The sequence below is a fragment of the Pongo pygmaeus genome, chromosome 2, assembly GCF_028885625.2.
Source record: "Pongo pygmaeus isolate AG05252 chromosome 2, NHGRI_mPonPyg2-v2.0_pri, whole genome shotgun sequence".
NCBI lineage: Eukaryota > Metazoa > Chordata > Mammalia > Primates > Hominidae > Pongo > Pongo pygmaeus.
Window position 1 is genome coordinate 16978585 of NC_085930.1, and position 144179 is coordinate 17122763.

Consider the following 144179-nt stretch of genomic DNA (forward strand, 5'->3'; position numbering starts at 1 on the left):
AATCATTAAGCATTCTTTAACAATTTCCTCCTTGTGTTTAATCTGCTTATCAAATGTATTTACAATTATTCTTTTAGTTTCATCATATTACTGGCTTATTGCATTTGACTTTACTGATTTATGGTTTCTTCCTCAAGGGCTTCTCCCTGTTCAAGACCTGTTAAATTAAATGCTTTCAGATGTAATAAACCTGTTCGTACATTGGGTCTTTATTGAATAACTTTGCAGTTATTATGGAGTGACTGGAAATGTGTAGTGGAAAACACCCTTCTCATATTATCTGAATGTCTCATTGTTGCATTACACATATTAGAGGCTTAATGATTTTTTTTTTTTTTTTTTTTTTTTTGGATATGGAGTCTTACTCTGTTTCCCAGGGTCGAAGACAGTGGCATGATCTCGGCTCACTGCAACCTCCGCCTCCTGGGTTCAAGAGAGTCTCCCGCCTCAGCCTCCCGAGTAGCTGAGATTACAGGCATGGGCTACCACGTGCCCACCTAATTTTTTTGTATTTCTAGTAGAGACGGGGTTTTACCATGTTGGCCAGGCTAGTCTTGAACTCCTGACTTAGTGATCTGCCTGCCTTGGCCTCCCAACCTGCTGGGATTACAGGCGTGAGCCACCACACCTGGCCAAGGCTTAATAATTATAAGATATAATTTAAGTATACTAGATGCATGCTTCAAGACACTTAAGCATGTGAATAGTGATGAAGTGTAGCTAAAAGATTTCTAGATAGTGACTTAGAAGGCTGGGGTTCTAGTATGGGATCAAATGGCTTTCACCTTCATGATTTCCAAATGTCCTTTTGGTAAAAAACATTTTAGTATATGTGGCTCAAGTTTACATTGATAATAATGATAATAATAACAAAAAGTTTGTGAGCATTTTTTGTTAACGTAAGACATATTCTCCAAAGATTATCTCATTTAGGTTTTAAAAAAAATCTAAAAAGTAGATTTGGGCCAGGCGCGGTGGCTCACACCTGTAATCCTAGCACTTTGGGAGACCAAGGCGGGCAGATCACGAGGTCAGGAGATCGAGACCATCCTGGCTAACACTGTGAAACCCCATCTCTACTAAAAATACAAAAAATTAGCTGGGCATGGTGGCGGGCACCTGTAGTCCCAGCTACTTGGGAGACTGAGGCAGGAGAATGGCATGAACCTGGGAGATGGAGCTTGCAGTGAGCCGAGATTGCACCACTGCACTCCAGCCTGGGCGACAGAGCCACACTCCCTCTAAAAAAAAAAAAAAAAATGAAAAAAAAAAAGTAGATTTGATCATCATTATTGTTGTCAATATTCTTATTATTACATTCCATCCATTGTACAGATGATGACAAACTGTGGCTTGACTAAGATGAAATGACTCTTAGGGTTAATATTCTTATTATTACATTCCATCCATCGTACAGATGATGAAAAATTGAGGCTTGACTAAGATGAAATGATTCTTAGGTAGCCCATTCAGAATTTAAAATGTTACTCCAAGCCCTTATACATTTCTGTGGAAAGAGGGGGTTCAACTTTAGTGTCAATTCTAAGAATAGTATCATGAAAGTAAGAGGAACGTGCTTCTTTAGAAATAGAAAGATTTTATAAGCCTCTCAAATATTCACTATTCATGGAAAGCATCATCTTGAAATTGTACATTGACTTCTCTAAGCAAACTTACCTCTAGGGTTAGACAAAGCTTGTTTATGTTTTAGCAATCAAAGAGGATTTCTATTTGAAATCCAAGTCAGCACACGGCAGGATTAGCCATTTCTTTTTGTTTCAGTCATTTTCACAAGTTCACACTAAAAAGTAGCTGAGGACTCAGAACCAAATGATTGTATTTTGATTCATTCTACTTTAATTTGGTCTTCTTCCTCTTCCCGCTCCTCCAAATATTAATTTGTAATCATACTGAGAAAGAGATTATTCTTCTACTCTGAAGGAGACAGTTGAATAAAGACAGAATTATGTTAAGAAAAACAGCTTGTAGTGGTGTTGAATGGTAGACTCCTAAAAGATTTGTCCAAATCCTAAATCCTGGACCTGTGAATGTTACCTTATTTAGCATAAGGGTCCTTGCTGACATAATTAAGTTAAGGATCTTGAGATGAAGAAGGTCTTCCTGGATCTTTAGAATGGGCCCTAAATCCAATGACAAGTATTCTTATAAGAGATAGAGAGGTGAGATTTGACTGACAGAAGAGGAGAAGGGGATATTAAGACAGAGGCAGAGACTGAAGTGCTATGTTCCCAACCCAGGAACACTCAGGAATGCTCAGGCAGCCACTAGCAGCTGGAGGAGGCAAGGAATGTTCTCCCTCAGAACCTATGCAGAGAGTGTGGCTCTGCCCACACTTTCATGGTGGGCATTTCGCCTCCTGACTATGAGAGTGAATTTCTGTTGTTTTAAATTACCCAGTTTGTAGTAATTTGCTATCACAGACATCCGAAAGTAATACACCTTTACATAAACAGATTTTGGGAAACCAGATAAGTAAATTACCTGATAGTCTTAGAATGTACAATGAATAAATATATTAAGAGGGAGTGAAGAAAGCCTAGCACAGGAATGATAATTCACAGAAACCTTCAGTGATGTTGCAGGTGAATTGGTTAAATCATCTATGTTTTACACTGACATGCAATTCCATAAATATAGTTGTGGGACATCATTTCTTGGAAACTCAAAAATGGCATAGATTAGCATTCTGATGGAATCACCCAGTTAATTGCTGAAAGGAAAGAATGCGTAGTAAGAGAACCTTGAACTAACAGTCAGCACACTAGAGTCCTAACCTTGACTGGGCCACTTACTTGCTCTGCAATTTTAGACAAATTAGTTAAACTGTCTTCTTCTCTGCAGAGACTTGGTGAAATCGCACTTGTGTGGGAAGGGAATATTTCTACATGGGCTGTTGTTTGTTTGTGGTAATGAAACACATCATAATTTTGGAAGAGGACACATTTTTCTTGACCTTGAACACTGGTGGCTAACTTAGCTCTCACCACTTGTGTTTGTTTTTATTTTCCAGTTTGATAAAAAAAAGTCAGAATTTTTACATAATTGCATACTAATAAAATTTATGTGATATTTCCCAACTGATGTAGTGATTTGTGTGTACTTTTGTCAGATCTATCATGCATATAAGAGTTACATCCTCCCACCACCCACGAAGTTGGGGTGTGAGCAAGTGTCTCCTATTCCCTTAAGAAAGTACCTTCATGTTATCATCATCATATGTTGTCTGTTCTATAGCTTTGACCCATCTACTTTGAATCCTTATGTTCCTAAAACCTCAAGTGGTAGGTCATATAGCTAGATTGTGAACTGTCATTGAAAATGTTTTAGTGAGGCTATAAGAGGAAAGATTTAATTTTTGGAGATTTCTTTCATGATCAAGACTGAATGTCCGAAGAAAGAAACAAAAGTAGGTAGGATTCTCTGCTTTTTTCTGTGCATTATTTAGAAATGAGTAAAATACAACTCTCCTTTTTATATAAAAGGGAGATGGAGAGTTGTATTTTACTTATGTCATCATGACAAGGACATGTCACCTTACTGTGCCCAGAGGGACAGATAGAATACTTGTGAAGAATCTCAGCACCTGTCACAAACTCCAGGGCTTCTTGTTTGTCACTTTCTAAATAATGCACACACACACACACGTGCACACATACACACTATATATATACATATGATATATACATAGAGTGCGTGTGTGTGCATTTTATATGTATTATACATATATAAACAAATATATATTATATATAAACAAATATATATATTTTATATATAAACAAATATATATATTATATATATATTTATGGAAGGGGAATCCTCCTCCTCTACTGATTTATCCCTCATCTGCTGTTGTTTCTGTGCAGGCAGCAAATACAACATCAGGTCAAAAAAATAATTTTTAAAGTATCTTACTGGAAACAGAGTGTCTGTCTTCTTCTGTTAAGGGAGGAGGTATAATCTGGTAGCTGTAAGTTTAGTTACAACAAGTGACAAACAAGAAACCCTGGAGTTTGTGGCAGCTGCTGAGACTCTTCACAAGTATTCTAGTTGTCTGTCTGGGCACAGTAGGATGACATGTTCTTGTTCCCTTTGTATTTGTCATGTAGTCTTGCAACTTGCACTCACTACTGATATGAGAGGAAGGGACATTTTACTCTTGGGAGAGATCATTTAAATAGTAGTGCAAGATAGTGCTCTGTTTTCTCTGCTGTGGTGCTCATGGAAGCTTGTGTTGAGATAGAACCTCTGCCCTAGCCCCAATACCCTAGGGAATATGGTGTACAGAGCACCCATGGTGTGCACACAGCACTCCTCTACTGTATTAGTCAGGGTTCCCTAGAGGGACAGAAGTAATAGGATACATATCTCCTATGAATAATTCTATATATATAATTTTGTATATATATATTTATGGAAGGGGAATCCTCCTCCTCTACTGACTTATCCCTCATCTGCTGTTGTTTCTGTGCAGGCAGCAAATACAACATCAGGTAGAGTTATATATATAACTTTATATATAATATAAAGGGGGATTTATTAAGTATTAACTTACATAATCACAAGGTCCCAAATAGGCTGTCTGCAAGCTAAGGAGCAAGGAGAGCCAGTCCGCGTCCCAAAACTGAAGAACTTGGAGTCCGATGTTTGAGGGCAAGAAGCATCCAGCACGGGAGAAAGATGTAGGCTGGGAGGCTAGGCCTATCTCTCCTTTTCACGTTTTTTTGCCTGCATTATATTCTCTGGCAGATGATTAGATGGTGCCCACTGGATTAGGGGTGGTTCTGCCTTCCCCGGCCCACTGACTCAAATGTTAATCTCCTTTGGCAGCACCCTTACAGACACACTCAGGATCAATATTTTGCATCCTTCAATCCAATCCAGTTAACAGTCAGTATTAACCATCATATCTACCTACCCACTTGAGCACATAGAATGAGAGAGAAATTACCTTATAGTTTGTTAAAACTGAGATCTGGGGTTTGGCTTTTACTGCAATGTCACCTAGCCTAGGCAGGCTGACTGATAATGACATAGATCAAAGCATTTAAAATTGTTCCTCATCTAAAAAGTTATGAGGAACATCCAAGGTTGTTTCCAACTCCTGATATTCTTCATGATTCTATGCACAATAGATTGTTCCCTGTTTTCTATATGAATAATCCAGTCACCAACATACAACATAGAGGAATTCATTTAGAGGTTCTTTAAAAAAACACAACGAAACAAAAAAACAAAAAGCAGATTTAGCCACAGGCAGAGTTTCTGATTTCTTTGTCATCCTGAAACATCCTGAGGTTTCTGCTTCTTGAGAGCACTCAAGAACTGAAAAGGGAGCTGTTTAGGTTTGATTTGATTTGTTAACAGCCATCTCTGGGCTACATTTCTAAGTTCTTCTGGCTCAGATAAATATTTCCTGAGGAAAGAAGAAAAAGTAAAATATTACATGTGGTACACAACAAAATGAAACCACCTGAAATTCAATTTTGTTTTTGTTTTTTAATCAAGCGTAGCTTTAAGAAATGCAGAAGAACCAAAATAATTCAAAAACAAACAATGTTTTTAGGTGAGCAGCAGAAAAATAATTGAGAAAGCCATATAAATCTTCTACTCAGCAGACTGTCTGTTATTTTAGCTAAAAAATTAACAAACAAATCTCTAGTTAACAGGCACACACAGAGAGAGACCCACATACATTTGCCGGGCAAGAACACTGGGAAAATAGATAAGAGGCTTAACCCAGACTTGAGATGCAAAGTAACTTCCTAATTATAGAAGCTCCTTTCTCCCACATGTTATTTCTATAATAGGGTGCTAGAAGAAAGGCACTTTCCTTGTATTTATCTCTTTTTCTCTGCTTGAGTTCGATAGGTTTCCTGCTTTGGGTTGTATAGTACCAGGTAAATACTGCAAGTTCCTCAAGCCTTCAGATTTAGCTTGTAATTTAAAAAGTTTTGTATCATTCATCTTGTTCAGGGATTGGGATGCGTTTTTGTATAAGGCCACGTGTATAAGTCTGTTTTTATACTGCTATAAAGAACTACCTGAGACTTGGTAATTTGTAAACAACAGAGGTTTAATTAACTCACAGTTTCACATGGCTGGGGAGGCCTCAGGAAGCATACACTCATGGCAGAAAGTGAAGGGGAAGCAAGGTACATCCTACATGGTAGCAGAAGAGAGAGACCAAGGGGGAAGTGCCACACTTTTAAACCATCAGCTCTTGTGAGAACTCACTCACTGTCCTGAGAACAGCATGGGGGAAAGCACCCCCATGATCCAATCACCTCTCACCAGGTCCCTCCCTCCACACGTGCGGATTACAATTCCAGATGAGATATGGGTGTGGACACAGAGCCAAATGATATCACCATGTATTAGTTAGCTTGGCTGTCATAACAAAATACTACAACTTGGGTAACTTAAACAACAAAAACTTATTTTCTCACCATTCTGGAGGCTAGAATTCCAAGATCAAGGTGCTTACAGGTTTGGTTTCTCCTGAGGCTTCCCTTTTTGGCTTTCAGATGCCTGCCTTCTCCCAACATCCTCACAGGACCTTTCCCCTGTAGGGTGCACTCCAGGCGCCTCTTCCTCTTCTTTTAGGAACAGCAGCCCTATTGGATTAGGCCCTCACCCTTATGACCTCATTTAACCTTAATTACCACCTTAAAGGCCCTATCTTAAAATACAGTCACATTGAGGGTTAGGGGTTCAATATATGAATTTAGGAGGGACACAATTCAGTCCATAGCAGGTGAGATAATAACTATTTCAGGCTTCAGGGCCACAAGGTCTCTGTTGTAACTAGTCAACTTTCTCACTGTATTGAAGAATCAGTCATAGCTAATAAAATAAACAAGTGTGAATGGTGTGTTCCAATAAGCATCATTTATGGACAGTGAAATTTGAATATTATATAATGTTCTGTGTCACAAAATATTATTATTTTGATTTTCTTTAAGTCACTTAAAAATATGCAAGCTAGGCTGGGCATGGTGGCTCACACCTGTAATCCAAGCACTTTGGGAGGCCAAGGCGGGCGGATCATGAGGTCAGGAGATCGAGACCATCCTGGCTAACACAGTGAAACCCCATCTTTACTAAAAATACAAAAAATTAGCTGGGCATGGTGGCGGGCGCCTGTAATCCCAGCCACTCAGGAGGCTGAGACAGGAGAATGGTGTGAACCCAGGAGGCGGAGCTTGCAGTGAGCCGAGATGGCGCCACTGCACTCTAGCTGGGCGGCAGAGCAAGACTCTGTCTCAAAAAAAAAAAAAGCAAGCTAATACTGGTTTACAGTTCATACAAATAAAGTTCATGGCTGAATTTTGTCCACAAGCCCTCTCTCTGATTGCCAACCCCTGATCTTAGTCATACTGGTAACTCATGATAACACTGTCTGGTCTTTAGCTTCCAAGATGTGTTTGGTTGATAAAATGAAAACAAACAAGAGCACTTCTCTCTGATCTATGGTCATGGGAAATAAATCTATTAATGTATTCTATCATAAGGGAAAGAAGAATGAGAGCGTGCTACAGTTTCTTGAATAGTCCACAAAATCAAATCTGAATTAACAGTCTCAAATGTTACCAACAAATATCAACTTTGATGTGAAGTTTTAGCTCTTTAATGAAGTGATTATTATAGGTTAAAAAAAAAATCAGAACAGTCCAGAATCAATATTTTTTTAAGTTAAGAATCTGCCAAGGGAGGCTAATGAGACATGCTTCTTTTTAAGTAATTTCATTGCATAGAAGGAGATTTTCCAGGTATCTTAATAAATGCTAAAATCAAGTCTCAGAGGTGTATTTTAGCTTTTCTATTTTTATTTTGTGTCTGGTAACATTTTCACACTTGGCAGTATTTTTGTGTTCTACAGAGAACAAGACTGGCAGGAAAGATAAGTGATACTTGTTCCTTGGTTGTATTATTCAGCTACATACAAAATGAGTTTCAAAATTATTTAGCAAGTTACCAAAACAACAATTTCCTGATTTTGTTTTGGTATGGTGGTCTTTCTAAAGATTTCCAAAAGTCACTACTCAGCCTCAAGAGCTGAGTTAAAAAAATAACTACTGCTCTAGATTTATGAAAATCTCTGATAGGAATATGGGTTCTACCCATATTCTTGAACCAAATTGAAAGGTCATTAGATTCCCCAGAGGATATATCATAATCAGGAAAGGAAGAAACAATGCCTCGTATGTTTTGAGATAATAGGAATCTTTTGATATAAACTCTTTTTGGAAATTCCTCTTTTCCTTTTTTCCGAGAATTGTAGCAGCAACTTCCAGAAGGTTAAAACACAGTTCCAATAGCACATCACAAGATAAATTAGAGTATCACTTTCGGAAATGCACATGGGAGCAAGTGGTTAGCCAGTGCAGATTGTAGTATGGATTATGTCCAATCTGCTTAATTTTACGAAGGGGAGATATTAATTATGAGACACAATAATTCTTCCAAATGGTCTTTAGTAAGGGTAATCGAAGATTAGTAAAATCTAAGACAAAAATTTAGTCTGAACTTCACAAAGGTCTTTGCGACAGCTGAGTCATGTCCCAGTGGTGATACAGGTTGTAGGAAATTCTCTGGATCTCACACAAGGCGGTGAATTATTTTGGAGCACACTTGGGTGGGAAGGCTCTGCTATGAAGGGTGCCAAGGGCTTGCCAAGTGTGTTCATTTTACTCCCACCACCATCAGGCTGATTTCTTCTCAAGATAGCCTTGCTCTGAGTAAATTAAAATTAATTTTAAGATGTTAATGTTTTATGATTATAAAATTAATTCATGTCCATTCTAAAAAATTTAGAAGGAAGAAAAAAATAAAGCAGAAGAAATAAAATGACCTAATTTCCCAACTCAATGACAACTGTTTACATTTTAGCATATTTCTCTTGAGCCACACATTTGCTTTTTTCTTATTTCTTTCTTTCTATTTCTGTCAGATCCTTTTATCTTTTATGCATCTGAATTAAGCCTAATTCTCAATTCAAAGTCAGACTGTTATTGTCTGAATATTTGTGTTCATACCAAAATGTACATTTTGAAATCCCAACCCTCAAGGTCGGAGTTACAGTTGGCCCTCTGTATTCACAGGTTTTCATCCTTGGATGCAACAAAATGTGGATAAAAACCTGCAAATACAGGAGAGCCAACTCTACTACCACCACTTTATGTAAAAGACTTGTTCATCTGCAGATTTGTTATGTGTGGTGGGAGGGGAGGGGACTCAAACCAATGCCGCCCAGCCCAATGTTGACACAGAGAACTGACTGTATATTAGACGGTAAGACCTTTGGGACATGATTAGATCATGAGGGTGGAGTCCTCATATATGAGATTAGTGCCCTTATAAAAGAGACACAGAGACCTAGCTAGTCCCATGGGAAGAACAGCTAGGAGGCACCATCTATTATCTAGAAAGCAGGCCCTAAACGGACACAGAACCTAATGGTGCCTTGGTCTTGAATTTCCCAGTTTCCAGAACTGTGAGAAATAAGCCTGCTGTTTATAAGCCACCCAGTTATGATGTTTTCTTATAGCAATCTGAACAAACTAAGATACAGGCATTTTTAATATTGTAGACTATAAATAATCTTAAGATGATTAAATATAACTTTGTTGAAAGAAACGAATCTTGAAAACATAAAATTAATTGATAACGGATCATGATATATAGGTATTCTACCCAAGAGTAATCCCTGAAAAAAGATAAATAAAGTTAGACTGAATTTGATTTGTGATTAGGCACTTAATACAATTTAGAGGAGCTAATGACTGTATGTGTGTGAAAAGGAATAGTGTTAGAAATTGTATGTTGAATGGTATGGTTTGGCTGTGTCCCCACCCAAATTTCACCTTGAATTATAATAATCCCCACATGTCAAGGATGGGATCAGGTGGAGATAACTGAATCATGGGGGTTGTTTCTCCCATACTGTTCTTGTGGTAGTGAATAAGTCTCATTAGATATGATGGTTTTATAAAGGGGAGATCCCCTGCACACATTCTCTTGCCTCCTGCCATGTAAGATGTGACTTTGCTCTTCCTTTGACTTCCACCATGAGTGTGAGGCCTCCCCAGCCATGTGGAACTATGAGTCCGTGAAACCTCTTTCTTTAATGCATTACTGAGTCATGGGTATGTCTTTATTAGCAGCATGAGAACAGACTAATACATTGAATCTATAGCTGTAATCTGGAACTATGCTCCAGGATAGATGATAAGTTCTAAAGAATACTATATTATGATTTTTTGAAAGACCACATTTAAGTTAAGGTAAACATTTGTTTATGTATCCACCTCTCCAGCAAACACTTACTAGGTACCTATTATATACAAGACGTTATGATGCTACAGATTCAGATTGAGGATGAAGAAAAGTGTAAAGAACAAAATAGTTTCTATTTCTAAACAACCATTCTTAGTAAAGATAAATAAACAAACAAACAAACAAACGTAATCAAACCAAAGCAAGTTACTCCTGAATTGTTATTTCTCCTGAATGCCTTTCTGCTCCAGGAAGCATATTATAAACTGCCAGATCTACAAACTCACCTCATTGAATGACTACCTCATTTCCTTCTGACATCAGTTTTTTTAGATGATAGTTCTATGTTAAAATGGAAAATCATTTGCTCTATTCACTGCCGTATTTCAGATGTCTTTGCTACGCATGATTCCATTATTTGTAAAAGTTAACATGCCCACTTGTGATTTCTTACAATGGACCTCAAGTGGAAAGGCTAATTTTTATTCTGCAACTCCACTAGCAAAGCACAGCCTGTCTAAGAGAGGTAAGGGTCCACTTATTTTACCAGAAACTCCGCTAGCAAAGCACAGCCTGTCTAAGAGAGGTAAGAGTCCACTTATTTTACCAGAAACTCCTCTAGCAAAGCACAGCCTGTCTAAGAGAGGTAAGGGTCCACTTATTATACCAGAAATCAAATATTTTCTTGTCATTGATAAAGCATTTGCTACTATCAAAATAGAGTCTCCTCTGGATGAATCTGACAATTTTGATTCAAAGACGTATTTAGTACTATGGGCAATACTAGGTTCTGAAGATCCAGAGCTAGTTATGTTCCCTGAACTAGGGACCAACAAATGGATAACCATTACACAACATGAAGGTTTTCAAACCAGAGGAATGAGCAAATTACTATGGAAAATCAGAGGAGGGAATACATGCTGTGAGGGCTTACTAATATGTGGGTTAAGCCTTAAATAATTAGTAGACTAATAGGCAGAGAATAGAATGAGTTAGGGTGGGGTGAGGGCAGGGTACGGGCAGGATATCTGGATAGGGGTCTTCCTAAATCTCAGAAACATAGGCGTACACAGAATGTTATGGAGCAATCAAGCAGCCCAGTGATGGGAAGACAGATTGCATGTGGGAGAAAAGGCACAGTGGTGGTTGCTGAAGTTGAGTGGATGAGTTAGTAGCCCATGGCCAGATCACACAAGCCTTGAATGTAACGTCAGTTTAAGTAGTTTGGACTTCATCCTATGAAAAACAGCAAGCCTTTAGGTGGATGGAAACAGGAAAACTCCATTGTCAGATTTATGTCAGAGTTGCCTCTCTTTTCCAGCCTTTTTACCTGGAGCCCAACACCCTCACTGTGCCTTCTGGCTGCCTGTGACTGATACCTGCAGACTCCTTTCTGTTCTCCACTCTCCTGCTGTGCCCTCAATTCTCAATATCTTAAATCTTTTCTCAGCTACAGGGCTGAAAAACAAGTTCACGGTAAGGGTGGCAAATAGAGTGTGATGTTAACAACAAATATTGACCATTAGTTGTGGTTTAATGAAGCGTGGTGTTGGAGAACTGTGTTTAGGATGAACAGGAATGAGTCTCATGATCCCTTATAAGTGACTAGTAGACTGGTGGGAGAGGGACAAGACTAAGAGGGTGTGATCCCTTTCAGATGAGAACAGCTGACTCTGCCTTATTTTTCTACAATCTCCAGAAGATACCCATATTTTTAAAAATGTTTCTGGCTGGGCATGTTGACTGAGGCCTGTAATCCCAGCATTCTGGGGGGCGGAGGTGGGAGGATCCCTTGAGCCCAAGAGTTCAAGACCAACCTGGGCAACATAGGGATGTGGACTGCTGTTGTGAAGCTTTGGTTCTTGTCTCCTTAGCTTACAAGAATTTAAACAAGAGACATGCAGCAAAGAAGATGCAGCATGGAACAATTTATTGCCAAGGAAAAAAACTCTTTTGAAAGTTTGGTGCAGAATAGACAGTACACCTTGAGAGCGGATTCAGGGCAGGCTGCTCATAAGGATGAGACAGCAGAGAATGCCACTAGGTAGACTCCCTTTATGGGAGCATTACATGATTATTCATAAGGGGATGGAAAGGCATGTTACTAGTATGCCTGTTCTGGGTAGTCCACTGGGTGCAAATGCATACTAGCTGTACATGCTTGTTCATACATGGCATGTCTCATTAGCATCTTAAATCTCCACCCAAGGGTATGTTTTTTCCTATTGTAATGAGGACAAGTAAAATCAAAGTGTGCCTGCTCCCTACAGGGAAAATTCTCTACTGGAGGTAGCTTTGCTCGAATGAGCTAGACTACATTGCAGATACTGGGGCTTACTGTGTTGCTGTACGGTCACCACGGTTGCCACATCCGAGGACATGATCACTTCCTTGACTGCCTGTCCTGCCTCAATTCCCCACTAAGGGATTTTAGGGCTTATAACCATATCAGAGGCTGTGGGGCTAGGTCATTTCTTCTTGAATTGCTTCCTGCTCAGTGGGGCATTTTCCCTGCCTATCCTGGGCCCTAAAGTCTCTTCCTGCCTGGTCTAACAAGGTATAAGCCATGCCTTTTGTGGAACCAATGAGTGAGATATGAGATAGCTCATTAGCAGCCAAACATTGGAAGCTTTGCAAAACTATATCATGTAGACTTGTTGTTGCTGTAAGTGAGAGAGCAAGAAATCATCATTTTAAACAAAGTTGGACTAAAAGTTAAAGCTAAAAGTATGGTAATAATTGGCACTATTCAAAGGAGCAAGTCAGACTATAGCCATTGCTTCCAAGTTCCCATGAAAGTTCTAAAAGATTTAATTTTAATTTATAAATTAGTCAGATCCAAGGAAGTATAAAATTAAGTCTTTATATAAGTTTATCTGGGTAATTATATTTTTAATATTTTCTTGGAAGAAACTGGACTGATTAATGTAAAAACAACTTCTTTTAATAATAATAATAAAAAAAACACAAACATGTTTCTCCTTTTCTGGCTGTGAGAAGAACTAAGGCCCTTTGGTTTTGTAGGACTATAGGGCCAGAGAGTCCAGCCATTGTTGGACCTCTAGTGAAGTCCTCTGCCGTTTATTGAAGGGCCACTTTTGTTTTTTGATACATTTTATACTGGATTCCCAAGGCTCGGCTTCCCATACTGACTCTGCTAATCCCAATAAAGAGGGTGTCACTAAACCCAAGCAAACAAGGGGTCCTACTTGGAGGTGGATCATGAGTTGTTGGTACATGGGGAAGAGAGATGCGTTAGCCCACGTGAAAGTTAAATAAGGGAAATGTAAGCAATGGAGCATTGTCCCTGCCACAGCAGCAGGAGTTGTACACGGCAAAGATCGACAAACCCCCCAAAATGCCATGTGATGGCAAAATTTTTGCTGCAAAAGTGTTTTGCATTAAGGCTGTAAAAGTAACGAAAATCTGGTGGTCACTGGGCTAATTGGAGGACAGTAGAGTTCGGGTGGTGTCAATAAGTTTTTAAAATAAGGTTCCCCTTTTAGGGTCCCATTATAAGGTGTATAGATGACTCACTGACAAAGGCTGGGTTACAGTGACTCTCTCTTGGAGTTTTTTTATGAAAGTAGTGGAACTGGCATGATTTTTGTAAAGGCAGAAGGGGACTTGCTCCCAGGGGGTAAGGTAAGAAAGCAATTTTCCCTTTGGCAAAGTGGAGCTATTATTAGTAGTTAAAAGTCAGAGTTTGAACTTGTCATAGTCAGATCCAAGGAAGTCTCTTTGTATTGTTTGTTTAGCCAGATAGTCTCATATTGTGGGCCAATAGGTTTGTTCCAGGATGTGTATAGGAATGTTGGCTCAGTCTTCTTGAGGCGCAGATTTGGTATATTTTCAATTTCTGGTAATTGTGCAAAGCCAGCAAGGCTGAATTAATTTTAATAAGCTAGCTAAGAGTGCCTAAAGTGCAGAGAGTAAATCGGAGAAAAATCAAAACATTACGTATGTTTTAAGTCTCATTGCAAGTTGTTTCCTTGAATAAAAGCTTATGCTGAGGCAATATTAATTGTTGGATATTTTGGGTCTTTGCTGTTTCTTGGACAAGAGCTTGAGATCCTCCAGTGCTTTTCAGGACTCACTTGGAGTCTGTGTTGTGGGTTTCTGTGTGACTTAAAAGGAATAATTTTTTTTTTTATTTTTGAAAAGTGCATCCAAGGCCCCATACCCCTGAGTTTTACTGCAGCTGAAATTGGTCAGCTGTGGGGTAGAGTGCCGATACTAGTTTGGGGTTTGTTATTAACACTGATGACAGTGTAGTGTTTGCCAGACAGGGATCCAGGGCAGCAAGTAAGAAATGACAAGCCAGCCCCTATGTTTAACAGGAAATTGATATTTTCATCTGTCATATCCAGGGTGACTCAAGGCTTTGTTGCTGTTATTGGGACCGATTGCCACATGGGAGCCATTGCTTGCCTTGGGCCTCTTTAGTCTTTGGCTAGGGACAATAAGGAATTAGGGGTCCCGTCCTCCCTTTGGAGCTGGGGTGGGTCCTTCTCCCATTGTCCTTCTTTGCCACGTCGATGATGGGCTCCATAGGGTTTGCAAGCTTTGGCTCCAGTGTCCAGGCCTTTTATAAATGTGGCCAAAGCCCTTTAGATTCTGCCCAGGATGACCTGGAGGTGGGAGTTTTCCCATAGCGAGGGCCAATTGGGCCTGTCTTGTCTCTCTTTTCGTCCCTTTGATCTTCATGTGCCTTTTTCATTCTGTCTCTGTTATTGAAGACCCCAAAAGCTATATTTAGTAGTTCATTTATTTTGGGTTTGAGGACACATGGCTAGGTTTTTGTGACTTTTCCCTAATTTCTGGGGCAGACTGACTAATGAAGTAGGTCTCTTAGAAGACTTGGTCTGTTTCTCTGTTACCTTCCTGAAAGAGATAACAGCAGTTTTTGGTTTCTTTGTTTTGCTTTGTTTTGTTTCAGGTGGGCGATAGCTTACCCTACTACAAGTTGGTCCAGTGGGACTGGAATATTCAGGGAGTGTTTGGCGAACACATTTATATAAAGGAGTGCAGAGGACTGCGTGTCAAGTAAGGAAGGACCACTAGGAGGAGAAGGAGCTTGAGAGGTTTGAAGAGTAGCCCTGGACTAGATTTTAAGGAAGGAAAGTTGTTGGGAGGCACTTTTCTTAATATAGAGTCATTAATTATGTTTCCCAAACTCTTTAGAATAACATGGGAATAATATATTTAGTATTACTCTTTAAAGGACTTCTCTTGTTATAGAGCTGTTTGGTTGAAGGGAAGAATAATGTAAGGTTCCCCTGGGCCCTTCGAGAGCATCTGATCATCCTCTTTCTTTTTATAGAAAAGTCTGATTGTAAAACGGTAATGTTTGGGCCCATGCTGTGTTGAATAGAGCTAATTACAGAGCATTTATTTATCTTTTCTTTTCAGGTTAGTAATGGCCAGGCTTATATATGTGTCATTAACATTTTAATTTTGGCCTTAAAATAACATCTTAGAAGGTGGAAGTGGCTATATTCATTAGGCTTTCTAGGTGTCATAAAAGGAATTTGGCAGAAAATGTGTTTGACCCAGCAATTAAAGTTTTTTTCTATGTAAAGACAAAACTCCCTGAACTCCAGCTGAAGGCAGAAGGACCCTGACACACAGCAGAAAGAACCTTTAGGACAATTATGATCAGATTTAGGGGTCAGAGATAGAAAGAAAGCAGACAAAAGTCTATGAACACAGATGGTCCAAAAAGCAAGATAAATTTTCATGGAAGGACAGGATTCACATGCAAAGAAGTGAAAAGAAAGCATAAACATAATAGGATGGTTGTTACTTAAAGGTGAAATGCAGAGAAGCGTAAACATAATAAGATGGTTGTTACTTGTAGGGAAAAATGAAGATCTCCAGATATTGCATGGCCTGGGCTTAGGCCCTGCCACCCTCACAAGCCTCCTGTCAGGGAGAGCCACAGTGACCTAGATCTACTCTTTGTGTGGACTTTGGATTCCTCCCACCTCTGCTTGTCACCTGTCAGGATGAACTGAGAAGTCAGCTGAAGGGAGCAAAGTCACAGTGGTTGAGGGAAATTGTTTTGGGGGTATATAAGTAAGAGGAAGAATGAAAGGAAAGGGAAAGACTCAATGATGGAAAAGAAACCCTAAAAAACAGAAACCCTAAAAGAAAAACCTTAAAGTGGTGAGGATGGAAACAAGCGTTTTATTCTTTGGCCATTTTTTTTTTTTTTATGTCTTAATGTATATAGTCTAAGAATATTCTAGTTTTTAGTATACACCCTACAGATGTTTCAGTGAGAGTAAAAGAGGTGGCTCCCCAGGTGCTGAGAGAATCCAATGACAGAAACATAGAGCGAAGTCCAGGAAGTCATGGGTGTCCCCATGAGCCAAGCTAGACTATGATGGGGTTCAGGGCTTACCCTTGAATCCTCATGAAACTGAGGCTGTAGAAGGTCACGGGCATTTGCCATGCACTGCCTGGGTCTCACTGGTGCTGGATGTCTCCAGGCCTGACCAAAGTGGCCCCAGCTGCCTTTGTCCCAGATGTCTCTCTGACAAGCCTCTCCTTACCTCTCCAATTTGCCATTTTTGATGCCCATTTATAATGCTTGAATGCCTGAGTGTAGTCCCCATGACTATGCATTCACGTAGCCATTCATACTGTGCTCAACATGGATGGTCTCTTGGAAAATCTCCCCAAAGAGTCTCAGAACACAGAGAGCCTGGAGGGAAGGGGCACTGTTGGCAAAAGTAGGTTCAATGTGTCCCTCAAGGTAAAAAAAACCTTTGAAGAGATTACATGATTAACAAACAAGTTACAATAGCCAATAAGTACTGGTCAGGTGCAGTCCCAGGAGGGACAGCAAAACAAAAGGTGAGACAGAAACAGCAAAAGAGTCCAAACATTGAATAACCAGGGCATGCCATCCTAAGAAGGTAATCATTGATATTGGAAATGCAGCAGCTAAATGGAAAGCAATCACAATTTCTTGCTCAAAGAATCTGAGTTATTTAAAGGGTCCCCTCACAAACTCTAATAAAATAGACCTGGAAGAAGCAGTGACAGTCAACCAGGTAGTCTGGGACTGCCATAGCACTTACCACAGGTGAAGAGAAACTGAATTCAATGAAGCAGACAAACCTCTGAGTCACGTGCTAGAAATGTTGACAGCTATTGTGAAACCTCAGTTCTTGTCTTCTTATTTTCAAAGAATTTAAACAAAAGACACACAACAAAGGAGATGCAGTGTAGAATAATTTATTACAAAGGAGAAAGAATATTTTGAAAGTTAAGTGCAGAATAGACAGTACACCCTGAGAGAGAGATTTCAGGGCGGGTTGCTTGTAAGAATAAGACAGCAGAGACTGGCATCAGGGAGACTCCCTTTATGGGAGCTTACATGATTATTCATAAGGGGGTGGGAAGAGGTGTTCCTAGTAAGAATGTCCTGGGTGTTCCTCTGGGTGCACATGCACACTAGCTATAGATGTTTGTTCATAAATGGCATGTCTCATTAGCATCTTAAATCTCCACCCAGGGGTGTGTTTCTTACTATCATAATGAGCAAAGGGTAGTCTTAAGGACAGGTAAAATCAAAATGCACATGCTTCCTCCAGGGACAATTCCTTACTGGAGATAGTTTTGTTTGAATGAGCTGCACTACGATGCAAATACTGGGGCTTATGGTGTTGACTATATAGTCACCAGGATCATCGCATCCCGAGGACACGGTTACTTCCTTGATTACCTATCTTGCCTCAGGAAGACCCCTGTCTCTACAAAAAAAATAAAAAAAACATGGCCAGACATGGTGGCATCTGCCTGTAGTCCTAGCTACTAGGGAGGCCGAGGTGAGAGGATAGCATAAGCCTTGGAAGTTGAGGCTGCAGTGAGCTGTGGTTGTACCACTGTACTACAGTCTGGTGACAGAAGGAGACTTTGCCTCAAAAAGAAAAAAAAGTTGCACAGGCTTCGGTTTTTCATATAACACTTTCATAATTTTTCCTGTCTTCAAATATTATATGTATTTTAATTTACCTAAAAACAACCTTTTGTATTTTAAATGAATATATTAAGCAGAAAATAGTATAAAGGGATGCTATAGTTTGAATATTGGTGTTCTCCCCAAATTCAAATGTTGAGACCTAATCCCCAATGCAGTGGATTAAGAGGTGGGGCCTTTGGGAGGTGATTAGGTCATGGGGATAGAGCATTTATGAATGGGATTAATGGCCCTTATAAAAAAGGCCTGTAAAAATCTCTTGCCTCTTACCCAATGTGAGGATGCAGTGAGATTCTGTGAATCAGAAGGCAGGCCCTCATTGGACACTGAATTTGCTGGCAGTTTGATAGTAGACTTGTCAGCCTCCAGAACTGTGAGCAGTAAATTTCTATTGTTTATAAATTATCCTACCTAAAGTATTTTTTAAACAGTGGCCCAGATGGACAAAGAAGTGGGACATTTTGGCTGCCTTGATGGGTATTGTTAGAAGTGATGCTGCATGCTTTTGGAAGCTAGGGTGTAAAAAGTAATACAACCTCCACTTATTCCTGCTTCAGAAATATTGCCTTTGGAATTCACCCACCATGTTGGGAGGGCACATAGGTCACGTGGAAAGGGCACGTGTATCTGTACTGTTTTTCACTGCTGCTGTGACAAGTTACCACAAACTTAGGGAATTAAAACAGCACATATTTATTATCTGACAGTTCTGTAGGTCAGAAGTCTGAAACGCAATTCACTGTGCTAAAATCAAGTTGTCAGCAGGGCTATGTCCTTAATCTGTTTCCTTGATTTTCCAGCTTCTGGAGGTTCCCACATTCCTTGTTTCTTGGTCTGTTTCCTCCATTTTCAAAGCCATTAACAGTGGGTCAAGTCCTTTTCACACTGTATCACTTTTACTCTTCCATTTTTTTAAATCTTCGTCTTTTACTCTTCCATTTTTTTAAATTTTATTTTTATTTACATTTATTTCTATAGGTTTTTGGGGGAACAGGTAGTGTTTGGTTACACGAGTAAGTTCTTTAGTGGTAATTTGTGAAATTTGGTGCATCTATCACTCAACCAGTACACACTGCACCCAATTTGTAGTCTTTTATCCTTCACCCCTGGCAACCCTTTCCCCCAAGTCCTCAAAATCTATTGTATCATTCTTATGCATTTGCGTCCTCATAGTTTAGCTCCCATTTATCAGTGATAACATACAATGTTTGGTTTTCTGTTCATGAGTTACTTCACTTAGAATAATGGTCTCCAATTCCATCCAGGTTGCTGAGAATGCCATTATTTCATTTCTTTTTATGGTTGAATAGTATTCCAGGGTATATTTATATACAACATTTTCTTTATCCACTCATTGACTGATGGGCATTTGCGCTGGTTCAATATTTTTGCAGTTGAGAGTTGTGCTGCTGTAAACATGTATATACATTATCTGTTTTGTATAATGACTTATTTTCTTCTGGGTAGATACCCAGTAGCAAAATTGCTGGATCAAATGGTAGTTCTACTTTTAGTTCTTTAGGGAATCTCCACACTGTTTTCCATAGTGTTAAACTGCAAAACACTGCTGAGATAAATCATAGATGGCACAAACAAATGGAAACACATTCCATCCTCATGGACTGGTAGAATCAATATTGTGAAAATAACCATACTGCCAAAAGCAATCTATAAATTCAATACAATTCCCATCAAAATACCACCATCATTCTTCACAGAACTAGAAAAGACAATCCTAAAATTCATATAGAACCCAAAAGGAGCCTGCATAGCCAAAGCAAGACAAAACAAAAAGAACAAATCTGGAGGCATCACATTACCTTACTTCAAACTATACTATAAGGCCATGGTCACCAAAACAGCATGGTACTGGTATAAAAATAGGCATGTAGACCAGTGGAACACAATAGAGAACCCAGAAATAAAGCCAAATAATTACAGTCAACTGATCTTCAAAAAGCAAACAAAAACATAAAGTGAGGAAAGAACACCCTGTTCAATAAATAGTGCTGGCAAGCCACATGTAGAAGAATGAAACTGGATTATCCTCTCCCACCTTATACAAAAATCAACTCAAGATGGATCAAGGATTTAAATCTAAGACCTGAAACCATGAAAATTCTAGAAGATAACATGTGAAAAACCCTTCTAGACATTGGCATAGGTGAAGACTTCATGACCAAAAACCCAAAAGCAAATGCAACAAAAACAATGATAATAGGTGGGACTTAATTAAACTAAAGAGCTTCTGAACAGCAAAAGAAACAATCGTCAGAGTAAACAGACATCCACAGAGTGGGAGAAAATCACAATCTATACATCCTACAAAGGACTCATTTCCAGAATCTACAAAGAACTCAAACGAATTAGCAAGAAAAAAACAAAACAATCCCATTAAAAAATGAGCTAGGACATGAATAGATAATTCTCACAAGAAGATAATCAAACAAACATATGAAAAAATGCTCAACATCACTAATGATCAGAGAAAAGCAAATCAAAACCACAATGTGATACCACCTTACTCCTGCAAGAATGGCTGTAATCAAAAAATAAAAAAATAGTAGATGTTGGTGGGGACACAGTGAAAAGGGAACACTATTCTTTCACTTTTAAAGACTCATAGTTTTAACGAATTTGAATAATCCAGGATAATCTCCCTATCTCAAGGTCAGCTGATTAGAAACTGTATTTGCACACATAACCTTAATTCCCCTTTATCATGTAATCTAACATAGTGATAGGTCTTGGGGAATAGGATGTGGATTTCTCTGGGGGTCTATCAGGCATCTGGGTGACAGCCCCAGCCAAGGTCATAGTCAACAGTCCTCATCAACAACTAGTTGATTTTGATTCTAAACTCAGCCTATAAACCACTCTGGTTGATGCCAAATTGAGCAGATAATCTGTCACTGCCAAGCCCTGCCCAAATTGCAGATACGCGGGTAAAATAAATACTACTTACTTTTAGGGACTTGTATGTTGCACCATAGTAGACTACTAGAATACTGTTTAGTAATTATATGTACAAATAAATTTGCAACATTTCAAAAATTTCAATATCGGCAATAAAATAAAAGAAACCTTAACAATGTCATGCTAAGAATACATCTTTTTCCTGGAGAATTGAACCCCATACATAATTAAAACATAATTCATAAATGCTTGATGTGATATAATTTGATAATTTGACCCTCTGAGTGTAATTTATAGTTTAAAAATGATTTTATAGCTTTCTTGTTGATGACTTCTCATGGGAAACTCATAGCTTTTCAAGTATGTTAGTTCCTGATAACAAACTACATTACCTCTGATGGTTTTAGTGAGGAAATTTTTAGTGGACATGAAATGACTACACTACATACCGAACCCAGCAACAGGTGGTTACATCATGAGGAGAAAAGATTTAAAATCCTTCCTTAGTAGAAGAGTAAATTTCTGTACATATTTGACTTCAAATATTGGGAATTTATATGCAAATTCCAAATACAAGAAAGAAAAACTTGCATATTTACATTAATACCTTGAACTTCAGGGTTCTTATTTCTAAAGTGCATGAATATGAAGAAAATTTCTTTTGAATGTGAAGGACTTAATTTTTTTTAAATAACAAATGAAAAACGTAGCTATAAATACTATCAGTTGGGGCAAATTTTAAGAAGTATTAATTAACATTTAATAAAAATGTTAAATGAAGGTGGATATTCTTATGATTTTCTATGATTCTTAAAATTTAAATAGAGTAATTGTAATTTTTCTTTTTTAATAAATCTCTTTGTATAAACTTTTGTCATTCTACTATCTAAGATAATTAAAAATATCTGCCAGTATTTTGAAGCATTTAATGCAGAATTTCCCGTAAGAAAAGCAGATCAATTACAAATCAGCACTTATTAACTTGAAGAACTGAGCTTATAATATAGCAAAGGTCATAGCAAAACTGAAGCTCAGAATTAAAGACATACCAAAGAAAATAGCTGAATAATATCTCATTGTATGTCTCTATATAGTGCATATATTAGCCCGTTTTTACACTACTGATCAAGACATACCCAAGACCTGCTCCCGTGATTCAATTACCTCCCACCAGGTCCCTCCGAAAATATGTGGGAATTATGGGAGCTATAATTCAAGATGAGATTTGCGTGGGGACACAGCCAAATCATATGAATTATATTTTCTTTATCCACTCATCTGTTGATGAACACCTCGATTATTTCCAATATCTAGGCTATTTGAATAATGTTGCAATAAATGAGGGAGTGCAGATATTCCTTTGAGATCCTGATTTTAATTCTTTAGACATATCCCCAAAAGAGGGATGGCTGGATCATATTGGAGTTCTATTTTTAATTTATTAAGGATCTCCATACTCTTTTCCACAGCTGCAACACCATTTTACAATCCCCCCAACAGTGTTCAAGGGTTCCAGTTTCTCTACATCCTCACCATTTGTTATTTTTTTTAATAATAGTCATCCTAATAAGTGGAAGGTGATATGTCAAAGTATTTTTGATTTTCATTTCTCTAGTAATTAATGATGTTGAGCATCTCTGTGAATATATGTCATTTGTATGTCTTCGTTGGAAAAATGTCTGTCAGGTCCTTTGTCCACTTTTTAATTAGATTATTTGTTTTTTTGCTGTTAATTTGGAGACATTCCTTATGAAACTGGAAATTAGCTGTTATCAGATATATCAATAAAGAAAGTGTGGTATATACATATGAAGCAACATTATTCAGCCTTAAAAAGAAGAACATTTTGTTATTTGTGAGAACAATAAAACTGAAGAACATTATGCTGAGTGAAATAAGCAAGTCACAGAAAACCAAACACTGCTTAATCCACTTATATGAGATAGAAATAACAGTCAAATTCATAGAAGCAAAGAACACAATAGTGGTTGTCAAGGGCTGAGGAGGTGAGGTAAATGGGGAGCTATTCAATGGGAATGAAATTTCAGTTATGCTAGAGGAATAAATTCCATAGATGTGCTGTACAGTGTAGTGCCTATAGTTAAAAATATGGTATTGTGTACTTCAAAATTTGTTGAGAGGGCAGATCTCACATTAAGTATTCTTACCAAAATATAAATAAATCGATCAGTAAATCAAAGGGACACAAGGAAAGTTTGGGATGTGTTGGATATAGATATTACCAATTACCTTGATTGTAGTGATGTTACCATGGGTGTTTGCATGTGTTCAAACTCATCAAACTATACATATTAAATATGAGCAGTTCATGGTATTTCAATTATACCTTAAGAAAGCCATCTAAAAAGAAGCAAATGGATCATTGCAAGGACTCCATGGTATTGGATTTTGAAGTATAACTAAGGTTTGAATTTATTCCCCCAAAACTCATGTTTAAATCTAATTGCCTTTGTAACAGTATTAAGAAGGTTAGACCTTTAGGAAGTGATTCGGGCTCTCCCCTCATGAATGGATGAATACTGTTATAGCGGGAGTGTGCCTGTTATCTCAAGAATGGATTTCCTCATAAAGGGATGAGTTTGGCCCTCTTTTGTCCCTTTCTCACTCTCTCTTACCCTCTCTTTGCCTTTCCACCATGAGATGATGCAAGTCCCTCACCAGATGTCTGAACCTGATATTGAACTTTCCAGCCTTCAGAGCTGTAAGAAATACATTTCTGTTCAAAATAAATTACCTGGTCTCAGGCATTCTGTTATAGTAGCATAAATGAAGTAACACAGGGGATACACTTGAATATTCTTTATTACATCCCATTAAAATCTTTTGTGGTAGAACCTATGGCATCATTTTAAGTGCCTCAACTTCAAATGTTGCTTTAATGATAACTACTTAAATGCCTTTGGAAACTCATTGTGACAGTTTGTAAAAATGGCCACAATTCTTTGCTATTTCACCTTTCAAGAAATAGTCTCTTTCTTCACCTCTAGAATTGGGTGGGTTTGTGACTTGCTTTTGACCAACAGATTGCAAGAGAAGTGACATTCTAAGCCTGGGCCTAAGAGGTATTGAAGTTTTTGCTTTCATGCATCTGGAACCCTTTGACTGCCCCGTGAGCAAGCCCAGGGTAACTTCTGAAAAATGAGAGGCCATGCGTAGAAAAACTCTCATAGTCCCAGCTATCCTACATAAGTTAATCGTAAATCACTATTCCTAGATGAAGTCTTGGACATAGCGTAAGCCCAATCAAGAATAGTCATGCTTGGCCAAGGTTAGAAGAATGGTTTAGCTGAGCCCAGTACAAATTACCCTCAAAAGCATGAGCAATAAATGGTGGTTGTATTAGTAGTCATTAAAGATCTGTGGTGGTTTGTGATATAGCAAAAGCTAACCAATACACTCAATAGCTGAACCCAAAATGACCTTTTTATCAAAACAATATGTATCATTACTACAGGCCTGAGAAAACCGTAGTCTACAGGTCAAATTTAGCCCACCACTGGTTGCTGTATGGCTATGAGCTGAAAATGGCTTTTACATTTTTAAATGGTTAAAAAAAATACAAAGAAGAATAATATCTCATTGAATGTGAAAAATATATGCAATTCAAATTTGGGTGTTATTAATACCATTTTATTGGCACACAGCCATGCTCAATCTTTTACGCATTGTCTGTGGTTGCTTTCATGCAACAAAGCTAGAACCGAGAAGGCAGAGATTGTATGCTCTACAAATCCTAAAGTATTTACTATCTGGCCCTTTAGAGAAAAGACTTGTGATTTAGATCCATATTTCTACTTCAAGAAAAAGTGAAAATGGCAAATTTCAGATACTAAGGTGATATTAAATTTCATAGCAAATACTAGTCTGAGCTTGTATTTGAAACTCCATTGCTTTTCTGTCCATAACACCTTAATATCCATGGCATGTTTTGCATGGTCAATGGTCTGGCATCCTTCATGCTGTACTTAGGTGTCAATTTTCTTCAAGTGCTGTATCTTGCCCTATTGGACATCGTGAATTGTGTTTTTCAGTGGCTCTGTAAGATGACTGATGATTTCTCTTGTTGCTCAATTATTCTTGGCATTTTTCAGTTAGTCTTGGTTATCTTGAGAATGCTTAACTTTCCTATTGGCTGCCAAATTGTCCTTATATTGGACATCAATTTCATTTGCCTTTAATTGAGGCTTTTAACTCTTAATGCCCCCACTTCTTTTCTCTTTGGAATCTTAAAAAAATATTATTTTTAAATGTTTAGCTCACATAATTCTGCATATTGATCATCAAGGCATAATGGGCACAGTAAAACATATTGCTTTGAAATAGTAAGTATTTGGAAATATAACTATAAAATTAGACAAAATTAAAAAGAAATGCACATTTCAAATGTCAGCTTGCTGACACTTTTTAAATGATGTGTTATTGTGTCTGTAAGGGAAAGAGAAAGTTGTAAAGTCAACTAAAGACACATAATGCAAGTTCCTTTTATACCATGAAGCTGACATATTAAGGCAACCATCCCAAATATGCCAAATTTTAGAAAAAAACCTAGACTTATTTTTTGGTGTGTACCATGTTAACAGATATAAAGACAGACATTTAATTGTATTTACAAAAATAATAGTGTTGCGTATTTTTATTTTCTATTAACAAGAGCATTTTTTTATTTGTTTGTTTTAGAAATGGAGTCTTGCTCTGTTGCCCAGGCTGGAGTGCAATGGCATTATCTCGGCTCACTGCAACATCCACCTCCCGGGTTCAAGTGATTCTCCTGCCTCAGCTTCCTAAGTAGCTGGGATAACAGGTGCCTGCCACCATGCCTTGCTAATTTTTGTACTTTTAGTAGAGACAGAGTTTCACCATGCTGGCCAGGCTGGCCTTGAACTCCTGACCTCAGGAGATCCACCCGCCTCTGCCTTCCGAAGTGCTGAGATTACATGTGTGAGCCACCATGTCTGGCCAAACAAGAGCATCTTTATTCAAGAATATTTCTTTCATTAACTGTATGTTCAGTTTTCTTTAGGGAAAACTTCAGATTTAACATACTATATACTTCAAGAAACTATGTGTCTTTTTTATTTTAATTACCTTTTAAGATGCCTTTATAAATACAGGAATTACTTTACTTGTAAACAAAATGTGAATCAAAAACAGGCACATGATAAATGGTTTATGTTGAAATTTCTTTCTTTCTCTCAAACACTCATGAATTTCATAGGAAAAAAGGAAAAAAATGAGAATTTTTTCATGAAACGTAAAACAACTAAAAATAAGGTTATACTTAAATAACATGCTTGTACTAAACAATACATACAGTAATTGTATGTATAAATTTGCCTTTCAATTGTGAGATATATCAGTAAGAAGGGAAAAAGAAAACAATAAAATATAATACCCAGAATTATTAACCACCATGTGCTTTCTCGATCAAATCCTCAAATACCACTTACTCAGGATTCTGGAAGTCCTTCCATAAAAGTTAAACTGGAGGAAGTCACAGTTTTTGAGAACTCTGCTTGAAAACAGATGCGAATGTTGGCTTATCCTTTCATGTAATGTTTTCTGGCATTATTTAGTGAGTAAGTGAAGGCATTGAATTGCATCTGGAATTGAAGAGAAAGCTGGAATACAGACTTCTTAACAGGTGTTCCAATTTATAGTAATAGCTGTTAACACACACCTGCATTTTTACCCGGACTGAAGATGTTGGCTAGTCTTCAAAAGTTTCTCTTACAGAAAATTTTGTAGTGGTTTACCAATACCAAATATATCTGGCATTAATTATTTTGTACAAGGGTGGGAAGATATAACAGCTATGGCTAGAAAACGGAATAATAATTTTTGTGGAGGGCTAAAAAAGTTATCTTTACAAAGACTATTATAACTTGATTATGAAAGAAAATGTTTTATTTAGTCAAACATCATGGCAAATCAATTACAATTGGAAAACGAGTACCTGTAAGCATTGGCTGGAAAGAATTAACAAAATAGATAAAATGAGAAATTAGCAGTACTGCTTTCACTTATAATAATGAAGAACAGAAATGAGAACAGAGGAGAAAACTAAAGAAGCATTTGGAAAGAGCTTATCAGTTTTAAGTTGTTTAAATTTTCTATCACTGTCAGGTTTTCAGAAAAATCTGTTGATAAACCAAATGCATTTTTTGTATGTTTGTTTTGTGTGTGTGTGTGTGTTTGTGTAAATCACAAAAATGAATGCTGAGTTTCTTGACTTAGGCAATATAGTGAACACAGGAAGGGGAGATGACCAAATACTGAATCTGTCAAGCCTAAATACAGGAAAAGATGTAACTAGGAAAAAAACCCATAATTTTCCTTTTCTACAATAATCCCATGATCCAGCAGATATTAGGAGGTTGATATGGTTTGGCTGTGTCCCCACCCAAATCCTATCTTAAATTTTAGCTCCTATAATAATAGCCCTGTATTGTGGGAGGGACCCGATGGCAGCCAATTGAATCATGGGGGCAGTTTTCTCCATACTGTTCTCATGGTAGGGAGTAAGTCTCATGAGATCTGATGATTTTATAAGGGGTTTTCCCTTTTGCTTGGCTGTCATTCTCTGTCTTGTCTGCTGCCATGTAAGATGTGTCTTCCACCTTCCACCATGATTGTGAGGTCTCCCTAGCCACGTGGAACTGCGAGTCCATCAAACCTCTTTTTCTTTATAAGTTACCCAGTCTTGAGTATGTCTTTATCAGCAGCATGAAAACGAACAGATACAGAGGTCCTCAGAGATGATGTTCAATTAAATGCTATTTAAATCCCAATGAACAGTATTCTTCAGCTATTATTTAAAGTACCTAGAATTAAAAAACACACCTCACTAAGAACAACAAGGAGCAATGGACAATTCCACTCCCGTCATTTATCTCTCTTCTGTGACGCCATCATTCTCTCCCTCTCTTTATCTCTTTCTCTTTCTTTCCCTCCTCATCCCTGCCTCCCTCCCTCCCTTTCACTCTCTCTTCATAATCCTCTAAAAACATGTTCTAGTAACTCACATTAAAAACAAACTTACAAGCAATCATAAAAACTATAAATATTGACTTCAAATATTTCTTCCACTACCACCTTATCGATTTGTTCCTTTTAGAGCAGTGTTTCCCTCAAGTGTTGTGAAAGCCCACGATCTCTCCTTTTATTCACTCATTACTCTTAAATCCACTCCTCTCTGGCGCCTGTCATAATTATTCCATTGAAATGGCTCTAATTAATGTCAGTGACATGTTATTACTTCATGTTGTCAAATCCAACACACACTCTTCTGTCTTCATCACATGCAGTCTCTCGGTGGCATTTGGCACAGTTGGCTACTCCCAACCCATATGTACCTAATGTAGATTACCACATGGTACCAAAGCTTCAACACTCAAGAATTTAAAATCTTTCCTCACTTTCTCATTCCTGGTCACCTGGATGATTCACAGCCTCTGAAAATTTTCCAAAAGAAGACACTTTTTCCTCGGCTCCAAATCCAACCTCTTCCTCCCCCAGTCTTCCCCATCTCTGTATATGTAAAAACAATAACTATTTTGTCCCCCAGGTACTAAGCCTAGTACCCAAAGTCAAAAAATTTTCTCCTAAACTTTCTTTTAGAATTCTGTAGTTTTAACTCTTAAATGTATGTCAATGACACACTTTGAATTAACATTTATGCAAACTTTGAGGCAAGGGGGAAAATAAACCTAGATGCTTACCTCAATTGATGTATAAATATAAAACAAATTTTTAAAAAATTTTGAAGAAAAAAATGATCCTGGGAGAATTAGGTTTTCTAAATACATTGTCCTTTCTGCATTGAATTGCCCTTTGATGAAATAAGTTGTTATCAAAATATTCTCTAGAGTACCATTTTATCTTCTGGTGATTTTAAGATAGTCTTTTATTTCTTACTTCCTTTTTAAAATTAATTATTTTCTTAGTGTTTGTTCAAGAGATTACAATATACATTTTAACTTGTCAAATTCAACTTTGGGTTAATAAAAATTTAATTCTGGTAAATATAGAAACTTTGCTCCAATAAAGCTATAATTCTTATTTTTCCTAGTGGTATTAATTACATGCATTTATATACATACATATATATATAATTTATCTATATTATGACTCCCAAAATACAATGTTACAGTTGTTTTACTCAACCTATGCCCTTTAAAGAAACTAAGAGAAGAGAATATAATATATATGCAGTTGTTTTATATTTACCCACATATTTAGTCTTTCTAATGACCTTCGTTTTTTCCTAGGAACTCAATTTACTCTCTGGTGTCATTACCTTTGCGTATGAAAGTCTTATTTGAACACTTTTTGTTAAAGCAGTACTGTACAAAAATCAATTCTGCTTTTATTTATCTGGAAATATCTTTATTTCGTTTTTATTTCAGAAGATTTTTTTTTGGATCTCTAACTGTTTGTTGATAGTTTTTTTTTTTTTTTCTTCTTTCAGAACTTTGAATGATCCATCCTATGACTTGCTGGCCTCAATTTTTTCTAAAGAGAAGTGAGATGCTAATTTCATTGCTGTGTTCCTGAACGTGATGAGTATATTTCTTTCGCTGCTTTCAAAATTTTCTGTTTACCTTTATCTTTCAACACTTTGACTAGGTGTGCAATTCTTTGGATTTATCCCCTTTAGAGTTAATTGAGCATTTTATTCTATAGACACATGTTTTCCATCAAATTTTGAACATTTTTCAATCATTATTTCTTTAAATGATTTTCACTGCCTTTCTTGTTTTCTTTTGTGATTCCCCTTGCACTTATGTTGTTACTTTTGATGTCTCTGGGGCTCCATTTCTTTTTTCTCTTTTCTTCAGATTGGATAATTTTTATTGATCTATTTTTTTCTTTTTTTTGTATTAAAATACAATAAAAATAATATAATTCATTTAGAGTACATATTGAAATTAAAAATATTTGAGCTTTTAAAGATGGCTTGGACTCTATCCCAGAGCGCTGATATAGGAGCCATCCTCTAAAGTACTCTCCATGAACCCCTTCCATTCTAACTGGTACCATCTATCTCCATCTGCCAAAGATCTAGACACTCTCTCAGATGCTTTCCTTTTATGCATCTACCCTGGTACCTAGCCCTGAGAATTCCACTTTGGAATATCTTCTATCCAACTTTTCATCGTCCTGTTTATCTCAGTTCAGCTCTTAGGACCAGTCTAGAATAGGTCTCTGTCTTTCTACCCCTAATATGTCCTCTTCCAGTCCATTCTCTACAATTATGCTATTACTTATATTGAAATGCAAATCTAATTATATTGTTTTCTTCATAAACTTCAAATAATCTACCGTGATTTACAGTATAGCTATTGTCTATTTCTCAACCTCGGTTCCAACCCTGTTCAAATCATTCCAGCAATCCTCACCTGCTTCCAGAACCCCTGGTCGTGCTCCTTTCTCTTGCACTCTGAGGACTTTACACTCCCTAAAAGGCCATTTCTACATCTTTCACCTACTAGCTTGGAGAACTTTCTTTAGGATTCAGTTCTAGCATCATCTCATCTCTCCGGGATAATACCTTAATCTTTCCCTCATCCATGCACCCCTCTGTTTGCCATGAAACTCCAGTACATAACTCCACCACTAGATTGTGAGCCCTGAGAAGATGGGCTATGGTCATCGCTGAAACCTGTGCTTGTACAATACACATATTAGTTGAGGGTTAAATATGTTCCAAGGCTCTTTCTAGGTGCAAGAAAATGGAGATATATAGCTCAATGTTTCCTTAAGTGAAAATCTAAGTTATCATGGTTCATTAATGAGCAGCAACAAAACTGGAATCAAATGCACAAGTGAGAAGTCCTATAACCTCAACTATGTGTCATATTTTAAGAACACATGCCTATTAATCTAGCATAGGATATAAGATATAAAAGAAATAATACAGAACCTTAAAATTTTATTTTCTATATTAAACATTTGTACTGATACAGCTAAACCTGATAAAACCTGATCACAAAGATGTTGAATATTTCCCTTTGGTATTAGTGATAGAAAAAAATGAATTAATTTTGTCTATATGCCATAAAAAATAAACATTACTTAATGTGGTCTTATCTTTCGATTATATCAAAAGGTTTTCTTCTACCAAAATAATGGTTCTAAGATAAATTAAAAATTCCTTTGAATGAAAAAAAAAAAAAACCCTTCTAAACCAGTGAGCTTTTAAATAAGCAAGCGGTTGCTAAGTACACTCAGCGTAATAGGAAAGTATGTTAACTTAAAAAGGAATTAGAAATATAGCCATAAACTTTTTTTTAAAAAAAAGCATTTTCACTCATTTACTTTTATTAGGCTGGTGTAAAAGTAATTGCAGGTTTTGCCATTATTTTCTAATAGCTATTTGACAAATACCAGCAGAGAAATTAGAAATGGTTTGTGATGAAAATTAGAAAAAATTATTTTTCCGGAAGAATGCAAATCCAAATTGCAATAAGATACCACTTCACTCCAATTAGCATGCATGGCTATTACCAAAAAACTAAAAAGATAACAAGTGTTGGCAAGGATGTGGAGAAAAGGAAACTCTTACACTGTTGGAAATGTAAATTATTACAACTATTATGGAAAACAGTAGGAAGCTTCCTCAAAAAATTAAAAATAGAACTACCATGTGATCTAGTAATTCCATTACTGGGTACACATCCAAAGGAAATGAAATCAGTATATCCAAGAGATATCCGCACTCCCATGTTTATTGCAGCACTATTCATAATAATCAAGGTATGAATCAACCTAAGTGCCCATCAATGAATGAATAGACAAAGAAAATGTGGTATATATACACCATGGAATACAATCTAGCCATTACAAAAATCTTATTATTTGTGACAATATGGATAAAACTGAATGATATCATGTTAAGTGAAATAAGCCAGGCACAGAAAAATAAACACTGCATGGTCTCACTTATAGGTGAAATTTTAAAAAGTTGAGCTCATAGAAGTAGAACATAGACTATAGGTTATCAGAGGCTGGGGAAGGAGAGGGGAGGAGGAATGGGAAGAAGTTGGACAAAGAGTACAATGTTATAACTTCTGATCATACTAGCTAACAATAATACTTTGTATATTTATTTCAAAGGCTTGACAAGAGGAATTTGTTCTCACCACAAAGAACTGATAAATATTTGAGGTGATGAAAATGTTAATTAACCTCTTTAGTCATCGTTATACAATGTATCCATATATTGAAGCATTCAACTGTTCTCCATAAATATGTACCATTATTATGCATTAATTAAAAATAAAATATTAACAAAAGAGCCAGGCATGGTGGCTTGGCTCTGTAATCCCAATGCTTTGGGAGGCTGAGGTAGGAGGGTTGCTTGAGGCCAGCAGTTCAAAATCAGCCTGAGCAACACAGCGAGACCCTGTCTCTACAAATAGTACAAAAATTAGCTGGACATGGGGCATGGTGGTGCATGCCTGTAGTCCCACGTAGTTGGGAAGCTGAAGCAGGAGGGTAGCTTGAAGCCCAGCAGTTTGAGGCTACAGTAGCTATGATCATTCCACTGCACTCTAGCCTAAGCAACAGAGCAAGACCCTGTCCCTCAAAATAAAATAAAATAAAATAAAATAAAACATATAAAGGAAAATTAAATATTATTAGGCTCCTTCTTGTCCTCTGTCACAGTGTTGAAAAGACTTTGAGTGCTTCTAGATTTTTGTTTAGCTGGATAGTTCCCAAACTGACTGAATTCTCCAGGTTGGTAATTCTTACAGAGTTTTCCTGTCACTGGATCTATGACTTTTCCAAACATAAAAATTACCTCAGCCAGTTCATATTTCACACTGTTCATTCATGGAACAGATAAAGGTTTGAGAAGTGCAGTGTCTTCAACTGTTCACTGCTGAAAAACACTGAGTGAGGCAGGTCTTTCACTTATTAAAATACCTTATTAAATAGGAATCCAGAACAAGCCTGGTCACTATCACTTTAGTAGCTTTTTGCATTGCTGTCATAATCACCTTCCCCATTATTTGTTTGGCATGATCAGATGATTGTGCTATTGACATGATGTGGGTTTTGTCACTTCCTAGCTCTATTGTTCTGTTGCATGGCCCTTGGAGCACCTGCTGACTCTGTTGGCCTATTTTTGAGTTGATTCTTTGCCATCTTAAATCTACTGTTGAGCCCATGTGGTGTATTTTCTATTTTGGTATTGTACTTTTCAGCTCGAGAATATCCACTTGATTCTTTAATATGATTTCTGCTTTTTAATTTGAGACTGTCTACCTAGTAACTCTCTTGTCTTCAAATTGTTTTCTAACTATTTAAACATAGTTCTCTTTCATTCTTTGCATCAACTTGTAATAGCTTATTTGAAATCTATCAGCTAAATTTCCTATCCGGGCCCACTCAGGGAAGTTCTATTGACTTTTTATTCCTCTAGTGTGTGTCATGTTTTCCTGTTTCTTTACATATCTTGTAATTTTTTTGTTAAAAATGAGACATTTTGTTTAATATGACTACTCTGAATTCTAAGTGTGTTTTTTTTCCTTCTCTAAGGGTTGTTTTAGTTGCTGTGTTTTTGTTGTTCTTTTATCAATTTGCCAGTATTTAATCTGCAGAATCTTGGCTACCCACAGTATGTGGCTGCTGATGTCTCCATGTAGTTTTATTATTTTTTTAATTTTATTTTTCAGCTTGGATTCTTAGGAATAAACTCTAAATCTGTGTATCTAAAGAGTAAGCTAATATTTGGTCAGAAGTTGTGTTCAAATACCTTGAGCCAGTTAGCCTTCCATCTTCTGCCAATAAATCTGTGTGGGTTAGGGAGCACATTTTTTGGAAACTTATATCTTTTCTATCTCTGAGTGACTTGTGAACAAATTCCCAGGCAGCCAGCATTGTGTGGAGAGCATGGGCCTTCTCAGGTCTCTTCTGTACATGTGCACAGCCTCCCAGTCAGCCGAAGATACAAGGATAACCTGTTAAACTCCTCTCTGGCTCTTCCATTTTCGGGATCTCCATGTTTAGTGTCTGGCCAAGCACTGATCTTTTGTTGATCCCACACAACTCCAAAACCTCCAGCTTGTATAGCTGTGTGCTTTCGCCATTTTACTAGCAAGTTTTCTCCTTTTACTGACAAGTCCTGTATGTGTGAATGCCTTCTTCTCTGGAAGCAATCAGATCAACTTCATCCAGCAGCAAAGTTTCTGTTTTTTATAGCCAGCCCCACTATGTTAGAACTACATCACCGGCTGGGCATGGGGGAGGATGGCAGCAATGCCAGGCAAGAAAGCCACAGACTCCCACTGTTCTTTCCAAAAGTTTAGGAATTTTTCATGAATAAATATGTCTCAATGAATTGTTTCTTTTGGGCTGATTTTCAGGGCCCTGAAATGGGTGATTTGAAAACCAAATAAAGTTATATAAGCTTTTTGTGAGGGATTTGCCAACTTCTTGCCACTGCTGGGAATCCCATTCTTTTTTGCTTTTGATCTAGTGTGCAATTCAAGGTGCCTCTTATTGTCATGTCTCTTTACTCTTCTTTGATCTATGAGAGTAACCTCACCATCTCACCATTTTTTATCCTTCATGACAATGATATTTTGAATAGATGTTAACACAGATTCCTCCCTTTTCCTTATCACTCCATTCATCTTTTATGGTTATGTTTTTTTCCAAAATAGTTTCATTCACTTCTGTCTATGTCACCACTCTAATCCAAGTCACTGTCATTTCTTTTCTGGATCACTGCAATGATATGTCTCCTACTTCTACTCATTCTTCCCTAGAGTCTATACTCCACACAACGTGATTTCTTTTTTTAAAAAGGTGTAATAGTTTCTGTATTTAGGCAGAATTTCTAAACAAGGAAAATATTACGTATATATTTTCCCCATTTAATTATTTTAAGTGTGTAGCTCAGTAGTATTAAATATATTTACATTGTTGTGAAACAGAGCTCTAGAACAACTTTTAAATAGTAAAGGAGAGGCCGGGAACAGTGGCTCACACCTACGATCCTAGCACTTTAGGACACCGAGGTGGGAGGGTCGCTGGAGGCTGTGAGTTCAAGACCAGCCTGGCAACATAGTGAAATCTCATCTCTACATTTTAAAAATAACAAATAAATAAATAAATAAATAGCCAGATATTGTTCCTCTGCTTAATATCCTTTTACTTCTATTTATAACTTTGTTTTTTGTACTTATTTTACTTTTTCCATTCTTAGAAAAAGATCAAAACATATTATTACGGCTACAATGCAGATATCTGGCTAAAGCCTCTTTGGTTTCCTCTCATCATGTCTTCCTTATGTATTATACTCATTCAAATTAGTCTTTTAGCTCTATGCATTTGCCAAGCTCTGTCCCACATGAAACCTTTGCACTTGCTGTTTCTTCTACTTGAACTATATTCCTCCTCTTCCTTATATGTCTGGCCCCTTCTCATTCTTCATGAATGAGCTTTAATGTCACCCCCCGCAGTGAGAATTTCTCTAATTCAGCATTGTCGATTCCTTAACTACTTACTTTCTGATAAATTTCCCAGGTCATTTATTTCATGATACTGATTATAACTGGTGACCATATTGTTTATTTGTTTACATATTTATTATCACCTCCTCTAGTCCATGTACTCTGTGAACATAAAAATCTACTTCACTTACTCAGCACTGGGTCTTCAATTCTTTTTTTTTATTATTATTATTTTTTTTTCTGGGTCTCCAATTCTTTTAACAGTGCCTAGCATATAGTAGAAGCTCCCTGCCCTGCTCCCTCATTAAGAAATTAAGTGAAATAAAAAAAAATCTTCAAATGGCATTGCTAAGAAACATTAGATAAAGAAACCCACAAATACACTAAAATTAATAACTTGAATAAGTATGAACATAATTTCTCCTAGTGTTTCTCAACCACATGTTTATTAGTTAATAAAATGGCTTTAGATGTTTATTTTGCACAAATAAGATACGAAGCCAGCATGGTTCAATAAAAAGAACTTCAAAGTAAAAACACAGGAGTATGTTTATGGCTTTATGTCTCATTTAAAGAAGATGGATACTAGTTTAAAGTTAAAATTGTCTGTTTAAAAATTGGGATAATATAGGCATTGTAACCTAGGAATATTCTTTTGAACTCCAGAGACTCAGGAAATGGATGCCAGTCTTGTATTTCTGCAAAGAAAATACATTTACGTAACATATTTTACATGAAAATGGATGATTTAATGTTATTCGTCTTCTGGAAGCCAACACATAATAGCAATACCTCCCAGTAAGTCTAATCTTCATAATTCCATCGTTCTTTCTAAAAGATTTTAGGCACTTAATCAGTCCTTGTCTTGTCTCTTGAAAAACTTTTTACCTAAACATCTTTAAAATCTTGGTTTCTAAGGAGAAAAAATATGAAGCTGCAACTTAGTGACTACTAATTCATTTAATCTATAAATCACCAAGAACAGAAAAATAATACATATCATTTCTAGAGCTTACAACTTCCATAAATAAAAATTTCATTTTCTGGTACTGACAACCTGAGTTTCTACTAGGTAGTAAGCCCTCATCATGTCACTTGCTGTTTATGGCTAAAGTAAATATTAAAGCCCGCATACTTGATAGATCTGCAGTGGTTCTCTTTTCCTCTCAGCTTTTGAAATGAAATAAGAGTTCAATAAAATGGTGCACTACAAGTCTGTTGTTCAGATGCATGCAGTATATCTCTGGATATATACAGCATATTCATTTCTTCCAAATGTTTTATTGACCTTGGTGCTTGGGGGTGATGAAAAAACAAAAACAGTAGAAGCTGAAGTGCTGACATATTTACAGGGGGGATTTAGAAAATGTAAAGTTTATTGACCACTATTATCAAGAATAATTTTCAATTTGATTTTTTTTTTTTTTGGCGTGGACATGACTAGGATATGACTGATTAGGATCTGAAAACATTCAGGTGCCTTTCACCAAGTGGCATAATTAAACTCTAAGAGACACTTAGGTTTGGGGATGTAATTTCAAGCAGTCCCTCTTCTGAAATTTGAACTTGGATCACATCCAGGTTTTTCCCTGTCTCATTTTAAATCACCATTATATACTGCAGTAGCAACCATGCAAATTAGCACATTCCTACATGTTCAGGGCATTCGACAAAGCTTGTAAGGATAATATAAGAGGGCACAGACTTCCCCTTTTCTTTTTCTTATGTTTAATTTTTATTAAAATTTTCAGTTGATTGTGCAAGGAGAAAAAAACTGGTTTATTTCTAACTGACAAGTGTCTATGTATTCTTAACATAGTGAAGCAGAAAACTAGAACTAATTTCAGGAAAGGGAAAGAGAATTGATAGGGCAATGGTGGATGTATTACCAGGATTCTTTCTGTTATAGAAGACAAAAACTCAACTCAACAAGTATAGGCATAAAATATAACTTACTGGTACACTGAATTTGGTAGTTGAGAGCTCTGAAATCTGGCTGATTTCAGAGAAGCTGAGAGCCAGAGTCTTAGGCCATTCAAGCTGCCATAACAAAACATTTTAAACTGGGTAATTTATAAATAATAGAAATTTATTACTCACAATTCTGGAGGCCGGGAAGTCTAAGATCAAGCCTTCAGAAGATTAGGTGTCTGCTGAGGGCTGTTGCTCATAGATTGTACCTTCTATGTGTCCTCATATGGCAGAAGGAGTGAGCAAGCTGCCTCAGGCCTCTTTTATAAGAACACTAATCCAGTTTGTGACCTAATCACCTCCCCAAGCCCCACCTCTTAATGTTATCACTTTGAAGGGTTAGCTTTCAACATATTAATTTTGGTAGGAAACAAAATTTCAAGCCATAGCATCTGGAGACCCAAACAAGGTTATCTTTTTTCTTGATACATCTTTTTGTTCAGCTTCTCTTGAACAAAGGACGGGTGCTATGGTCTGTCTACATCCCCTGCAAATTCACATGTTGAAATCCTAACCCCCAAGTGATGGTATTAATAGGTAAGGCCTTTGGGATATGATTAGGTCATGGGGCAGAGACCATGTGAGTGAGATTAGCGCTCTTATAAACAGGCCTTGGAGAGGGCTTGAGAAAAATCCCTCAACTTTCCCATCATATAAGGACACAGCAAGAAGGTGTCATCTATGAGCCAAAAATGAGACTTTCACCAGACATGGAATCTGTGTTGATCTTAGGAATAGTTTCCAGCTTAGGAATTTCCAGCCTTTGGAATAGTGAGAGACAAATTTCTGAGGTTTATAAGTTACATAATTTGTGGTATTTTGTTATAGCAGTCCAAATGGACTAAGACAGTTGGTTTCTGCCTTTCCAACTTCAGGCACACACTTATAATATGTTGGAGAAGCTGGTTACCTGGAGACATCTAGTCACATTCTACCTATCTAGGATCCAAAAGAAAAGGCTTTATCCTTATCAAGTCATTCATTCCAGAACTGTTTATTGCATGCCTATTATGTGCCAGACCTCTCAGGAAGGTTGCGTTCTACTGGGAAGAGACAGAAGATAAGCAGATGAAACAGACAGACAGAACTGTGTGCCCAAATCCCCCTTTTCTTTAGAAACATAACTTCAGTGCTACTGTCAGATAACCTGTGAGAGTTCTGCCAATTAAAAAGTATTACTTGTCTTTTATTTATTCTGTTGCAAACTGTAAGCCATTGATGGTTTTGCAGATGGAAGGGGGCCAAGTACCAAAAATGTGGACAGCCTCCAAAGCTGAAAATGGCAAAGAACAGCCTCTGGAAAAAAATGTTGCTTTGCTGATTTTAGCTCGGTAACACCAACTTCAGACTTTTGATCTGCAAAACTGTAAGATAATACATTCTATTTTGTTTTAAGCACTAAATTGCTATAATTTGTTACAGCAGCAATACGAAACTAATATACACTTTATGTGCTACCATTGCTTGCAGCATATATATCTCCATTAATTCATGCATTCTTCTTCTTTCTCATGTCTTCCTTACATCTCTTACTTACCTCTCTCGTGAGAAAACTTTTTTCCATGAGCATTTACCAATTACAATTTTACCCTGTGCTTTCCTACAATTAATTGGTGATCCTAAGGGAAAGTAATTCTGACTAATCTTGGATACTTCATTTAGAGATTAATGATGAACATTAGTTATTTTAAAACATTTCTTTAATTATTTTCTGCTTCTAGTTTTACATATTTCTAGTGTGAGCACCTTTGCGTCCATGGCTTTACAAAAAAGTATGTTCCTGATTTTATCTAATATCATACATTTAGGAAATATTTATTTAACAGTCACTATGGGTAGGGCATAATGTTATGTGCTGGTACAGATACCTGTATAAGAAATAGTGTCTATACTGTAGAACTGATAGAAAAGTAATCTTCCTGTAAGGTATGAGCCTAATTGATAGGTTCTAATAAACAAAATCTGGGCACCGGGAAACCTGCTTTGAAGGCATTTATTAGACATAGTTTTTATTTAGTAAATATTAAATAAAAATTATATGACAGTGATCTCCCTGTTGTCCCAATATGTTTAAGACTGTCTACACAAATTAAATTCTGATTTTATTGCATCTTTTAAAGAAACAAATATATTGCCTTCTAGGCTCCCCTATATTAGAAGAAAAAAATCAATACAAATAAATGATTTCATCCCTTTGCTGGCATCATATTTGCCCTGAAACAGTTCGCATATTATAACATTTCATTTGCTCTGCTTTTAAATCCTGGTAAAGCATATGTATTACGTCTATCGCTTTAAGTATCAGAGGTCTGTGTTGTTTTCTTCCTACACATAATGAAAAGCAAACCCATTTCTGAGTGATCAAGCAGGGAGGAGATTTTGAAGGAGTATGCTCTGTTCATTTATTTCTTGCACACTTAGTCCCCTAAATGTAAGAATTATTTTAGACTTGTTTTAAATCAGCTTTACTACAAAACATTTGGCTCCTGCCTGGGTTTCAAAGCAGTTCTTTGAACAGCTTGAAATCATTAGGGAGGGAGGTAGTGGCAAAAAAATGGAGCTTCAAAGACCTTACTGTACTGAAATAATACACCACACTCACAGCTAACAAATCAACAGGGAAGACACTGCAGGCACGGTCAAAGCTTAAAATAAGGTCACTTACTCTTGCAATGGTGTAGAGACCCATTTGCTGGCCTAGAACACTATTCAAGCAGGCATAACCAAGAGAAAAAAAATAATTTGAAATGTCATCTGCCCTGAAGATGTCACTTACAGCTCAGTTAAATAAGAAAACATCTATGAGAAATGGAGTGATTTGATTGTTTTATGAGTGTTGTGAGTCTGGCTTGCAATCAACTCAATTCAGGCTCTGAACTTTCAAGTCTTGAATGGGGCTGATTGCATTCCCAGTACAAAACCTCTTTTTCCTATTACTTACTTAACAATATAAATATTTTCCCAAATTGACATCTCCTAATTGCAATATGAAAATTGCTCTACTTCACCAGTGTCCATTTTTGAAACATTTGATAATATATCTCTTCTAATACCCTGTATTTTGGCAAGTGATGAAATAGTGATTACGTGTGTGGGCTCTAATACCAGACTGCCTTAGTTCACACATGAAGTATGCCACAATAAGTGCAGTTTTGGCCAATTAATCTGGGAATGCCTCTTTGTCCTCTTCTGTAAAGTGGAGCTGGCATTAACCACTATCTAACCACCTCTTAGTTGCCGTAAGAATTAAATGAGATAGCACTTGTAAGATAATTAGAAAAGTGTTACATGATAAATGCTCAATAAATGTTAGGTATTTTTATTAGTCAGCATTCTCCAGATAAACAGAATCGACAGTATTTTTATATGTGCGTGCATGAGAGAGAGAGAGAAAGAGAGAGATTTTAAAGAATTGGTTCACACGATTGTGAAGTTTGGCAAGTCAAAAATCTGCAAGGTAGCCCTGCAGGATAGAGGCCCTGGAAATAATTACACCTGGAGCCCCAACCCAGCCTGCTGGCAGAATTCTTTTTTGCTTGGAGCAGGTCAGCCTTTGTTCTCTTAAGGCCTTCAACTGATTGGATGAGGCCCACCCACATTATGGAGAGTAATCTACTGAACTCTAAGTCCAATGATTTAAATGTTACTATCATCTGAAAAAGACTTTCACAGAAATATCCATAATAATGTTTGACAAATATCAGGGCACCATGGCCCAGCAAAGTCAACACATAAAACTATACATTTGCTATAGACAGAGTGTTTGGGTCCCCCTGAAGTTTATATGTTGAAGCCCTAAGCCCCAATGTGATAGTATTTGGATATGAAGTCTTTGGGAGGTAATTAGAGTTAGATGAGGTCATGAGGATAGGGCCCTCTTGATGAGATCAGTAGCTTTATAAGAAGAGAAAAAGAGAGAGAAAAGATCATGTGAGGACAGAGTGAGGAGGTGGTCACCTACAACCCGAGGAGAAGGCCTTCAGCAGATACTGACCCTGATGACACTTTGATCTTAGATTTTCAGTCTCTGGAACTGTCAGACTATGCTCCTATTGCTTAAGCCATTCCGTCCATGATATTTTGCTGATTAAGCCATTATCATGCCATTATTGTCAATGTATAATCTCTACCTCAATATATAATCACAAACTGAATAACATAATGGGAAAAGAAGTCCGACTTGCTGGAGAAGACCTAGACCTTTGCTATTCTCTGCCTATCAGAGCCTTCGACCTTAGGCGTGGGAGCCTGAGTGTGAGAAAGTTGGTTTAAATGAAAAGGAATTTCATAACTTTTGACATTACCTGAAGGTAAATAGACGACTATTAATAAAGTATAATATACCAGACGATAATAAAGTTTTACCTCTATCAACCGGAAATCCAAGGCATTTTTTTCTATTGTCCCTACTAGATCAAAATTTATTGTCACTTGGGTAATAAATAGTAAGAGTAGTGGGCAGAATTATTTCCAAAAAGGTGTTTTTGACATATGCATGTTTTTCTGGAAGAAGTGGACTAGGTCTTTCAGTTCACTTCTTTACATCTCTTTATCTTTAGCATATCAATCTGCAATTGTCTATCAGATTATTTCACCTTTGCCTTAGAGCACTTATTTCCACTTTTTTCTTCAAAAATTGAATTCATTCTAATGACTTCACTGCTAATTGGCGTAGTCAATAACACAATTTTATCCTGGCAAATACTGGCTTAGGGGGCCACTGACCCACTCCATTTCGCAGGAAATCTCATATTTTGAAGTGTCTTTCTTAAAATTTTGTAAGTTTCCTTCTAAGGATTAGGCTGGCTGTGAATCACAGTGCCTTCTGGATAAGGTGCTCTCATCTGGAACAAGGACCCTCTTAAGCTCTGGTCCCTGCTTCTCCTCTTTAAGGTGTTCTTTGACCCTTTACTTTGCATGGTGATCAGATGCCCCTAGGGCTCCAGTTTGTGCCTGTGGGGATTAGTCAGGATCCTATAGTTGGGTCCTGGTTCAAAAGAGTTGCCCAGTGAGCAGATTATTTCTATTGGCCTGCAAGATATTTTTTTCCAAGATAGCATGAGATTGGGCTGTCAGAATAGGAATGACATGTTGATTTTTGGTGACTCAAAATGTTTATATAGGGATCTCCCCAATAAAGCTTTACCAGGGAAGGGTCTTGCATAGAGTAACCCTCAAGATGGCCTTAAAAGAGTAAGATTGGATCTTTAAAAATATGCCTAGAGAAATTGCCATCCACTGATGGTGGGATTATACATCGACACAGATTTTAAAGGAAGGTAAATTTGTAGTGTCCGCCATAATTTAAAGTTTACATCAGTTGGCCCAGAAATACAACTTCTAAGACTTTATCTCACAGACATGTAAGTGTGCAAATATTTATGTACATGAATGATTATCATAGTATTATAATAGCATGAAGTTGGAAACCATCAATTATGAAAGTTACATACATTTTTACATTTTCCACAAAATATTAGGCATTCATTGAATACAGTGAGGAAAATACTGATACAGAAAACATTTTAATTCACATTTTTTAAATAAATAAGAAAAAGCAAGTTGCTAAACCTCTGAAAAGATGATACTCAGCAAAATGATAAAGAGGTTACTCCCATCAAATGTGATTAGACGTAGACGGGAATGGGGAGCTTTGCAAAATGTTTCTATCCTTCAATTCTTCTAATGAACAAAAGTGGTCAGAAAACGTGGCTGCAAAAATGGGTTGATCAAGCCCAGGTTTCTCAGTTCTAATTCAGGCCTTATGCTCTGTAGTGAATTGGGACAGTTCAGGGAACATGATTGGATTTAAATTCTGGCTCTGACACTTATAGTTGTGTATCCTTGGACAACTTATATTAAGTTCTCCTCATTTGTAAAATAAGGATAGTAACACCTATATCATAGAATTTCTGTGAACATTGTGTGAAAGAAAACCAGTATTATGTTCTTATTTTTCACATCCAAGCCCATAGCAGACGTTTCACCTATTATTTTTGACTCCTTATGTCTTGACATCCATCCAAATATATATGTCAGCAGAACTTTTGAACCCAGACTGTAGCTGACTTCTATGCCCATTTGTATATCTCATCATTACCGCAGATGCTATGCTTTCACTATAAAATATTATCTTCTCTCTTCATTAAAGCATCCCTGTCAACCTCTGTTTGTAAAATACTCTGCCATTCTAATAATGCAGATTTAAAACTATGGACTATTTTTGACTAATCATTTTCCTTCATATGTAAGAAGTCATAGATACTATCAACTGAATGCGAACATCCTTTCATTCCAATTCAACTATCATTTATCAAATGCTTGCTATGTTTTCAGATATTACAGTAGATTCTTAGGATATTAATATGATTGAAACACAATGCATACTCATAAGCAGGTCAGCATAAGGAGTCCAGATAAACAACTTATAATGTAGTGTCGCCAATACTTTAATAAAAGATAAGAGTGTATGGTTACATAGGAGACAAGCCAATAACTGCTCTTACAAGTGGTCGGAATGTTTCTGAAGTCAAAGAAGGAGAAAAATTTAAGGGTGTGGTTAACTCCAACAAAAGTGTAGCAGCTTAAGTGATATGAGATCTAAAAATTTACAGTATTAAAATAGTTGTGATAGAAGAAAAAATCTTCATGTAGAAAATTGAATAAGTGACAATGAATTAAAATATGAAATATAGGATGTTTCTGCCAAAGAGCAACATCATGGATCTGACAAATTTTGGATGGGTTTTGGAATCATATATCCTTTCAGGGATTTTTTGCAATATTACCTCATTAATACCCATTTCTGTGAGACCCTGTTTAAAATAATTACTTTCTTGGGGCCTCAGTTTCCTCATATGTAAGTTGGAGTGATTAACAGAAATGATCTCGTTGTTGTGAAAATTAGTAAAGGACATATGAAGTGTCTACCCCCAACGCCCACACATAGGAGGCTCTCAATGAAAGTAAAACATTCTTATCTGCTTCATTCAAGAAGTGGCAAATACATTTTTTAAAAGTCAGGCAACTGCTTAATGAGAGAGGTAGAGGTGAGGACAAGATTTTTTTTTCTTATTATACTCTAAGTTCTAGGGTACATGTGTACAACATGCAGGTTTGTTACATATGTATACATATGCCATGTTGGTTTGCTGCACCCATTAATTCAACTTTTACATTAGGCATTTCTCTTAATGCTATCCCTCCCCCTTTCCCCACTCCACGGCAGGCCCCGGTGTGTGATATTCCCCACCCTGTGTCCAAGTGTTCTCATTGTTCAATTCCCATCTATGAGTGAGAACATGCAGTGTTTGGTTTTCTGTCCTTGTAATAGTTTGCTCAGAATAATGGTTTCCAGCTTCATCCATGTCCCTACAAAGGACATGAACTCATCCTTTTTTATGGCTGCATAGTATTCCATAGTGTATATGTACCACGTTTTCTTAATCCAGTCTATCCTTGTTGGACATTTGGGTTGGTTCCAAGTCTTTGCCATTGTGAATAGTGCCACAATAAACATACATGTGCATGTGCCTTTACAGTAGCATGATTTATAATCCTTTGGGTATATACCCAGTAATGGGATGGCCGGGTCTAATGGTATTTCTAGTTCTAGATCCTTGAGGAATCGCCTCACTGTCTTCCACAATGGTTGAACTAGTTTACACTCCCACCAACAATGTAAAAGCATTCTTATTTCTCCACATCCTCTCCAGCATCTGTTGTTTCATGACTTTTTAATGATCGCCATACTAACTGGTATGAGATTGTATCTCATTGTGATTTTGATTTGCATTTCTCTGATGAGCAGTGATGAGCAGCATTTTTTCATGTGTCTGTTGGCTGCATAAATGTCTTTTCAAAAGAGGACAAGATTTTTAAATTTTGTTTTCCAAAGATTAAAAAGCTTTCTTGTAGTTAAGGGAATGAACCAAAGAAAAAATAAGACTGAACTATGCATTCTGCATCAGTGCTGTTCGATCAAAAAAAAATGAAAGCCACAAATGTGTGTCATATCCATAATTTTAAAAATATAGTAGCCACATTAAAAAATTTTAAAGCAGAGAAACTAATTTTGATAGTATAGTTTGTTTAACCCAATATATGCAAAATATTCCTATTTCAACTTATAATCAATATGAAAATTAATAATGAGATTTTTAAAAATTATTGCATGTAAAGCACTTATCAAGAGAACCTGGAATGTAATAAGTGCTGAATAAATCTAGCTATCATACTTATAATCTCCTTAAATAAATTGCAAACCCTGTAAAAGTTAGTTTCATGCTCCCTTAATCTCTCTCTTAACCACTCCTTATTCTCAATCTTTGCTAACATTCTATGAGTTACCTCTGTTCTGGATTATTCTAAGGGCTTCCTCACTGTTGGTGTCCCTGCTTCTAGGAAGATCTTCTCCATACTGTCCTCAGATTTTTCTCCTTAACCCCAATTTAATCATATTAGCCATCAGCTTAAAAATTTTTATCGCTCCCCAGTGCTGTAAGAAAAAAGTTCCTGTGGCTTTGCTTTATGTTGTTTTCCTTTTACTTTTAATCTTTCCCTGGATTAAGTGGGGAGAATTGCTCCGTACTCTACCTCTTCAAGGATGGCACCTGGAAGGGGTAAAAACCGAGGTAGTCTGCAAGTCTTTCTGGATTTGTTTTTAAAATGCTGAGTCATTTAGGCAATTTCTTAATCATTTTTATGGAAATAAAATGAGGAAATGGATTTGAAGCTATAACCAGAGTGTCTTAGAAAAGCAAGAAGGAGAATGGAGCTCTTCTCTCAGAGTAGGAAGACTTTCCAGGATGCAAGGGCAGAAGGAAGAGAGACTATGGGTTCTGACATGATAAAGACCTGGACTTTTCATCCTAGCAGTTTGTGGAAGTGTCAAGATCTAGGAGAAGAGCAGCGACATCCTCACAGGCTTTACAAGAATTCTGGACAGAAATAGAGTTTTAACTAAGCACTAATCAGGCTGTACTTTGGCCGACTTTCTTATTACTGAAAGTCAGGTGGCACTAGATGCTGACCATTTGCATCCCTATTGTTTCTGTAGATAGGATTTCTGACATTAGAATAGGATAGGATTTCTGTTTAATACTTAATTAGCACTTCTGTTATTCTTTTGGATAGGATCTCTGACGTTAGAATCATAAAGCTTTTATTTAAGAATTGCTTAAGATGTTTTTAAGACCTGGGCTCCAGTGACCCTCACAGAGAACCAAATCAGCGTGAGAATAGTTTCTTCATCTCCTTGTCCCATGACTTCACCCTGCACTCATTGACCAGTCAACGGTCTCCACATTTTGGTCCACTCCAAAACGCTTAAAAACACTTGCCCCAAACTCCTCAGGGAGACAGACTTGAGGTTTCCTCCCATCTCCTCCTTCAGTGGCCCTACAATTAAATGACTTTTTCTGCTGTAACCTGGTGTCTCCGCAAATTGACTTGCCACACGCGTTGGAAAATGGACCTATTACAGTTACAATTTAGTGGTGACCCAGATGGGATGCCCCTCATGGGCATTTGCCCGTGGTTCTGCCCCCTCTTACTATTTCAGCAGGCCCAGAGAGGAGCTCTAGTGGCCGCCAGACTCCTTAAGGCTGACCTATGATGTGACTGGGGTTATTTGATCCCAGGTTTCAAAGTATCATTTCCTGTATAAGTAGATTTTTGAATGAAGAATAATATTTCTGCATTCTCAGGAAGGCAGACTAGAATCTCCATGAACTGGACATTGTCTCTTTATTCAACTTCACGTGCTCTGGTTCCTCAGTCCCCTGTGTTTTATGCCGCCTTCTTGATTGACAGACAAACTTTGTTATATGCAGAGAAAGATTACACTGTAGTAGGTAATAATGTGGACTTTGGAATCAAACCACCTACATTCAGATCTAGCTCTTTTATCTACAAATGGTATATCTTTGGCAAGTTTTTATGCTTCTTTGGCCAAGTTATTATGCCTCTCATCTTCAGTTTTTCCCTCTGTAACATGGAGACAATAATACTATCTAGCTAAAAGTTGTCGAAAGAATTAAATGCATTGTTTTATGTAAAGTAAAAAAACGAAAATACTGTACAAGCATTGGTTATTTATTATTATTCCATAAGAAATTTATGTTTATTATTTTATTATTAATAATAGTTGGTAAAACAAAATCATTATTTGTTTCTGCTGTGGCCGGAATGTTTGTTTCCCTGTCAAATTCATACGCTGAAATCCTAATACCCAAGGTGGCCACACTAGGAGGAGGGGTCTTTGGGAAGGGATTAGGTCATGAGGCTGGAGCCCTCATAAATGGGATTAGTGCCTTTACGCAATAGGCCCAAGGGAGCTTGTTTGTCCCTTCTGCCATGTGAGGACACAGCTAGAAGGCTTTATCTCTGAACCAGAAAGCAGGTGTTCACCAGACATTGAATCTACTGGTGCCTTGATCTTAAACTCTCCAGCCTCCAGAAGTGTGAGAAATAAATTTCCACTATGTACGTATTTATTTATTTATTTATTTTGAGATGGAGTCTCACTCTGTTTCCAGGCTGGAGTGCAGTGGCGCTGTCTCGGCTCCCTGCAACCTCCGCCTCCCGGGTTCAAGTGATTCTCCTGCCTCAGACTCCTGAGTAGCTGGGACTACAGGCAGCACCACCACACCCAGCTAATTTTTGTGTTTTTAGTAGAGACGGGGTTTCACCATGTTGGCCAGGATGGTCTCGATCTCTTACAACAATTGTATAATATATGATTGTTAAATGAATAAATGAATGTTATGTAATCCTGTTGTATCCCTGGCACAATACCTCATAGAGTCTGTCTCAGAGCATTTCTTGAGAAATGGGAACCCTTCATAGTTTGCGAGATGAACTTTTTGGGAGTGGGGTGGTGGGCAGCGTGGGTGTGTTCCCATGTAGGGTGCTGAACATCTAGAAAGCAAACTACAGTCATTGGATGTAGCAGACACCAACCATTCACAACCTTTCCACTTTTCCAACAGACACCCTACGTCTTCAGGAGAGCTATGTGTTGCAGTGGAGTAGATGGTGGGGTGGCAGCCCCAGCCGTAGGCAGTCAGTGAAACATTATTAGAATAAACCAGTTGTGATTGTCCCATTCCCTTGGGCATTAGTTCATCCTCACATTGCTATAAAGAACTACCTGAAGCTGGGTAATTTATATAGAAAACAGGTTTAATTGGCTCATGATTCCATAGTATATATAGGAAACACGGCTGGGGAGGCCTCAGAAAACTTACAATCATGGCAGAAGGCGAAGGGGAAGGTGGCATCTCCTCCGTGGCTGGAGCAGGAGTAAGAAAGCAAAGGCAGAAGTGCTACACACTTTTAAACAACCAGATATCATGAGAACTCCATGACAACAGCAAGGCGGAAATCTGTCCCCATGATCCAATCATCTTCTACCAGGCCGTACCTCCAACACTCAGGATCACAATTCAACAAGAGATTTGGATGGGGACGCAGAGCCAAACCATATCACCCTCACCAGGGGTGGGTATAGGCATAGGCCTATAACACATTCCTCCCCTTTCCTTGGACATTGCTGTCTTGGGATGTGATGCCTACAATGGAGCAGCCATTTTGTGATGACAGGAGAGTGAATATGTTCAGTTCAGTAGAGCTAAGAATTGAAACTGCCTTCCTCATGAAATTTTGTTGATCTTCTGAATTGTACAATCTAAATATAATTTTTAAGATTTCTATTTATAGGAAAATATAAATATTCCTCGGTTGTTTATGTTGTTTGAGGGGTTTTTTTTTTTTTTTTTTGGTAACTTGTGGGAAAAATCATTACTAACAACAGTACAATGAACCAAAGAGGGAAGAACTGTCAATCACCCAAAAGGTTTTCATGTCACTACAAAGAATTATTAGGTTTCTGGCAAGAAACTGTTGAAATAACTATATTAAAACTATAATAATGGCTTTGTAATCATTTACTCTACAGACGCTACCATCATTAGGCAATGAAGATATGAAAAAATGGGAAAACCTATGTTTTTTTTTTTTTGGCTAAGTCTGATAAAAAGGTAGATAGTCATGGAGAAGTCTGATTGGCTACAAAATATGATCTATTGGTAGTAAACTGAAGGGAGCTTAGCAAGGCCTGTTATTCGCCAAGATTTTTCTCCTTCTCCCTGTGTCTTCACAGATAAGAATTCCCTCTTCCTGCAGACAGAGGGAGGCCACTTCCCAGATGAAGGTCTTATGATCCACTTCAGGAGATCAGAAAACCCTTTCTAGCTTCTATGATCTGCTTCAGGGAAAGATTATGGGAAGGTGAGAATGTCCTTCCCGCTTCTGTGGTCTTCTGAAATTTCTTTACTTAGAATAGTGTGAGGTAGCATGTCCTGAATCTCTTCAGGAGCTTTATGAAAACCTTAGCAATTTACACTGGCCCACTGAGTCTGTGTGACCGGCTGAAGTCCATTCCTTCTAGATCGTGATATGGAGATTCTTGATACAGGTCTGTTGTGCTTTGGAATAAAGACAGAACTGAACTTTTAAGTGTGTATGTATACATATTTGTGTGTGTGTGAAAGACAGTAGATATAAGGGTGAAGTCCATTCTTTCTAGATTGTGGTGTGGAGATTCTTGATACATGTTTGTTGTGTTTTGGAATCAAGACAAGACTGAACTTTTAAGTGTGTATATGTGCTTATTTGTGCGTGTGTGTGTGTGTATGTGTGTGTGTGAGAGAGTAGGTATAAGGGCTGGACCTTAGTGTGTCAATTGTTGAATACCTAGGAAAGAAAAGCGAAAATTAGGTAAGGGTTAATTTTTCAGACTTTCTTGAAAATAGCATCTCATCAAAATTTTATAGCTCCCTCACAGAGATTCAGAGGTTTTGTCATAGCCTTAGGTTGCAAAATAAGTCAAGGTCAAAATTAGGTGTACTCTCAGGAGTGTCAGTTTTAGATCTATCTTCTTTTAAATCTTATATCATTTCCTCAAAAGAATCATTAGAATATCCAACCCTAAAGATCCCTGCAGTTAACATCTCTCCATTTAAAATTACCATAATAATCACAACAAAGGAATGTGTATTTAATAATGTTCATATACACTGCAGCTTGTCCCAACCAAATTAATGACTAATTCTGAGACTCAGGTAGTGGGCCCTGGAAGAGATTTTTGAGGCCCTGTGTCAGACTTCAAAGCAAATTTCAACCTTGACACAGCAGGCTCCAGTCCAGCAGGCCAGAACTGCCTGGGGGCAATGGTCCCCTGAAGACCTAGCAGAAGGTTAGAAATTTGCATTCACACTGTGTTTGTGTTTGTTTATAGCAGGAGAACTTTGTTTCTTAAGTCATTCAAAGTTTTTTAATGGAAGATGAAAGCGAATTTGAGGGAAACAAAAAGAAAACCAATGTTTATGTCCCTGAACAGGAGACTGTTTGACTAGTTTCTCAGATTCTAAAAGAGCAGCACTTTCACATCAATGTGTATTTAGACGTCCCGGTTTCTGTTGGTTTTAGGTTAATTTTTGTCACATTTTGATCTCTTTTTTCCAGGGCCTTTTGTGTGACTAAATGTTAAGTAGCTGCAGGTCTTGTTTCCACCCTTGCTGAGTCAGCTCAGCTCTCTGACAGGACTGTCTCCCTTTGATTGGCAGTCACAGGAGATGGGAAGTGAGGGAAGGGTAGTGAATATTTCAGGTCAGTTCTGTCAGAGAATATAAAGGCTGGCATGGTGACGATTTATTATTTCTGATGACTAATTATAGGGAGGTTTGTGTTTCATGGGTATTTTGATAGGTGGCTTTTGCAGAGCTATCACCTTACTGAAATACTTCAATACTTCAACCCTTTGTCAACACTTAAAAGATATCACCTTTCTCTGTGGGTTAAGGAAGATAAGGAGGCAGAAAATATTTATATGGTCAATTTCATGATTTTCTAGAGAGAAACTAAGAGGGTTTAGGAGGGAGATGACTGATCTCAAGATTTGAAGGATTAAAACCAGGCAGAGAGAAGAGATTATTAGGCCTTAGAAGATGTTTATTTGGAGGAAGTTGGTAGAAAGCAAATATCTTAAGAATGCAATGTGGTTGTTATATCTTGATTGAGTTAAACACCACAAAATATTATATGCCTGGAATTTAACATTGTCTCCAAGATTCATAAATCAAAGTTATCTTCTTGAATGCTAGATTGTTTAAAAAAAAAAAAAAAAGGTGGCAGAGGGGAGGGGGTTGTATCAGACCTGCTTGCAAAGAATTGTTGTACTGCTAATCAACCCAAATTATGTGTAAAATTTGGATGAAGAAAATAGCTTTGAATGTAGCTAACATTTATCAATTTGATGAGCAATTTTTAAAAAATGGAAGATTGTACTAATTTTTGCTATAGCAACAAACAACTCTGCAATCTCAGTGACTTATAACAACAAAGGTCTATTTCTCACTCCTGGTTTATGAGAACCATTGGTCAGCTATGACACTGCTGAGTTCAGCTGGATTTCACTGGCGGTAGCCGGCCTTGGCTCCAGGTGGCTTTTATTCCAGGTCTCAGGGGTAAAGGAACAACCCTAATCTGGGTCATGATCTTTTTCATAGCTTGGTCTTTTTTTTAGAAGGCAGAAGCTCAGGGGGCAGAGCCAAACCACAAAAGTACATTAACATTTCTGCTCAAAAATTGTGTAAGTCCTATCCGCTCCTATTCCACTGGCCAAAGTCACATGACCAAGGCCAAAGTGCATAGGGATCATATTCTGACCATAGAGAAGTACGACAAAGCCTGGGGTGGGGCAAATGACTGTGAACAAATAATACCACTTACCGTAATGACCAAAAACATTAAAATGGCAGGAAGGGGGGCCGGGTGCAGTGGCTCACGCCTGTCATCCCAGCACTTTGGGAAGCCGAGGTGGGAGGATCACGAGGTCAGAAGATCGAGACCATCCTGGCTAACACGGTGAAACCCCATCTCTACTAAAAATACAAACAATTAGCCGTGCGTGGTGGTGGCACCTGTAGTCCCAGCTACTCGGGAGGCTGAGGCAGGAGAATGGCAGGAACCTGGGAGGCGGAGCTTGCAGTGAGCTGAGATCGTGCCACCACCCTCCAGCCTGGGCGACAGAGCAAGACTCCATCTCAAAAAAAAATAAATAAATAAAATGGCAACAAGTAAATTTTACAAATAAAACTGAGAAATGAAAATACAAGGGCAATAACCTGTGTGGGATAGCTGTGAGTGAGGTGTATCTAGTTTTATAAATTATGAGGAAGGCTCCCTAGATAGTGCTGGATTGATTGAAAAACTCTCAAGGAAGGATGTGGCAGCACTTCATATAATACTTTTCATTCTACACCTACCAGAATTTGTGGTAAAGAAGAATTTGCAGAAAAAATTATGATCATTTACTGATCACTTATTGAAATCGCAGTTTTGGCTAGTCCAGGAACCTCATAGTTGGCTGTGGATGTTTTTTCTACACGGAACCCAACTTGAGACAACCTTAGCTAGAGGAGGTTCACCTACTTCCTAAGCCCAGCGATTAGCTTTTTTTTTTTTTTTTTTTTTTTTTTTTGCTGAATAGCAGTTCAGTTGTTTTTCTTTTGATTAGACTGAAAATTTCTTGCCAATTGCAATTTCTCAGCATTTAACTACACTAACTCTGCTGCTAGTAGCAGATTGTACTGGTGTGAGACTACTGCTTTTTTTTCTTTTTTAACTCGTAAGTGTCTTTCAAATTGGATGTATCCACTTGTAAGTTGTAAGTGGCTGAGTCTATGTGGTTTACTAGTATATCCCGCAGTACCAACGAGAATTCTTGACATACAGAGTTGCTCAATAAGTGTTTATGGAGCCATGTTGAACACTCTAAAAAGAAATGTGTGGGATGATATGAAAATTTAGAAGTCAGGTACGTAGCATCCAAAATCTACAACTAAAAATAGCCAGAATTAGAAGGATGGATGTGCCTTCTCCATCGAAAGAAAGACAGAGAGAATCTAAGAATGAATCTTGGGAAATTCTGATGGAAACGTGGATTTACTAAGATTGAGGTGCCCATGGGAAAATCCTAGTGAATATCACATCAAGTTACCCTCTCACATTTTTCCACAACCAAACTATCACGGTGTTTTAGCCAATCATCAACACATGGAAATGTTTTCTTTATAACCTTAGACTAGTCAAGGACACAATGTCCACACTGTCCTCTCTTTTAGTGGCCAAATAATCAGTTTAATTAAAAATTATGTAAACAAAGTACACTATTCTCAGGCTATATATAGGCCCTCCCTCATTTTTTTCCTTGTATAAATTTTATGTCTTTTTAAAATCTTGACTCAGTCTACCAGCTGATTCCCTCACATAGGAATAAATGATTTGCATGGAACTTGCCTGAGCAGCCTGCAGAATCACTCACTTAATGTCTCTGAGCCATTCTTGGATATCTGAGAAGAGTGAGCAGTTATTATTTCTGAGATGGAACACAAGGTGATGGGGAGGCAGTAGTGACAGGAGAAGCTGCAAAGCTAGGCCTAGCCAGATAGTGAATATCTTTGCATGTTAGATTAGGAAATGTAGAATCCATGCTGTAACTTGTGTGGAAAGGCAGAAACACTTTTAAAAAGCAAAATTATGATTAGAAGTGTACTTCACAAAAATTCATGAGCTAATTAATTAATTAATTCAAGATCTATTTATTGTGGACCCACAAACTGCCAGTATGTGTGCTATGCCATGATGACATACAATGGAGAGTCAAGCATGCATGGTATCTGTTTTCCAGAGGCTAAAAGCTGGTGCAGGAATAGACAAAAAGCACAGAACTAAGACACAAAATATCTAGTTATAAACTGTTAAGTCTTGTGAAGGAAAAATAATGGATGCTTGAATAATAGATTAGAAGGAATTGAGGTTAGGAAGTTGGCACCTGAGAATGTTTTTTACCTAAAGATATAGAATTGCCAAGTCAACAGATCTAAAAATAAGGAGGTTTATTATCTCACACAAATAATTTCAGAAGAGAGATGGCAATGCTATTAATTCAGCAGCTTATTTTAGATGTGATTGAGGACTCAGATTATTTCAATTTTTTTCTTGTATCTCCTCAGTAGGTAGTTAGTCATTTGTCCTGAGGATTGTCTCCTCATGGATTTAAGATGCCTATAAAAGCTCTAAGTGTCTTGTCTTTACACAACACCTAGAGAACAGAAGAATGTCCCATTCTTTATCTGTTTTGAAGAGGGATAAGTTTGCCGGAAGTTCTCTGTCAGGCTCCTTCTCATGTCTAACATAGACAAAATTCTGTCAAATGTCCATTCCTCCATGAGTCATTGGTGATTGATAAGGAAACACCCTGATTGGTATATGCACTGTCTGATAAAGCAGTCATTAGTCACATGTGACTATTTAGATTTAAATTAAATAAAATTACATACAATTAAAAATTCTGTGCATCATTTGCTCTTGTCACAAATCAAATGCTTAATAGTCACACATAGTGCCTACCATATTGAACACAGCAGATTATAAATCATTTCCATCATTACAGCAAGTCCCACTATATAGTGCTGGTTTGGGTAAATCAAGACCCACACTCTAGGGCCTAGAAAGAAACTCAGGCTTTCTTGAAGCATATGACCTTCTACCTGAATAAAATCATGGTTCACTTAGAAGGATAAAGGGAATGAGTATTAGGTGGGAAACTCACAGTGCTGCAAAATGTAGATGTGATGAGAGAGAACTTGTGAGTTGACTTGAGGGGATAGAAGCAATTGGTACTGGGGGCTGACTGAGTGACGCCGGAAGAGGAATGTATAAGACTTGGGTAACTTGATAAATGCTGGTCCCATTGACTGAGAAAAGAAATGTAGAGAAGGAGGACTTTGGGGGAAAATGATAATGGATTTGTTTTGATTACATTGAGTTCAAGATACCTGTGGTAAGGGAGGTGGAGATTTCTAATATGCCCTTGGTAATCCAGAAAAGTAGCCATCTAGGCCATCAGCAGTGAAAGTATTTGTGTGAAGGTAGTTACAGCAGGAGTTTCCTCTACCTTCTCTAGTGGAATCTGGAGCAGCGCAAGATGCAGTGCTGAAGATGACTTGGCTTAAGATAAAATCATCTTTCTAATACTAATTTAAAACAGGGAGAGGCAAGTTAAATGGTAATAGATTCTTCCTTTTGACGTGAACTAGTATTAAGTGTTGGAGAGATTAGCAATAGTGTTTGTTTACCATTACAGTACAAAATTTGTTGTCTACTGGGAACAGAAGAGTTTGTCTTGGCTAAATACAAGTATTACTAACTGCAGTAGCTAATAAACATTTGACTGTATTAATTGTATATTGAATATGATTTGTGATAATGTATTATTTTTTTTAAGCTAATATATGTGCCATCTTCACAGTTTGTCATTTGCTAGAATGATTTCACTCAGAATATTAAAAGGAATAGTGACACATTTAATTAAGGGGGTGGCAGGCCAGTGATACCTGATTCACCTTCCACCAGTTTGCCACTGAAATGGTCATAGAAGGCAGAAATGGGGTGTAGGGTTGGAAAACGCTGGTTGAATCTTCAATTGCAAGAAAGAGTGAAACAATTTCTGCTCTCTGAAGGCAGAATAAAAGGGAAAAGAGAGAGAAAGAGTAGCTTTCTGTTGACTTCCAATAGGCATCCTGCTGCAAAGATGAACAGAGAAGGCCAAGTTGAAGGAACAAGATGGCCTCTTCCTTTCCCATAGTTCCTCACTGCTCCCTCCATATAGTACATGAGATATGCTTTCTGCAAAAAAAAAAAAAAAGCATACTTTATTTCCTGTTGTTCATTTAAATTTTTTTTGCAAATCATTTGCTGCTGTCTGGTATACAATCCCCATGCATATGCACACAATAGATATGCATACATATGATATGCATTGGTAGATATGTGTATATCTATATATGCATGTGTATATATACAATATATGTATCACATTTGTATTTATATTCATACATACATAAATTGACAATTTGTTTATTGTATGTCTCCTCATGAACATATAAGCTTCGTGAAAGCAAAAACCTTGTAAACCTTGTTTACATTGCAAAGTAAAAGAAGACTAACAATTATTGACTAAGATTCAGAAAGCCCTTAAAATTTATCTTCAATTTGTGTTTTTTTTCTCAGCTTCCCTGGTAATTTGCATAAGAAAAAATGTATTATTTCCTGATCACTTCTGAAAATGCATGATGTGACTTTAATGTGTCACTCACAATGGAAAGACCCATGATTTTAGTGGATGGTGCAACTGCAGTTTGTGTGAAAAGTTGACAAAAGCTCTCAGAGTTAGCACTCTGCTCTGAGAAAAATCTATCTTGGTAGGCAAATTGCTATCTGAAAACTCAGAATGTTTGCCTTAGTCCATTTCTGTTGCTGTAAAAGAATACCTGAGGCTGGGTAATCTATGAAAACAACAGGTTTCTTTGGCTCGCAGTTCTGCAGGCTGTACAAGAAGCACGGCACCAACATCTGCTTCTGATGAGGGCCTCAGGCTGCTTCCACTCATGGCAGAAGGTAAAGGGGAGCCAGTGTGCAGAGATCACACGGCTAGAGGGGAAGTGAGAGAGAGAGAGAGGTGAGAGGTGCCAGATTCTTTTTAACATCCAGTTCTTTGGGGAAGTCTTGTGAGAACCAGTAGAGAACTCACTCATTACCACGAGGATGGCACCAAGCCATTTACAAGGAATCCACCTCCATGACCCAAACACCTCCCATTATGCCTCACCTCCAACAGTGGGATCAGATTTCAATATGAGACTTAGTGAGACCAAACAATCCATATCCAAACCATAGCAACATTATACTATAAAGTGATTTTGTGCTTATTGCTGGGAGGTTTTAGGAAGTGGTAGTCTCCCTTTTGCTTTTGTTTTTTTTTTTTTGAGACAGAGTCTCGCTCCATCACCAGGCTGGAGTGCAGTGGCATGATCTCAGCTCACTGCAACCTCCACTTCCCGGGTTCAAGCAATTCTCCTGCCTCAGCCTCCCGAGTAGCTGGGATTACAGGTGTGTGCCACCACGCCCAGCTAATTTTTGTATTTTTAGTAGAGACGGGGTTTCCCCATGTTGGTCAGGCTGGTCTCGATCTCGTGACCTCGTGATCCGCCCGCCTCGGCCGCTCAAAGTGCTGGGATTACAGGCGTGAGCCACGGCGCCCGGCGGCTCCCTTTTGCTTCTTAATGCAGGCAATTGCTTATCTTTCTAGAAGTGATTTTTATAGTAAAAAATTTGTTTCTCTAGTGATGGAAGTGTAGCATGGCTCTGACAAATAAAAGAAAGTTTGTATTAGCTTTTTTATCCAGGTAATTAGTTTTCAACACACAAAAAAAGAAAAAACTAAACAAAAGTTTAGATTTCTAAAGCTAATGCAAGAGATAAGCTAATACAATTCTGGTTAAGGAAACTGCACTAAATAAATGAACTCATTTTACAGTCCTCTAATGCAAGTGAGAAATCACAGGAAAATAGGACAGGAGTAAAACTGTGTGTGTTTGCATGTGAACACCAAGTAGTTATAGAAAGGTAAACGAGTTAATGGGTGCAGCAAAAGGACATGGCACATGTATACATATGTAACAAACCTGCACGTTGTGCACATGTACCCTAGAACTTAAAGTATAGCAAAAATATATACATATAAAAAAATAAACTTTCCAAACTGAAAAAAAAAAAAGAAAGGTAAACAAACAATTGTGAATGGAATGAAAAGAACATAGGTAAAAAACTAATGCAGACTTTTGTTGCCTTTACAAAAAACCAAACCAAACCAAACAAGCCCCCAAAGTTACCAAATTGTTAGTAATGGTTACACACTAATATCCTCTTGAGCATTAATTAGATTGACAGCTTAGAACATGAAATATTTTGCTTCATTTCAACTGAATGCGGCTTATTATTATCTTTTTTGGCTTTTTGTTTTCTATCTGTTCATTTTTCTAGGTGACTTGAATTGAGGAAATGATAAGAAATTTAAAGCACATATTTCAAATCAAGCAAATACTTCAACTTATTAATTTATTGACCAAATAATTTTAGACAGGCATGTTTATGTGTATGTGAATGCACGTATATTTAAGGCAAAACTGAAGATGGGTATCTTTCATAAGTGCATATGAAAAGATCTTTATGACATTTCAGTAAAGCTATTTTAAAAAGGAAGATCTTTACGAGTGTGAGGGCTTTGTGTGGCCAATTGAGCAGAAGCTGCAGATTGATTTTGGTGCATTCATAAACATTTTATGAGGATGACATCTCAGAGAAGAGATTAGGTTAGATATTTGTTGCACAAAAAGTTTTGAACCTTTTTTGAGTACACTAAGGTCAATATTATTTTTAAGTAGTTCACTACCTGCATATGAAAAGCATCTGTATCTATATGAAAGGTATTAGTTTTCTACTTTGGGATATAATTTTGAAAGATATTTGGAAAATAAAATGGGATGCATTCTAGAATAACAAAATTGAACCTTTAATGATCAGAACAAAACAATTTCCAAAGTTAACTATATAAGGCACAGAATCAATTACACAAATCACTCTAATAGAATTTGAAAAGAAATCCAATTTTTATCAGACACTAGGGGAAAAAAATAATAGAACCTAATCAATTCCCCATTTGCTCATGTGTGCTGTGGTGAGATTTGAATATATAAGGTTTAGTGGTCACCTGGTTTACAGTAAGGGGTTGGCAATGTATGTAAATGGTAGAAAAGTTTCCACATAAAAGTGCTAGTGGAAAAACAACCTTGTTTTCCCCTAGAAATCAAGGAAGAATGTTGATGATTCTCTTTGCCCCAATAAAGTTGATCACAGAAAAATTAGAATAAACATTTTCAATAAAAGATAATTTTTAGAGGCCTTTTCAGAGGAGGTAATACTTTTTTTCCCGGGAAAGCTATATCTCTTTTTAAAATGACCCTAGTTTCCTGTATTTTTTTCGAATAAAAAATTCCACATGTTTCACAACACTTTTTATATATTGTATCTTTGGCTAATAGGTATGTGTTTGTGAGTAGTGTATGTCTGTGTGCTTCCATATCTGGAATTTTTATGTATTGTATCTAAGTGCAGATCTGACGGTGGATCTCTCAAAATATTTCCCAGTAAAAACCTCAGCTTCCCTCCCTGCCTTTACAGTCTTTGTTAGCCTCCAAGTCCTCTTCTACTTTCACTGATCCATGAGCAAATACAAAGTCATAGCGAATGCTTTTTACAACATATGTCTGTGGAGGTCTTTCCCTGCACATGTCAAGACAACGCTCTTGAGCATATGTGAGTTATTTATCATCAAACAGATTTCATAGTAACAGGTGCATCCATGGGACCCAAATGTACAAAAAAGACTAATTTCCTTTCTCCCCCTAAAAGACAGTGAATAAAAGTGATAAGATAATGACTGGAATCCTAGACAACTAAAAGCTTCCAGCAGATGTAGCTCTTGAAGCTTTTACTAAATACTGGAAAAGCATTATGCAATCATTGCAAGAAAACAGGTCAGATGACTAAAAGATATTAATAAACTCATGCTCCTGTTTTAGAACAATGGAACTCATAGACCCAAAGAGGAGCTCTTATCCAACCTCCTCATTAACTGAGGCCAAAAATAAATAAATAAATAAATAAAAAGGATGGTTTGCCTAAACTCAGAAGCTGTTTCTACAGAAACCAGATGTTATTACGACAACCTCAGGATTCTCTGATCCCAACAATTCTTTACCTTTCTGTTAAAATCAGCCAAGATATCTCGTCTTTTGATCTCTTAACTGAGGCGTTTCTTATAATATAGCTTTCTCCACCCTCTATTCATATTTATTACTCTCCTACTTCTTACTCCTAATTTACGGAATGCTTTTTGAGTCTGTGTGAAAAAAAATGTTAAGTACACTACAAGGAATGATTTGAAAAGAGTATTATCAGGCAAGAATCTCTGCGCTATGCATGTCACACCTGCAGTGTAATAGTATTTTCTCCTGGCAGCATCCATGTGATCACTTGACACAGAATTAAAAATCAGCAGCTCCAAGAGAAGGCTATGCAGCCCCCACCAGGCCCTCATCACTGGTGGCTGAGCTCAAGAGCACTCACTTAGAGGGAGTGCAAAACTCCGGTCTGAACCTGGCCACTCTGCTGTGTTGTGTCACTTGCTCAGACCATGCATGACAAATCCTCAAATGCGTTTGGTGACATTTAGAGAGCGCTGTGGACTCTGCCAATATGCCAAGCAATCAGAGTGTGCATGACAAATTATGAAACACATACTGTGAAAATTATGGACTCTGTCACGGTGCCAATCTGCTGCTGAAAACCTACTGCTGCTAGAAGTAATGTTGGCACAAATTTGTTGCTAAATTCAGTTGTATTTCTAATTCAGTAATGGATTGATTCTAATGGTGAGTTGCTGTACCTGTTTAGGTTTCAAACAAGTACTGTGGGGGCTAATGACCTCACCTGCTATTGTAAGGAATCAGGGGAGTCGAATCCTTTTCCACCACTCCTTTCTGTCAATGGGTCTTCTTTACTCCTGTATCACACAGGATTTACATACAGGTCCCTATATCTTGGTCTCCTCAAAGATTTTTTGGTTGTGTGCCAGTATACAGCAAGAGCTGTTTCAATATGCAGTGAAACTCCGAGGGTGCTACGTGCCCTCTGTGTCTTAACAAAGACTACACGACACCCTCAGATACTTGCCTTCAGGATAGGGACAGCAGGAGATGATGAACAGCCATAACTAGCTCTGTCAGAGAAGTGGACGGTGTAGAATCTGGACCCAGTTAGCACCTGACACTCAGTGAATCATTCATTAAATAGAAGGCACTGGGGAGAACTACCTCTCAAACACACAAACACAAAATAACAGCAACCAGATTCTAGGAATCCAACGAAAAAATAAGAATATAGAAGCTAAATGTTCGGAAAACTATGTTCAAGGACACACCGCCACAGGCTCGTAGAGATCAGAGTGAGCCTAATAAATTGTCTTTAAAGTGTGTACTTTCTGGAGACCATCTTTTACTAATTTACATGGAAAAAATGTGGTAATACTATGGAGCAAATTTAAGTGTGAAATAACTAGTGTGATATTACATTTATATTTACAAATATGTCTATTTGGAAAGAGCTATAAAAATTTTTTTCTGCATATATCATTTTAAGTTTATAATTGCAGCTTTAATTTTATTTTCTTACCTGTGCTTGGATTAGTCTACATTTTATTGATAATAAACATGGAATTTTGTACAGTGATATCATGGGACTTTTTTTAGATATCATATTTTTATAGTTATCTCTAGGAACAGACTTCAAATCATGTTCAGCATTAGATGGATTAATATAATAATCATAACACTTACTCTTATCACTATAAAAAAGTCAATAGTGATACTCAAGCAAGCCTGTTGATAATAGCTTTGTTATAGTATGATATATGTGTCTTGTCTGATTTTTAAAATGTGCTTGCATCTAGATGATCAGTTGCATTTAGCTGTTGGTTTTGCTCATGAAATCTACTTATAATTTAGAATTATATTATTTTTGTGTGGATTACTTTTAAAAGTCAGTGTGAAAATTCCGAGTTTTTCTCTATTGAATTACATTTTGTGTGTGTGTTTTTTTCCTGTGGAAATCATGAGGTCTTCAAAGCATGTTAATTTTTTAGTTAATTTTAGTACCAAAGGATAATGTGAAAGCCTTCGTCTAGAAGACATTTGGCAAAACCTAATATCTCCTGGATCTAGCACTACCACCATATGGATAGGGCTCATTGTGAATAATATGAAAGGAAACAACAAAAAAGAGGGATGGAAGGAGAAGTCTTTCCAGGACTTGCCCTGCGTGGTGCATGCTGAGGCCATGACTTTTAGCTTCTGTCAGTACCAGACATGTTGAGATTGAAGCCAACATATGCCCTCTGACTCAGTGCTCCTTTCCTTCAATGAAAAGAGAAGTTGACAAGGCAAGTACCACCCAGGCTCTCTCAAACTTCAAGGAGCCTGTCTAAACTGTCAAGACGAATGATTGGCAGTTAACAACTCTTCCTTCATGTGATATGGAAGAAGAATCCCCCAAACTGAAGAAAGCTGGAGCAAGGATTTTGCAATAAGCACAAATCGGAAATTGTGATGAAAATAGCAACATGGTTGTGTTCAGTAATCTGCATATTAGCTCTCCTAAACATGAGGATTTTTTTTTTTTTTTTTTTTGGCCAAAAAGATAGTCCAGGAGGCTGACCAGTGCCAAATGAAAAAATGGCAGCCTTCCCTCCATCTATGTCTCTGATTATAAAACAGCAGGCGAGATCATTAGCGTAGCATACACGTTCTGCTTTGGGGCATGTGTCAGGTTCAATACTGTGAACAGATTCAAGTTTTGCGAAGGATGCCAAGTACTTCTTCCTGTGACTTCTCCAACAGTGAGGTGCTGGGCTTGCGCTGCTGGCTGTTTTGCAGAAAACTGTGGTGGTGAGTGACACAGATGGTGTGGAGAGTCTGACATTGCATATTATTTACCAATCAGAAAATGACTCAGTTACTTTATGCACACAATTATAAAGGGCCACCTGTACCAGTGTATGCTGCCTGCTTACGGGCAACAGCAGGAACAGGGCATGTGTCCATGTAAAAGATAAACGGTTTCATTCTTTGTTATATTTTTTATAGTTTTGATACCAGCTTTGTTCGCATTCAGCTTGTGAAAATTTAATAACGTTTCTCTGCCCATTAAGACTGTGCCTAATGCCATTTGTATGGATAGATTTCACTATAAGGTTACCTTTCTTGGATTCCATTTTCTGGATGCAGGTCTTGAAATATCAAAATGCTACATTGTAAGGTGATGTCCTTGTCTAGCAGCTGAAGCATGGCAATCTAAGAAAGTTCCAGTGCATTATTCAGACATTTCTTGGGTATAATTTAGATATTTAGAAAATCTTCTAATTATTTGAATATTTAATGAGTATATTAAATCATATCACATTAAAAATAAGGAAACCAGCCTTTCTTGAACACCTGTGGTACATTTTATACCTACTGACTTATGTAATCCTCTCATCTCTCTGAGTTGGGTAGTATTATTGCTGTGTACACTGTAAATTCTCTGAAAATCAGAGGATTTAAATACATTTCTAGGTCTGCCCAGCTTGTACGTGGTAGAGTAATGATTCTAACCCAGTATGTGATTCTAAATCCTTTTCTGTTTTCACAAAGGCTGATGGTATGCATTCTCCCAAAAGGGCTATCTTTTTCTTAGTTTTCATTAGGTTACTGGATTGATATTTATTTTTCCAAAATAATAATATCTTTAAGTCATTATTGTATCTGCCCATTGTAAAAAATTAACTATAGAAATTTATGTAAAAAGTGAAAATCCCCTTGAGATGTTACCTGTACTCCCTGCCACTAATACTCTCCCAATCTTTAAGAAATAGCTACAGTTAAGCCTGAAAAAATATATATTCCAAACTTTGAAAAGTGTATCTATACGTGAACATACATACACATTTTTATAAATGGGATTATGAAATACATGCTAGTTCAAAAATGACTTACTAAATAACATTAATATATTTTGAGTTTACAAATCTGGATTTAGCTTATCTCTTCTCCTAATTTGTAATAATGTGTAGTATTCCACGTTACAGATAGAGGATCCTGCATTTTATTTAACCAAGTCCTGTTGATGATCATATGGATTATTTAAAATTTATTGTTGCTTTCACAATACTCAATGAGCATCTCTCTATATATTATTCTATCATTTTCTACAAATCCGTGGAAGGAAAATTAATTTGTCAACATATTTATTTAAAATTTTAATATAAAAGTTCAGATTGTTTTGAGAAATCTGTATCTTTTACACTTTTATTAGTATCTTGGGCGTATCTGAAAAAACCATTTTTTTAATCTTTGATAATCTGATAGATAAAAGGGGTTGTTTCACTGTTTTCTGCATATACATTTTTATATCCAATGAGGTGGAGCACTTTTTTCATATTTTCCTTGTTCATTTGTGTCCATCTTGGTGAATTACTTTTATAAATCCTTTGGCCATTTGAAATTTGGCAGCTTATTAGTTTGAAATAAGTTTTTGTCCAATGGGATTATTATTGCTCTGTATATTGCTATACATGTATATATGTGTGTGTGTGTGCATGTATACACTATAGGTAGCCACTAATATTATGAATACATCTATAATTTTTCATGTTCTTTTTGGTACTTGTTTTTTTTTTAATTTGAAAAGTAGATCACATGTATTATAAACACTTTTTAAGTTCTATAAAGTAGAATGTAAGCTCCTAAAAGAACAGCAGAAAATCTTTTTAGCCATAGTCAGTTTTACTCCCACAACCTAGTGGTAGCTATTATTAATTATTCCTATATATTCCTTTTAAAAATAACATTATTGAGGTAAAACTAAACTGCAGATATTTAAATATGAATATATAATAAACTGCAAAGATTTAAAGTGTATAATGATCACTACCTTTGGGGTAGTGAATTTATGCATCACCCCCAAAGCATGGTAGTAATCACTTCCTGCTGCTTCTCACCAGCACCTCCCCTCTCCCTGGCTGACTATTGATCTGCATTCTATCACTGTAGCTTAGTTTGCATTTTCTAGAATTATAGTTAAATACAATCACACAGTATATACTCTATTTTTGTCTGCCTTCTTAGCACAATCGTTTTGAGATTCAGCAAGATTGTTGTAGGTATCATTGTTCATTCCTTTTTCTTGCTGAGTAGTATTCCATTGTATGGATATGCCACAAGTTCTTCATCCCATCTCTCGCCGTTAGACATTTCAACTGTTTCCAGTTTTTGGATATTAAAAATTGTACAGATTGAAACAAAATAAAATAAAATTTGAGTTTCTTTTATAATATTCTCTGTAGGAATAAAATTTCTCCCACTTCTGATATTAGTAATTCAAGTTTTCTCTTTCTTGATTAGCGGATTATGAATTTCATCAGTGTTCAAAAAGAATCAGCTTTTGGTTTCATCAGTTTTCTCTATTTGTTTTTGGTTTTGTATCACTGATTCTCATGTGACACTTTATTATTTCCTTATGTTTGTTAACTTTAATTTGCTCTTCTTACAGTTTTTTTTAAGGTGAAAGCTAAAGCTATTGATTTAGGTTTTCTTTGTTAATACAAGCTTTTAATGCTATAAATTCCTCCTAACTGCTACTTTAATGGCATCTGCAAATTCATATATGTTCTGTTTTCATTTTTATTTAATTCAAAAGACTTTCTAATTTTCCTTTTGATTTGTTCGTTGATGCATGGACTATGTAGAAATGTTGTTTAACTTCCAAATATTTGAGAATATTCCAGAGATCTGCTCTTGATTTCTTATTTCATCCAGTTGTGTTAAGATAATATCACTTATATTATTTCTTTTTTTTGAGATGGAGTCTTGCCCTGTCACCCAGGCTGGAGTGCAGTGGTGCAATCTCAGCTCACTGCAACCTCTGCCTTCCGGGTTCAAGCAATTCTCCTGCCTCAGCCTCCTGAGTAGCTGGGACTACAGGCATGCACCACCATGCCCAGCTAATTTTTTTTTTATTTTTAGTAGAGATGGGGTTTTACTATGTTGACTAGGCTGGTCTCGAACTCCTGACCTCGTGATCCACCTGCCTCGGCCTCCCAAAGTGCCTGGGATTATAGGCGTGAGCCACCGTGCCAGCCCACTTATATTATTTCAATTGTATTAAACTCATTTTTGGCCCAGGATATTGTTTCTATTGGTAAATGTTCTGTGTGCACTTGAAAAGAATGTATTCTGCTCTTGCAGTGTTGAGTGTTCTATAAGGGTCAATTAGACCAAGTAGATTGACAGTGTTTTTTCTACTGTATCCTTCCTGATTTTCTGTCTTAATCTACCAATTTTTGAGAGTGGTGTTGAAATCTCTGATTGTCAATTTGAGTTTTTCTCCTTGAAGTTTTATCAGTTTTTGCTTCATATACTTTGAAGCTTTGTCACTGGATATATAAATATTTGGAATTGCTATGTACTTTTGATAAATTGACTCAGTATTTTGAAATTACATTCTTTATCCTTGGTAATATTCTTAGTCAAACTCTTCTTTGGTACCAGTATAAGCCCTGTATACTGATATTCCATCCTTCTAATCTATTTGTGTCTTTATACTTAAAGTGCATTTATTGGAAGAAGCATATAGTTGGGTCTCTTTTTTTGTGCAATCTAACAATGTCTGCCTCTAAATTGGGATGATTAGCCTATTTACATTTAATGTAATTTTGGCATGGTTAGTTTTAAGTGTATCATTTTGCTATTTGTTTTCTATTTGTTCTATTTCTTTTTGCTTTGTTTTCTCTTTTTCTGACTTCTTTTGGATTCAAAAAAATTATTCCAATTTATATCCTTTATCAGTTTACTAGCTGTAACTCTTTGTTTTGTTATTCCAGTGGTTATTATTTGCTTTGTAGTGTTTATCTTTAACTTCTCATAGTCTCCCTTCAAGTTATATATACTACTTCATGTATGGTATAAGAATCCTGTAAGATAGTGTTTCTATGCATTCCTTCTCAACCTCTGTCTCATTCTTGTAAAACATTTTAATTTCATCTATGTTATAATCTCCACATTACACTTTGTTTATAGTCAATTGTCATTTAAAGATATTTAAGTAATGAGAAAAATGGATATGTGTATTCACACATTTATCGCTTTATAATTATTCGTTCCTTTACGTAGATTTGTATTTTCATCAGGAAACATTTTTTTCTTCTGCCTTTAGGATTTCCTTTAACATTCTTCCAGCTTTTGTGCATCTAAAATTATCTTTATTTAGACATTGTTCTTGAAAGGTATTTTTTCTAAATATAGAATTCTATATTGACAGTTTTTTTCTTAGAACTTTAAAGTTGTTGCTCCAATGTCTTCTTGCTTACATCACTTCCAAAGAGAAATCTCCTATCATTGTTATCTTTGTTCCTCTGTGCATAATGCATCTTTTTTATAAAGTAAAATTAGGTTATATCAATTCCTCTTAAAAGTCTATAGTGGACCATTTTATCTTTAACATAATCTAAAGTCCTTATTAATACCCACAGAGCATGGTTTAGTTTAGCTCCTTCTAAACCTGGAATATCTTATTATTCCAGGAAATATACACATGAAATAAAGATAAATCCTCTTGTTTTTCAAACCAGAAATATAAATTTATAAATATTGTTCTGCAACTTGCCATTTTATTTACTAATATAACCTATAAATATTTGTATCTCAACACATAGAAATCTATTTATTTTTAATTGCTGCATTTTGTTTCATGGAAGAAAACATAGTTAGATCATAAATTATAATTTAAATTATAAATTATGATGTAACTCTTTAATCCATATGAAACCATATGACTTTTTCCTGATCTAAGAATATAGTTTACTTGAAACTTGTAGTTTGTGCAAATAGAGGCTTTGCAAAATTTCCATTCTTTTGGTCTCCTGAACATTGTGTTAACTCCTGGGGCTGACGTGGAAAATGACTTTTGTTTTGTTTCATTTTTGTTTTGTAATTTCAAAGTCCTGTGTAAGATAAAAATCTGGCTTTAAATTTTACATTTCTAACTTTAAATTTCTGTGTCAACAAAAATTATGCCTTCTTAGAAACGAAGTCCATCCAACAGACTTTCCCTTTTGGAAATTTCTCCACAAGAGCTAAGGATGCCAATGTTTGTGCTAGCACCTCTGTTGTCATATGTACTACATACGGATACACAGAGATTTGCAGAAACGACGATTGGGCTGATTTGTGAAGAGCTGAAGCAACTACTTGATGTAAAACTGAACTATAGTCTTTAAATATGCATGTATCTTTAAAATTACGCATAAAATATATTATATGTATATTTAATATCTGTCTACCTATCTTTACTTTCTTTAAATTGGCAATTTCACTTTTTTAGCAATTACTTTCTGAGAAATTTGAAGTTAATATTTTAGTAAATAAAATTGCTGACAACTCTTTTAGATTTCAAATATACATTCTCCCTTGAACCACAATTATAGAAAAAAAAGGACATGGCTCACATGCTTACCTTTGTTTCCTTAGCAGGTGGCAGAATGTTTAGCTCATGGTAAGTCTACAACATTACTTGTTAAAAGAATAGATGTACAAATACAGTTCAGAGTTTCAATATATAAAATTTACTAATAAAATTGAGAATATGTGGAATATGACATTCTTTAATTAGCTCATCATAATTGTAGATTTTTCTATAAATGAAAACCACATCAGCACAATACATGGACTGGAATATAAGCCTTGGCATAAAAATGTAAGCTCTATAAAGACCGAAATATTTTGTTTTGTTCACCACTATATCTATAGTGCTCCTAATAGTGATTAGCACAAGGTAGGTACTCAGCACATATTCAATAAATGAAATGAATAATTTCAAAAGACATTAAAGAAAAATATAAAATATTTTATTTAACTACATCAGCTTGAAAGTTCAGTCAAAATATGTAATTAGGATTTTCATGTTGGCATATATACAATAAAATATTTTGAATAAAGAGACTTGATGAAATTTTGTATTGATTCTTAATAACACTTGCTTCTTTTTGTGTGTTTCTAATGGTTGCGAATTCCAGAGTCATGTATAATTTATTTACAGTATTAACAATTACTGATGTAGCATATGAATACTCACATTGTTTTTTTCTAAATTTTTTAAAAAATTGATAAGACTTTTGGTAGGTTTAACCTACCTATAACATTACACATGGCTTAGTACAGACCACAGCCAATGAGAAATGCCATGTTCCAGCCAAAGTAATTTTTATTTTGAGAAATGGGCTTATAACCCAACTGGGACAATGAGAAGCAAAAATTTTACAGAGACTCTGAGAAAGGGAAAACTTCCAGTTTTTTTTTTCTTTATAGAATTTAATAGAAGGTATCCTTTTTCCTTTCATAGGAATTATTTCTTTCATAGGAATAGGACTGTGTGGCATGAAGATATGCATTAGGGCATTATTATAATTATTATGATTCAAATCAGGGTTGTGCCTCGAGTTTTGGGGAACAGGCATCTTACAGAGCCTGAGGAAAAGGCAAGACCCGTGAAAAGCAAGATGAAGGATCAGAGAGAACTTGTTCTGCGGTAATATTGTTGGGCTGGGAGGCCACACTCAGACTTGTGCTTCCTCTAAAATTTCACACATGTTTAAGCCAACAAAAATTCAGATCGTTTGGTTTTCTTTCTTTGTAACATAAAAAGTATAAATGATATAGGAGAAAAAACTGCTTTCTCTTCCTTCACCAAATGTAGTCTTTTACAATGTCTCTAAAAATAGAATACACATACAAATAATTCAGAGGTAATTATTTAGATTTTGTTTGTGTTTCAGTCTATACTTTGGTTTTCACTTTCTGGTGGAGTGCTTCAAAATTCATCTATAGAAATCCATAATTGTTAACATAAATAATTCAGCGTTGAACTATTTGTTTTACAGAACGTAAAATCTATAACTCTAATTTCATCAGTTTATTTGGGGTATTGACTTTACAGACCATAGTGAGATATGTATTACATTTAATTTTGTCACAAGATCCTTGGGGTGTCGCTTGGCCAGCTGAAAACCTCTGCGGCCAGTGGCACCCTCTGCCTGAGTCCCGTTCACGCCCGCTGGGCTCGTTCTGCCCACTCTGCCCGGCAAGCTGCACTTGGCTCATGCCACTGGCCACCAGGCATGGAATGGCGAGGGGTGTGTGGGCGAACGAGCGTGGGGTCTGGCCACTGCGCACAGCCAGGCATGCCAGCTGCTGCGGTAAGATGGGCAGTTCCAGGCACCAGCACAGGTGCCAACTCCATGAGTGGCTGCAACTTCCACTGCGGGCACCTGCTTCTAGATGAGGGCAACAAAGTAGTGCCCAGTAGCTTGGAGATTCCAGGAGCCACAAAGCCCCAAAAGAGGGTGTCACAGCCCTGGTTCAGGGAGCCCCCACCATGTAGCAGGTCCAAAGTTCTTGTCCTGCCTCCGGGAAGAACGAGGTACGTAGACAATTAGAGAGTGAACAAGGTGGAGGGGAGCTTCACTGAGTGACAGACACCGAAAGTGGGTAGCTCCTTTCCACAGGCAGGTCATCCCAACAAGTCGAGGAGATCCAAAGTGGGGAGCTCCTTCCCACAGCTGGTGGTCCCCACTTCTGTCTGAGTCTGGCTAGTCCAGGGTTTTTATGGGCTCAGAAGGGAGGAACTGAGTGCTGATTGGTCCATGGACAGCCATGGTTCTACTCAGTATCGCTATTATTTTATCTTTTGAAAATGTCATATAAATGGAATCTACTTTATTTATTTTTGCCCTATCTTTATTATTTTCTTTCTTCTGACTGATTTGGGTTTATTTTCCTCTTTTTCTACTTTCTTGAAGTGGAAGCTTAGGTAATTAATTTTAGACATTTCTTCTTTTCTAATATAAGCATTTCATTATATATTTTCCTATAAGTTCTCTACCTGGCTACATCTTACAAATTCTGATGTGTTGCGTTTTCAGGATTTTTTATTAGTTCAAAATATCTTCTAATTTCCCTCGAGACTTCTTCTAACCAATGGGTTATTTAAAAGTGTTGTTAAATTAGCTGTGCGCGGTGGCACATGCTTGTAATCCCAGCTACTTGGGAGGCTGAGGCAGGAGAATCGCCTGAACCCGGGAGGTGGAGGTTGCAGTGAGCTGAGATCGTGCCACTGCACTCCAGCCTAGGTGACAGAGCAAGACTCCGTCTCAAAAAAAAAAACAAAGTGTGGTTAAAAATATGTTCTAATATTTTCATCTTCTGTTATTGATTTTAAGTTTAATGCCCTTATGATTTAAGAACATACTTTGTATAATGTCATTTCTTTTCAATCTGTTAAAGTTTGTTTTATGACCCAGGTTAGGTGGATTATGGTAAATGCCGTGTGCACTGAAAAATAATGTGTGTCTTCACTGCATCAAGCTAGACCTTGTGGGCTTCTAGCACTCTGTGTCAGTACTCCCTTCTGATTTTTTTGCTGCCTGAGTCCAAGTTGGAAAATATTGAAGGGGGGAAAGAAAAGGTAACTTCCCTACAAGTTTATCAGTATTGCAGTTCTGGTACAGTGTCATTGACCTGCTATTATTTACTTTTCAGAGTTCTTCAATGGCTGCTCATGCATTCTTTCCAGATTTTATAGCTACATTCTAATGAGAGACAATAAAGAGGGTGTGCTTATTCCACCTTATCCTATAAGATACCAGAATTGCCTAAAAAGAATATTGTTCAGCCAAATTGTTATTATCAGTTTTACCACTTTAAAAATCACACGTGCTTTGGTTTAGGCAAAATCCTTCACTCGCAGAAAAAATCTTTTATTTATTCATTAACAAATGTTTTTTGAATGCCTACTATGTACTGGCATTGTTCTAGGCTTTGAAGATGTATCAATGAATGAATGAACACCAAAAAACAATCTTTGCCACGTTGAGTTTATATTCCAGTGGGAGGAGAGTAAACAACTAAAAATACATAATGTGTCAGTTGATTAGCAGTAGGTCCAGTAAAGAAAAATAAGGTGGAGGCAGGTGATTTAAAGTGCTGCAAGCAGAGATATTGGAATTCTCAAAAAAGTTGTGAGGAAAGTCATCACCAGTTAAGAGATATTTGAATAGATAAAGATAGAAATTGGTATTAGAATGTGCACATTCTAATCACCATTTTTGATGACTGAATTTGAAACAGATGAAGTTGAGGAGAATATACGTATTATAAATAGCTATCTCTCCCGTGGAAAGTTACGAATCCTTTGTCTTTTACATGCTTAAATTATTTCCAAATAAATACATAAAATGTAAAGATTTTATTAAATAAGTCATTAAATAATTAAAGTTAGGTGTCAAACAAATTGGTTTTAAACTTAAATCAGACAAAAGTCATCTTGATTATGTGTAAAAATAAACCATGTTGGCTACAATTGTTTTCTTGGAACACAGGCTGGTCCCTATTGGGCTATTAAACAAATGTGATTTGACAAGGAAAAGGCATTATTTTTTGTTCTCTAACTAAATTCAATACTTTTCATTTAAGAAATATTGAGATTTGTTTATCCATATGAATTACCATAGGGAAAAAAATTATAATACTGAATTTGTGGTTGAGTTTAAAATAGGCTCTCTGTTTTTTGAATGCTGAAGAGCACTTTGAATGTCAGTACTAGATGTTAGCCCCAAACAGTCTTTAAATGCTTTAATATCTTACCGCACTTATTGTCAAAGTGGCAAGAACAATATGGACAGTGCTAGGGCAAAGTCAGTTGTCACTAACTTAGGTAAAATGTCATGTCCAGATGTTGCCCTCTGCAGCTGCTGTGTAATTCTAATTGACTCCTTGGGGAAGCTGCTGAGGACCAGATTCAGCTTTGGAGTCGGGTGTGAGTAACTGATGACAGAGATTGACTCAGTGTGTTTGTGTTTGTGAAAGTGTTGAGAGTAGGAGGTTATATGAAAGCCAACAGTTATTATACCCAAGGCCCAATGAAAATTATACCTTGGTTATCAGCTTTTACCTTTAGCATGTTTAAGTTCATATCTGGAAATGTAAAACATCTAAAACTTATAACAGCCAATAATTATTTAAAAATCAAAATATGGAAGGCTAAAAAAAGTACATGTATATTTCTACATACATATCAAAAACCTATATATGTGTACATATATATGCACATATTTAAAAATATGCAAAATACTTTTCAGTATTGTAGGGACCAAGGAAAAGCTTCTCCTTTGTTCTCTGATGGTTCACTGAAAAATCGGTTCACAAAAGATAGGAGAGAGGAATACATTTTTTTAATTTTAGGAGAGAAAGAATAAAAATGTTTTAATGTACATGGAGGAGAACCACAGCGTGATCACTCCAAATATCTCAATGGGACTCAGATACTTATATATCTTTTTTCAGAGGGGGAAGGGGAGATGAGGAATATAGGTAATTCTGTTGAGGGATGATGAAAAGATTATTAAAACGAATAAATGGATCAGGGAACAGAGGTTCACCTGTAAATAGTTCTCTGTGAAAGTGGAATGATCCTGAGAGAAAGATATTATCTTGTGAAAGGGTCTGCTCAGGTAGAAAGTCTTCTTTTCTGCAATAGATACTGAAATAACATGGAGGAGTTGGAAAAAATAATTGTCCTCCTTGGTGAGTTAATCTGATCTCTACATAAGCAGGGAAAAAGTTTCTTCCAGTGTATGTTGAACTTTAAAGGCCTTTAATCCTGTAATATTTACACCAGGGAGCCACATTTTGGATTGTAATATTTCCCATAGTATACATATTTCCTATAGTATACATATTATCTGAGAATAGTGCATAGGTTCACAGTGCTATGACAAATACATGATGTTGCTTTTGAATACTCTAATGCTCTGTGAAAATAAATTATTCAAAATCTAAACTGTTGAAACTTTAAAATATTCTGAGCCTTAAGGGAATGTGATATGTGACCTGAGTGATATGATAGGCAGTTGTAATCTAGGCAGCAATAACCAAGGCAGCCATAACCTTTGCTTCTCTGATTATAGATTAGCCTTTTTTCTTACCTACGTTGTGTCTTAAAATATTGCAAATTACTATAGGTATCAGGGAAGACCCCTTTCCTCTTTACTGTTGATTTCATTGAAGATTAACTTCCCTCTTACTTTTCTCAACAATGACCTCATGACTATCAGATTATCTAAAGTGGAATATTAGATTATTAGATATGCCCTCTTAAATTGGAAAGAAAGTGAAAAGTCTGTAAAAGAAAAAAAAAGCCATAGGGAAATAAAACAAAGTGTAATTAACTAAATTGGAACATGCATTGCATAGAAAATATTGTAATCCTGTTATTTTTTTTTCCTTCTCATATAAACAAGACCTTAAGTGTTAACTTTGAAGCACTGAACCCATTTCTCTGGAGTCCGTGTTTCAGGGATGGCAATTTCCAACTTTAGGCTCAAATAAACTCTATACTTGACCATATTTCTAAATATTAGTATTTAAAGTTGACTGTTGTCTTTTTGTTCTTGAACATAGCTTGGACGTATTCTCTGTTAAAAAATTAAACTGCCTTCAAATCCTTTACCTTACTATAATTAACTTCTCAGCTAAAGAAAAATATGTTCTTAAATTTCTGTATGAAAGTGACCAAAAGAGAATCCAAGTATTTTTTTTCTACACCTCACTATCACAAATTTTCAGCTGGATGTGGCCAGCTCTAAAACTTCAGCACTTTTTGATGCACAAATATTGACTTCTTTGCTTTATTGTTTTTTAATTTTAAAATAACTTAATAGTTTTATAGTAAAAAAATACAGATGAATATTTGTACTTAGGCCAAATAGTATCTTGTATTTTGTCTTAGTAATTAAAAAGAAACATTCTTATGAGGCAAGCCAGATTATTTCACCCTAAAATATATTTCTTTGGAATATTTTTAGATGGATATTCTGAAGGGCTGCAAACACAAGAACTGCCCTGAAAAGTTCTTCTTTTGTGGGGAGAAATTTTACATCTGTAAAGGAAATCTGCATTAGTAAAATGAAGTAAACAGCAGATGTAAATAGGCTTTCTTCATATCCCCTTATATGGATCTAGGAAAGATTAATTCACAGGAAAAGGAGACTAAAGATCCCACAGAGAAACTTTTACTACAGGCTACCATCTATTTTTTTTTTCAGAACAGCACTGAGATTACGTGACATATTTTTATCTTCATAATAAGAGAGCCTTGGTTTGACATACTTTTCTGTGTTCACTCTTCCATTAACCTGTTATTCCACTTCCCCACCCCTTCAGAAGCCTCAAGCCCCTATTCTTTCTGTAACCTTAGGATGGTATAAAAATTTTAGGCATCTGGGCCATACTTTGAGGCTTATATTTTGTGTATGGCTCTTGTGTCTATATGCACATTAAGAAATTTGTATATCTTTTTCCATGTTAATTTGTCTTTTGTTACAAAGATGTCCCAGCTAAGAACTTATGAGGATTAGGAAACGTTACTATTTTTGCATCAATGTTTATCAAGGATATTGGCCTGAAGTTTTCTTTATTTGTTTATTTATATGATGCTGGACTCACAGAATGAGTTAAAGAGGAGTCCCTCCTCCTCAATTTTTGGAAATAGTTTCAGTAGGAATGGTACCACCTCTTCATACATCTGGTAGAATTTCGCTGTGAAACCATCTGGCCCTGGGCTTTTCCTGGTTGGTAGGCTTTTTATTACTGATTCAATTTCAGAACTCGTTATTGGTCTGTTCAGGGATTCAGTTTCTTCCTGATTCAATCTTGGGAGACTGTATATATCCAAATATTTGTCTATTTGTTGTAGGTTTTCTAGTTTGTGTACATAGTGGTGTTCATAATAGTCTCTGAAGATTTTTGTATTTTTGTTGGTTCAGTGGTAATGTCCCCTGTTTCATTTCTGATTGTGTTTATTTGGATCTTCTCTCTTTTTTTCTTTATTAGTGGAGCTAGTGGTCCATCAATCTTATTTATTCTTTAAAACAAAACAAAACAAAACAATATCTCCCATATCCGTTGACCTTTTGTATGGTTTTTGTGTCTCAGTTTCCTTCAGTTGAGCTCTGACTTTTCATTATTGTCTTCTCTTAGCTTTGGGTTGTTTTGCTCTTGCTTCTCCAGTTCCTCTGGTTGTTAATTTAAGATCTCTCTAACTTTTGATGTGGAAATTTAGTGCCATAAACTTCCCTCTCAACACTGCTTTTGCTGTGTCTCAGAGATTCTAGTATGTTGTGTCTTTGTTTTCACTCATTTTAAATAATTTCTTGATTTCTGCTTTAATTTCATTGTTTACCTGAGGGTCATTCTGGAGCAGGTTGTTTAATTTCTGTGTAATTGTATGATTTTACATGGTTTTCTTAGTATTTATTTTTATTTTTATTGCACTGTCATCTGAGAGTATTGTTGGCTAATTTTAGTTTTTCTGAATTCATTGAGGATTGTTTTGTGGCCAATTACATGGTTGATTTTAGAGTATGTGCCATGTGCAGATAAAAAGAATATATATTCTGTTATTTGGGGGTGGAGAGTTTTGTAAATGTCCGTTAGGCCTATTTGGACAAATATTGAGATCAGGTCTTAAACATCTTTGTTAGTGTTTTGCCTTAATAATCTTTCTAATACTGACAGTGGTGTGTTAAAATCTCCCACTATTATTATGTGGTTTTTAAGTCTCTTCATAGCTCTCTAAAAACTTGTTTTATGAATCTGAGTCCTCCATTATTGAGTGCATATATATTTAGATAGTTAGATCTTCTAGTTGAATTGAACACTTTACCATTATGTAATGCCCTTCTTTGTCTTTTTTGATCATTGTTCATTTAAAGTCTGTTTTGTCTGAAATTAGAATAACAACCCCTGTTTTTTTTTTCTGTTTTCCATTTGCTTAGTAGATTTTTCTCCATCCCTCTACTTTGAGCTTATGAATCTCACTGCATGTGAGATGGGTCTCTTGTAGACAGCATACAAGTAGGTCTTGCTTCTTTATCCAACTTGCCACTCTTTGCCTTTTAATTGGAGCATTTATCCTGTTTACATTTAAACATAATTTTGCTATGTGCAGATTTGATTCTGTCATCATGTTGTTAGGTGGTTATTATATTGACTTCCTTGTGTGGTTGCTTTATAGTGTTGGTGGACTACATACTTAAGTGTGTTTTTGTGGTGGCCAGTGTCTCTCTTTCCTTTCCATATTTAGCACTTCCTTAAGGACAACTTGTAAAGCTGGTCTAGTGGTAATGAATTCTCTTAACATGTGTTTGTCTGAAAAGAATCTTATTTCTCCTTAGCTTTTGAAGCTTAGTTTGGCTGGATATAAAATTATTGGTTGGAATTCTCTTTCTTTAGGAATGCTGAATAGAGGCCCCTAATCTCTTCTGGTTTATGTGGTTTCTGCTGAAACATCCACTTTTGGCCTGGTAGTGTTTTCTTTGTAGGTAACCTGCCCTTTCTCTCTAGCTGGGTTTAACATTTTTTCCTTCATTTTAACCCTGGAGATCTGACAATTATGTGTCTTGGGGATGGTCATCTTATATAGTATCTCACAAGGGCTCTCTGGATTTCCTGTATTTGAATATTGGCTTCTTCAGCAACGTTGGGGAAATTTTCATTTCCCCAAATGTGTTTTCCATGCTTTCTCTCCCTCTCTTTCAGGGACACCAATGAGTCATAGACTTGTTGATTCCATATGGGATCCTATACATAATAGTATATTTTTCAGTTTCGTCCACTCTCCTTTATTTTTTTTATTTTTGTCTGATTAGTTATTTCGGAGAACTTGTCTTTGAACTCTGAGATTCTTCCTCAGCTTGGTTGATTCTGCTGTTAATATATGCAATTATACTATGTAATTCTTGAAGCGAATTTTTCAGCTCTATCAGCTCAGTTTAGTTCTTTCTTAAAAATGACCATTATGATTGTTATCTCCTGTATTATTTTATTGTATTCTTTAGAGTCCTTGGAGTGGGTTTCAACTTTCTCCTGAATGTCAATGGTCTTCATTCCTATCCATATTGTGCATTCTGTCTCTGACATTTCAGTCATTTTAGCCTGGTTAAGAACCATTGCTTGGGAACTAGTGTGGCCATTTAGAGATAACAGGACTCTTTGGCTTTTTGAGTTACCAAAGTTCTTACACTGGTTCTTTCTCAGCTGCGTGGATTGGTGGTTATTCAATCTTTCAAGTTGCTGTCATTTGGATTTTTTTTTTTTTTTTGCTTTTATCTTCTTTGATGTCTTTGGGGGTTTGATTAGAGGATAAGATGGGTTCCGTTGACTGACCAAAGTCCAATGGGTCTAGGAGGAGTCCAATGACTGTCTCCATGCCCACATTTTGTTTTTATTGGGTGTTCTGGTCCATGGGGCTCCTTCAGGCAGGATCTGCAGTTGGCAGACAGGCTCCATGCTGACTCCGGACAGGCTGGTGTCCAACTTTGCTCCTTTTCTTCTCTGCTGTCTGTGTCCTCATGCTGCCTTGATGGATCTCAATGTGGTTTCTCAGATGATTGACCTGTAGGGTTTGTGTTTGCTAGCCCTTTTGTTTACTCCCCATAAAAGTGAGGCACATGAACTGCTTCTAGTCTGCCATCTTGGTCCCGCTCCCCCAAGAATCTTAATATTATTCAATTTAAATGATAATACCAACCTATTTCTTGAACATATTTTTTGATATATTTTACATTTAACTAAAAATTCACAGATAGGATATTAATTACATGAAATAAAATGTAACTATTTGTTATTTTACAAACATCTTTATCAAGAAAACAAATGACCAAGATATCCTCTCAGTTTTGTTTCTTATCATGATTATTTAGTGTTGTCAAAGATACTGCACTATGCAATGAAATGATATTTTTAATTTGGAAAGTTATTAATAATGAGAATATATTCTATTCTTTTACTTGGCTCTATGTCAACATTGTTATGACTAGTATGTTTTAGTTCATCATTAACTGTATTTAGAAGTAATAAAGATGGAAAGTCAAAATGAAAAAACCTCAATTTTGGGGGGTTTTGTTTGAATAAAGCAGAGTAAATGAACGGTGGCTATGTGTCAGAAAACAGAATAATTTAGAAAAAGTTAACAATAAGATAAAAAGTAATATTTGTCATAGTACCCCACCCTATGGGAGACTAAAGCATAATTCTCTTATACTGAAAAGTACATGTTCCTAATGTTACATTTTTAAGGAATTATAACAATTTAGAAAATAGTGAACTATTGATTTATTTTATTTATTTTTCAATGTTAGAAATTGTCACCTTCATCACTTACTTGTTTTTCTTGTTTGTTTGTTTAAAATTTTTTCTTCTGCTGATGGGAATGTAAATTAGTTCAGCCACTGTGGAAAGCAGTTTGGTGATATCTCAAAGAGCATAAAAGAGAATCATTAAGTTGGTGCAAAAGTAATTGCAGTTTTTGCAATTACTTTTAATCATTTGACCTCCCAATCCTATGACTCAGTATATATCAAAAAGAAAATACAACATTCTACCAAAAAGACATATGCACTTGTATGTTTATTGGAGCACTATTTGTAATAGCAAAGACATGGAATCAACCTAGGTGCCCATCAATGGTGAATTGGAGAAAGAAAATGTGTGTGGTAATTGCACACCATGGAATATGGTACAGCTGTGAGAAAAAAACTCATGTCCTTTGCAGCAGCATGGATACAGCTGGAGGCCATCATCCTAAGAAAATTAATATAGGAACAGAAATACAAATAATGCAGGTTCTCACTTATAAGAGAGAGCTAAACATGGGATACTCATGGACACAAATATGGCAACAATAGACACTGAGGACTACTACAGGTTGGAGGGTGGCCAGGGAAATGGTTGAAAAACTAACTATTGGGTAATATCTATCTCATTATCTGAGTGATAGGATCACCCCCAAACTTCGGCATCACACTTATAACAAAGTAACAAACCTGCACATGTACCTCCCAAATGTAAAATAAAAGTTGAAATTATGAAAAAAATTAAATAAGTTTTTCTTATGGACTATAAGTTCCTTTATGTGGTCTTGCTTATTGTTTTTTAAATTGAAGGTTGAAGTTCACTAATGAGACACAGAGAATTTTTAAAAATTCATAACCACAGAATAAAAAGTATTAGAGTGCCTAGCATTACTCTAGGGATAAGTTTCATGAAACTATTTTCTTCACTTATCTGTACTGGGCCACTATAAAACTTAAGTTTCTTACTGTAGATTTTCATAAAATATTACTAAAAAGCCACTGGACTGATGAAAGGTAACCAAAGAATACTTTGTCTATACTCTTGCTACTGGTGGCAGTAGTTCATTTACTATATTTTATGTATATTTTGAAATACACACAATTGCAGGAGCAGATAGTGGATAGTCTGTTTTTTTTCTCCCATCATAAGGATTATGGCTAGCATTCCCATAACAGACAAGTAAACAAGAGAAAATCAATAACACATTTATTTGATCATAGTTTTATTGACACAGGAGTCTTCAGAATGAAGACCCAAAGATATAGGGAAAAGTATCTGTTTTTATGCCTTGGTCAATGAAGTATGGACAGTCATGCAGCGATATGATTGCACAAAAAAAGGTATAATCTAATGCCAATAGTCTGAGTGGGAAAATTCACCAAGACCTGCTTATTCAGATTTTTCTTGGCTGCTCTGTGCAGCATTCCTTCCTTTTGGGTATGGGGTAGGATTTCTCTGAAATGAGGGTCTTTATTTATGGACAGTTGTTAACACAAAAAGGTGGAGGGGGCATGGAGAAGGTAAGACTAATATTTTTTGGCTCTACGGCTGGCTTTGAGGAAAGGGAATTCTAGATTCTATGACCTGCCTTGGAGAAGAGGGGTTCTAGTTTTTATGGCTTGCCTCTGGGGAGAATGAGGGGTGAAAGGCAGGATGGCAGAAAGTCAGAGAGAGATTTTGCTTTTGAGGCTGCATTTCAGGCCTTTGCTTCAGGGTGTCATATTTTGAGTCCCCACATTTCTTGGTCTAAAGATTCCCCAAGAAGTTTTACAGTCCAGAAATTAGTTGGGTGGATTCTTCCATAAGCTACCAAATCAGTCTCTTATTCCTGAGAAATGGCCAGTTTAGTTAAACAGTTAACATCTGTGTCTCATTTCAGGTAGTGGTGGTGTAGATGGCCTTCCACCAAATTTAGGTGTGAGCAATCGGATATTTAATAAGATATTAAAAGATTAATGGTTACAACAAACTGCAAAACTCAGCTTTCTCTTTTGTTTTGTTTTGTAGAACTTCAGTTTATAGAGCTTCAGAAAATAAAATAGTTTTAATTTCAATGATCCCAAGCCAGAATGGTGGGAACAAATTGGAAGTGTTAGAATGTCACAGCCAGATGTTGGAGAAAACTAAAAATTTAGAATTCAGTCCAGATTTAAAAAAAAAAAGAAAAGAAACTCAAAACAATCAACAGGGATAGAATTTAATAACAGGTGCACTATAGTTTTTCTCCTGAAACGTAATTTTTCGTCTCCATCCCTCTGTTTTTACCAAAGATAAACACAGAAAGACTAATTTGTTTATAAAGTAAGTTTAGTCTAATTAACTTGGCCTGATTATTTGTATAAAATATAGTAAAAATAATTATTTACCATATAAGCTCTTTAGAAATTGGCTTTGCTGAAACTTTTTGTAAGGAATCTCAGATTAGACTTTTAAAAGCCTCCCAAGGCTTAGGAGCCAAGCCAAGGATATCCTCAAATTCTGCCTGTAATACCTGTATGAATTGGGTGAATTCTTCTCTTCTTGAGGTTTTAAAAATATCTTTAGATTGCTGGGCCTGGCAGAAAGTGACATTCTTGAGCTAGGCAATGACTTGTACCTGTAATCCCAGCTACTCAGGAAGCTGAGGCACGAAGATTGCTTGAGATTAGGAATTTGAGGCCAACCCAGACAAAAGAGGAAAACCACATCTCTAAGATGAATAAATAAATAAATAAATAAATAAGACATTCTTTACTTACCACAAGGTTAGGGAGGATGTCAGAGAACTGTATGGACAAGTTACCAGGCCAGTTTTTCCAAGGGTCTTTTTATTGGCTCCAGAAGAGTCAACCAACTTCCATTCCTCAAAGCAGTCTAATCGTATCTGAAAATATGACATTTCAGTAACAGTCATGGTAAAATAACCAGTGTTTTCAATTGTCCTGTTACAAGAAAAGTAGATTCTTATTGAACTTATGTAAATATATTGGGATAAAATAAGATACAAATAGTTTCAAATTTTGGGTGGATTAAGCAGAGAGAAAGCTAAATGTCCTAATTCTGCTTACAAAGGTAGACTTGACCAAATTGTTGTAAATCCATAGATAGCTCAAGAGAAAAAAAGTTTTCTTAACTCTGGAAATCCAGACATGAAAAGCATCAGCAATGTTTCAAACAAAAAGCCATTAAAAACATAATCATGTATTAGTTTATTCCCTTGTAATTAATTCTAGTTCTGCTTCATATCAGGTTAGCAATCTTATGAGTCTAGCATTTTTCACTAGGGTTTTGAAATTTTTACCCACTCCAATGCTATGATCCTAAAGCAACCAAAAATTATACTGACAAGTACTTATCAGGGTTCTTTCCATAATGTTTTTGACAAGTAAAATAACTTTGGACTGTAGCTGACAGTAAAATGCTTTTCAAAGTATCCAAATAAAGCAATTAACTGTAAACAACAAAACTTAAAATGGCCATGGTAAAAGATGCAACTGACAAAAAAAGGTGTTTATTTTCCTCTATAGCCTACAATAATTTAACATAATAGTCATAATGACTAATAACATATACCTTGGTATATCAGAATTTTATGAATCTCATAACATTATAAAACACATATCAATAACACATCCATACAAATATTACTCAAAGAAAGTTAAACATCACTTCTTATGTGACAATACCTCCCATATAACAACATACCAAATAAGTCTGAATTGGTTTGTTATCTTTCCTTCTGATGCTTTAGATGCCCTCTGAAACATACTAAAGTGAGTTTGAGGTCAAAAGATTTAACTTAGAATTTGAAATTTGATTTTTAAAATCTGTCACATATGTCAAAGGTTTAAAACACTTGATCATTGGTTCTCTTGTGATTCCGTTCCAAGATGGCCGAATAGGACAGCTCTAGTCTGCAGCTCCCAGTGTGATCATCACAGGAGACGGGTGATTTCTACATTTCCAACTGAGGTATTGGGTTGATCTCACTGGAACTGGTTGGACAGTGGGTACAGCCCACAGAGGATGAGCCAAAACAGGGCAGGGCATCACCTCATCTGGAAAGTGCAAGCGGTTGGGAGATTTCCCTTTCCTAGCCAAGGGAAGCCATGACAGACTGTACCTGGAAAATTGAGACACTCCCTCCCGAATATTGCACTTTTCCAAAAGTCTGAGCAAACAGCACACCAGGAGATTATATCCCACACCTGACTCAGGAGGTCCCATGCCCACGGAGCCTTGCTCATTGCTAGCGCAGCAGTCTGAGATCAAACTGCGAGGTGGCAGCCTGGCTGGGGGAGGGGCGTCTGCCATTGCTGAGGCTTGAGTAGGTAAACAAAGCGACCAGAGAAGTTGAACTGGGTGGAGCCCACCGCAGCTCAGCAAGGCCTATTGCCTCTGTAGATTCCAACTCTGGGGGCAGGGCATAGCTGAAGAAAAGGACCAGAAACTTCTGCAGACTTAAACATCCCCATCTGACAGCTCTGAAGAGAGCAATCATTCTCCCAGCATGGTGTTTGAGCTCTGAGAATGGACAGACTACCTCTTCAAGTGGGTCCCTGACCCCCGTGTAGCCTAACTGGGAGATACTTCCCAGTAGGGGCCGACTGATACCTCATACAGGCCGGTGCCCCTCTGGGATGAAGCTTACAGAGGAAGGATCAGGCAGCAATATTTGCTGTTCTGCAGCCCCCACTGGCGATACCCAGGCAAACAGGGTCTGGAGAGGCCCTCCAGCAAACTCCAACAGGCCTGCAGCTGAGGGACTGACTGATAGAAGGAAAACTGACAAACAGAAAGGAATAGCATCAACATCAACAAAAAGGACATCCACACCAAAATGGCATCTGTAGGTCACCAACATCAAAGACCAAAGGTAGATTAAACTGCAAAGATGGGGAGAAACCAGAGCAGAAAAGCTGACAATCCAAAAAACCAGAGCGCCCCGTCTCCTCCAAATGATCACAGCTCCTTGCCAGCAACGGAACAAAGCTGGACCAAGAATGACTTTGACGAGCTGACAGAAGTAGGCTTCAGAAGGTCGGTAATAACAAACTTCTTCAAGCTAAAGGAGGATGTTCGAAACCATTGCAAGGAAGCTAAAAACCTTGAAAAAAGATTAGATGAATGGCTAACTAGAATAAAAAGTGTAGACAAGACCTTAAATGACCAGATGGAGCTGAAAACCATGGCACAAGAACTACATGACACATGCACAAGCTTCAATAGCCGATTGGATCAAATGGAAGAAAGGGTATCAGTGGTTGAAGATCAAATTAATGAAATAAAGTGAGAAGATAAGTTTAGAGAAAAAAAAGTAAAAAGAAACCAACAAAGCCTCCAAGAAATATGGGACAATGTGAAAAGACCAAATCTACATTTGATTGGTGTACTTGAAAGTGACAGGGATAATGGAATCAAGTTGGAAGACACTCTTCAAGATATTATCCAGGAGAACTTCCCCAACCTAGCAAGGCAGGCCAACATTCAAATTCAGGAAATACGAGAACACCAAAAAGATACTCTTCGAGAAGAGCAACACCAAGACATATAATTGTCAGATTCACCAAGGATGAAATGAGGAAAAAAATGTTGAGGGCAGCCAGAGAGAAATGTTGGGTTACCCACAAAGGGAAGCCCATCAGAGTAATAGCGGATCTGTCAGTAGAAACCCTGCAAGCCAGAAGACAGTGGGAGCCAATATTCAACATTCTTAAAGAAAAGAATTTTCAACACAGAATTTCATATCCAGACAAACTAAGCCTCATAAATGAAGGAGAAATAAAATCCTTTACAGACAAGCAAATGCTGAGAGATTTTGTCAACACCAGGCCTGCCTTACCAGAGCTCCTGAAGGAAGCACTAAACATGGAAAGGAGCAACCAGTACCAGTCACTGCAAAAACATGCCAAATTGTAGAGACCATCGATGCTAGGAGGAAACTGCATCAACTGACGGGCAAAATAACCAGCTAATCATAATGACAAAATCAAATTCACACATAACAATATTAATCTTAAATGTAAATGGGCTAAATGTCCCAATTAAAAGACACAGACTGGCAAACTGGCTAGGACGAAACTGCATCAACTAACGGGCAAAATAACCAGCTAACATCATAATGACAAAATCAAATTCACACATAACAATATCAATCTTAAATGTAAATGGGCTAAATGCCCGAATTAAAAGACACAGACTGGCAAATTGTATAAAGAGTCAAGACCCATCAGTGTGCTGTATTCAGGAGACACATCTCACATGCAGAGACACACATAGGATCAAAATAAAAAGATGGAGGAAGATCTACCAAGCAAATGGAATGCAAAAAAAAAGCAGGGGTTGCAATCCTAGTCTCTGATAAAACAGACTTTAAACCAACAGAGATCAAAAGAGAAAAAGAAGGCCATTACATAATGGTGAAGAGATCAATTCAACAAGAAGAGTTAACTATCCTAAATCTATATGCACCCAATACAGGAGCACCCAGATTCATAAAGCAAGTCCTTAGAGACCTACAAAGAGACTTAGACTCCCACACAATAATAATGGGAGACTTTAACACCCCTCTGTCAATATTAGACAGATCAATGAGACAAAAGGTTAACAAGTATATCCAGGACTTGAACTCAGCTCTGCACCAAGCAGAACTAATAGACATCTACAGAACTCTCCACCCCAAATCAACAGAATATATGTTCTTCTCAGCACCACACTGCACTTATTCCAAAATTTACCACCTAGTTGGAAGTAAAGCTCTCTTCAGCAAATGTAAAAGAACAGAAATCACAACAAACTGTCTCTCAGACCACAGTGCAATCAAATTAGAACTCAGGATTAAGAAACTCACTCAAAACCACTCAACTACATGGAAACTGAACAACCTGCTCCTGAATGACTACTGGGTACATAATGAAATGAAGCAGAAATAAAGATGTTCTTTGAAACCAATGAGAACAAAGACACAACATACCAGAATCTCTGGGACACATTTAAAGCAGCATGTAGAGGGAAATTTATAGCACTAAATGCCCACAAGAGAAAGCAGGAAAGATCTAAAATTGACACCCTAATATCACAATGAAAAGAATTAGAGAAGCAAGAGCAAACACATTCAAAAGCTAGCAGAAGGCAAGAAATAACTAAGATCAGAACAGAACTGAAGGAAATAGAGTCATAAAAACCCTTCAAAAAAATCAATGAATCCAGGAGCTGGTTTTTTGAAAAGATCAACAAGATTGATAGACTGCTAGCAAGACTAATAAAGAAGAAAAGGGAGAAGAATCAAATAGATGCAATAAAAAATGATAAAGGGGATATCACCACTGATCCCATAGAAATACAAACTACCATCAGAGAATACTATAAACACCTCTACGCAAATAAACTAGAAAATCTAGAAGAAATGGATAAATTCCTGGACACATACACCCTCCCAAGACTAAACCAGGAAGAAGTTGAATCTCTGAATAGACCAATAACAGGCTCTGAAATTGAGGCAATAATTAATAGCCTACCAACCAAAAAAAGTCCAGGACCAGATGGATTCACAGCCGAATTCTACCAGAGGTACAAAGAGGAGATGGTACCATTCATTTTGATACTATTTTGATACTATTAGGGAGTTAGGAAACCTCCCTAACTCATTTTATGAGGCCAGCATCATCCTGATACCAAAGCCTGGCAGAGATACAATAAAGAGAATTGTAGACCAATATCCCTGATGAACATCAATGCGAAAATCCTCTATAAAATACTGGCAAACCAAATCCAGCAGCACATCAAAAAGCTTATCCATCACGATCAGGTCGGCTTCATCCCTGGGATGCAAGCCTGGTTCAACACACACAAATCAATAAATGTAATCCATCACATAAACAGAACCAAAGACAAAAACCACATGACTATCTCAATAGATACAGAAAAAGCCTTTGACAAAATTCAACAGCCCTTCATACTAAAAACTCTCAATAAACTAGGTATTGATGGAACGTATCTCAAAATAATAAGAGCTATTTATGACAAACCCACAGCCAATATCATACTGAATGGGCAAAAACTGGAAGCATTCCCTTTGAAAACTGGCACAAGACAGGGATGCCCTCTCTCACCACTCCTATTCAACATAGTGTTGGTAGTTCTGGCCAGGGCAGTCAGGCAGGAGAAAGAAATAAAGGGTATTCAATTAGGAAAAGAGGAAGTCAAATTGTCCCTGTTTGCAGATGACATGATTGTATATTTAGAAACCCCTGTTGTCTCAGCCCAAAATCTCCTTAAACTGATAAGCAACTTCAGCAAAGTCTCAGGATACAAAATCAATGTGCAAATATCACAAGCATTCCTATACAACATTAACAGACAGAGAGTCAAATCATGAGTGAACTCCCATTCACAATTGCTACGAAGAGAGTAAAATACCTAGAAATCCAACTTACAAGGGATGTGAAGGACCTATTCAAGGAGAACTACAAACCACAGCTCAACGAAATAAAAGTGGACACAAACAAATGGAAGAACATTCCATGCTCATGGATAGGAAGAATCAATATCGTGAAAATGGCCATACTGCCCAAGGTAATTTATAGATTCAATGCCATCCCCATCAAGCTACCAATGACTTTCTTCATAGAATTGGAAAAAGCTACTTTAAAGTTCATATGGAACCAAAAAAGAGCCCCCATTTCCAAGTCAATCCTAAGCAAAAAAACAAAGCTGGAGGCAACGATCTAGAGCTAGAAATACCATTTGACCCAGCGATCCCATTACTGGGCATATGCCCAAAGGATTATAAATCATGCTACTATAAAGACACATGCACACGTATGTTTATTGTGGCACTATTCACAATAGCAAAGACTTCGAATCAACCCAAATGTCCATCAATGATAGAGTGGATTAAGAAAATGTGGCACATATACACCATGGAATACTATGCAGCCATAAAAAAGGAAAAGTTCATGTCCTTTGCAGGGACATGGACGGAGCTGGAAACCATCATTCTGAGCAAACTATCACAAGGACAGAAAACCAAACACTGCATTTTCTCACTCATAGGTGGGAATTGAACAATGGGAACACTTGGACACAGGGTGGAGAACATCACACACCAGGGCCTGTTGGAGGGGTGGGGGGTTGGGGGAGGAATAGTACTGGGAGAAATACTTAACGTAAATGATGGGTTGATGGGTACAGCGGGCCAGCATGGCACATGCATACCCACGTAACGAGCCTGCATGTTGTGCACATGTACCCTAGAACTTAAAGTATAATTAAAAAATAAAAATAAAAATATAAAAAAAAACACTTGATCATTGATAAAAAGGTGACTCAGTTTTCCAAACAATCAAAAGACGATGCAGCATATGGAATATGTTTTCCCTCTCCCCTCTTTTTTTGTTTTTGTGGTTGCTTTTGCGTTTTACTCAAGGTGAGATAGCGCAAACCTGTCTAACCAGCAAACCCAGGCAAAAATGTATGCAGATAATTCTGAAGTCATTTCTATTTTTATTTTACCAACAATTTTAAAACAAATTTTATTTACCAAAGATTATCTCAGATCACATAAACTAAAAGGCATTTGAATTAGTTTTTATGTTATTTTATGTATTTTTTTCCTCAGAAAAAACTTAAGGCTTATTGCCTATTATCAGATATTAAGAACCTCCAGAAATTTTATGGAGGCTGTGGACTAAGTTTTAGGTCTGAATGTTTTCAAAGGCCATCTAGGTAGACAAAATATTCATTTCTGCTAAAACTGGATTTTTTTTTTTTTTAATTGTTCTTGAGGTCTTTCTCTGGAAAGTGGCTATAAACTCTAGCTCTGTCCTGACAGGTTTATCAAGATAGCCACTCTCTAGGAGAGCCCTGATTAGGAGACAAATCAGATTTAGGTATGTCAGTTAGATTAGACAGAGAGGAAGATTCAATGATGGATAGCCAGGCAATATAAAATTATAGAAATTTATTATAAGATTTTACAAGAAAACATACAAGTGAGCCTAGGAAAAAATGTATAAGTCTGTTCAAAATAACCAGCTGAATGACAGAAAGTCATATTTTGGAGACAAATCTAGGTATGGAGGTGGCTTTTTAATTTAGCTTTTATTTCTTAACTGGATTACTGAATTTATTGGCTCTAATGAAAAGGACCCACAAAGCATTTGTAGCTTCTGGAGGCCTAATACTTATAAATGTAAAAGGCAGGTGCAGCTAGAAGGCAGAGCATCTAGATCTCCAGAAATCAAGAATTCAGTTTTTATGTTGAATCCCAGTTCAGAGCTGAGACAAAAGCCCAGGAGGGAAAGACCAAGTGGCAGCGCTGTGCAGTGGTTTCACAGTGCATCTCACTGCAGGGATACCCCTTCTGAGGCTGGTGGGCCATCCAACACCATCTAGCTCACTTTGTGACTAGCCCACCCACCCTGGGAGCACTCCAACAGCCTCTAAATGCCTAAAACATGCCCATTGTCAAGTTGTGGCTTTGGCCCTGAGATCCCCTTGATTAACTTAGCCAATTATTTTTCTTGTACCAAATTTCCACTTACTGTCAGTTTCTGTTTGGCTCAGTCATAAATCTGAGGCTTTTCTCAAATTCTTTGTTTCTATGCAAAGAAACAAAGAAGATAAAAGGCCAGAGTTCACGCCCTGAAGTAATGACCATTCATTGCAACTCATTGCCGCCCTTGCCAGTGACTCATTAATTACCATATACCCAAAGGCCAAGTGTCCTCTCAAAATATAAAGCCTTGGCACCCCTGAAAGCCAAAGTGATCAGAGAGCTCAATGTGAAAGAAAGCAGAGCTTTGGACTTGAGAGAAATCACCCACAACTCTTCAATGAGGAAGACAGGGGACCCCAAAAAGGGGGTCAGTGGCACCTTTTCTGTGTTCCTCAGGGGTCTCAGAGTTGCAAGGAGTTAACTTTAACTCCCTCTATATGGTAGGCAGAACTCTGATGTCCCATGGATCCCCAATAAAGGGATCAGAGGCCTTACAAAAATTATAGTCTTACATGGATGTGGTGAAAAGGCAACACTTTTACACTGCTGGTGGGAAAGTGAATTAGTACAACCACTATGAAAAACAGTATGGAAAACTAGATCTACCATTTGATCTAGCAATCCCACTACTGGGTATCTACCCCGAGGAAAAGAAGTCATTATATGAAAAAGACACACTCACATGCATGTTTATAGCAACACAATTCACAATTGCAAAGATATGGAACCAACTTAAGTGCCCATCGACTGAATGGATAAAGAAAATATGGTATATATACACCATGGAATGCTACTCAGCCATAAAAAAGAAAAAAGTACCTTTTGCAGCAACTTGGACAGAGCTGGAGGCCATCATCCTTAGTGAAGTAACTCAGAAATGGAAAACCAAAACCATATGTTCTCACTTATAAGTGGGAGCTAAGCTATGAGGATGCATAGACATAGAGTGATATAATGGACTTTGAGGACTCAGCAGAGTGGGGAAGATTGGGAGGGGGCTGAGGGATAAAAAGCTACGTATTTGGTATAATGTACTCTGCTCAGGTGATGGGTGCACTAAAATCTCAGAATTCACCTCTAAAGAACTCATCCATATAACTAAAAAACACCGGCACCCCCAAAACTATTGAAATTATAAACATTATAGCCTTAATTTCAGCTTTTAATTAAGCCAACTTCTGACCATAGAGCTCTTTAAAAAAAATCCCTCTCAAATCTTTTATCAGATTTCATCAGAAACAAACAGTAATATTCTTCTTTTCATTTTATTTTATTTTTCTTTTACAACAAAAGTATCTATCAAGTGACTCAGAACCAAAGTCAAGAAGCCCTTTATGACTTAAAGACACACAAAGTGCCTCCAAACAGATGCAAATAAGCGTTCTCACAAGATCCAGAGCTATCCCCAAAGACAGCTAAAAGAAAAAAAAAGAAAAAAGAAGAGGCTTAAGTGAGTGGCAATAGTTATCCTTGAGAGCTGGCAACAGTTGGTATGCCAGCCACAAATGGCATTCGACTCACATTCTGTCTGGCTATATTCTTTTTATGGGGGACCCCAACCTTTCTGTTGGCTGCCTGCACACACAGACCTGACAACCTGTATGTGCCTACAGGCAGCAAGCCAAGCCGCGTTCTCAGAACACAAAATGAGACAAACAGGAAAACAATAGCTGTCTGTGGAAGGAAAAGGATCAACAGCAAATGGATATCCCCAAACCAAATTTATGTAGGACTCACAATCCAAACAAATGATTTTTTCCTGCTAACCTGAACTTTGAAAGGAAAAGATAAAAAGAACCTTTCACCTTCCATTCCTGAGCAGGTACCATAGGAAGAGATCTGGGAGAATTGGCCTTAGAAAAATTCTTACCTTTTTTTTGCTGGCGTTTGTCAGTTGTCCCAGGATCTCATCTGCAGGCTTTGGAATGAGTCAGGTGTTAGCCTTCCCATACTCATCGCCAGAACTGTAGTGGTGATGAGGAGCTGTACAGGTAACAAAGGGAGGAAAGGAGTCCTTTCTTCCTGATCATAAAGGGCACAGCCAACATCCCTATAGGGGATGTCTTATAACAAAGATAAGTTAACAAGAGAAAAGCATAACGAATTTATTTGATCATAGTTTTACATGACATGGGCGCCTTCAACATAAAAACTCATAGATACAGGGAACACTATGTAGAGTTAACCCTCAAATAATTCAAGAATTATGGGAGTTAACCTCCCATGAAATTAAAAGCTGCGTAAAACTTTTGACTCTCTCAAAACTTAAGTAGCAATAGCCTACTACGTACCAGAAGCCTTATAGATAACATAAACAGTCAATTAATACATCTTTTGATATTATCTTTACTATGCAGTGTATTTTTACAATAAAGTGAGCTAGAGAAAAGAAATGTTAAGAAAATCATAAGGAAGAAAAAATATATTTACTATTCATTAAGTGAAAGCAGACATCAAAAAGGTCTTTATACTCATTGTCTTCATGTTGAGTAGGCTGAGGAGGAGGAGGAGGAAGAATAGGGGTTGTTCTTGCTGTCTCAAGGGTAGCAGGGACAGAAGAAAATCTGCATATAAGTAGATCCACAAAGTGTTAATCCGTGTTGCTCAGGAGTCAACTGTATTTTTATGCTTAGGTTCAATGAAGTATGGACAGTTGATATGCATTTGCTGTGTCCCCACCCAAATCTTATCTTGAATTGTAGCTCCCATAATTCTCATGTGTTGTGAGAGGGACCTGGTGGGAGATAACTGAATCGTGGGGGCAGTTTCCCCCATATTGTTCTCGTCATAGTAAGTTTCATGAGACCTTATGGTTTTAGAAGGGGAAACCCTTTTCGCTTGGTTCTCATTCTCTCTTTCCTGCTGCCATATAAGACATGCCTTTTGCCTTCCACCATGATTGTGAGGCCTCCCCAGCCACATGGAGCTATGAGTCTATTAAATCTCTTTTTTATTGTAAATTTTCAGCAGCGTGAAAACGGACTAATACAACAGCTTTGTGGAACTATTTCTGGAAAAGAAGAGTATGATCTGCTAAGACACTGAGTGGGAAAATTCAGCAAGATCTGTCTGTTTAGATTTTTATTGGCCTCTCTGTGCAGCATTTTTCCTCCCAAGTATGGGATAAGTTCTCCCTGGAATGAAGATTTCAATTTATTTATCCCTAGCTATTATACAAAGAAGCAGTGGGAGAGGATAGGGTAATATTTTTTGGCTTTATTGCTGACTTTGGAGAAAATAGTTTCTTCTTTCTCTAACCTGCCTCGGGGATGAGGGATTCTAGATTGTATGGCTTGTCTCTGGGGAGAATGAGAGGCGAGACAGAATGGCAGAAGGTCAATGAGAGACTTTGCTTCTTAGGGCTTTACTTTGGGGTGTCATTTTCTGAGTCTCAATACAATGAATATGATCAAGTGGTCCACTTTCAACGGCAATCAAGACTTCAATGATGGTTGATGAATCACCTCTTAGAATGAAAAATGAAGTGTTAGACTTAATCATTTTACTGTCAGAGATCTATGTATCAATCGTTGATGAAAAACATCCTCAAGAGAAGAAGTTGGCTATTACTTAATTGGCATTGGAATATTACAGGCACATATTTTCATTTCATAACCATATTTCAAATGAATTCTGAAACTAAACAGAAGTCAAAGATGTAATACAGGCTGTAGATGCTGCAAAATTAAGATGAGTTTAGCCGCATATAACACTCCAGTAAAACAATCACCACACATTCTTATGAATTTGAAAATAAAAAAAAGTCCTTGAGAACAGAGAAACTCAGAGCATGGATTCATCGGTAATGATTTTATATTTGAATTATTTGCAATATTTGATAATTAGGTGCAATATTTGATAATTACAATGACATTGAACTCAGATTTTTTTTTGTGAAATGAAGACAAGCTAGTAACAAGCTGGTAGAAACAATCATAACCATTTCAGTCTAAAATTTCAGATATTGGGGTTTTTGTGGCAGAATTGTTTAAAGCCAGGATGGAAAAGTGGGATTAGAGACGATAACTTGGTTCCTGTTCAGTGTTGTTAAACTCTGGTTACATCTCTTAAGAGTGAAAACAAAAACAAAGGCAAAAACAAGCAAGCAAAGACTAAAAAAACTCATATTGTTTCTACAAGCTGGTATTTGATGTAATTTGAAATTTATTTATCACTTTTTGCTTTTCAAAATTTTAACGTTATATTCTTATTTTGACTTTTAACTTTTAAATATATTATTAATTTTAATACAATGATATTAAGTATTTTTAATAACAAAAGAGGTTAGCACAAATTTTGCCCTGGCATATAATCGCTTTCATTTTTTCAACTGTATCACTCTTAAAAACAGGATAAATGACAACTAGATAGTTATAGGTATAGCTATAAAGCCACAAATATAGGTATATAAGCAGACATTACATTTTAATAATCTAAATAGGGCCTCTGACACCTTCAAGTTATTCATTCTCGACCCTGAACTTTTCCTAACACACCTCATGATTTCCTGAACAACCTTTCCTGGCCCTCTTTGCTTTTCACCTTGGGATGAATTCTGTCACAGAAAGCCTTCTCTTTGAGTCCTATTCTCAGCCCACTTCTCTGTGAACTTAGCCTCTCTTTTGCCCACCCCTGGCCAGCTCTCTGACTCGGCCTGTTTTCCAGAATGAAGGGTTATGCTCGTCTCAGTGGTTCTCGACTTCGGCTGTATTTTAAATCAATTGGGGTGCTTGCAAATGTGTGTGGACTACATTCCAGAACTCTTAAATCAAAATCAATGGGGAATGAGTCCCAGGAGTAAAGACTGTTTAAAAATTCATTTTATTCTAAAGCACAGCCAGGATTAAAATCGTTGCTCCGGATCAGACTTTCTCCACCTTGGCAGTACTGCCAATTTGTGCTGGATAATTTTTTTTGTTGTGGGAGGCTTCCTTTCTTCCTGGGCACTGCTGGTTATTTAGTAATATCCCTTGTCACCCCCATTTGAGAACTGCTCCTCTACAACTAGAACAGAGTCAAATAAAAAGAGTTTTAAATAAAATTGTCGTTCTAAATTACAGCAAGAAAGATGACCGAGTGACTTAGGGGCTAATGTGTTTCAGGATGTAATAGACATGGCTTAAATGGAGTAGACTGTGAACTAGAAACCTCACCCTGGCCACTTGTATGGGGCAACTATTAGGGAAGCTGGCCCAGCTTCTGGTGCTTGAAGGAGAGGCGCTAAATGTATATAAAGTCAGCTAATTGGAAAACATATGGTGATGGGTGCTTCACATGTGGCAACAGATGTTGCATTACAGGAAAAGGGCGCACAACAATGGTGGTTCCCAGAACAGGAGATACTTACATGTCTCACTGAATAGGTTCAAGGTTACATTACAACACAAGCAAATGGAAATTACCACAATAAATTGTGTATCAGTTAGGGACTGCATTATCTATATAACAGAAAACAATGTGGAAGCACAAACCAGTCAGGGGTGATTTTCCTCACATAAGAAAGACTCTGCAGTAGGAGGTTCAGAACTTGTGCAACTGTTCAAGGTTTCCCAAGGACCCAGAATCGTTCTATCTGCCTTCTGTGTTGTTTACACTTGGCTCTAATCCTTATGACTGCAAACTGTCTCTTATACCTCCAGGCATCACATTAACATTTTGGACAGGAGAAAAGAACACAGGTTAAGAGCTAAGAGCCAAAAGCAAAAAGCCAAAGGACTCAAGTAAAAAGCCTTAGGCCTTCCTGAAAGAAATCCAATTACATTTTACTGACTAGAAGTTTGCTAATAGATACCCTAGCTTCAAGGGGGGCTTGGAGAGAGAATATTTTAGCTGGACTCAGTGCTGCTTTGGGGAAAAACAAAAAACGAAAAACGTTAGTACAAAAGAAGGGAAGAGGGAAAAATGGGTATTGGGCAGGCCAATAGCAGAGTCTGCAACAAAGGAAATCTAAAATCTAATTTTGTAATCTGGAAAACAGTAATTGAGAAGAATTCAGAGAAATAGCCCAGGCAGTGTATGTGAGAAACAAAGAAGGAAATTACCCTGCAACTAAGCCAAATATCTGTCTCACTCAAGAGGGTTTTGTATATTTTCTACTGGATAGTGGGCCAATTTCATGGCACTATCAACCCAAAATCTGGGAATTGACACAAGTCACACTACTTTACAGAGCTGGCAATTGGTTAATCTGGCTGGAATGAGGAATGTCAGGACAGAGTCTGAGTTAAATCTGAACTTGTATGCAACATTATGTAATTTGCAATATGCTTTCCATTTTTCTCAAAGCATGAACAAAGAAATCAGCACAAAGTTAAGATTTCATAGAATTTTGAGATTCCAGACCTTCTGGGGTTAATTTTATTTCTTAAATTGCACTCAACTCTATTTTCTAAAGCCTTAGTTTAAAAGCATTAGCATTTAACAAATACCATTTTATACGTGTAATTGGCAGTAAGATTCATTTTTTTTTCTACTTGAATTTTATCTTTTGCCTGCAAACCATGTCTTTGGTGTATAAATCTTATAAGGTATGTTCTTTTTATGTCTGCACTCATTAGCTACAATAGCAGAAAGCCTAGATTTTAATTAGTGACTAATGGGATGTCTCTTTTTATGAGGAAGATTTTTGTATTTCGTGATTGTCCAATCAATGACACACTTATTTGTTTATATGCATTCCTTTCAGAATTTTACGGTTACAATATTGAGGATATTACGTCTATTGATCTAGGATTCTTTCAATATGTCAAATTATAATTCATGTTCTAAAAGAGAGCACATAAATTATGGTAATAAATTCAGAAGATAATTCAATTTTTTTCATAAAGAGCATGAATTTTATTTGTATAACATGTATTTTGTTGGTGCTCCATGCAAAGACATTAATTTCCAGAACTTCAGCAAATAGGAATTATAACTATTTCAATAACAAGTTATGGTTATTAGTTTTAATTTGATTGTAAAGATTGATGTGGCAGGGGTAACTAATTTCCACCTTAAAATTGCATTTATAATAGAAAGCATACTGGATTTGAATGTTTCACTGAAAAAGGACAGCGTTTTTTTTTTTAATTTTAATCAATTGATATTTGTGAAACTTCTGGGGAATGAAATAGCTTCTTGTAAGGCTCAGGGGTCCATTTAATACTTCTGAAGCTAGGCCTTAAGCAAAATTCAGGAGTTCATCTAAGTGCTATATTTAAAGTGTTTATTGCTAATAATTAATTTTAATTTTTTACACAAAACCCATATATGGTGAAATAAATGGTTTTTGGACAAAAGTCACAGATCTTTCAAAATGTAATAATGATTTTTGTGCTTGACTTTACACATATTGCAGATACCTAAAAAATGTTACTGAACTGAAGAGTTTATGCCAACTTTTTTAGTAATCCCTGTGAAAAATCATTGATGATGTCTTTTGAAATAGATTGGCAGGAAGGGTGCTTATATTCAATTTCTTATACACAGTTTTGAAAATTGTCATAACTTCCAAAATATATTAAATAAGAAGTGACAAGCCAGGTATGATGGCTCATACCTGTAATCCCAGCACTTTGGGAAGCTGAGACAGACAAATCACTTGAACTCAGGAGTTTGAGACCAGTCTGAGGATCATGGTGAGACCTCATCGCTACCAACAATACAAACATTAGCAGCGTGTGGTGGTGCACACCTGTCATCCCAGCTACTCAGGAGGCTGTTGTAGGAGGATCACCTCAGCCTGGGAAGGTTGAGGCTGTGGTGACCCATGATTGCACCACTGCACTCCAGCCTAGGCAGCAGAGTAAGACCCTGTCTCAAAAAAAAATAAAAAAAAATAAAAAAAAATAAATAGTGACTAAAATGTCAGTTAATTTCTTCTTCTGACAAATTAATACTAAAAAGATGTATAAATTAGAATACTAGAACCAATGATTGTTAAAAGAAAGACTTGTGGAAAATGTGAATAGTATTTATTGTAGGTTCCAATGTTTATCTACTGGATATCCTCACCAGGGTATACTGTCAACACATGTCCAAAACCATTCACCTCCTTTCAACATATCTCAGTCTTTCATTCCACCCTTTAAAAAATGAAACCTCCATTCTTGGAGTCCCAAATCATGGAATCACCTTGGCTTGCATCAGCCATTTACAATGTCAAACCCACTAATATGCTTGCCATTCTCATGCTGCCATCATTATTTATTCTTCCATTATATCTTCCTAGGTTATTATCATTGCCCTTGGATCTTGTTCCAGACTGTTTCTCCTCATCTAACTTCACCTCTCTCATCTCCCACACAATTGGATGGAACTCCTGAAGCTCATAAGGACCATAACAACACCTTCCTCTGTACTGAGATTCCTTAATGGCTCTCTATTATCTATAGCTGTGTTCTTTTTAAAAAGTTGGTTTTGTTCATATACCAAACAAATTTTTGTCTGGAATTTTGAAAACAATCCGTATATTTTCAAATGTTTCAAAGTTGCTAAAATTTATTCTCTTCACTTTAAACCTTTAATCATAATAAATATATAATTTTAACATCCAACCATTACATCACTTTGAAGTGTATCTCAAAGTAATCTAACATACTAATTTTACCTGTTTCATCATTCATTAAAGCAACTTTTCTCTGATGATGAGACATTTTAGTATTACTTCTTCTTCCTCAGAGAATTACAGAATCTTACTGTTATATATTTTTATGCTTGATCATCCTTTATTGCCACCATTACATATGTCTATTCAACAAAAATATATGTAAATTAGAAATATTTTTTCTTCTGTGCTCATAAAACTCTAAGCATTAAAAACATTTCTCCAGGATTCAGTTAGTATCATAATTGTTACTAGTATAAAATATACAAAATAACATGAATATATAATGAATTGTGACGTCTACAAAATATACACATTATATTGAAGATGTAAATATTAATGATATCAATAGGTCTTTTTCTCCTTAATTAATGACCATTTATCTGTGGATGGGAAATACTTCTTAAATGAGTCAAGATTCTGTATAAATTATCTTATTTTTATTTTTAAATAAAATAAATGCTTTTTACTTATAAAAATATTTGATATTTATACTTAAATTTTTATTTACTTAGATGGAAATAGAAGCAGTTTAATTATAGAAATATTATGAAATTCTTCAAACTCCTTCAAATCATATCCCAAAATTGTAAATAAAGAGGGAAAGACTTGAAGGCCTCCTGCAGATTTATGAGTCTTCCCTGAGAATGCTGTGGCAACTTGTTTCAAATTGTCCCTCTGTCCTAATGCCAGTGATGTGGATACCAGGATTTTTCATATTCTGTTGCCATCTCTAGGCCACAGATGTCCAACCATTATGGCTCAACCAACCCTGAATTGTATTGCATTTGGGATTTTAAGCCAGAATAATTTATTACCATAGTAGCTCAAACACACGAACAGGAAACACTATACCTTATAAATATCACCATCTTTAAAGCTTAGTTTCCTCATCAATTCATATGGTGGTTGTGAGGATTATCTTAGTGTATATATTCAGTACCTAGCACACTGTCTAGTGCTCAGTGCCTATTAGCTGCTATTACTATGAAGTCAAATGGTCCTAAGTATCTGCCTGCTCCTACCATAGTAGTGTTAAATAATTAACACAAAGGCATAAAGAAGACCCTAGATAATCAAAGAAGACCCTAGGTAATCTGATTTACTTCTTGAAAATGAGAAAAATAACCTTTATTTGGTCTTCACATTCTTTTTATGTATTTATTTAATTTTTAAATATTAATAAAAATACAATATAAAATGTACTGTTAGCAATTTTTAAGTGTACAATTCAACAGTGTTAATTGTAGTTACCTGTTGTGACTACAGAAGTAGAACATATTCGTCTTCCAAAACTGAAGCTCTACACCAATCGAACAACTCCCCAATTTCTCCAACCCGGTCCCTGGAAACTACCAAGCTACTCTCTGTTTCTATAATTTTGACTAGTCTAGATATTTCATATAAGTAGAATCATATGTTATTTTTGCTTTTGTGACTGGCATATTTCACTCAGCTTCCTCAAGTTTCAACTATGTTACAGCATCTGACATAAATATAATGTATTTTTTAACCAATAAAAAATGAAATGTCTAGATCTTTATCAAATGACCTATATTTGCAAACACTTGTATGACCATGCTTTAAGTCAGCAATGCCCAATAGAAATATAATGTGAACCACCGGTGTGATTCTAAATTTTCCAGTAGACATATTTAAAAAAGTAAAAAGAAACAGGCAAAATTGATTTTAATAATATACTTGATTTAAACTAATATATCCAAAATATTATAATTTCAACATTTATAAAATTAACTCGTGTAAATAAGATGATTTTTATTCATACTAATTCTTTAAAATCCAGTGTGCATGTTACATTTATAGAATATCTGGATTTGGACTTGGCTCACAGTCACGAGGCTAGTGCCTTACTAGTGCTTTACTATTATAGTTTAGATATCTGACTCTTCAAACTTTGTGTTGAAATTGGACCCCCAGTGTTGGAAGTGGAATCTAGTGGGAGGTGTCTGGATCATGGGTGCAGATCTTTCATAAATGGCTTGGTGCCCTCCTCATGGTGATGAGTGCGTTCTCAGTCTAGCAGTTCCTGCAAGAGGTGGCTGTCAGAAAGAGCCTGACACCTCCCTCTCTTGCTTTCTCTCTTGCCATGTGATCTGTAAACACGGGCTCCCTATCACCTTGCACCATGAATGGAACTAATCAGAGGCCCACGCCAAAAGCTGATGCTGGTACCATGCTTCTTGTACGGTCTGCAGAACTGTGAGCCAAATCCTCCTTTCTTTGTAAATTACCGAGCCTCAGGTATTCCTTTACAGCAACACAAATGGATGGGCAATGCTGCACTCTCAATGCTTAAATCCTATCGCTTTCAGGCAGGAGAAAACTACTATATTGTTACATAAAGGGGAAATCAAAATATGAATTGATTCATTTTCTTAATAAAAATAGTCTCCAAATGTAGTGCTATCAATAAAAGAGTCAAATGTCTGCCTCTGATAATTTATCAATTTAGTTGCCTCACATATTTAAGAGTACATGTCCTTCAAATAATATAGTAAATAAAGTATTACTTTTCACTAATATTTTATAAAACAATTTTATCAATATTCATGTCTTTGTCATCCCTAGAATCCTCTAATCATTTTCTGGACGACATCAAATTCTCTATGATCTGAGTTAATAGAGACACACTTTTGAATTTGTATGACATGATCTCACTGTAAATTTTATCTTAGGTCACAAAAATTTATTCACGTAACTTTAGGATGGTAGTTCTCAATAGGGTTTGATTGTGTGATTTTTTTTTTTTTTTGCTCCCAGGAGATATTTGGAAAGGTCTAAAGATATTTTTCATCATCACAAATAATAATCTTGATCTAAATGTGAATTAATACTATATATATTATTTCAAACCAGTAGCCCCACTAAAAATTTCTGATCCATGCCTCTATTTCATCTCTGATACCTGTTCAATAGAGCTGGAGAACAGTTTGTTCTCTACTGTTAAAATGCACACATTTGTGGAAATATAACACGGTATGCATAATTACTAATATATATCTTTGTATCTAGAAATACACAAATAATTTGTGTTTCCAGGTACATTTGTTTCTTTCTCCCCAAGAAGATTTTCATTTTAAAATACACTTTGAAAGTTCTAATTGTTGACAAAAAGAGCCAAACTCTATAAAATATTGAAAGAGATTTATTCTGAGCCAAATACGAGTGACCATGGCCCACGATACAGCCCTCAGGAGAACCTGAGAATATGTACTCAAGGTAGTCAAGGCACAGTTTAGTTTTATACATTTTAGGGAGATCTGAGACATAAATCAAAAACATTTAAGATATACATTGGCTTGGTACAGAAGTGTAGAACAACTTCATGTTGGGGCTTCCAGGTTATAGGTAGATTTAAACATTTACTGATAGGTAATTTGTTGAAAGTTATTATCAATGGAAAGGAATGTCTTGGTTTTGACAAGAGGTTGTGGAAACCAAAATTTTATCATGCAGATGAAGGCTTCAAGTAGCAGGCTTCAGAGAGAATAGATTGTACATGTTTCTTATCAGACTTAAGGTCTGTGTTGCTGTTAAATGCTGGTCAGCTTTTCCTGAATTCCAAAAGGAAAAAGGCATGATGAGACATGTCCAAACCCCACTTCCCACCATGGCCTGAACCAGTCTTCTAGGTTACATTTGAAGTGCCCTGGCCAAGAGGAGGCAGTTTATTCAGATGGTTGAAGGGCCTTCAAATTTTATTTTTGGTTTACATAATGAAGCACTGAGGAGGTGAATTCTGTTGCTTTAGTAAAGAAGGCTAAGTCTTACTGTGAGCCTAGCAAGAACAGAGTCCAAAATTCCAGAACACAGTAAGACAGAGATGCTTGGTGAAGCTCCTAGAGATGCTTCACTGAGGAGTCATACAAGCATCTGCATTTTAAGATAAATCCAGATCAGCGACACAGTGGATAATTTGAAACTAAGTCACCAAGACTAAGAGAAAGAAATGAATGGCAAACAAGGGGGCAGGCATTTACTTCAACATTAATATTTGTGATAATGTTAGTTCAATATTAATAGTTATGATAATAATAATAAAATGTGGGATACCATAAAATAGTTATAATAGTATTGTGTCATACCTCTGCAAGCATAAATTAGAAAAAAAAATTTATTTTAAAGTCTCTACCAGGAAAGTAAATCTATAAGGGTGTAAAAATGTGTATAAATATGGAAAGTAAACAGAAAACAGAAAAAATCAAAGCAATATTTCAACACACTGTTGATTCTATTCTTTTAAAGAATGTCTCTCAGATTCCACTTGGGAGAAGAGCAGGACTAGCTGACAAGCCACAGTGGACCTGAAGCTGTCACTTGGTGAGACATGCGCATCTTGGCTTAAGGTGAAGATGGAACAACACAACGTAGACAACAGGCATACACATTAGAAAACAAAAGAGTCACTTCAGCCACAGGTAACACCCCTGCTAATAATGCCAACTTATGCAATTCCTCATGACTATTTCCACCAAGCCCATGAAAATCAAATGTCACAGATATTATGTGGAAATTATAGTACACTGTCTCTTGGTTTTTGACTTAGTAGAGCAGGCAACATTTGGCAGCATACTGGAACAATAAATAATATGTACTCCATTTCTCTTTCTTTGTCTCTCTCTGTGTCTCTCTCTGTGTATGTATGTTTGCGTATATGAGAGAATGAAATAAGGGACAAACAAGAGTAAAATTTCATGATTAATGTATCTATTTAAATGTACATAGAACGTCTTTTATAATATCTCTTGAACTGTTTTCTCTATGATTTGTAAGGCTATAATGTTGATGGACCACCAGTTTTCATTCTTTATTAATCAATAAAGAATTGCAAGTTTAAAAAATGGTTAGAGTTTTGCTAGATTATTTCATCTGTGGCTTTCAAGCTGAGTTCCACCTAGCTAGAGCATTCCTAAAACTGAATTATACCTAGCCATAGGGTTCCTAAAATGTTCTTCAGTGTAGTATTATTCTGTCACATATATCTCATTTGATTTTTACAGAAACCTATAAAGTGCTAGTAGCATCCTCAGTGACAGGACACTAAAGCCAAGAGGCCCACACCTAGTGAGATGTAGAGCCAGAACTCAAGCCCCGATCAAGTATCTGTCTTCTTTGTGTTTGCGCTGATCAGATAAATACTGCTGGAGGAAAAAAAAAAATCACAGAATAGGGCAACTGAAAATGTATTGTCAATCATGTCAACCAAGCCCTTATCAAAGTACACAGTATTACAAGATTGTCTATTCAGCTTTCTCTCTATCTCTCCACAAAGCATATTGAGTATTTTCTGCAAAAAAAAGCATATTGGATATTTTCTGCAAACTTACCCAACTTATGCCCTATTTCTGTTTCTCAGGGACATTTATTACAACCTAGATAGTCAGGGTCACAGTGCGGGGATAGCAAGCAGTTCTCAGTGAAGGTAAAGTCACTTAGGGAAGGAGTAGGGAGGGCTTACAGACTGGAAACACACTTCTAAAAGGAATCTACCTGACAAAGAGGCTCCATTCTAGAAATATTTTTAATTGCAATAGCTGAAACATCTCCCTCCTTCCTTCCTTCCTTCCTTCCTTCCTTCCCTCCTTCAGGGTTCTCAGTTCGCCTCACTGAAACCTCCTACTCCTAGGCTTCAGCAATCCTCCCACCTCAGCCCCCCAAGTAGCTGGGACCACAGGTATTTGTCACCATGTCCAGCTAGATTTTTTTATTTTTCGTAGAGATGGGGTTTCATCATGTTGCCCAGATTGGTCTCAAATTCCTGGAATCAAGCGATCCACCCACCTAGGCCTCCCAAAGTGCTGGAATTACAGGTATGACTCACTGTGCCCACCCTGAACCATTTAGTTTCTTGCTTAACCCTTGATTGTACTTCACAAGAATTGTAGCTAATTGAAGAAGGTATCATTAATGATATCATACTCATTGTCTGCCTAATTATCTGCCTAATTATTCAATGAAATAACCAACAGGATAGAATAAACCTTTTGTTTATTTGTTAGTTTCTTTTATCAATAATAAATGCATGCATGCATTTCCTCTATGACTAGGAATATAAATCCAGTGGAATCTTTGGCTCTGGAGTCAGAACATTATAGCTTTTTCCTCATCCAAAGCGTCTCAATACCATATGAAAATGATAACATTTTAAAAAGTAGACTTGTTCTGATATTTAAGATAATGATGGTATCTCTAAAAGTGTTATAGTTAACCGGTAATCTCATATAGAAGACAGCACCCTAAATGACATTTCAACATCTAAATATGTGATTTCCTTATCGTTGCTATTGATTCAGAAAGGACATCTACATACTTTTATTAAACATAAAAAGTATTTTTTCAGCAATAGATCACTTAACGAAAACTATTTTCTCTGTGCCAATACATTAATAAGAAATTGAAATATTGAGTAAAAAATATAATCATGGTTATGTCTTCTCAAGGATAAACCATTTATTTGGATTATAAATATAAATACTTATATTTTGAGAAATGTAAGTTTATATTTATATATATTGAATTTGCATTTATATATTACATATATACATATTTATGTGTTTATATACATAAATGTAAACTTACAATATCTTATAATTATTTAAATATTAATTAATACTTATATTTATAATTAATACTTATAATTAATACACTTATAAGTTATATTAAAATTTATAATATATTTATAACACATTTATATATAATACATTTATATATAAATATATGTAATGTAACACATATATTACATTATATATGATACAGTTAAAGTATAAAATCATAAAATGAAGTCATATTTTGGTCCAAATTCCACCTATTCTTCAATCTACTAATATGTAAGCAGTTTAAATACTTGCTTGAATATAGTAAATGTACACCTTGTTTACACTGAATGTCATTTACAAATAAATCTAATAAATTTGTTATATAAATAGTCAAAATAATTAATAAATTTTAATAATGTAATTGAGAGCAATCTGGTAGTGTTTCTTGTTTGAAAATTCTGTATAATGAATTGTTTGCTATAGTCTGAGTTGCCTATCACATCAAAGTCTCACGGCATAAGAATATTTTTTTTCTTTTTTTTTTTTTTTTGAGACAGTCTCGCTCTGTCACCCAGGTTGGAGTTCAGTGGCATGATCTCAGCTCACTGCAACCTCTGCCTGCTAGAGAGTTCAAGTGACCCTTTCACCTCAGCCTCCCGAGTAGCTGGGATTACAGGCACCCGCCACCACATCTGGCTAATTTTTATATTTTTTGTGGAGACACGGTTTCACCATGTTGTCCAGGCTGGACAGGCTTGTCTCCAACTCCTGGCCTCAAGTGATCCACCCACCTCAGCCTCCCAAAGTGTTGTGATTACAGGTGTGAGTCACTGCCCCTGGTCTTCTTTTCTTTTTAATACATATAATAATTGCACATATTTATAGGGCACGTAGTGATGTTTCAATACACATAATGCATAATCATTAGATCAGTGTAATTAGCTTATTCATCACCTCAAACATTTATCATTCCTTTATCTTGGGAACATTCAATATCCTCCTTCTAGCTATATGAAAGTATATAGTATATTATTGCTAACAATATCATCCACTGTGGTATAGAACACAATAATATATTCCTCCTGTCTAGATGTAATTTTAAATCCTTTAATAACTCCTTCATCATCCCTCCTTTCCCCCTACTCTTTCCAGCCTCTAGTCTTCTCTGTTCTAGTTTTTACTTCTATGAGATGAGCTTTTTGGCTTCAAAATATGAGTGAGAACATGCGGTGTTTAACTTTCTGTTTCTGGTTTATTTCACTTAATATAATGTCCTCCAGTTTTATCCATGTTGCTGAAAATGACAGGATTTCATTCACTTTTATGGCGCAATGGTATTCAATTGGGTATATGCAACACATTTTCTTTCTACATTCATCTGGTTTTGGGCACTTAAATTGATACCCTGTGTTGGCCATTGCAAATAGTGCTGCTATAAACAGAGGTGCAGATGTTTCTATTTGAAATACTGATTTCCTTTTCTTTGAATAAATACCCAGTCATGAGATTGCTCAATCACATGGAAGTTCTATTTGTATTAATAATTTTTTGAGGATGCTGCATACTGTTCTTCATAGTAGCTGCACTAGTTTACATTCCCACTGAGCTTCCTTTTCTCTGCATCTTAGCCAGCATTTGTTATTTTTCGTCTTTTTAATAATAGCCTTCCTACGTGGGGTGAAGTGATACTTCACTGTGGTTTTAATGTGCTTTTCCCTGATGATTAGATATGTTGAGCATTTTTTCATATACCTGTTGGCCATCTGTATATCTACATTTAAGAAATGGCTATTCAGAATGACGAATATCAGCAAAATTAGATATTCGTCTTTTGCTGTTTCTTGAGTTCCTTGCATATTCCAGATATCAGTCCCTTGTCAGATACAATTTGCAATTTTTCTCCCATTCTACAGGTTGTTTCTTCACTGTGTTGAATGTTTACTTTTCTGTGCAGAAGCTTTTTAGTGTGATACAATCCCATTTGTCTATTTTTTCTTTTGCTGCCTGTGCTTTTGTGGTCTTACCAAAAAATTCTTTGCCTAAACAAATGTCCTGAAGTGGTTCTTCTATGTTTCCCTCTAGTAGTTTATATAGTTATGGGTCTTTCATTTAAATCTTTAATCAATTTTGAGTTGATTTTTGTAGAGTGTGAAAGACAAGGATCAAATTTTATTCTTCTGCATATGAGTATCCAGTTTTCCCAGTACTATTTGTGGAAGAGATCGTCCTTTCCCCATTGCATGTTCTTGGCACCTTTGTCGAAAACCAGTTGGCTGTAAATACATGGATTTGTTCCTCTATTCTATTCTATTTGTCTATATGTCTGTTTTTTGTTGTTGTTGTTATTGTTTTTAATATGAGTAACATGCTGTTTTGGTTCCCATGGCTTTGTAGTGTATTCTGAAGTCAGGTATAGCACGATGTCTCCAGCTTTGTTTCTTTTGCTCAGGATTGCCTTGGCTATTCAAGGTTATTTGTGAGTCCATAAAAATTTTAGAATTTTTTTCCATTTCTGTTAAGAATGTCATCTTTTTAATTGGGATTGCACTAAATCTTTAGATTGCTTTGAGTAGTGTGATTATTTTAACAATATTAATTCTTTTGATCCATGGGATGTCTTTCCATATTTTTGTGTCCTCTTCCAATTCTTTCACCAATATTTTCTAGTTTTAATTTTAGAGATGTTTCATCTCTTTGGCTAAATTTATTTTTAAGTTGTTTTTTTTTGGAGCCATTATGAATGGAATTCTTGATTTTTTTTCCAGCTAGTTTCTTATTGTTGTATAGAAACACTATCGATTTTTCTGTCTATTTTTCGTATCCTACAACTTTACTAAATTTGTTTATAAACTCTAGGAATTTTCTCATCTTTAGGTTTTTCTATATATAGGATTATGTTGTCTGCAAAGAGAGACAATTTGACTTCCTTTTTTCCCATGTGCATGTCATTTTTTTCTTTCTCTAGCTTAATCCTGGGAGCCCCGTTAGGAGTTCCAGCATTATGTTGAATAAGAGTGGTGAAAGCTGGCTATCTTGTCTTCTTCCATTTCTCAGAGAAAAAGCTTTCAGTTTTTTTCCCATTCAGTATATGTTAGCTGTAGGCTTGTCATCTATAGCCTCTGTTGTGTGAGGGTATTTTCATTCTATATGTAAATTTGTTGACAGTTTTTATCATGTGAAGATAATCTTATTAAATGCTTTGTCTGCATCTTTTAATATGATCGTAAGGATTTTGCTCTTTATTACATTTATTGATTTGTGTATGTTGAACCACCCTTGTATCACTCGGATAAATCTTACTTGATCACGATGTAGTATCTTTTTGATGTGCTGTTGAATTTGGTTTGTTAGAATTTTGTTGGGGATTTTTGCATCTATGTTCATTAGGGTTATTGACCTGCAGTTTTCCTTCTTTGCTGTGTCTTTGGTTTTGAAATCAGTGTAATTCTAAACTTACAAAATGAGTTAGGAAGAACTTCCTCCTCATCTATTTCTTGGAATAGTTTGAGAAGAATTTCTGTTAGTTCTTTCAAAACTTTGTAGATTCAGTGGTGAAGTTATCAGTCCAGGCTTTTTCTTTGTTGAGAGACTTTTTATTGCTGATTTAATCTTATTACTTGATATTGATCTTTTCAGGTTTCTGTTTCTTCTTGGTTCCACCTTGGTAGGTTTTCTGTGTCCTGGAATGTATTTGTTTCCTCTAAGTTTTCTAGTTGTTCTCTAATGATCCTTTATATTTCTGTGGTATGATTTATAACATCTATCTGGTTTTTGTTTCTGATTTTATTTATTTGGGTCTTCTCTCTCTTTTGAAAGTGAGTTGAGCTAGTGGTTTTTAAAATTTTATGTCCTTTTAAAAAAACTTTTTGTTTTATTGATTCTTTATAATACTTGAATCTGTATTTTGTTTAGCTCTACTCTGATTTTTACTAGTTTTTTACTTGTATTCATTTGGGGTTTGGTTTGTTCTTGATTTTATGATCCTTGAGATGCATCATTATGTAGTTTATGTTAAATTTTTTTTTGATGTAGGATATGTAGTGCTATAAACTACCCTATTAGTACTTCTTATGCTATATCCCATAGGTTTTAGTATGTTGTATATCTGTTTTAATTTCTCTCAAGAAATCCTTTGATTTTCTTTTTTAAACAATGCATTGATCATTCAGGAGACTATTGTTTAATTTCCATGTATCTGTATAATTTTCAAAGGTCCTTTTTTCATTATTTTCTAGTTTTATTTCATTGTGGTCAGATAAGATACTTGGTATAATTTTAATTTTTTTTTTAATGCAGTCTTTGTCTGCTGCCCCAGGCTGGAAGGCAATGGCACCACCATGACTCATGTCAACCCCTGCTTCCTGGGTTGAAGCAATCTTCCTACCTCAGCCTCCTGAGTAGCTAGGACTACAGGTGTGCACCGCCACACCTAGCTAATTATTTTGATTAAAAAAATTGTTGGTACATTTTTGTATCCTAACATATGATCTATCCTGGAGAATGTTCCATATGCTGATGAGAAGAATGTGTATTCTGCAGCTGTTGGGTTAAATGTTCTTTAAATGTCTTCTCTGTATATATACAATTGGTCTAACTTGAAGTTTAAATTCAACATTTCTTTGTTGATTTTCTGTCTAGAGGATCTTTCTAATGCTGAGGGTAGAGAGTTGAAAGTCCCCAACTATTATTGAATTGGAGTCTCTCTCTCTCTTTAGTTCTAATAATATTTGCTTTATATGTGTAGGTGCTTTTATTTTGGATATATTTATAATTGTTATGGCCTCTTGCTGAACTGATGATTTATCATTATATTATAATAATATTATATATTATCATGAATATATGACACTTTTTTTTTATTCCTTCATTTATAGTCTATGTGTGTCTTTACAGGTGAAGTTAGTTTATTGAAGGCCAAATACAGTTGAGTCTTGTATTTTTGTTCATTCAATCAGTCTATATTTTTTAATTGAGGAGTTTAAACTATTTAGATTAAAATTCTTATTGACAGATGAGGACTTACTCCTGTCATTTTGTTCACGGTTTTCTGATTGTTTTGTGTATACTTTTTTCTTTTCTTCCTCTCTTATTGTTTATCTTTACAGTTTAGTGGTTTTCTGGGGTGATAACTTTTTATTCCCTTCTCTTTCTTATTTGTGTATCTGCTCTATCATTAATTTTTATGCTTTCTTGTGATTACAGGATGCTGGATATGGTCTATTCACTTTCAGATTTAGAAATTCCTTAAGCATTTCTTGTAGAACTGGCCTAGTAGTGATGAATTTTCTGTTTTTGCTTTTGAGGAAAGGCTTTATTTATGTTTTATTTCTGAAGGGTAGCTTCAATGGGTATAGCATTTTTGGTTGCCATTTATTTTCTTTCAGCATATTATATCATCCCATTCTCTCTGGGCCTGTTAGGTGTCTGCTGAGAAATTTGCTGTTAGTTTGATGAGGATTGCCTTGCATTTGACTTAATTTTGTTGTTGTTGTTTTCATAATTCTCTCTTTGTCTTTTACTTTTGACAGGTTGACTACAATGTGACATGGAGATCTTTTAAATTGTATGTATATGGAGATCTCTGAGTTTCCTGTGTCTGGATGTCTAAATCTCTGGCTACACTTGGGAGGTTTTAATCCGTTATTTCACTAATAAGTTATCTATCCATTTTGTTTTCTCTTCACTTTCTGAAGAATTGAAAATTCAAATATTTGGTTGCTTTAATGTCCCACCATCATGTAGGCTTCGTATATTCTCTTTTATTCTTCTCCCTTTTTTGTTTTCTGACTGAGTTATTTCAACAGACCTATCTTCAAGTTCAAGAATTCTTTCTTCTGCTTGAAATATAATCTATTGATGAAGCACTTGATCGTAGTTTGTATTGTATTGTATTGTAGTTGATTTGTATTTGTATTTATATTCTTTTAATTATTCAGTTCTAGGACATCTGTTTGGTTCTTTTCTAATTATGTCTGCCTCTGTTGAAATTCTCATTCAGATCATGAATTGTTTTTTAGTTTCTTTGTATTGTTTATCTGTGTTGTCTTGTGTTTCATGAAGTTTCCTTAAGGTTATTATTTTGAATTACTTTTCAGCCATATACATTTCTTTTATTTTGGGAGTCTATTACTGGAGAATTATAGTGTTACTTTAGAGGTTTCATGTTTTCTTGCTTGTTCATGTTGTTTGTGTTTCTACATTGATATCTGCCCATATGGTATAAACACTTCCAATTTTATGAAGGAGATTTCATATGAAAAGACTTTTTTCTGTAGATGTATCTATAGTGTCAGTTGTATATGGTACTTTGGCTTTGGTTCTGAGTCTGTGTGGGAGTACTCTCACCATATGATTTCTTCAGCAGTTGTTTGTGAAGGCTGTGGTACAGCTCTTCCAGGGGCTGGCATGCTGGAATGCCTGGTCACTGAGCCCCTGGGGTGCATGCAGAAGCATCAGCTGTGATAGTGGTGGGCCCAGGGTAGGTCACTCCTCAGGATCCTGGTCAGTGCATGAAGGCTTATGGTAGTTTTGATACTGACAGGCGTGGGTTTGTTCAGCAGTAGTGGTGGCAGGTTCTGGGTGGGCCTATCTTCAAGCTCTCAAACAGTGAATGTTCACACCAGGAGTTGTGGTGGTGGGCCATGGATGTGCCAGTCCTTGAGCTTCTGGGATGGCATACTTGAGCCCTGGACAGGCTAACACTTGGACTGGTCTTTGGGTCCCTGCATGGCACATGTGGACCCTGAATGGGCTGGTCCTTGGGCTCCCAAAGAGTGCACATGGGTGCTGGGAGAGGTCCTGAATGAGCCAATTCTTGGGCCTCTGGGTGGCACATGCAGGGGTTGGGGGAGTGTTCCGTGGCATAACGAGCAGGCCAGGCAGACCTGACTTTGAATCTCCAGGCAGCATGCATTTATGCATGGCAACCTCATTGCTGGAGGGAGTGAGGTTGTTTTAATTGGCAGTGGGTCCAGGCATGTGGCTCTGAGGCTCTGGGGAGCATGTACTTTGGCTCCCTATGTCCTGAGGGCAACCTCCCAGATGTGTGGGACTGCATGTTCTCTGGGGTGCAGGATGCTGTGTGGGCTCAGGTGCCAGAGATGTGGCTGTGCTGAAGGGCCCAGCTGGTGGTGTGGGGCTACAGCCCTGTGGGTGGTTTTGGATGAATGTTGACAGCACTTCAAAGATATGGAGATGCAGGGGTTATTGGACCCCAGGGCAGAATGCAGTCTGGTCATGTCTCCACTCTTAAAATAGCACTGTGCTGCATTAGCTTGGGTTCTGGGGGGTATTAGAAGCCCAGTATGAATTTTCTCTCTGGACCAATGCAGTTGTGTGGGCTCCAGGTAATTCACTATATTAGGCTCAGAGACTGTGAGGGCAGAGGGACTCTCCTGTAGTAAGGATTACAAGTGTCTATGATAGGAATATCATTGCTGGGGATCTCCTTTCCTTTTCTCCACAATGTGTAGTCCTTGTGGCTTTGAGCTGATCCTCCAGGCTGCTTCACTTCCCTCTCTATGCTGCCATCTTGAGTTTCCATGTCTTTGGGTGGATATGGTTGGATGTGGAGATGCAGGAGTTATTGGGCCTGGGTTTTTGTCACTTCCTTGCTGAATTCACATTCTCCCTTAAATGCTCTATTTGATATATGGTTGTCTATTTGCTGTTTGGTTCTTCTTTGTGGAGAAGGTGAGTCCTGGGTGCTCTAGTCAGCCATCTTGATGACATCTCTTAATTATCTTTCTACAGGCATAACTCCTATTTCTATTCATAAAATGGGACTTTTTAAGAATAATTGGGTTGATCCCCAATTAATTTAATAAGTGTGAAAATATCATACACCTACCACAGCTTTGGCACTTACTAAGTTTTCTTCCATGATAGAAATTTTTATATCGAAGAAAGACAGCTTATAAAATTATAATTAATGCCACTCTTTTACCAGTGTATAAAAATGTGGAGTTAAAATAATACAAAATGTATAGTCAATATTTAATAAAAAGTCTAACTGTAGTCATTTTTAGTTGTGTGATCTCTTAACTTCAGTTTCTCCATATTTAAAAGAAGAAAAACAAAACCTACCACTAAAATCAGATAATATATGCCTAAGTACTGTGAAACTTTAAGCACTATACAAATGAAAGCTATTATCATTACTTCCATAACTTATAGGCTATTATTCCCCTAAATATTAAAGGATCCTGTGTGAAGGATGCTGCAACCTAAAAACTCTGAGGGCTACTGCTAACCTACTCCTAAACTTCTACTTTAACGAAAATGAGAATTTATTACATTGAAGGCAAAAATGTTCTATAAGAGCACAGAAAAGAGAATTTAGATTTAAAAAATGTTTTTACCTCAACATTTTCTTTGGTGATAGATTACAGCCACATGTTAAGTGTTCAGGTGTATATCAAAATAAAATAATTTGGATTTGCAATTGATTTGATTACACCATTATTTCCTAAAAAGTTATGTGTACCATTTAAAAATAGCTCCATTCTCTACCACACTTAACTGACCTAAATGCTGCATTTTGCAGACTGTTTCATACAAGGAAGGTGAAATGACAACATTGCAACAGAGAAGAGTCTGCTGAGAAGCAATATGATTAACGCCTCCTTGAGATACTGATGGATAGATGGTAAGGGATGTAAGGATTAGCCATAAGTATTAATCATGTGCGGTGATGTGACTGATTGTTATTACTTCATACAGTAGGTGGCTAGGAATGCAGCCAGTTCAATAAAATTATTTTAATTTCCTTTTCATGGTGATCATTTTTCTTGTGTCTCCTTTTTTCCTTTGGTATTCTTTAATTAAGGAAGAAAAGGCCTTCCTTTCATTTCACTGTAAGTGACCCATGATTGGGGTCCACTAAGGAAAAAAAAAAAAATGACTATGCTATTCAAAGTATATCACTTTGGGTGAGAAGACTCTGCAAGGCTGGATCTGAACCAGGTGAAGAATTGGGCAAGTGGACTCCCCTCCCTTAAGTTTCCACTTTTGTTCCATAATCTTATTGCTAAGGAGGAGTAAAGAAATTCCAATTAATGTTTTCCTTGTACAGTAAATATGTTTAGATATTACTGTATATTTTTGATGTATAGAAATTCCTCCAGAAATAAAAAAGAGAACTTGTAAATGTGGAACAGACCATATGGTTTGCTATTTGAAGTATCCCCATTTGAATTTTGCAGGAAATGTAACACAACTAATAAAATGTGGCCTGAAGTGTTGAATATTCTGGACTAAAGTTATGTTAAAGACAATGTATGGCCTTCAAGAATCTCAGAAATTCTAAACTGCAAGGGATGTTCTATTGTTTCTGCAGAGCTCAGTGTTACTTTCTAGAATTATAAAACCTTTCAGGTGAAAATGACTTTTGTTCAGTTTAAGTGGAGAAATATTAATGAAAGTATTTCATTGATGAATGAAATACCATCTATAGATGACTAGGTGTTTTTGGTTAGTGTAAAGCAAAAGCACATTCATAGTTAGAATTTCATTATACAGTTTGTTTATAGAGTTATAATTGAAATATTAAAAATTTATTGCATATATACACAAATACAAAACTGTTGAAAGTGCTTTTTACAAAAACTGCCTTGAAAAAAAAGGAATGTAAATGTAATAGTATAATACATTTGATCATAAATAGTTGTTTTGGTAACTAATACTAGGTTTAAATGATCTTTTTTCCTATTGACTATTGCTGTGAATCTGGAATTTGAAATATTTTAAAGGGGCTGTCAAATAGTGTTGTCCATTTTCACATATAGGTAAAAAATAGTCCTTTTGATTATTAAACTTTCCAGGCACTGACAGTAAGAGATTAACTAAAACAATATTTTGTTCCCTGCTATAAAGGTGAGTACAAAGCATTAAATATAATATGAATTCAACATGGTGTCTACATGCTAAGTCATTTGGATCCATCGGTAGGCTCTTTAGAAATGATGGATTACTGCATTATGATTTAATTCGGCTTTGTTTTAAAGACATAACATTCACCATCATTTTAGTTAATTGTATGACCAAATAAGGACAGAAATTGCTCCAGGAAAATGAATAATGTAGAAAATAATTCTTGTTGTTAAAATAATTATTAAAAATTGCTTTCTTAAAGAATCTACACACGGTATTGCATATACTCTTACAAGTACCTTCAACGTAACTGAGGAAAAGAACTAGGGGAGAAGAAAAATTCAATTATTTGTGATTTGAGGATTTTACTTTTCCTTTAAAATAGCAATGATAACGTGTCAGGTCTGCTTGTGGCTTTAGTTTTCTCTCAGAGCAATTTTCAAATACAAAACCTACTCTGCTCAGAGGGAGAATTACTGAAAATCAATTGCAATTGTATTTGTGATACTTAAAATTACACCCACCCACCATTTCTGCTCAATTATACCACACTCAAAGAATTTGTTAAATATCTTTGTGTCATAGGGTCGATATATGGGAATGAATGCTACCTGTATATTCATGCAATTTTAGAAAACAACAGAAAGTTCTTTCTTTGATGAAGACTGTTTACATTTGAAACTCTTGAAATGCATACTAAATTATTCTAATAGGACACAAATGGATCTTGTAAAAAGTAATTTTTTACTTTAGAACATTTTAGAGTTACAAAATTACTGTGCAGATAGCACAGACAGTTATTGTATATACAAGACCCAGCTTCCTCTGTTACTAACATCTCACATTAGTATGGTATATTTGTCACTATTACTGAATACATATTGATATATTATTAAATTTCATACTTTATTCGTATTTCCTCATGTTATCTCTAAAGTCTTTTTTGTATTCCAGGATCCTATTCAGAATACCACATTACATTCAGTAGTCATGCCTTCTTAGGCTCCTGCTGGTTGAGACAGTTTCCCAGACTTTCCTTGTTTTTGATACCATTGACAATTTCAAGAATTATTGGTGAGATGTTTTGTAGAATGCCCCTCACATGAAATTTGTTTGATGTTTTTGTCATGATTTGACTGGGATTATAGCTTCTGGGGAGGAATACTATGAAAGTAACCTACCTGATGTGGTCTGAATGTCTCTCTCCAAATTCATGTGTTGGAAACTTGATCCCCAATGTAGCAGTGCTGGGAGATAGGGCTTTTTGGGAGGTGTTTAGGTCATGAGGGCTCTGCCCTTTTGAATGGATTAATGCTGTTTAAAAAGGGATAGCAGTTAGGTTCTCTCTCTTCTATGTGAGGACATGGTGTTCATTCTCATTAGCCCTACTGCCTTTTACCATGTGAGGGTGTAGCAGACCTTCACCAGACACCAGATGCTGCCGCCTTAATCTTGGACTTCCTAGCCTCCAGAACTATAAGAAAATACATTTCTGTTTTGGTTTTATTTAAATAAATTACCAAGTATCAGGTATTCTGTTATAATAACACAAGATGAACTAAGGCTGTGCCATTCTGATCATATCATATCAAGGGTATATTCTATCAGCATGACTTGTGACTGTTAATGTTAACCTTGATGACCTAGCCAGAGTAGTGTTTGCCAGGTTTTTCCATTGTACAGTTACTTTTTTATTGTCTTTATGTATTCTACTCATTGAAAGAAATTTACTATGTACAGCTTACAGTTAAGGAGTGGGGATTGTGTTCCATCTCCTTTAGGGTGGAATATCTATATAAATTCTTTGAAATTCTTCTGAACAAGAGATTTTTCTCTTTTTTTCATGTACTTATTTAGCTAATAACTTGTTTATATCAGTATGAACTGGTGGTTACTTATTTTATACATTAGGTTATAATACAATACTACTTCTTTAATTTATTTATTTTGCTCAAATTGTTCCAGCTTTGGCCATTGGGAGCTCTTTCGGTTGGCTCCTGTATCTCTGTTGCATACCCCATCATTCTGTTTTTTCTTGTTTCCTTACTTTTTTGTTTTATACTTTCTTATTTGCTGGAACTATGATGCTCCAGGCTTTTCTTGTGCATTTTCTGTCCTTTCCTTGAATCAGGCGTTTTTACAAAGAGATCTGGAAGCAACCTCAAAAGTGGGTCAAAATATGGGCATAAACCTTCTTCTATTGAGCTTTAGATAAAGGATTTCTCTAATAAATATCTTATTTCTACATTCAAATATCTGAGATTAAGGAACTGCCATAATACAAACTGAAAAAAAAAATTTGACCTAACATTGACTGACATTCATGTTACAAATGTTTTATTTCCCAAGTTTGAAGTGACAATTACACAGAATAATTGATACAAACATTGTGATCTTTCCCGTATCTAGTAGATTTGTGCTGATCTTTGCTTTATTATTCAAAAGTGTATAATGAGCACCCACTGAACCAGTCTCTCTGATCTTCGGCAGCTCTTGTAAACATTAGTTTACATCTGTGATGTAGTTGATAAATAATGAGAGTGCAGTGAATGATTATGGAAGATGGGAGTAGGACGGATCTGTTACATTGGCTTCAGTAGGATTTGGCTGTTACAGAATTAACTAAATTTACACATACGTTAAGCAAAGCTCTGTAAAATCTAAAAGAGAAATATATATGAGTTTCTAGTTTATATGGTAGCTTTATGAGTTATTACTCAAAGCTGATCTTTAAGGAAAATAAACTAAAATGTTTTCAGTACTATGTTGGGATCAGTGACCAGGATGATTGACAAAGTATACTGAATAAACCTATATTATTACTATATTTGTTTTATGACTAATAATATTCAATAATTACTAATATTAGCACTACATGTAATTCAATAAGATTAAATATCACATATTAAACTATAGGTCTGTATATAATAAGGATTTAGTACCTAAATAAGACTGTGTGGTTGATATTTGCTTCCAAGTTAAGGAAATGGAGGTTGTGAGAGGATAGCTAACTTAACCAAATATCACACAGAGAGTAAAAATAAAGTTGGCTTTCAAAACAAGGATTTCCGATCTATATTCTTAATTACTAAACTATACCGCCTCGTTGAAAATGATTTGATTTGGGGCCAAAAATGTCAAATCATTCATTTGTAGCCAAGAGCAAAAATCTGTCTGACTACATTATGAAAAGCCTAAGAATTTTATATTAAGATATAGAGTACATTGCTATTACAGAAATATGAGTATATGCCTACGTGTATACAAATAAATATATAGCTATGGGGAGTGAGAAATTGTAAATTTAAATTTAATTTTCTACTAAATTAGAAATTAGACACATAGCCTATGGAGATTTTACTAATTACTTATATGGATTTCATTGGGTAGATATTCACTATGGTTATTATGATTTTCCCTTATCTCTGTTGAAAACTCAGAGAGATAAAAGAAAACAAAATAAAGGCAGACTAATGTAGATGAGAAATTACTCACGTTGCAGAAACATTGTTCATTTGCTTCTGGCATAAATTGAGGGAAGAGACAATATATTTATGTCACAACATAATGGCACACTGTAGGCTATTTTTATATGCATTCTCATTCCAGACTAATTTGTCAATTGTCGGTAAATTCAGCATCTTCCACATCCAGATAAATATAGATTTCTTTCTCGGTTGACGGTAAATACTTTGCAGCTGCTTTATGGCAGGCGGCAGATAGATGGAGGTGTTAAGGTGACTTTCTTGCTGATTGTTGTGTAGTAAAATCAGGCATGCTGTGGAATATGTATTTGGAATGTGTTCGAAAATGAGACAAGAGTTCGGGGTTCACTCACCATCATCATTATGATTTTTCTTTTGGCCACTGTGGTTTCTTGAGTTGTGGTAAGTTAATTAGGACCAGGATGACTCAGTCCAGAAAAAGGGGCTGCAGAAATCAGGTCCCAGTTTTGTTAAGTCTGTGGTTTCATTAGCTTTACTTTGATTGACCTGTCTTAAATCCTTTTGGAACAAGATGAGAGACAAAGAGTGGCTAAATAAGTAAGTGCATAATACAAACTTTGATCAATAGTCATCTTTGACCCATTGTCTAGTGAACACTACTAATCGGTCATCTCAAAAATGTTATAAAGCGCAATAAGTTAAAAATAAGTGCATATTTAAAAAGAAGAAGAAAGAAAAAGAGAAAGAAATAAAATGTTAAACTTTGACTAACAGAGTCCTAACTGATATTCAAATACAAAATATAGCATTATACAGGATATTAATTGGAGGGGTTCAATAATCTATGCATAAAGTAAAAAATAATGCATATAGTGGTTCACTGGTTCTCAAAGTGTGGCAAGCACAAGCACCATCAGCATCAGTAATCCTCAGGAACTTGTTTAAAATGCAACTTTTTGAACCCCAATTCCCAATTACTGAATCTGAAACTCTAAGAATGGAGCCCAGCAATCTGTATTTCAACAAGATCTTCATGAGAAGCACTGGAAAAGTTACATTCCATTAAAGTTATTGAAAATGGAGAAAGATCCTGGATTCATTTAAAAGGAACAACAAAAAGCTTTGGAACGGACTGCTGACTCCAAACTGAGTTCTTTATAGATACATTCAGTGACTTGGATTTTTTGTTGTTGTTGTTAAATTATTTGTCTAACATATTGGATAAAAGGACTTTCCAGCTCTTCAGAAGTAATTTCAGGACATTTTCCTGATAGACCTCATTTATTTCAGATTTACAAAAACTGTTAAGGTGATCCAGATGAACATGTAAAGCACCAAACAACCGACCTTTCTAACTTTACATCGCTGAGGTGAAGGGCTCAGGAGTATAGAACCTCTGAGTTGTGTTTGGTGGGCTGATTCTAACAGAATTTAATTCAATAAATATTATTAAAGGGTGACTATGAGAAAATTAATGAAGTTGGTGATGTGGAAAAATACATTTATGAACTATGACTCCTAATTTCAAATTACTTACCATTTTTATTTACCTAAGGAAGATATTGAATAAGATGTATTTTACTAGCAAGTATTTGCATACATATAAGTTATCCATTTTGTGCTAACAGTTTCTAAAATTAGAGCTCCAGGTATTTTAGAAACCTACACCAAGTAAAGCCACACAGTGATGATTGGTCCTGATGAGTCTTCTTATGAATACAACTTTATGACTTTCTCTTGGTAATTTGTCAATTGTTGAGGCACAGAATTTAGTATAAATTATTTATTATGATCATATAGCATTATGATTTATTACAGTAAATAATAACTATAAAGGCAAATTTGTCTACAATAAAGCAAAAGGTCGTGAATACTCATACTCATTACCTGAAACGTAAGTTTTTTGATATGGCATTTTAAAAGCATCAAATGTAGGAGCAAAAAGAAATGAGTTTAGCATCAAGGAATAAAACATTCCATATCCTTATACTAAAAACAAGACAGTTGGGAGATCTAGAAGAGAAAATAAAGTGTCAGGATTGCTAAAGTAGTAATGAACATCTTTTTGAAAGGAGGAAGTAAAGCAGGTCACTACAGTGCATGGATAACTAAACAGACTTGTAGGGAAAATGTAGCTTAAGCAGGAAGTTAGGTATAATGATTTGGGAATAATTAAAATACGAACATAGTCAAACATATCTGGAAAATGAAAACAGTTTATTTTTATTAAACGTAAATGAAAAAGTGATGCTGGAGCTAAAATAGAAAATCTCATAATGAATTCATTAAAACTCTGGTAATGATTAGAAACAATTTATTGGAACTGGACCAGGCTAACTTTGCAATGTTATAATCTAAACTAGGAATAAAAAAATTTTATGACATGTACATTCAAGTGGTGCCTGACTACTTGTGTTATAGTGAATTCTTGGAAAACTTCAAACTCAAGGCAAAATTCACTAACTACTATTCTGGCCTGTGAAAGTATCTTGATGGGGAAAAGAAAGTAGGGCCTCTATTTAAACGTAGCAACAATAAATTTCTACAAATGAAAGATCTGTGGTATTAATTACAGGTCAGTTATTAGTATTAATTATTTACATGTTTCAATTTACAACATGGGACAATGCAATTTCCAACATAGGAAAATACCGGTAAGGGATCAATGTATGCATTGCCTCTAATCAATACTCTTTAAATTAATCTATATATAAACTATAGAATTATTGACAAATTGAGTGGAAAAGTCATTTGAAAATGTTCACATGTAAGTAAAACCAGAATGCATAACTTGTTATGACACATGGTAAAATAAGAAAACTTCAAAATTCTGTCCGTACAAATGCATAAAAATTCTGAATAAAATATAGTCAAAAATTCATTTTTATACCTGTTAATCTTGGAAAGAAAAAAGGAACACAATGTCTAGGTTCCAGAAACAGAGAAAAGAACCAGCAAATTGAAAACCAGAGCATAAGCGCAGGAGTCAGTTGATGCTTCCGTAGCTTTGTGGTAGGCAGTGTAAGGAAAGGGAAAGTATTGTCCTGGCAACCAGCTAGATTTGGTTTTAATGTCCAAATTGGGACAAGATACAAGGCTTTGTTGGATTGTAAGAGTGAAGTCAAAGCAAAGATCCCTACATAAGTCAGAATGTCTGAAGAACTCCACATTGAGTGAAATGTGAATTTGAAAAAAATAAAATGCCTGCAGGTACAGCAAGTTGACAAACAAGTTTTCTACTTCTGTCTGGGTTTTCAGGGAAACAAAAAGGTTCTCCAAACTGTGATTTTAACATAAAAAGTGGTGCAAAGTAGTTGACATGTGTGAGTAGATAGAAGAAACAAATGAAAAACTGCTTCGGAAGACTATCTCACCCTAGGTTAAACAAGAAACCTCAGTTAAATTCTTACTAAAGTTCAGGTAGTTGGGGCTCAGCAAATGATACCCCCAAATCAAGGCCTCAGAAGCAGCCTCAGAACTAAAGTTTTACTTTGACTTTGCCCTGCCCAGCTGTTCCTCACCCCTCATTCTCCCCCGGGGCTAGCCATAGAAACTAGAATCCTTCTTCCCTATGGCAGTCATAGATACCAGAAACCTTTTATGTCAAAGCCAGCCATCAAGCCTAAAAATATTAATCAAACCTTTTCCTACCTTTTTGTGTAAGAGCTGGCCATAAAGAAATTACCTGACCTACCTTGTTTGATAGTAGGTCATAAGAACCCCCAATCCAGAAAGGGTCCTGCCTGATACGCGGGAGGAAGAAATGTTACAATAGAGAAGGCAAGAAGACTCTGAACAGACAGGACTTGCTAGGTTTCCCCACTATCTATTGGCATTAGATCTTACCTTCTTTTGTCCACTCACATTTCTACGTGGCTTTCCATGCTTCATTGAACTTAAGCACGAAAATGAACAGTTCACCCCTGGGTCTTAGGGTCTTCATTCTGAAGGCTCTCATGTCATGTAAAACTATGATCAAATAAATTTGTTATGCTTTTCTCTTGTTAACCTGTCTTTGTTATAGGGATATTAGACATGACCCTTATGAAGTTGAGGAGAGGAATAAATCTTTTTCTCCCCCTACAAGGTCATTGTTCAAAATTACAGAGCATCTTGGGGAACAATCTCCTGGGATTGTCACTAGACAAAACCAACAGGAGCAGTTAAGTGCCAAAAAGGTCACAGACACAACTATAGAATAAGTATATTCACTTAAGTAAACAAACACCTATTTAAATAAAAGTGTAGTAGTCATTAATCTGACATGTAAATATAAGAATTAAAAACACAATACATGGCAAGTCTATGTGAAAAACTTCAGGTAAGTTTTAAAATAGATGTTATATGCATAACATGCATGAATTATTTCCTTATTGGTCTTATTTATTTAAATAAAAGGGTAGAAGAAAGAGCAAATATCTTGATGAAAAAGAAACGACAAACCAGGGACTAAATAATTAGTGCAACAGCAATGAGTAATGGAAACAGTCCAACTTCTCCTTCTTTTTCTTTCTCCGTGATTCACAAATTTTTTGGTAGAAGAAAATGTTAAAATGTCTAAAACTGTGACTAAATTCTCAGGCTAACCCAGATTCAATTTGAATTACAATGTAGCCATTTTCAAAAGAACCCAATATCATTTCTAGAAATAACGTAATAGTCAATAAAATTAAACAACTTGAAGGAGGTCTTTTTTTAAAATTTTTAATTTTTATGAGCACACGATGGAGAACAGTATGGAGGTTCCTCAAAAAACTGAGCATAGAGCTACCATATGATCCAACAATCCCACTGCCAGGTATATACCCAAAAGAAAGAAAATCAGTATATTGAAGAAATATCTTCACTCCCATGTTTATTCATAAGAGTCAAGATTTGGAAGCAACCTAAGTTTCCACCAGCAGGTGAATGGATAAAGTAAATGTGATACATACTCACAATATAGTACTATTCCATCATAAAAAACAAATGAGATCCTGTCATTTGCAACAATGAATAGAACTGAAGACATTATGTTAAGTGAAAGTCAGGCACGGAAAGACAAACTTTTTTTCTTTTTTACAGGGGACAAGGTCTTGCTCTGTTACCAGATTGGAGGGCAATGGCATGATCATTGCTCACTGCAGCATCTAATTTGTGGGCTCAAGCAAACCTCCCACCTCGTCTTCCTAAGTAACTTAGGACTACAGGTATGTGCCATTATGCCTGACTAATTTTTTAATTTTTTGTAGAGATGGTATCTCGCTATGTTTCCCAGGCTGGTCTTGAGCTCCTGGCATCAAGCAATCCAAGGAGATCTTGCAATAGGCAGATTAGACGGGGGTGAAGAGATAACTAGTGAACTGAAAGATGGAGCTGAGAGAATTTTCCAGAAGGCAGTACAAAGAGATAAGCAGATGATTAGTATCAGAGTGGTTAAGATATGTGGAAAGTGGAATAAGAAGATCCAAAATATATCAAAAATATATTACAATAAGAAAGATGGGAAATAAACAAATATATAGTATCTATTGCCAAAGTGGAAAAAATGTAAAATAGTTATGTTACACCATAATTTATGTAAAGTATACAATATGCTTATGCAATTGTGTATTTGCAGATTACCTTCAAAAGCAATATACTAGATAACTAAGATTCTGGTGAGAGTGGTTGCCTCTGGGAAGGGGTCTGTGGGTCAAGAGTAGAAAACAATTTCACTTTTGTATTTATTATAGTTTTATTTATATTTACCTATACAAATTGTGTTTTATAAAAAATATCTTTCATTGCTACAAATTCATTGATGAAAATGAGGACTAAAATAAAATGAGGACAAGAAGATAAAATGGAGCCAGCAATACAGTTGTATAAAATATGCATGTATTGTTTCTCTAGTAATGAAAAACTTGATTTTAAGCCTTTTGTTATTCATAACAAAGATGAACATCTGACCATTTATATGATTCATGATTTTCAAAGACAAAAGCAGACTAGTAGCTCTGAAAAAGACTAACTAAACTATGTGTTTAAATAAGAAAGATGCCTCCTGAAGATCCTCAAATTAAGAATGGAAAATGCAATTATTGAATTTACTTATATCTCCCCATAAGGTGGAAGCCAGGAAATAGTCTTTTTAGTGACAACACTAAGGATCTAAATACACAATCTTCAAGTCTTTGTATTATTCATTAAATTTTTATTAAATATGTACTAGATACAGGCACTGCAAATATATTGGCCAGAGTGATTCATGTTATCATAAGCTAGAGCAAAAAACAGACATAGAAGTCAACAATTACAATACAATATGAAAATTAATATGACGGAGGATATTCACAAAGCACAACAGGCTCACAGAGAATACTGAGAGAAACAGTGTAACTTGAGGGAAATTTTTCAAAAGAGGTAAAACTTCACAGAAAGATGGAAGTTATCTAGACAGACAAGTAAGACAGTGGATGGAGGAGTTCTAAGTTTAGGAAACACATCTTTCCTGCCTTGTACTTCCTAATTTACTCACTTGCTTATCAGTTTATTTATTGATTACTTTATTGATACCAATTATAGATATTATTAATTAGTTTCTAGGTCTCTGGCTCAGATTTAGGCACTTGAGATCTAATAGTGATGTGATAGTCAGACATCTTTCTAAAAGACAAATATCATCAGGTCACTTTTATATTTATATAAAGTATATTTAGATAGCAGCATTTTCTTGTCAATGGAAGTGGTCTACAAACTAAGATGCCTCAACCTCTTGGCCACAGGAGGACGTTCTAGGATATACAGTATGAAGTCATAGATATTTCTAATGAAATACATTTCTAGATCTTCCATTTCTATATATATATTTCCCCTAAAATAAATCTTTCTGAGAACAATTTGCTTTCTACAGGTCTCCTTTCCCAAAACTCCTTTCATAATTATCATTGTCTGTTTTGTCATCCACCTGGATGATATTTTCTGCATTTCCCAGGTAAAAACATCTCCAGGGTCATAAACAAAGGGACATTTCAAGATTTATAGCTTCTGAGAGTGATTTCCCTGAGAGCAAAGTGAAAAGAGCTGCTTCTTTTGTTCAGGAATTTCGAAGGGGCAATTCCTTATTTTAGCCAGGTGATATATTTTTTCTAATCCATCTGTCTGACTGTTTATCTATCCACCTACATACCTACCTATCTGTCTAAGTACCTACTTACCTTACTCACTCAGAAGTGAGTTTATGTGAATTAAAGATGAAGCTAGACTGTATCTAATATAGCCATATTACAAGGAATAAATAGTTTTTAACAATTCATTTACGTATACATGAAAAAAATGTATGGTTACCACTGGTATGAAATTAAGCCTAATCTGTTTGGCATAATAAGCAAGTTTTACAATCTGGCCAAATCCCCCTTTTCAAATATATTACTCTCTCTTCCTTCTCTTCTTCCCCCATACTCGATACTCTTAACCATATAGAATTGTTTGCTCTTGCAGAATAAATCATGTTTTTATATTCCTTAATTTCACACATTATTTTTACATCCTTGAAAACATTCCTTCTGTCTCCAAGAAATGTCCTGACATTCCATTCATTATTTCCTCCCATGTTCCCTTTTTAAAAGTTCCTATCATGTTATGTATTACAATGTGGGTTATTTGGTTATAGTTACATTTTTTTCTTCTTCAGCGCAGCTCCATGTGGTAAGGGATGTGTTTTTTAATACAAAGCTACAACCACCCCCATCATCCCAAATACAAAATCGTAAACAGAATGACAGCCCCTGCGATTTCATCTTCAAGATAGTAATTATTGACAATTTGATGACTATCTCTGCATAGTCACTCTCTCTCTCAGACACACACACACACACACACACACACAATTATCATTGCATCTCTTCCTTTCTAGTATCTATAAACTTGTTTGTTGTTTCCTTAAAAAAATAATAACTTTCAGATGGTTGAAACATAGTGCAATGTAGAGGCTTTGTTTCTGGTTTGAGTCGGACATTTTCTAATGACTCATCCTTTTAGAATAATCTCTATCAGTATTTCTAATTTAAACTGTGTGTGTTAAGAATAATTTCTTTTATTTCCATTTTGCTAACACAAATACGAGAAATATTTGGGTATTATCAAAAGACTTTTTGTCAAGTACTGCCATGATTAATTTTTCACTTTTAATTAGCATCATAATGACCTAAAAATTAATTTCTTATTATTAAATTGACTTTGTAATTATGGGCTGAATTTGATTGTTCATATTGCATTATTCTTTACACATATATGAGATTATTTGCTATCATTTTATCTAATCTATAATTTTTTCTATGTTAATAATTGAGCAATAACAGTATCTTAGTTTTCTTTTATATTTTTAGTGTTTAGCAGGAGAGGTGTTCAATAAATACTTCTTGATTAAATGATTAATAGATGTTAGCATCTGATATTTCTATTTGTACATAACTTTAATATATGATTTACTACATTTATTTAGTATTCTCTCATCTGTGTTCTATTCATTTTTTCATTTTCTCATTCATTTATTTATCCAATATTTGCTAGCAGGCCATGTTGTGTCATGGATAAGAGCTTGTTACACAGTAATAATATAAAACAAACAAGATCTGGGTCCTTGTGGAGCTTTCAGTCCAGCGTCTACAACACAGTAAAGATTTTAATGACCTAAAGAAGGCTGTAGTTTTTTTGTTTTATTATTGTAAACTCTTCAGAGACAAAAGCTGTATTTATTTCCATACACGGTAACGAATAAAGCATGATACTCAACATACATATGGAAATGCTTTACTAGAATGCCAAATTAGCATATAGCAATTTCAGTGTTATCCTCTTGCTATACTCAACATTTTGGTGTTATTAGATAAGGATACTGTCCAATTTGAGGTCCTTAAGGAGCTTAATGAACTTTGTGTAGGATTCACTGGAGAGTCACATAAATGAAGAAGCTGGAAAATTATACTCAGGAGGAGAAATTAAAGGAATTAAAATGATTCTGCTTTTAAAATAGGAGACTGAGAAATGTTTCAAAATAATCTTTCAGGCTCATTCAAAAAACTGAACAGCTCTTCTAAATCCATAACAAGGATAGAATTCTAACAAACAGTTTTTTAGTTCATTAAAATATTTTATTCATTGCATTCAGATTATAGAAATGTATTGATGATGAGAATTGTTTAACTTTGAAATAGGCTGTCAAAAAATGTAAAAGAAAAAAAATGGACTAATAATTACACTGTCCTGAATCGTCTAACTATCTCAATAGAGTGACACTTAGTATAGATCAACAATGGCCTCAAAGGTTTTTCTAAGCCAATAATAATATATACAAATATTAATAATATTCTAACACCTATTGAGTACCTATAGTTCTAATTTCTAAGTCTAAGTGTTTTCTGGGTGTTTTCTCATTTAGTAATGTTAGGCACTATTACTGGTAGGGTGACCATATATGTCCTGGATTATCTTGAACAGTCCAGCTTTATGTCTGTTTTACTAGAGTACTTGATATTATTTACCATTCACAAAAGTATCTCTTTGGCAAATAAATGATATAGTTAATATCTACTTTTCAGCACAGAGTTTAAACTGCATAGATGTTAAATAATTTACCAGGGTCACACAGGTATTAATTGGAAGCTGTGAATTTATGATTAAATAGATGCATATTCATGATCTGTATTGAGGACTGTGAAAATAAGGACAAGGCAATACCTGTCCTTCTGAAATTTTTAAATTAAATCACAGTGTATTATACATGAATGTGACACATACAATTCCAGGCACAAATACTGAGGAAGCCAAACATCTCAGAAATGACATCAAGTTATCTTTATGCTACATTTAAAATTGTGTTTAGCACATTAGCATCTGTATGTGAAGATTTCAGTTCTCTTAGTTCTCAGAGGACATACTCTTTCAGTCAATCTTGGAAGGAAGTATTGGGATGGTGTTTGAAATTAAAGTAAAAAAGACCTTTGACTTTAAAGAGGTGTGTAAGAAGGGTGATTTTGAAACCTGGGGAAACAGAATGTGTAGCGAAAGGGAGAGCATCAGAAGAATAATTCGAGAAAGTAACCAATGAAATCCGGAGGACATGAGCCAGCATATGAGATATGTAGCTTCAAGTTTCTTCAAATGACAACTTCAGCTCCTTTTTTTTTTTTTTAATGGGAGGACAGAAGGTCTGTATCTACAGTGCAAAGGGATTTCTATGAAGAATGTGTTTCTTTAACCATCCAAAGGCCACTTACTGTCTAGTTGACCTGTCTCCTTTTCCCCCATCCCTAACCCAAAATCACTCACAGAATTTACAGTCAATACAAAGACAATTACGTTTCATGAACGTACTTATTGGTGCATTTTGTGGTTGGTTCACCCTTCAGTGTTCCTGGTTTTTCACTTCTGAAGTTGGTAAAGTGTGAAATTGCTATTTGCAGAAGCCATGTCTTTTCTGGATGGACCTTCAATTGAAACAGAAAACCTAACATTTTTACTTTATTTTGCCTCTTTGTTCTCTTACTCACTAACACTGACTGAGGAGATATTTTGCTCCAGGCATCAGACCGTATGCTGAGAATACAAAATGAAGAGAACATGTCTTTTTCTTTAAGGAGCTCTAGCCAAATGAGGGAAACTTATGTCAACCTACAAATGAAATAGAATTGATTCTTCTAATTTGCAGTAGTTGTATTTTATATGTAAAGTTGTTGTGACCAATGAATTAACAAATACTGAACAATTGCCCCTAGGGAAAACATGAAAACACCTGGAGCAATACCTGGTTCAAAATAAGCTTGCAATAAATCCTTGAGTGAATGGGTAATGTCTATTGAATATATAAAATAGTAAACAGACAAAAAACAAACAAAACAGAAAAGCCCAATACTTTTGTTTTAATTTTAGAAACTATTCAGGCAAATATGTACTTTTAAAATGTACATGTATTAAGTATTAATATTTATCTTGTGAGTATTTCAAAGGTAATATTAGATTTTTCTATAATATTTGATTGGAGAAAAGACTGTACTTGCTAATAAATATCAAACTTTTATTTTCTATTTTATTACATATGCTATCTTGGTTATAGTTAAAAATAAGTTTGCAGAAAATCGGAATTTTTATTCACACCTGGCACATATGTAATATGCTATTTGTTAATGTAGAAATAACTCAACTCTCCATCCCATGGCAGGAGTGACTGATATGAGTCCACAGATTTGACTTCAAACTTGATCTCATTTCTTACTAAAGTACTGTAATGTTTTATTTCCACCAACCGCCCAATTCCTTTAACATTACACGTACTGCAAAACTGCCGCTTTGAAGAATCCATCTCTTATAAATCTCTCTATGTGGTTAAACTCCCACTGCACTATTGAAATTAATTTCTCAAGGATCACCTAGAATGTTCACATTTCATTACCTTTTTCTGGTGCTACTTGACCTGTTTATGGCATGCAGTGTCATTAAACCCCCCTTCCTTGAAAGCCTTTTTTCCTTATCTTTCACCACTCTGCATTTTCTAATTCTCCTCCCTCTTTGGTCACTGTTTCTACTTCTTTCCTTCATTTGTTTTTCTTTCCTCATTTCTTAAATATGGCTGTCACCCAAACCTCCAGCATTGGTTCCTTGATCCTCTTTTTTCACTCTGTACACATAGTCATTTAATTTCAATGCTACAAATATCACTCAAACTAGGTGAGGACCAAACCTCCAATCCCAGTTGTGATCTTTCTGCTGTGTTCTTATTTATTTCCACTTTCCACATAATAACCTTAGCTAATTGTTCTGCTATTCTGTTCAACAGATGGGGTCTGTGCTTTCAAGGACCTATTTTCAAGGTAGGAAACAAACATTAATAAAATCCTCAATTTCTAAAATGTTATCTACATTTTGATAAGTACAACAAAAGAGACATCCAGGAGAATTTAGTTTAGGTGAGGCAGTGAAGGTTTCCTTCAGGAAATAACATAATCGAATAAATAATAAGTTATTTGTAGCAGCATATTTATTTATTTGTTATTCAACAAAGATTTAGGACTGAAAAACTTGAGGGACAAAGCTACTAAGACATAATTTCTTGCCATAAAATATTATCTAGTATGGGAGACAGGCTTTTAAACAAATAAATGCAATACAGAATACCATACTTGTGCTCTTTAACAGTTGCAATAGAACGGTTGAGGAAGGAAGTACCAATTCTTCTTGAGGAGTGTTCAGTGGGACTGATCCACATCAATGAGAAACTAAATGACTAATTAATGAGATGCATGAAGCAATTGAAGGTTCGAAGAGAAACACTTACTAGAATATATGAAAAGTTCTACTTATGAAAATATACCATTGCAATGACAAAGACATGTAAATGAAAGTTTTGGAAGCCAGAGCTTATAGCAGGGTCAAGGCATGTGAAAATTGTATCATCATCCCCCACTTTAGAAATTTTGTATCTGAAGTTGAGGTATGACATATTAGGCATGACTGGCCAACTCTTAGCCTAACCTGACAACTACAGCCAGTCAAAATAGGCAAACTGTTGGACTGTCTAGTCAGCCACTTTTGTAAATGGTCTACCACTGCTGCTGAAGAGACTAAATTGTATCAAGCATCCTACTTTTGTGTGCATGTCTGCCTACCTCAGCGGACTGTGAGTTTCTCGAAGGACATTTCTGTGTGTTATTCACCTTTGTGGTTCTTTTCAGGAGAATTCTCCATTAGCTTGCCCAGCATTTTTGTTTTACAAAGTTAAAATTGTGTGAGAAGTAGTATGAAAGAATCAAAGTGATTTTTCTGTAGTAAAATCATGGTATGACTATACATACTTTTAAAAAAATTCCCAGCTTTACATCTATTTTAATTGCTATACTTTTCATCTTCAATGTGTTTAACACTTTAAGCTATGTGTGTGCAAAACAAATTCTTTCTACATATTGAGATCATGTAAATGAATATTATTATTGTTATAGCTATTTCTTTTAAATCTGATTTAAATCAATACTATATGGGATTTAACACTTGAAAAGGTTTGAAAATTGACCTACACAAGTTTGTATGAAGCAGTCTGGATATATTTTTCTAAATGAGGCATTATATGTTAGACTGCAATTTTGTAAGACAGGTGTCTTACATTTTTCAAGCTACTGTGGACTGCTAATGAGTCAGAAGAAAATTGTGATTTGATGTTTAAAACTTATAGCAAAAAATATGCTTTTGACTAATATCATTGCAGAGAAAATCACCTCACAATAGCATACAACATTATATAGAAATTTAGCATAATTCAATTCATAAGGTCATAAATATTTTTATTAAGGAAAAAATGTGCATTTAGCATTCTATAACCTCTCCTGCTTTTCACTATGATGTTACCACATCTTTTTGAGAGTTACCCATTTCTCTGTGATATCGTTTATATATTTCATACATATTACCATCAGGAAACCTCTAAAATTCTTTATGCTTTAGATTTACATGTTGTCCAAGAGAACTTTCTCCATCACAGAAATGCACTCACAATATAGCAGCCACTAGGCATATGTGGCTATTGAATATTTAAAATGTGACCAGTGTAAATGAGGAATTGAATTTTTAATTCTCTCTAATTTTAATTTAAGTTTTAATTTAAATAGCCACCTGTGGTTATTTAAATGTGGCTACTCCATTGAATAATGCAGCAGCACAGGATGAAGCTTCTCTCAAATTATTGATCCCTTTACCCCTGGAAAAAAACTAAGTCAACTTGAAAAAAAATCATAAGTAGAAATAAGAAAAAATAAAATACAACTAAGCATGAAGTCTTTGCCATTCACAACTCATATAATGAGAAAAAAGTCAATTTTGTAATTTCCAATATACACCTCGAATAAACAATTAGGGCATTTAAATTGCAGTGACGTATCTCTGAGCAACGTGTTGCCTCTCACATTCTTCACGAGTGCTGCTGCACACACATTTGTAGTAGAGAACAATAACATCACGCTGAAATGCAGGGGATGGGCAGTCAATTCCATTTATGTGCATTATAAGGTCTACAACTTAGAAAAAGCACAAATTACAGTGTGTCATGGCCCTTCAAGTTCTTTATAATTAGTCCAAACAGGCAAGGTTCAATTCATCAGTAAAATTTCCATATTAAAAAAAATACAGTGTAGATCTTTTTTGAGAACAAAATTAGGAAATAGCACCCTCTGTTCCTGATTATATTTGCTGAGTTATCTAATTTTAGTTTCTATTCCCCTGATAGCAGCTACCTTTTTCATAGTGTGGCCACAAAAAGCAACGTTGAACATTATAGCCTCAAAATCCCTCCCCAGTCCCTATTAGAATGGCTCCTCGTGGGTAGCTCATGATGTGTATTGTCATCTTCTAGGTTGTTAGGGGGCACTTTGGGTATGTAAGAAGAACCATAGCACCCATGTGAAGGCAGTGGGTGAAGCACTAAAGCTTAGCTGGATACCCTTTGTAGCCATATTCAGGCTACTTGCTGGGATAAGGCATGAGCTGGGGAAATTAATATACTACAGGAAGTTTATGATGGCATACATCCGTAGATTCTGGAAGATAGACAAGGAATAACCTAAAATGCAAACAAAGAGCTGGTTCTTGGTGAGGGTTACTGTGAAGTAATGGAGATAGCATAAGAGATAAGGATTTCCGAGGAATCATGTCTGCACAGACATGATGACAAGTATTTGGCACCTGGGAGGTCTATCATTTAAAAGTAGGTGACAGTGCAAGAGGAAGGAAGGACTATAGTGCTAAAAGGACAGAAGAACTAAAATGGTCACCTAGAGAAGTTTAGTAGGACAAAGCAGACACTTTCTTACTGGAACTAGGGTACAAGTTCAGGACTGAACTAGCAATACCGTTCACATGTGGCTAAAACTGATTGTGGCGATTAGAGTTCTGTACCACCTTCTTGTCTAAAGTAAGATTTGGTTCTAAAGACATGGTCTGTGGGGATCTTGTAGAGGACGAATCGGTCTCAGCTGTGTTCAGGGAGAAGCAGCAAAGACCGGGGACTAGGCAGGGCATGGGATTCTCCAGGCTCCTTTCTCTAAATTCCTACCAAGGTCCTTATGTATGATGTTCCCATGGAGCTCTGGATGAACTTTCTTAAAAATTTACAAAAACTTTAACAAATCATTTTTATTATTTTATTTTCAATTTGCAATTGACTAACAAAAAGTTGCAGTACAGTGAATTCCTGTGTACCTGTGATATTACGATATGCATATTGGTTTTCATCCACAGTTCCTAGCTAACAACTCCAATGGGGCAATTTAGGTCTCAGAAAGCAGAATCTCTGTCTATTCCTCTCCTTCTCTCCTTTCACCTGCTACTTTTTCTTCCCAAGGCAAGATGCCTCCCCTTCTTTTATGTCTTGGAGCTGGCCATAAGGACATTCTCTGACCTATCTTGTCTGATTGCAGATCATAAGGCCTTCATTTCAGAAGGGGTCCTGCTTCATACCCTGGAGGAAGAAATGTTGCACAGAGGACAACAAGAATCTGAATAGATAGGCCTTGCTGGGTTTTCCCATTCAGTCTACTAGTATTAGGTTATTCCTTGTTTGTCCAATCACATTTCTACACAGTTCATGCTTCAATCATGCTTATCCAGTGAAATCTCCATTAGGCCCAACAGGATTGGTATGGAGAGCTTATGAATAACTGGACTCATGGAGGTTCCTGGAAGGTGGTATGACAGAAGAAAGCATGGAAGCCCTCCCATACCTTGTGTGTGAAGTCTGTGGTCTTTCTCCCATACTTCGCCCTATGCATCTCTTCACTTGTATCCTTTGTAATAGTCTTTATGATAAACCAGTACACCTAATTAAGTGTTTCCCTGAGTTCTGTGAGCCACTCTAGCAAATGAATCAAACAAAAGAAAGAGTCATGAAATCCCTAATTTATAGCCAGTTAGTCCAAAGCACAGGTAAAACAACCAGGGGGTTGCAGTTGGCATTGGAAGTGCAGGACTAAGCCCTCCACTGGTGGGATCTGATGCTATACCCAGGTAGACAGTGTCAAAATGGAATTGAATTAGAGACGTCCACCTGATGTGTATTGCAAAATTGATTAATTGCTTGTTAGTTGGGAGAAATCCCCATACATTTGGTCATAGAAGTATTTCATTGATTATTTTCAGTGACAGAATAGAAAAATAGCACTGTGAGTGTGTTTTCTACTGGCAGTACCCTTTACCCAATATCTCCAGATGTTAACATCTTATGTCACTACACTACAGCTATCCAACCAAGAAATTAATATTGAGATGATGCTGTTAATTAATCTACAAACTTTCTTCGAATGTTGCCAGTTGTGCAAAAAATGTTCAATTTCTGGTTCAAAGTCTAGTCTAGGTCACATATTGCATTTAACTGTTATCACCTTAGTTCCCTCTCATCTATGACATTTCTTCAATCTATCTTTGAGACCCTTTCATGTTTGAAGAATACTGAAAAAGATATTTAGTTTAACATCCCTCAATTTTCACTTGTGTGATGTTTCCTTATGATGAAAATCATGGTAGGCATTTTTTGGCAATAATATAATGGAAGTGATGTTTAGTCCTTGCTGTTTCATATCTCAGTGGTTCTTAATATTAGCACGTTCCATTACTTGTAGTAAAACTTGACTCTTTGGTGAAGGTGGTTTCTGCCAGATTTCTCTACTGTAAAGTTTTTTTTCCTGTTGTAATGAATAAGTGATTCGTGAAGAGATACTTTGGGACTATGCAAATACTTGTTCCTCATTTTGCTTTTACTCAGTAACTTTAGCATCTATTGGTGATTCTAAATATTCTAAATATAAATTCAAAATCATCGCTATTTGGTGGTATGTGCTTTCCAAATAGTGATTTTCTGTTTATATCATTTTTTTCTACATTTGTTAATCAAAATTCTTCTATAATGAAGTACCATCCCTTATTTATTTATTTTATTTACTTATTTCGGCTAGATCCAAGGATGTTTATATTATTCTAAGGATTGCAATCCATTACAATCAGCATTTTATTTTTGTTATTATCATGCTCTAATTGTTCCAGATTTGGCTAATGGGAGCGTCTTCGGTCTGTGTCTTCTGATATACCTCATTATATATACATTTTTAAGTATTTATTTATTTTCTTGCACTACAAGATGTCAAAAGTAAATTTTAAAATGCGCTTTTTAATTTGTATCATAAAAGCACCAAACATTACAAATACAATGTAAGTTATGTCTACTTCTATCAAACATATCTGGCTAAGAAAAAAATTGATTTATTTTATTTTTCTTACACATATTTAGATATCATCTATATAGAATGTTTTAGATTGTCACTAATTGTTTTTGATAATTAAAAGCAAAATTATATTTTATCTTAAAGTATATTTAATATGTTTTTATGTTCACTTTTCTAATTCTCAAATCATTCTTATAAATATTTGTAAATCAAATACCAGTATATGTAGTAATAAAATAATATTTATAAAAAGAGAGTGTTCAACATGGCCTATAAATTTATGTCAAAAGTGGTATACAGAGAAGTTGCTTCTTACCAACTGGATTAACTAGATATACATCACTTTTTTTCACTCACTCTATATACATCATCTTTTCAATGAGTTGTTGATGAGCTTATAACTCAGGAGTGGCAGAGCAAAACAAAGTTAGAAAATCATGATGAAAGGTTATCGATAACTTTCTGAATGTATTCACAACCTGTCAATTGAATATATTGTTTATGCAACATCAGTTTCAATATACATTATGTCATGATATGGGGATTGGGGGAGATTTATTTCACTTGATTTGGAGAAATCCATTTCAAACAATTGTTTCTGACCTTCTAGGTGACTGTCAATTGCACTTCAAAATATTATTAATAACTTCACATAGAATAATTCAAATCCCTAATTTTGAACCTTTTTTCCCCTGTGATACCATTGAGTTCTCTTGAATAGATTTAGATTTTGCTTTGTATATGGTTGTGTTGTGTTGTATGTGTATAAAAGTTGGAAATCAGTACAGTGTAATCAGCTTTTATTTTACAGAGCAAAGACTATTATGGCAACAACTACAATTTTTATCACTATTATTACACAAAAGAAAATAACTTTTAACACTAAAATGTAGGAATAACATAATCTCAGAATCCTGTGTTCTCTTTTAAATTCAATACACAGCTTTTTGACAACCTAGTTGCTATTACTTTTCTTCATTTCACCATAGACTGCTGAACAGATGACATGAATGAAGTATTTCTGATAGGAATCACAACATTAGCAATTGAAGAATATATAGTAGCAATGGGGATGCTACTATTATACATTAACCGGTCAGAAACTAGCTGAGTGGCTCATTTTGCAACAGTACATCTCATATGCTTCTTTTCTGTGAATACACTTATTAAAAATATATAGAAAAACTGTGAGTTAAAATAATGATGTGATTTTAATTATAACCAAAGAAGAATGATCTAGAGATCAGGGTAGTTGCATAAGCTTACTGGTTGTTTTCAGAGCATGGATGCAGTCTCAGATTCTCCTTCAAATATTATTTGCATCCATATTTAAGAACCTTAAGGATCTGCCTTTCACTAGCCCTCACCAGCTTTCCACATCTTAGTAGTTTGAATTGGTTTTTCTTTTGGATGGTTTTGTTCTTGAACTTGATTTTTACCAAATTCTATCTTTTAGTAACACCTGGCTCCAAGACTCAAAATCTATAAGTTAGTCCCTGCCCCTCTTTCGTATCCCATTTCATTTATCACAACATACCTATCAGACCGTGCCTGGCAGTCTCTGCCACCGGCTGAAATGTACTGCTATGTTACTGGACTACTCACTGACTGTCTCCAGTTTTATTCCCGGCCTCAAAAACAAAAACAAAAACAAAAACAAAAACAAAAACAGAGAAAAGAAAGAAAGAAAAGAAAAGAAAAGGTATTTCTCAGTGGAACTCTTTGTATGGGGCAGGAGGTAGGGATTTGATTTTCAGTTGATGAATATATAAACTTGCAGATTTCTGGAAGCTCTCAGGATCAAGTTTTAATTTGGCATGTTTTGCATTACCACTTGACCTAACAATGGATATTAAAAAATATCCCCTGTTTAGTTTACACATGATCTATGATCATGGGGCATTCTGGTAAGAGGCGATGTTGACTGTCACTTTCTCTAGATCTTCTCCTGTGAATTTTGTCTCCCCTGGCTGAATGATCTTGGGTTTTCTCTTTTGGAAAGCCTACAACCTTCAGCCAGCTTAGAATTTCTCAAACCACTCTTGTTTTGGACTACCACCGATTCACTCACTGCTTACTAACCTTACTAAAGATAATAGACAGATTTGTCACCTGTGGAGGAGTGTTATTAACATTGAAGCAAGGGAGCTGTTTCTTGTCTAGATCTAATTTGTGGCAGACAGCAAAAATTACATGCAGCCTCCTTCTCTCGAGACTCTATCCACAAGGGGAATGATAGATAGTACTTGATTCTGGAAGACCCTTCACTCAGAATATTATGGTCATCCAGCCATATCTGCAGCTGACATAGGTTGTTGGCGTTGGTTAGGAACAGACAACAACATGCCATGTTGTATTTGAGCAAGAGAATGTCAGGACACTTTCAGGTGCACTTGATAGGAAATCCAACTCAGCTTTGACTGAGAAATAAAAGAAAATCTATGGTTCATAAAACTGGAAAAGGTTAGAGTAGCTCAAATTTCAGGCACAGTTGGAATCAGGGTTCAAACGATGTGATCAGAACTTTGTTTTTCCTGGTTATGAGTTGTCTAGTGTCAGCAGTATTTGCTGACTGTGGGTTCAGCTTGTGATTATTTCGAACTATTTCCAAAACCATGTTCCAGTGGCTTGGATTTGATTACATGCTTGACCCAAAAATTGAAGACTTTGGAATGCAATGGGCTGGCTGGCCAGGCTTGACTCGCATTCTTTACTTTTTGAGCTAGGAGCGAAGTCCCACCTAAATTCATGGGTTAAAAGTGAGAAGAGTTATTAATTCAAGGAATGGGAATTATTTTAAGTGGGAATTAGTCTAAATCATTAGACTTTAATAAGAGCCTCTTTTTCTGAAGAGAGGTAATTTTCAGGGAACAAACTTGCTGACATCGAACTTCAGTTCTTTATGGGATACACCATTTCATAGCATCTACCAATGCTTGTGGTATAAACAGCAGATTATAGTAGAATGAGCAAAAACAAGTAGAATAATCAGAGAGTCTGATAAAAGAAAGTCACTTGTCATTAGTTATGAAATGGTGTATGCCATAAATAACTGAAGTTCACTATCAGTAAATTTGTTCCCTGAAAATTACCTGACTGTCTCTAGAAAAAAAGACTTACCAAAGCATTATTATTTCCCTGCTTTTTTGGTTGTTGTTTCTCAATATGTATTACTTCTAGGGAAAAATTAAATTTGATATCCTATGTTCTTGTTAGTTTGCATCAGTGGAAAATGATTCTTATGGAAGCATAAATAGTTTTATGGATGTAATAGATGAGAAGTAACTCTGTCCTTGGCAAATTAAAATAAATAAAACAAACTTATTTTGAAATTATTTAAATTCTGTTTTATAAAGTCCATGCTCAGATATCCTCACTCAGTCCTTTCTTAAATCTTCTTCCAAAAAATATATAATCTTACTTGTTACTCATTATATATATTCATTTTAAAGCTATTATTGGTGGAACACAAAGCTAGATGCTATCTGAGGTACAGTATATAAAATATGATCCTTGCTCTCCAGATATTTACAATTTAATTAAATTTTCAGTGCTATCAAAGGACCAACCAAGAAGAAAGTCAGCAGATGCTTGGAAGTGTCCTTTGTCACTTAGGGCTTCTTCATATGAGCTAATTTGACGCCTACAAGAGATTGGTATAAAATTAACTGACTTGTGAGTTCTATTTAGAATTTCTAGTCCACGTGAGTAGCCATCCACACAACCTCAATACCAGCGAAAATTGCACAGTCCATGAAAGTATACAAAGAACTTAGACATGAAATAGAATAAAATTGTAGGGGGATGAATAATTAGCCTTCCAAGTCACAGATGCTTTCAACAGAGGATATGACTTTAGTCTCCATAGTAAAGAGGCTAATGATTAAATTATGTTCTTCCATTTCAAACGTACTTTTTAGATCTTTACTCTCTTTCAAAATTTCCATAATGATCATGTTGTTCCTGTCAGAAGTTGACTTCATCACTAAAACTTTCATGTTCATATCGTTCACTTTTATCCCCAAAGTCTTAAACTTCCCGTCATTCCCTATAATTACTTCTTCCAGTCACACCTGTCATTAATCATCTCAGGAAAGCCCATGCAAAGTCACAACATTTGAAGGGCAGAAAAAAGAATTGAGGCTTCTGATGGGGCTGGTTTTCTAACTTACTTGACTTCAAATGGGAAGATATTGAGCAATCACCAAAAGGACCATTATTGACCCAGCTGGGAACTCAAATAACAAGAAGGCAATAATCTGAGCTAAAAGAATTCTGTTTTCTCTGTGGAATTCTGCTTATATTTTGGTATCCGCTTTTTAAAATTCTTGGATAATGCCCAAGGAAAAGAAATAAACAGGAAAGGAGCCATAAAATTTTAAAATTTCTCAAAATACCATGTATTATTCTCCAGCCACTGACCACTTTTGATGAGTGTAATAGAATTTGGGATATATTTATAAAACAAAAAACCCAACAAATTTTTTCACGCAAATAGTTTACAGTAATCAAATAGTAAACTATCAGTTTACTGATCAAATAGTTTACAGTAATTTCCACCTCAATGACATAATTATAATTCCAATTGACTAAGCAACTTACGAAACACAAAAGCCTTCTGGAAATGAAGTTGGCAGTAGTTGTCAGGTTGAGTGGTACTTGTAGATTCTCTGCCTTTGTGAAAGTATGGGACTTAGAGGGGGAGTAGCTGTGACATGACTATCAACTGATTTTCATACATTTACCAAGTCTACAGACCACTTCCCGGGATAATACAGTGCTCTCAGTCGGCATCCAGACTTTCAAGCTAGACTGGTCCCCTGATAAGATGTTAATTAGATGGTAAAGTTTGTGTTGAAGCCTTAGAAATCAGATAAAATGTGGAATTAAAAAATATATATTTGGAGATTGATTAACTCTTTCAAGTCTCTATAGAACATACTTTTTCAGCACTCTCCTATAATATTATCTTAGTCCTATTTATGTAAATATTAATTGTTATGACACAAAAAATCACTAGTTACATGTGGAAGTTAGGAAATCTAGACCATTTTGGATAGTAATGTCCAAAAAGTAACGAGTGATAGAAATGTTTTAATAAACATTGAGTCAGACAAAAAAAAAAACTGGAGTAGTTAGATTAAGATAACTTTCGCTATGAGGTTTCTGATTAAATCACATAATTTCTATTAGATAGAAATAATAAGACCCTATCTCCACTTGTTATTATTTTGGAGATGTGTGGGATTCATTAGATTCCTATTAAACTAAATTTCTTCTGAGTGAAGATGTATCTATTCTTCTCAACTTTTGTGTTTGGCAATAATTTTACACTTCCCCTTACCCTGAGTCATGTGCTACAATTATTTTTACTTTCATAATTGAAATTAAAATTTGTTTGGTGTTTTCTTTTGATATGTTTTATCAAATGCTTAATTCATGTGTTTTCTAATATTTTTCAGATCATGTGATAAAGTAACGCCATAAATAAAAAAGCAGAAAAGTACACATATGTATTAGTTGCTGTAGTACTAAAAAAAACTCATATCATGATTCTTCCCAAACTTAGCATAACTCTGGGTGATACAGTCTTCAGCTATCAGTCTCTTGTGCTCATGTGACTATTCAGCGGGCACATATTAGGGAGATGTATACCGTTATATGACGGTATATTGGTTTCACAAGTGAACCATTTCTTTCTCAGTCCTCTTCACTGCATTCAGTGCAATCCTGTGCCCCCAGCTGCTTCAGCCTGAAACGTGAGAGTCGACTTTGACGCTTCACTTTTCGTCACTTCTCCACATCTGCCACCTCAGCAAGCACTGGCTGTTCATTTATTCAGAGTCACCAGAGAAAACAGAATTCAACACCAATGGTTCAAATAAAAATACTTCAATGAAAGGACTACTCACAGTGATGTGAGCAGAATTATGGATAAAATAAGAAGTGGTGAGGCAACCAGAGACTAGCAATAGTCAAAAGCCGAGAATGTCCCAGGGGCTGAAGGGATAATGAGTATCTTAGTCAGTCTTCATTGGGCTGCTATAACAAATTAGCATAGACTTGTGGCTTATAAACAACAGAAATTTATTTTTCATAGTTCTGGAGGCTGGAGGTCTGAGATCAGGGTGCCAGCATGGTTGGGGTCTGGTGAAGGCCCTCTTCCGGGTTGCTGACTGCCATCTTGTCATATCCTAACAAGGTGGAAAGAGGGCAAAGAGCTCTCTAGAGCCCTTTTATAAGGGCACTAATCCTTTTCATGAGAATACCTCCTGACCTAATCACCTCCCAAAGGCCCCACCTCCTAATACTATCACCTTGCTCTAAGGTTTCACCATAAGAATTTTGAGGGGGTGTAAACATTCATACCATTGCAAAGGGAAAAAGGAGCGTTGCAAGAGTCAGAAATACCCAAGGAAGTGAAGAAGAGCCCATGCAAGAGGAATTATACTCTTGAAAAGATGCAGAAACTCTGAGAGGTTCAGGCCTGAAGTAGGAAATATGTGAAAAAAGAAATACCTTTGAACCTTCCAATTTACTGCTAGCATGTCCTGTTGGCCAAATCCAACTAGAAGTCACCTGGAAAGGGAGCATGTGTGACACAGTCTGGATGATCAGCCTCCTAACTGCTGAGTGCTGCAGAGAAGGATGAACAAGTTTGGAGGATTAAGAGGACAAACTGAGAATAAACCTAATATTGTACCTTAAATATTTATCCAAAATTAGTCCTTTTTTTTTTCATCTCACGGAAACTACGCTACTCTAAGCCTACTCTTTACCCTACTTTTCACCTCGCTGGTCATTCTTTAACCAGGCGTGGCTACCTTCCAACATCAGGGTGACTTTTAAAACCAACTAAATTACAAACTTCTCCTGCTTATAACTTCAATAGTATTCTACCACACTTGAAATAAAACCAAATTTTTTTACCAAGTGATGGGCACAAGACATAAGGTTGAAATGGACAAAGTGACAGAAGATATGAAATTCTTTGCCCCGAGTTGTCCATGGCATTGATTGTAGCTGTACTACATTTTCCCTTCCAGGCCCATCACAGCCACAAGTTCTTGACTAGGCTACCTGTTTATTCACACTGAAATAAAATCAGTGCAGATCAGTTCTTCCCATAACCCAATGTGGAGATGCAAAAGACCTTCGATTATTTAAATGCTTTATTAAACAGGTTAATAATGGCATTCCACTTTTCTTTATCTCTCCATCTATATTTCCAGAATTCCCACGTGGAGAAAATATTACAGAGCCCAGTGATAAGAGAGTAGGCTACTTTTTCCAGGTTTTTCTTGAAATTTATGAAATGTGATATTTGAAATACAATTGAGAAAGCCATTGGCTCAACTCTTCATGCACAAGAAAAAAAAAATGAGGCTCAGAAATATAAATGGATTTGTTCCATGTCAATAGAGTTAAATAATGGTAGATTCTGTTTCAGAATCCAGTTTCTCTTGCTCCCAAGTCAGTTTTCCAGTAATCAGTTTGGATTTCTTCACAGTTAGTAACTAATTTCTGTCTCTAATACCATTTAGAACATATAATGTGGTGCCTTTTCAACGCCAGATCCTTACCTATTTGTTTGGATCCTTTAGTACTTGCTCAAAAAAGCAATACAATAAATAAAATGCTGCTTTTTTTTGCTTTTATCACATGCATCCCAGATTAAAAGAAATTGCTTGTCCATCAGAAATACAATCCTGACAATCACTAGCTACTCTTTGCAGAAGTTGAGGAAAATCGGTACATTGCTATTGTTTGTCAGTGTTGTGGCAGCTAATGACACACTTCTAGGTTTCAAATTCATAGCAGCCATGTACATTCAAGCTTCCCACAGCAATCGGCTTGTAAGAGTCTACTGTTGCTACAATGAGTTTTTATCAAGGTTAGTGCACATTTTGTCTTTAACTTTATTGTTGTTTGTCATGGTGGGTGCATATGTGTTGATGATAGTGAACAGATTTGGTTTAGAAATAGTAGAAAGTGCTAGGGTTGTCTTAAAGAAAATCAAACACATAACTGACATCGATCTATCTAAAAATGATCCCCTAAAAGAACAACTTTATAATTTGGGTTTGTTTTGAGTGAAGATTTCCTCATGCTCTATTTAAGCTCTCTGTAGTATAATCAGAACTATAGAGTTATTTTTAGAATATAATATTGGCTTCTTATTTTATTTTATTTTACTTATTTATTTTCTTTTGGAGAGATAGGGTTTCACCAGGTTGTCCAGGCTGTTCTCAAACTTCTGGGCTCAAGCAATTCACCAGCCTCAACCTCCCAAAGTGCGGGTATTACAGGTGTGAGCTACCACCCCCAGCTTAAAATACTGACTTCTAGCAATTAATATCCTAAGGTAAAATTGTTTGCCTTTGTCAATGTTTTTCTTTAAGACTTCATTTATTATAGAAGTTTCAAGTTCACAGAAAAATTGTTCAGGAGGTAGAGACATTTCCCACATAGTCCCTGCCCCACCATGTGCATAGCCTCTCCATTATATTATCAATGTTCCCCGGCAGATTGGTATACTTGTTAACAATTGATGACTGATTTTGTT